General features: G+C 40.1%; 3 protein-coding genes and 1 pseudogene across 13 annotated transcripts; 3 read left to right on the top strand and 1 right to left on the bottom strand.

The window, feature by feature from the left end:
* Positions 1–13,400: 13,400 nt before the first annotated feature.
* On the top strand, positions 13,401–14,135 carry LOC129486447 (prefoldin subunit 3-like). The gene has a single exon (XM_055286389.2). It carries the CDS (start codon positions 13,402–13,404, stop codon positions 13,993–13,995), a length of 594 nt encoding a protein of 197 aa, XP_055142364.1. The 5' UTR covers position 13,401; the 3' UTR covers positions 13,996–14,135.
* A 15,157-nt stretch (positions 14,136–29,292) lies between these two features.
* On the top strand, positions 29,293–30,278 carry LOC129485739 (telomeric repeat-binding factor 1-like; annotated as a pseudogene).
* Positions 30,279–51,602: 21,324 nt separating this feature from the next.
* On the bottom strand, positions 51,603–89,059 carry TMEM68 (transmembrane protein 68). 8 transcript variants are annotated; one of them, XM_055286382.2, is made up of 8 exons: positions 88,895–89,059; positions 77,354–77,398; positions 76,054–76,447; positions 69,652–69,819; positions 64,852–65,045; positions 58,983–59,043; positions 56,328–56,467; positions 51,603–53,061 (listed from the first exon to the last, which is right to left on the bottom strand). In XM_055286382.2, exons 3-8 carry the CDS (start codon positions 76,376–76,378, stop codon positions 52,975–52,977), a joined length of 975 nt encoding a protein of 324 aa, XP_055142357.1. In that variant the 5' UTR covers positions 76,379–76,447; positions 77,354–77,398; positions 88,895–89,059; the 3' UTR covers positions 51,603–52,974. The 8 variants fall into 8 exon arrangements, with proteins under 8 accessions (XP_055142357.1, XP_055142356.1, XP_063499376.1 ...); XM_055286381.2 differs by having other exon boundaries at positions 88,859–89,051; XM_063643306.1 differs by having other exon boundaries at positions 76,054–76,657; positions 88,895–89,039.
* A 2-nt stretch (positions 89,060–89,061) lies between these two features.
* TGS1 (trimethylguanosine synthase 1) lies at positions 89,062–143,822 on the top strand. 4 transcript variants are annotated; one of them, XM_055286378.2, is made up of 13 exons: positions 89,062–89,346; positions 98,373–98,437; positions 101,434–101,606; positions 101,947–102,769; positions 105,919–106,036; positions 108,299–108,367; positions 111,567–111,741; positions 114,817–115,123; positions 118,624–118,773; positions 121,057–121,200; positions 127,350–127,566; positions 129,501–129,579; positions 142,303–143,822. In XM_055286378.2, the coding sequence occupies exons 1-13, from the start codon at positions 89,246–89,248 to the stop codon at positions 142,423–142,425; spliced, it is 2,544 nt and encodes an 847-aa protein (XP_055142353.1). In that variant the 5' UTR covers positions 89,062–89,245; the 3' UTR covers positions 142,426–143,822. The 4 variants fall into 4 exon arrangements, with proteins under 4 accessions (XP_055142353.1, XP_055142352.1, XP_063499366.1 ...); XM_055286377.2 differs by having other exon boundaries at positions 108,299–108,385; XM_063643296.1 differs by lacking the exon at positions 108,299–108,367.
* Positions 143,823–144,179: the final 357 nt, after the last annotated feature.

Here is a 144,179-nt window from a genome sequence, read left to right as displayed (position 1 = left end):
GGTTACTGCACATTTTCTAAGTTCAGGAATCTAGACTTTCCATTGATTATGCAAGCTATCCAATGTCCTTACAAAAAGTCTTCTGCTTATGTTAACTAGAATTGGTTTCTGTTGTTTGCAACCAAGAACCCAGACAGATTCAGCATACTTAAACAAGGAACAAAGCAAACCCAAGAGGAAGTAACGGAATTCAAGAAAGAGTAGTAACAAAAATAATATGTTTCCTGCAGTGACATTTGGCTTCCCCATACATGCTCAACTCTATCAATAAGCATTAGAGAGGAGCTGTGTGCACGCAGGGTCAATGTTGTTTCTTTGTCACCTGGAGTCAAAGTGGAGACCACACACTGGAATATGATCACGTGGAGCAGACGGATACAGGAGAAGGCAATGTGAAGACAGAGGCAGAGATTAGGGGGATGTGGCCACAAGCTAAGGCAGCTGGGCAACTGCCAAAAGCTAGAAGAAGCAAAGAACAATTCTTTCCTAAAGCAACCTTGCCAACACCTTGATTTTGGACTTCTAGCCTAGAGAACTTCTATCCTAAAGAATAAATTTCTGTTGTTTGAAGCCATCCAGTTTGTGGTCCTTCATTATGGCAGCCCTAGGCAACTAAGACATGCATCAATCCTACTCCCAAGTAGTTACCCAAGTGAAATAATTACCTATGTTCACCTAAAACTTGTAGGCAAATATTTATAGAAGTTTTACTCACAATAGCCAAAAACTGGAAAAACTCCAATGTCTTTTTACTGCGGAATGCTTAAACACACTGATAGCTTTGTACAATGAAATACTGCTCAGCAAGAAAGGGACAAACTAGTGAGGCGCTAACAGCATGGATGAATCTCAAATGTATTATGGTAAGTAAAAGAAGCCAGACCCAAAATGCTACATATCATATGACTCCATTTACATGACATTTTGGAAAAGGCAAACTTTGGGGTTGGCAAACAGAAGAGTGGTTACTAGGGGATGGAGTTGGAGAAGCGTTGACTGCAGAACTGCCTCTAAGGAATTTTGGGGGTGGATGACGCAACAGTTCCCTATCTTGCTTGTGGTGGTGATAGGTTCATGCTGATGCATTCAAAGCCTATAGAACTGTACATCAAAAAGAATGAATTACATTGTGTGTAAACTAAAAATATGTTTAAAAAATTTTTAAAGAGTACCCTGATAAGTTATTATGCAGAAGCTACTACCAAGTACTCAGGAAGATCACTCAGATGCGCAGTCCGCAGGTCAAGGGGAAACTCGTTTTGCTTCAGAAAGATCGTTGAGGAGCAGATACATTATTTTTACTGTCACTTAATGCCATCAACCAAAAATATTTATTGAGGGATAACGTTTACTTGAGACGCGCTACAAAGTAGATAAAAGGTTCTTAAAAGGAACAGTCCTGACTGGGCGTGGTGGCTCTCACCTATAATCCCAGCACTTTGGGAAGCTGAGGCAGGAGAATCACATGAGGCCAGGCATTTGAGACCAGACTGGGCAACATATCCTGGACAACATAGCAACATAGTAAAGACCAGCCTGTCTCTACAAAAATTAAATAAACAAACAGTCTCTGCTCTTAAGGCACTAAAACCCTAAAGAAAACTAATATGAGGTAGAACACAAATATGTCATTATGACAAGCTGAAGGAAATGTGATCTCAAAATTTGCTTCTTATTTTTTACTTCTGTGCATTTTATAGCTTTTCTTTCCTTCTTTCTTTTTTTCCTCTCTTTTTCTTTCTTTCTTTCTGTCTCCTTTTTTAAGAAAAAAGTGTACTTCACAGTATTTTTTTAAAAAGAGCTTAGAGTAACAGAAAAGAGAATGAAAGAGAGGATATTTTATAAATTAAGAAAATTCAAGTAAAGGAGGAAATTTAAAAAACACACCCACCTACCCAGAATGGACAGCAGTCAGTGGAACGTGAAAACTGCTGAGGATCTCACTTGACCAAAAAGAACAAACAAATAAAATATGCAACTTATAAATCTTGACATGCCTTGAAGTCAATTATATCCCTCAGTCAATAGAGGAAAATAAATTTAAATTGTTATTCTAACTCAACTGTGAAAGAACTGATTGGAAAGGTGAAAATTGATGAGATCTTAAACAGAAAGCTAAGTGAGGGAATTTTGAGTATAGTCCCTTCTGACTTTAGATAAAAATAGACACAAGTTTATATCTGGAGGGTCTAAAAAGAAAGACGACTTGAAAGGAATGAGGGATTCAAAACATAAGTTCTCACAATATCAGCACCAAGTATGGAGAAGTGGAAAGGCATATATCAAAACCTACATAGTTATATAAATTGCCCACTCGTAATCTCAATGTTTAATAGAACATTTATGAAACACGGAAGAAAATGGCAAATGTCCAACAACAAGTTCCAAGATGGAACGTGGAACTCTAGATCAGCATTCTGAAGCACCAAACGAGGCAATGATGCCAAGGACAACGTGTTAGTCAGGGTTCTCCAGAGAAACAAAACCAACAGGAGAGATAGAGACAGAAATAGAGAAAGGGAGAGATTTATTACGAAGAACTAGGCCATGTCATTACAGGGGCTGGGAAGTTCCACAGTCCACCATCGGCCAGCTAGAGACCCGGGATTACCTGTCGTGTAGCTCCAGGCTGAGCCAGAGGCCTGAGAACTGGCAGAATTGATGGTGTAAGTCCCAGTCCAAGCACAGGAGAAGACCAATGTCCTGGCTTGACAGTAGTCAGGCAGAGAGAACAATGCTCCCTTACCCCACCTTTTGTCCTATTCAGGCCTCGGTGGCTTCGAGGAGGCCCACCCACACTGGGGAGGGACAACTGCCTTGCTCAGTCTACAGATTCATGTGTTAATCTCATCCAGAAAGACCCTCACAGACACACCTAGAATAATGTTTGATCTAACATCTGGGCACCTAATTGCTCAGTCAAGTTGACACTTAAAATTAACCATCACAGACAATAAAAGAGCCTTTTTAAACATCAAGAAGAGGAGAGAGACAGACCCATGCTTGGTGGCACGGTGATGACCAGTATGCAATAGGAAGGGAGACAGCTCTGGGGCAGGCAGAGAGGGCTGAAGCTGGAGTCTCCCCTGGGTTCCCAACTACTGACAGGACCACGAGTAAGTTCTTTAACCTTTGGGAGCCCATTTCTGTTTCTCTATAGAAATGTAATCATCCCACATATTTTGCAATAGAAATGATCTCTTCTACTTCATAGGATTACTAGAAAGGGGTCATGTCTATAAAGAACTTAGCATGTGAAGGTACCCATGAAGTAAGCTGATACTAAAGTTTTCATAACAGAGCATTATATAACAAGTTTAAAACATTTAAAAACAAATGAACATTTAATAACAGAGCAAAACAACTTACTTTTAATTTAGATATCATCATCTTCATCAGAAAATGGGGCTGGGCAGCTGGGCATGGTGGCTCACACCTGTAATCCCAGCACTTTGGGAGGCCAAGATGAGAGGATTGCTTGAGACCAGGAGTTTTAGACCAGCCTGGCCAAAATAGTGAGACCCCCACCTAAAAGTATGTTAAAATAAATTTAAAAAATTTTAAATTAAAAAAGAAAATGGGGCTGGGCGCAGTGGCACACTCTTGTAATCCCAGTACTTTGGGAGGCTGAGGTGGGAGGATTGCTTGATGCCAGGAGTTTAAGATCAGTCTGGTCAACATATTGAGACCCATCTCAAAAAATATTGAAAATATTTTTAAAAATAAATATATAATTTTTGAAATTAAAAAAGAAAATACAGCCAGGCACAGTGGCGCATGCCTATAATCCCAGCACTTTGGGAGGCAAGGCAGGATGAGTACTTGAGGCCAGGAGTTTAAGACCAGCCTGGGCAACATAGTAAGACCCCATCTCTACCAAAAAATAAATAAAAATTAGCTGGATGTGAAGGCACATGCCTGCAATCCCAGTTACTTAGGAGGCTGAGGCAGGAGAATCACTTGAGTCCAGGAGTTCAAGGCTACAGTGAGCCGGGATGATGCCACTGCACTCCAGCCTGGATGGCAGAGTGGGACTCTGTCTCTAAAAAAATAAAAACAATCAAGAAAAAAAGTCTTAAAGCTGGGCATGGTGGCTCACGCCTGTAATCCCAACACTTTCAAAGGCCAAGGCAAGCAGATCACTTGAGGCCAGGAGTTCGAGACAAGCCTGGCCAACATGGTGAAACCCTGTCTCTACTAAAAATAGAAAAATTACCTGGGCATGATGGTTGGCGCCTGTAGCCCCAGCTACTGGGGAGGCTAAGGTAGGAGAATTGCTTGATCCGGGAGGCAGAGGTTGCAGTGAGCCGAGATTGCATGACTGCATACTGCCTGGGCAACAGAAAGAGACTCTGTCTCAAAATACAATACAATAAATACAATACAATACAATACAATACAATACAGTACGCTTAAAACCAGAAAAGTATTATAAACCTTCTTCAAAGGATTTGATGCTTAAGATACATTTGTCAAAACATGGTAATTTCTTATTGCTTTAGATATTTTCAAGTCTCCAAGTCCCAATGAAATAAACTTATAATTTACGAATATCCCAGGAACACTGGGCAGCAGTACAGGGATCAAATTTCCAAGGGGAACTTCCATAATTTTCAAAAACGGGCAGAGGTGGATTCCGAGAACATAAGAACAATTAAGAAAGAAAATGCAGATATTGAGTGCCAAGTGAGTCATTTTAACATGTAGAAACCCTGCTTAGAATACTTCTAGCTCTGTTGATCAAGCAGATGGTTTAATCACTTAAGGAAGGAAGAGGTGATCAGCTAAAACCAGCATCAACTCGCTAAGGAGTTATATATACCATACTCTTCTCACTTCTTTTTTGGAGGATGTTAAATTAATAGCAGATCTGGGAGAACCATATGCCAAATCAGGAAGCCTGGGAGCAGACAATGTTCGTGGCTCCAGCAGGTGGGCGAGCAGTCGATCTACAGGTACCTGAGGTTGAAGGTGAAGGATAAAGAAGGGACTCAGGATAGGGGACTCCATGTTCAGAACCAGGGTATGTGGAGCCTGGGTCAAAGCTGGAAATGGGGTACACTCACAGAGCTGGGCAAGCAGCCTGACAGGTTTCTGAGATGGAGATTAGCATGCAGAGGGTTACGGGCTCTTGATCATGAGGGGAGTGAAGGAGGAGATGTTGAACTCAGAGGAGATGTTGAACTAGAGGCCTCTACCTCCTGATCCCATGGGGAGGTCTGGATTGGGGTGACCTTCTAAAGATGTCTTAAATTGAGGAAAGAGCCAGGCCTTTGCTCTGCTCCCCATGGACCAGTCGCTGGGATATGAACTGCATGCCTAGGGAGTGCTGTGCCCTTGGGTAGTGCTGCAGCCCTCAGCGGAGTGCAGGGTCAGGGAATCTGCCCAGCTCTGAGCCTGCAGCAGCTGGGGGCAGGAGAACCTTGCCCTTTATGGGACTGGTGTGCCTGATGCTGGATCTCCACAACACCCAGGAAGGTCATCTACAGCCCTCCTAGGCCACCAGCACAAATAGAATTAGAAGCAGCATTGGTAGTGGTGGAAAAGTCACAGGCTTTTGCAGAGATCAGCTCTTTGCTAGCAAGTTGTTTAACCTCTTTGAGCTTCAAGTTCCTTCTGTGTTTACAGAACACTTAGGGTGAGGATGAAAAGGCATAACACAGAAAGCAGCTAGCACCGAGCCTAGCATACATCAGGTGCTTAACAAATATTAGTTTTCTTCCCCCAGACTCTAAAAAGGGTAGAACCTGCAAGTGGAAATCAGGTGACTTGGGAAATAGAGAGAAGCAGGATACAGGGGCTTGAAATCAAGTTGGGTCAAATAACATTCAAAGGAAATCTCTATTGGCAGGATGAAGGGGCAGCACCAACCCTTTTACTAACAGCTTGGAGTGAGCTCAAGAGGTCATGTGCATACGAATCTTTAGATGAACCAAAACTTTAAGAAACATCACAATCAAAAGCAAGATGTTAAAATAAATACATAGGGCCGGGCGCGGTGGCTCAAGCCTGTAATCCCAGCACTTTGGGAGGCCGAGGCGGGTGGATCACGAGGTCAGGAGATCGAGACCATCCTGGCTAACACAGTGAAACTCCGTCTCTACTAAAAAATACAAAAAATTAGCCGGGCGTGTTGGCGGGCGCCTGTGGTCCCAGCTACTCGGGAGGCTGAGGCAGGAGAATGGCGTGAACCCAGGAGGTGGAGGTTGTGGTGAGCCGAGATCGCGCCACTGCACTCCAGCCTGGGGGACAGAGAAAGACTCCGTCTCAAAAAAAAAATAAAATAAAATAAAATAAAATAAAATAAATACATAAATTATATTCAAGAAAAGAAATTTCAGCATGTTGGATGATGGTAAGAGTCAGATCACTACAGCTTGAAATGATAGGGTGAAAAAGAATATAAAACATAACCCAGAAAAAGTGAAGTGCTTAATATGGGTCCAACAGTTAAGCTGCACATTCTTACACACATATACACACACACAGAAGTGAATAATAATAGCTGAAATGTACTGAGTACCAAGTGCTTCTCATGAGCCTGGCCCTGCACTTTGTGCTTTGTGCATTATGCAGCTAGATAGCATAAAGCACTAAACCCTTTACATCAGGGGTCCTCAGTCCCCGTTCGCTGGCCTGATAGGAACTGGCTGCACAGCAGGAGATGAGCAGTGGGCTCCACCACCTGAGCTCCGCCTCCTGTCAGATCAGCAGTGGCATTAGATTCTCGCAGCAGCTCGAACCCTATCGTGAACTGCACATGCAAGGGATCGGGGTTGTGTCTCCTTATAAGAATCTAATGCCTGATGATCTGAATGATCTGAGGTGGAACAGCTTTATCCCAAGACCATCCCCCACTCCTCCCACCACAAACAGCCCCCCAGTCTGTGGAAAAACTGTCTTCCACAAAACTGGTCCCTGGTGCCAGAAAGGTTGGGGACTGTTGCTTTACATGGATGACTTCATTAATCCTCTCAGCAAATCTGAGACAGGAACTTTTATTATCCTTGCTTTTCATAGAAGTGACCTGTGGCTTGGAGGGTAAGTCATTCTGCCCAAGGTCACACAACTTGGAGGAGGTAGAGCTAGGAAACTATCTGGGAACCTTGAAATGCAAAGCTCGCACACACAACCACCACACCATGCTACCATCTTCATGTCAGAGGGAAAGAAAACTAATATATAACAACTAAATGTTATATCATTTGATAGCCACATTAGTCAGGACATGTGTAATTAAAAAAAAAAAAAACCTTCAATCCAAGAAGGTTTAAACAAGACAGAAATGCATTGGCTCACATAGCTAGAAGTCAGGGTATAAAATGGCCTAGAGAGTTGACTTAATCCAATGGCCTTATTTCTATTTCCCTGAAATCTCTGCCTGGCCTCCTGTGATAATGCAAGCTTCATCCCAGGTCGGGGATGACATGTCTACAGGGGATCCAGGGCTCACATCCACGTGCAATAAATCTAGAGAAAGAACGGTTCATTTCCAGGAGTTCACCCAGAAAAGGGAGGAAAAGCTTTCCCAGAAGGCTCCAGCCCAGCTCTCCTTCCATCTCCTGGGCCAAAATTATTTGTTAATGAGTCAAAGGCACAAGATCGCCTTTAGATCAATCAGGCCACCCCTGGAATTGCAAGTGGAGTCAGCATTTCTTGAGACACACAGGGTTCCTGGAGAAGGGGCAACTACCTGCAAAAAAGTAGGGTTTTGTTAGGAAGAAGAGAAGAAAAGAATGACTCTGGGTTAGACAATCAACAATATCCAGTACAATTCTCAGAGAAATGAATTCTCATCCCCCTTTTGCAGATGACCTATGGGTTTAAAACAGTTTTTTTGAAAAGATCTGAGATTCTTTTTTTTTTTTTTTTTGAGACGGCATCTCGCTCTATCCCCCAGACTAGAGTGCACTGGCATGATCTCAGCTCACTGCAACCTTCACCTCTCAGGTTCCAGCGATTCTCCCTCCTCAGCCTCCTGAGTAGCTGGGATTACAGGTGCCCAAAACCACACCTGGCTAATTTTTTGTAATTTTAGTAGAGACGGGGTTTCACCATGTTGGCAGGCTGGCCTCGAACCCCTGACCTCATGTGATCTGCCCACTTAAGCCTCCCAAAATGCAGGGATTACAGGAGTGAGCCACTGTGCCTGGCCTAAGAGCTGGAATTTTTATCTTGACTATAGACTGCATATAAGCCAATTGTGTCAGGTGATTAGTTCAATCTTGAGTTCATTAAAAAGAACAGCCAGGTCAAGAAAAGACATAGAATTATTGCATTCAGTACCAGTCCAGTCATATTGGGACTATGGTATCAACTCCAGATACTGCATTTTAAGAGGACTATCAAACACAGATCACAGAAGACGTGGAAGTATAACATAGTCATAAGTGGCCAGACATGGTGGTTCACGACTGTAATCCCAGCACTTTCGGAGGCTGAGGTGGGTGAATCACCCGAGGTCAGGAGTTCGAGACCAGCCCGACCAACATGGAGAAATCTCGTCTCTACTAAAAATGCAAAGGTAGCCAGACGCGGCGGCACATGCCTGTAGTCCCAGCTACTCAGGAGGCCGAGACAGGAGAAATTGCTTGAACCTGGAAGTCAGAGGTTGTGGTGAGCTGAGATCACGCCATTGCACTCCAGCCTAAACAACAAGAGTGAAATTCCATCTCAAAACAAACAAAAAACACATAGTCATAAGTGTGGGGAGTCAGTAGGTTCAAATCCCAAGTCTGCTTTTCTGCCCTTGCACGGACTTTAGAAAATTGTAAACTTCAGCTTCCTCATCTGTAAAATGGAGATATAGCTAATACCTACCTTACAGAGTTGCTGGGAAAGTTAAGTAAGACAGAAACCTATGAATTCCCACAAGTACAATGTTTACTTGGTGATCATAGTCTCCAGACTCTAGCTTCTGCTGAATTCATTCAATTCAACAATTTCTTTGAATGCACATGCAGCCCCAGCTACTCAGGGAGCTGAGGAACAAGGATCTGTTTAGCTCCAGAGTTTGAGGCCATCGTCTTTAAAACAAAACAAAAAAAAAGAATTGCCTAGAGGGCCTATGTGTGCTGTCTGGGCTCTGCCTCTAGCCCAGCTAGACATAAATCCTGGCCCCTTTCCTTGATTTCCGCAGAAAACAAACAACTCCCCTAACCCTAACCCTCTAAAATCCCACTCACATCAGTGGTGAGTGGTCTTACTAAAATATGGGGAAGATGAACAGGGTTTACTTCTAGGAAACTTTAACACCTTAAAATTAAATATTGGGCATTCTTTTTTTTTTTTTTTTTTGAGACGGAGTCTCGCTCTGTCACCCAGGCTGGAGTGCAGTGGCGCAATCTCGGCTCACTGCAAGCTCCGCCTCCTGGGTTCACGCCATTCTCCTGCCTCAGCCTCTCCGAGTAGCTGGGACTACAGGCGCCCGCCACCACGCCCGGCTAATTTTTTTTTGTATTTTTAGTAGAGACGGGGTTTCACCGTGGTCTCGATCTTCTGACCTCGTGATCCGCCCGCCTCAGCCTCCCAAAGTGCTGGGATTACAAGCGAGAGCCACCGCGCCCGGCCTCTTGTTTTCCTTTTTCATAAAATAAATCCATTATCATAAATTCAAGCAGTATAGAGCGTGCAAAGAAAAAAGTAAAAGTTTCTCTCCCACTATTCCCATTCCCGACTAACCACTGGTAATATTTTTCGTGTATTTCTCCAGAAATGTTGTATACACAACAAACACGAACATATATTATTAGATATGTCTTTAAAGAAGAGGAGAAAAACACTTCATTATTTTGTAACATGAACTTTAGGCTTCAGCCTTGAGAATCGATCCCTGTATTCCTCAAGGAGAAAAAGCACTCACCGCACTCAATCAAATACCTACACCGATTTCTTCCAGCCCTGGGCAGAACGTTTCAGTCCTTTCAGCTCTACTACCAAATTCCGTTTCAAGTGAGGCCTCCCTTTGCAAATCTAGGCTCTCAACCTGGCAACGGCTGCAAGTAAAGGTCCTGGGACAAACTTCTCCAAGAGCCCGCCCTTCCCGGACTCCATCTGGCTGCGCAGGAGCAGAGTTCCGCATTGCAGAGGCCGGGCTGTGGGGACCCGGGACAGCACCACTCAGGGAGCAGCTTGGTGGGCCCGGTTCCTGGGTGTGAGGGCAGGAAAACCGGCTAAGGAGTCGGCACTAGAAGCCCTGACAGGGAGCGGGCTCCAGGTCCAGCCTTGTCGGAGTTGACCAAGGGCTCAGGCCAGAGATGAGGAAGAAGGACCCAGAGGGTCCCGGGCGGGCACAGAGGCAACGCCCAGGGAGGTACGCGCTGGCCGATGAAGCCAGTGGGTTGTCAGGCGCTGTTATGGTTTGGCTGTGTCCCCACCCAACTCTCATCTTGAATTGTAGCTCCCATAATTCCTTCATGCTGTAGGAGGGAACCAATGGGAGATAATTGAATCATGGGGTCGGTTTCCCCCATACTGTTCTAGTGGTAGTGAATAAGTCTTAGGAGATCTGATGGTTTTATAAGGGGAAACACCTTTTGCTTGGTTCTGTTTTCTCCCTTGTCTGCTGCCATGTGAGACCTGCCTTTAGCCTTCTGCCGTGATTGTGAGGCCTCCCCAGCCACGTGGAACTGAGTTCATTAAACTTCTTTTCCTTTATAAAGTAACCAGTCTTGGGTATGTCTTTATCAGCATCATGAAAACTGACTAATACAGGTGCCAAATTAAATATTAACAGGGAAGCCAGAGATGTGACAGAAGGCAGGAAAAAAGGAGGCTGTATTCTGTAGAAGCTGCGCTGGAAACGTCTTCCGGAACAGTCCCCATTGTCACCCAGTTTGCCTCTGTCCCTTACTCTCTCTACCTCGATTTTATAGGACACCCCCCATTCTCCCATTCACATTTCAAGAAACAAATTAAGAAAAAAACACATCTTCTCATCTAAGAAGGAAGGGATGTGGGTTGGCAAATGCGAAGGCCCTGCTCAGATTCCAAAATTCAGTGTTTATAGTTTTCACAGTTTGAACTTCATGTGTATGGAAGTACAAATTTTAAAAAGACTCTTGATTATTATATTGAATCTGGGGTTGCTCCTTCAGAGCACAGGAATCTAGAAAGCATTCTCTCTCATTGCCACCACGAAATTCCTCCCGTTTCAGAACTGAATTTTTTTTTTTTGTCACCTTGGGTTCGTCTGGTCCCTGCTATCTTTTTTCCTCTCCACCCTTATGTCATTCACCTTGACCCTTTCCTTGACTTTTTATCCACTGGTACCTTTTCATTACCAAGTTCACTTTAGTCCTCTGGAAGAAATCAAGACATTTGTGTGATGTCAAATTAAGTTTGGCCTAAAGGCTTCTCCGTACATAGCAAATTACAACCTAACTTAGTGTGGAAACTGACTGAATCCCAGCCTGGAGTGTGCGTGTCAGCCAATCCCAGGCAGCCAGCTCTTCCAACTGTGTTCCAGTAAGACAGACACTAAGCTGACCGATCATCATGAATCTGGCTGTCTCCCTACCTCACTTCAGTTTTGCGCATATCACGTTTTTCCCTCTGGCTATTAATATAATCCCCACATGTGGTGGGGTGGAGCGTTCTGAACCATTTTCGGTCCAAACTGTTTCCCAATTTCTGAATGGCAATCAAAGCCAATTAAGATCTGCAAAACTAGGTTTATTGTAATTTTGTCTTTTAACAGTTTTTGCCATCTAAAATGTCGATTCTAGTCACATCATTTCATACAAGTAGAAGGGCAGGAAAAAAAAACAGTATGGCAGATCCTTAAAAAAATTAAAATTTCCATATGATCCAGCAATCTGACTTCTGGGCATATACCTGAAGAATTGAAAGCAGGGTCTTGAAGAGATATTCACACACCCATCTTCATAGCAAGGTTATTCACATTAGCCAAAAGGTAAAAGCAATCTAGGTATCCATCAACAGATGAATGAATAAAGAAAATGTCATATATCAGTACAATGGAATACTATTCAGCCTTAAAAAGGAATGAAATTCTTACACATGCTACAACATGGATGAGCCTGGAGGACATTAAGTGAAATCAGCCAGTCACAGAAAGACAAACGCTGTATGATTCCACTCATATGAGGCACCTAAAGTAGTCAAACTCTCAGAAGTAAAAACAGAATGATGGTTCCCAGGGTTAGAGGAAGGGGAGAATGGAAAGTTGGTGTTCAATGGGCATGGAGTTTCAGTTTTGTAAGGTGAAAAACTTCTGCAGATAACACTACTGAACCACACACTTAAAAATGGCAAAGGTGGCAAGTTTTATATTATGTGTACTTTACCCTCTTTTTTTTTTCAAAAAAGAAAAGAAAAGTAGAAGACCAGTGGAAGGCTCCCAGGTAAGACAGTGACCCTGACTAGGGAAAGGCATGAAGATTCCTAAAATGTTGCACTTAGGCCTCAGCCCCACCAACAATGTCCTGGTTACTCTCCCAGCTTCCTTTCCTTCTGCCACTTCCTTCTGCTAGAAGAGAGCGTTGCTGGAGTGCCTGCACAGTGGTGTGGGGTCACCTCTTTCTGTCTGCCACACCACCCTCAAATGCCACTCTCCTGCTCTATCTCCTTTGTGAGATCTCCTTTGTTTTCCTCCCGAACCACAGGGGCTTCTCCTCTTCCCTTCCTTAAGCAAACTCATGATTGTCACTGCTTCTTCTAGCTGGTCCCCAGATTTAAGTCTCCAGAGTAAATCTCTCTGCTGAGCTAAAAATGAGCTCCAACCACCTACATACATCTCCTCTTGAAGGCTCACAGACAAGACACCTGCAATTCAGCACGTGCACGTGGCTTCAGCTCTCCTTGCTGTATTCATCATGTCTTCTTTTTATTTTTTATTTTTTGCTGTATTTTGATGCCTTGAGATACTGGGGTCTTGCTGACCCTGGAGGCATTGTCCCTCCGAGGGTCACCTAAATCCTGGAGATACCAAACAACTTATCCTAGAGCACACCCTTCAAGTGCAAACCTATCAACTCATAGCCCCACCACCTCCTCTATCAGGCTCTTACTCAGAACCAGTATTCCCCACCATAATCACCCAGGGCCAACTACAAGACAACGAGGGATAGCCCAGTGCCCCATAGCCCACTGAAATGATTCAAACCAGCTAATCCTAAGCCTGCTTACTCCACCTCATCTGTTCCTTCCCTCAAAAACCATAAGACTATGGACCCTTGCCCATAGTCCCCATCCTCCCTCTGCCTCCTGATAGACCGTGGTGCTTCTCAGGCATCCTCCCCTGGTGTGTCGTCCTCCCTCCTCTTGGGATCTACAAGTACATGCAGCTTTTTTTTAATGGCAATCATCTTCCGATCTGTTGGCCTCACTACATCTGAATAGTAGTATAACTACGTTTTAAAACATCCTCATCGCCCCAAGATGGCGGCCGTTAAGGACAGTTGTGGCAAAGGAGAAATGGCCACAGGGAATGGGCGGGGGCTCCACCTGGGGATTCCTGAGGCCGTGTTTGTGGAAGATGTAGATTCCTTCATGAAACAGCCTGGGAATGAGACTGCAGATACAGTATTAAAGAAGCTGGATGAACAGTACCAGAAGTATAAGTTTATGAAACTCAAGCTTGCTCAAAAGAAAAGAAGCCTAAAAGGTCAGATTCCTGAAATTAAACAGACTTTGGAAATTCTAAAATACATGCAGAAGAAAAAAGAGTCCACCAGCTCAATGGAGACCAGATTCTTGCTGGCAGATAACCTGTATTGCAAAGCTTCAGTTCCTCCTACCGATAAAGTGTGTCTGTGGTTGGGGGCTAATGTAATGCTTGAATATGATATTGATGAAGCCCAGGCATTGTTGGAAAAGAATTTATCGACTGCCACAAAGAATCTTGATTCCCTTGAGAAAGACCTTGACTTTCTTCGAGATCAATTTACTACCACAGAAGTCAATATGGCCAGGGTTTATAATTGGGATGTAAAAAGAAGAAACAAGGATGACTCTACCAAGAACAAAGCATAATGCTGGCAATTAAAAATGTGATTCAGTTTTCCAAACATGTTATCTTAAATACCCCTTTATCCTTACAGGTTGACATAACTTTGAATGCTTTAACAGCAAGAATTTTAAGAAAAGATAAACATCATTTTATTTATTTATAAAAACAAAATTAGTTTCAAACATTTTTGACATTGTGATTTTTTTTTTCACATCTCTCAACAAAGCTAATGGTATTTTAATCATTATTTTTGCCTGTCATAGGAAAACTCTTAGCTGAAATGGCCGAAAACTGTGAGACATGCTATGGAAGCTGAATGCCAGACGCTATAGCACAGTTTACTTTTTCCCTTTCTAATTGGCTGATGTTACTCTCACTTGATGTGGTTAAACCATTTTAGAGGTAGAGAAGACAGTTTGAATATTTGTAAACTTGTTTTTCTTTGGTATATTTAGGACTTGGTGCTCCTCTGTTGCTATTGTCTTCTATAAGTGGGGTTTCATGACTTACTGCTTAACAAATAACTATCTACTATGATATTCTGGACATTTTAGGAAATGGTAATTTGCCTTGCTACACGTTAAGAGGGCTATTAAGACAACATTTTTTCTAACCTCAGATAAGTGCAGTGCCTTTGCAATGCCAACGTAAGGGAGATCTTGGCCAACGTGAAATAAAATTACTCATTCAAAACTCTGCCTAAGGTGATTTTGTAGTTCTTAACAGTTCTCCAAAGCATCTTCAACAGGAACATTAAGATAAATGTAAATCTGCAATGGCTGAAAAGAGTTGTGAGCTTTTTTATTCATGATAAAACCTTATAGGAATAGTAAAAAAATCCCTGTGGAAAGCTACTAGTACATTGACCAGTGCTGGGTGATACAGATTCTGAGAAAAACATAAATGTATTAGTTCATCTCCGTGTAGTAAAAAGTATACTTAAACAATGTTTTGTACTTGTATTTCATGAAATTAAAGCAGTGATGCTTAAAAAAAAAAAAAAAAAAAAAAAAAATCCTTATCAGTTCCTCCTCCTCCTATAATGCCTTTTTCCACAAATGGCAGTTGTAAGAGCTATCTAGAGTCATCCTCTGTCGCCTTTTGTAATTTGTACAATTTCTACCTTTTTAGTCTCTCTCTCATGTGATCCTCCTTTCTCTACTTACTGCAAATGTCTAGATCCAGATTCTAAGCATCTTTCACCTGGATTGCCAATTCTAAATAATTAAAGAGGAATTAAGCTACAATTTCCCCCACATGACTCAATATTATTATAATCTTAGTTAAGATTTTATAATTTAAATGACTGTTGGAAAGTTAGAAAGTACTTTGTGAATCCTGTACGCCCTGAAAAGCACAAGTTTAAAAAATATTCTTCCTTCCAAAGGATGAGTTTGCAGCTTCCAGTGTATTTATACCCAACAGATTAATTCATAATCCCTGCTCCCTCTAAAAACTCCAGAAAAATGACAGTAATGAAATGTTTTTAAAAGTACAGAATGAAAGGCAAAGAGAATGGGAGATGTCAGTGGAAGTGCCGTATCCACAAATTTGGTGGAAAAAGGGTGATACAGCATCAGGGAAAACTCAGCCTTAAATGCCCTAGAGAATGATGTCCACAGAGAGCACCCTGAGTCCCACAGCAGAAACCTAAAGGTCAGGACTAGGGCTCCACGTGCCTTAGAAAGCAGGGTTGGGTAGTGTGACCAGAGAGTGGGATTCATCAAGTCCTGGGAAGGAAAAATTAGGTTCACTTCCTAGGGAAAGTGAGTCAGAGAGGCTCTTGTTTGGATATTCGACACAGCAGCAAGGAGGGAGACACATCGTTCTGAAAATTGGGAGTTAATTGCAAATTTATTTTCCACATAGTGAGACTACTCCCCAGTCCCTACTCTTCACTTGGCATAAGTAACCTACCATTCCAGTGTTTTCAATGTGTGATCTCTTATTTTGGATGTTTTTACAAAATATGTACTATTTTTGAATGCATGTATTGCATAACTCATTATGTTCCTTACTCTTTTTTTGTTCAAAGACCCATTCATATTGCTTTGTTTACACCCAGACAGTTTCTTCCAACCATTTTGCAATATCATATGCAGTCATGCACATTTTTAGAACACAGACAATCAGGTTAGCATCACCTCTGCTCTACTGTGAACAACACTGTAATGAACCTACTCTTCTATGTCTCCTTACAGAACTATGTCAGAATTTTTTGGAATATCTGTCTGGGAGTGAAACTGCTGGGTCACTAGGTACACACATGCAGAATACAATTAGGTAGTAGCACGTTGCTCTGTAGAACTGCTGGAGTAGCTAAGGTTCCTATATTCCACATCACTACAATCCTGCCCATTCTCCACCTTTCTAATTTTTGCCAGTCAAAAATAATATATCATGATTGGTTAAATTTGCATCTTTGATGTTAACTAAAAGATTTAAACATCTCTTCTTATGCTTTTGGCCTCTTGTGTTTCCTCTTCTATAAACTGTCTTTTGTTTTGATATTTGTTTTTTTCTTTTTTCCTTTTTTTTTTTTTTTTTTGTGACAGGGTCTCACTCTGTCACCCAGGCTGGAGAGCAGAGACATGATCACAGCTCACTGCAGCCTCGACCTCCCAGGCTCAGGTGATCTTCCCACCTCAGCCTCCCAAACAGCTGGGACTACAGGTATGCACCACCACACTTGGTTATTTTCTATATTTTTAGTAGAGACGGGGCTTCACCATGTTGTGCAGGCTGGTCTTAAACTCCTGGGCTCAAGTGATCCTCCCACCTTGGCCTTCCAAAGTGCTGGGATTATAGGCATGAGCCCGTGCCCCTGGCCTGTTTTTTTCTTATTTTGATTTGTTGAAGTTTCTTGGATGTGTAGGTATTGGCCCTTTGTCAATCTCAGACATTGTAAATAATTTCTCTCAGTCTGTTAACTTCATCCTTAATTTTGTTGTGAGCAAAACCATTTTTTTTTGTCTTATGCTATAACCTTTTGAGGTTTGGTTTAAGAAGTCCCTCCCTACATTTTTAAAATTAACGTGTACTGTTCACATTTAGCTCTTTAATCCATATAGAGTTCACCTTTGTAAGTGATGTGAGGTAGGAATCAATTTTAGTTTTCTTCATATTTCTGCCAACAGCATTTACCCAACACCATTTACCAAATAATCAGTTTTTCCCATTGATTTATGGTGTCTTTTATTTTACCTTGAGCACCCACGTACACATGTCTTTCTGTGATCTTCCTATTCTTTCTCGTGGCTTTGCTTGACTGTTCTTATGCCAACATCTTAGCATTTGGCCAAAGTTCATTTGACTTTACCTTGACCCAAGAGTAAATAACTGAACACCTATCTGGCATCTCATGAATTTGTGTGTGACATTTTAGACTAAAACCTAATCAATACAATAACATTAAGCAATAACAAAGATACTCAGATTTTTTATTGAAATGTGGTATAGATTACATATAGTAAAATGCATAGGTCTTAATTGCACAGCTTGATAACTTTCTAGACATGCATAAATCCTGTTAAGCCATACCCAAATCAATATAGAGAATATTTTCAACATCCCAGAAGGCTACACCCATATTCTTGAACTCAATAAACTCTAAAGGTAACCATCATTCTGACATCTGTCACTGTAGGTTGGTTTTGTCTATTCTTGACTTTCACATACATGGCTCATACAATTTTCAGCCTTTTCATTTCTGACTTCTTTCATTTATCAATAGGTCTGTGATATTTATCCATGTTGGTGCATAAAGCAATAGTTTTTTTTTCCACTGCTTGATTGTATAAGTATACTAAAATGTCCTTATATATTCTCCTATTGAGAGACACTACTGTTGATAGGCAGTTTGTGGATTTTATGACTAAACTGCTATGAACACACCTATTGGAGGACATAAGCCCTCCTTTCCTATTTCATGCAAGGTGTGAATGTTCAGCTTTAGTAGATGCTATCAATGGGTTTTTGATTCAGATATTGTCAATATAAAATAAATATAGGTAACTATTTTAAATGTAACCAGGACTGAAAGTTTTCTTTAAGTGCATTGTGAATGGAAATATAAGTATATTTTTATTGTAAGAGTAAAAGCACTTGATTTATGAATAAAAACTATTATAAAGAACTTTAAAATAGTTAAACAAGGAGGCCGGGCGCGGTGGCTCAAGCCTGTAATCCCAGCACTTTGGGAGGCCGAGGCGGGCGGATCACGAGGTCAGGAGATCGAGACCATCCTGGCTAACACGGTGAAACCCCGTCTCTACTAAAAATACAAAAAAAAAATTAGCCGGGCGTGTTGGCGGGCGCCTGTAGTCCCAGCTACTCAGGAGGCTGAGGCAGGAGAATGGCATGAACCCGGGAGGCAGAGCTTGCAGTGAGCCGAGATTGCGCCACTGCACTCCAGCCTGGGGGACAGAGCAAGACTCCGTCTCAAAAAAAAAAAAAAAAAAAAAAATAGTTAAACAAGGAACTCAATTGACAGCTAAAGAGGATGTTAAGAGACAGCACATCCACCAGAAAATTTTAGGAAAAACTTTTTCATAATTTGAGTCAAAAATGTTTATAAATATGTAAAATAAACATCAAAGTATATTGAGTCTTATCCTTATAGATTATTTAGTGTACAGGTACCATAACATTAAACAAAGTAATCTCTGGGAAATGAATTTATCTAGGTTAACCCGCTAAGAAATAAATCTTACAGGAATAAAACGTTATTTGCAAAACATTTACAACTTGTAAAAGTGAATTAAAAACAGACTGTCAACTTTACAACCTTAAAATTATATGAAGAGAAAAACTCCAAAATCACTTTTAACAATGCTGTGTATAATCAACTTCACTTTAACATGAAAATGCAGATTATGTTTCTTTGGCAGAAATACTGTATAAATGATGTTGTGTTCTTTCTAGCACATCACATCACATCAGGAGGCATATAATGTTGGTTCGTGTCATTAGTCGTGGTGGTAACTTTGATCACTTGATTAAGATGTCATCCACCAGGTTTCTTCCCTATGAAGTTATTATTTTTTCCCTTTATAATGAATAAGTACTTTATGGAGAGATTCTTTGAAGCTATGTGTATATCTGTTTCTCATCAAACTGTCACTCACCAGTTTTTTTGTTCTTCACTGTACAGGGCACAGGAAAAAACTCATAAGTCTTCCAAAGTGAGAAAGCTGCAGCCCCAGAGGGCAGCCACCCTCACATGACTCAACATGCTGAAGGGGGCAACCTTCTTGTCTTAATCTTGATACTGAGAGACAGAAATAAAATTATCTTAGGATATGTAAACACAAATTGGCCTTAACTAGGGTTTTGGTTGGGTTGGGTTTGCTTTGGGGAAGGTGGTAACATGGAGCAAATTGACATATTACATGTGGTCTCAAAAAAACCCAGACTGAGAAATCAAAGTTTTTCCAGATAGTAGTGTCCTCAGGCAATTGGCAGTAACTAATCATCCATGGTGGAAAACAAACTTAAACTAGACCTATCAGAATTCCTATAGACAAAGCTCCAAGGTAAGCTCACATTCAAAAGCATAAATCACCCAAGGAAACAAAGTATCTTGAATTTCTCAACCATAACAATATTGGGCAGGATAATTCACTGTGTGGTGCAGTGCTGTGCATTATAGGATGTTTGCCAGCATCCTTGACCTATACAGAGTACCTATAAGAACTACCCTTCCACTTCCCCAGCTGTGACAACCAAAATGTCGCCAGACTTGTCTAAATGTCCCCTGGAGGGCAAAATCAAACCGGTTCAGAGGCAATGAATTACGGCAATGAGATAAAACTCACAGTGGAATCAGACATTCAAAAACTTCAGATCTGGGGGTTTTCTGCATATTAAATTCAATAAGTGAGATGTTTCTACTAATTTAAAAGGGGCTTTGAAATGTAATCTGGGTCAGCAGTGCTCAACATTTTTGGCACCAGGGACCAGTTTTGTGGAAGACAATTTTTCCATGGACAGGGGTGCGAGGGTTGGAGGGATTTGGCATGAAACTGTTCCACCTCAGATCATCAGGCATTAGTTAAATTATCATAAGGAATGCACAACCTAGATCCCTTACCCACAGAGTTCACAGTAGGGTTTGCACTCCTATGAGAATCTAATGCCACCGGGGATCTGACAGGAGGTGGAGCTCAGGCGGTAATGCTCGATGACCTGCTGCTCACTTCCTGCTGTGCAGCTAGGCTGCTAACAGGCCACAGACCATACGGGTCCATAGCCCAGGGGCCGGGGGCTCCTGATCCTGGAGCCTTATTCTGAAGGCTTCTGTGTATACACGTTAAATACATTTGTATCCCTTTTCTCCTATTAACCAATCTGCCTCATGTTAGTGATTGTTCAATGTTTAGGGGGCCAAGGACCCTGACCCCCACAGTTATGGTGCAGTAAGCAGGGTCACCAAAGTTGCTCTGTTCTGAAAGGCGCAATGAAGAGAACCCAGGAATCTAAAAACTGGCAAAAAGGTAAGAATTTCTTACCAGTTCGGCTCCCAGACTCTCTCTCTGTGTAATCTGGTTGAGTGGACAGTAAAAATCCATTTGTCTCCTCTGCAAGGTTTTGATTAATGGGAAAAAAGATTTTGTGTGACTTGTCCTGGGGTGTAGCTACTCTGGTGTATTTTTTGGTATTTTGTGTTATGGATATTCACATTGTCTAATTCCTTTTCTCCCAGAAATAGTATTTTCTTTTGTCTTTGTCCTTCTGTGTTGTCCATAAAGAGAGGTACCAGATAAAGTTCCCTATTGTCTTGTTTTATGTCTTCGAGAGCTAGATTTGTGACCCAGCTAGATTTGTGACCACTCTCTCTTGGTCTCCACCATCCAGGGGATCTGATTTCCAGGTCATGTCAAGTGGCCAGCCTGAAAATGGCTGGGATCCTGAGATTTTTTTTGTTCTGAATGTGCCAAGCTCTTGGGAGAGTATGTCATAAGAAGTCGTATCCATAAGGGGCTTTTGTCATCTCAATTTTTGTTGCCTAGTTGGTACTGAGAAAGTACAGTTCAGGAGGCCCTGCCCAGTGTCACAGATTAACAGGTCTATGAGTGGTGGCCTCCTCACAAATTTGTGGGTTACTGGAGGCAAACACAATCTTTGAATGTCTGTGGCAACAATTGTTGTGCTATCTTAGCCTCTTTCTGGAAAATGGCATCCTTGGGATTGCTTCTTCTCTGAAGAGGCAACTGGATTGGGTCACTATTGAAATTAAGTGCACCATGGAAAATCCAATGGCCAAAAGATCGATCCTGTAAATTACACTCCTAAGTTAAAAAAAAAAAAAAAAAGAGACCTCTAATTCCAAACGATTGATGAAAAGATCAAAATCAAATAATAGTGTCAGAGCTAGTCTTAAAAAATGTCTTCACTAATTAAAGAGCAAAAATATAATCTAAAACAAAATTACACTTAAACTGCCCACTTTGGATTCCATGTGGGATTAATAATCAAGGTTGCTCCATTTTGAAGTCCAGTAGTTAAAATTCCCATTGTGGCCTGGGTACAGTTCCTGATAAGGGAATCAGTCGCTTCTGGTTTTCATTCATTGATCCTTTTCCCTTCCATAAACAGCTTTTGATTTCCTGCCTGATTCCATCTCTGGGGCACCTGGGGCTTTGGGGCCATTGTGAGTAGACATTCAGCTGAGAAGCTGAGACCCTAGAGAATATGGCTGAACAGAAATGTGAGTTATACCCCATTTATGGCTAGTGAAACTTTCCTTTCTTTGAGCTATCTTTGGGGTGGTTCTGGATCTTGTGCAAAAGCCAGAAGTATCATCTATTTGTCCTGGCTAAAATCTGGTAATAAGAGATTTGGGGCTGGGCATGGTGACTCGTGTCTCTAATCCCAACCCTTTGAGAGACCAAGGCAGAGGGATTGTTTGCTTCATACTGTCTTTATTAGGTCTTCTGATTGTTTGAGAAACTAAGTCTCCTCTCTATCAAGGGGTAGGATTTTTGCTTTTTGAATTATTTAAATTATCACGTTGGCTAAATGAATGGTTTATTTTACAGTTGTGTGATTTTATTTTGTGATATCATATGTTTTAAACCTTTGATATTTTACAAACTCTCCAAAATCAAACTTCAAATTCCAAATTGGTTTTTTTAAACCACAAATAAACTTTTTGAACATTAGGGCCCCTGAAAGTCCAAGAGAGACATATTTGGCTTATTTGGTACATAAAATCACACAGGAAACATTATCAAATATGAAATTGTGCTTAACTTTCTTTGGGTTTTATTTATGTAAATGTCTTATTAACATGTGTTCCAAAATTGTATGAGATTCCTGCAATTCTGATATGTCTTAGTATATATTATCCATAATAATTATGATTATTACATTAAATTGTTGTATGCCACAGAAATAACCAAGTCTCTTTGTCAATTGTGTCTTTAACCATGGCTGTTCTAAGACTTTTGTCTTCCACAGACAATTTTTGTTTTACTCTGATTCTTCTCAAAAAGCAGTCGATAATCAACTACGATCCAAAATTTGTTTTTTCTTTAAGAAAAATTATGGAAGAAATCTAACAAGTACTCTTAAATACAGGTTTCTGATAACTTCAAAGATCATACCATTGAAGTAGGGAAAAAGACTTCCAGGACTGTAACTTAAATGCTGATGAGAATTGTTCATGATGAGGATCACTAACCCAACACTAAGCAGCCCCTTGGAAAGACTGGCCTGGTATCTTGTCTATGCAGTTCCTTTACAAAGTTCCTGACCTGTGATATGTGAAGAATGTTACTTTCTGAAAGTCTCAGGAACTCCAAATTATCTTGGGACCTCAGGAAAAGAGGAATTGATCCCATTCATACAGGTATCTGCAGACACAGATAAATCTTTGACTTGGCTCCGGAAGCTTTCAAAAGTCTAATCTGAGATTTCTTAGGAAAAACAGTTGCAGCAAAGCCAATTTTAAAAAAGCCTAACAGGCCGGCCACGGTGGCTCACGCTTGTAATCCCAACACTTTGGAAGGCCGAGGCGGGCAGATCACGAGGTCAGGAGATCGAGACCATCCTGGCTAACACGGTGAAACCCCGTCTCTACTAAACAATTGACCGGGCGAGGTGGCGGGCGCCTGTAGTCAGCTACTCCGGAGGCTGAGGCAGGAGAATGGCTTGAGCCTGGGAGGCGGAGCTTGCAGTCGCCGAGATCACACCACTGCACTCCAGCCTGGGCGACAGAGCGAGACTCCACCTTAAAAAAAAAAAAAAAAAAAAAAAAGCCTAACAGAGCCAATAAGTATTCTTGCTGTGGCTCACACCTGTAATCCCAGCACTTTGGGAGGACAATATGGGAGGATTACTTGAGCCCAGGAGTTTGAGACAAGCATGGGTGAAATAACAAGATCCTGTCTCTGCAAAAAAAAAAAAAAAAATTTAAGTAGGCTGGGCATGGTGATGTGGTCCTATAGTCCCAGCCCCTCAGGAGGCTGAGGTGGGAGGATCCCTTGAGCCTAGGAGCTTGAAGCAGCAGTGTGCTCTGATTGTGCCACGGCAGTCCAGCCTGGGTGACAAAAGGCCTTGTCTCTAAAAAATATATATTTTTTAAATTGCATTTTATACAAATAATCAGGCCAAGTATAATAAAACTAAAACTTATTTTTGCAAATAAATTAGTCCAGCTATGATTTATCCTTGGTAAAAATGGTAACTGAGGAGAGAAAATTATATTTCAGAAGAAAATTATAGTACACCCATTATTAGATTCTAGCCTTGTCCACCATTTCTGGGTTTTTATTATCTGCCTATGATTTGAACTGAATCCCGAATTCTTTCCTGGCTAGAAGTCTCCAAACTACTGGTTTCAATTTTTCTTCCATTTTTCTGACTTGGACTCAATGAAATTGCTACTACCATTTTCTTGAGGCCCTGCAAGCTGAAGCTCATACCTTGTGATACAAGCAAGAAAAGCTAGTCAAATTGCCACTACCTTTTTCCAGTTTGACTGAAGATGCTTTGAGTCCAACATTTGGACACCTCAACTGACTGCCTTCCAGATTCTAAGGAAACTGGATTATAGATTGTAGTCAACATTAACCTTTGTTTTTATTCTGTTTGAAAGACTAACTTCGATGACACACATGCTTAATGGAACTGGCCTATTCCCAGAAATGGGAGACTGGTTTAATGGAATCCTTTACCATTCAGCTTTTAACTCAATTTTTCTCTCCACAGCCACCAACTCACCTTTTAGTGTGTGACACTTCTAGGGAAGTTTCAGACAGGGGAATATTGGGGCTCAGAAACTGACAACCCAAAATATGGCATTTTGACATGCTGGACTGAAGAAGCCTCAAAGTCCCTCTGACGTTACATCTCCTCAACCATACGACTGTCTCTCCCAAAACATAGGCCATTATCTGCCTAAGATCCAGACCCTCTAAAAAGAACAGTAATTTTTTCTTCCCCTCCTCATAAGACCAAGAATGTAATCATAACCTGTTGTGCCAGGGTGGTATATACACTTCTGAAGCTCAATGGGAAATTGGGGCTTCATTCTGAAGGGTCCCATGTATATACACATTAAATAAATTTTTATGCCTTTTCTCCTATTAACAAAAACAAGTAAACTAAAAACAAGAGACTATGCATTCCGATCAAGCAGAATTTTTCTGAAAAAAGCAAAAGAATAGAAATATAAAAGCAAAATATAATACTGAAATTATAAACTCAATAGATATGTTAAATAGAATAGACACTGCTGAAGCAAAAACTAGTAAACTAGGCTATATAGCAGAAGAAACTGCTCAGAGTGAAGCACTGAGGAAAAAAAAATGGAAAATATGAAGAGGAAATAAAGGAGCATGGAGGGGAGAGTGAGAAGGTTTAACCTATGTCTACTCATTTCTGGAAGAAGATAAAAGAAAAGAAAAAAGTAGACACTTAAAAATATTTGATTAATGCAAAAGAAGACAACAGAAAAGAAATTAAGGAATATAAAACAGGAGGGAAAATTTAAAGGAAGAAAGTAAGTTTACATACATAAGCCCAAATATACCAGTAATTATGTTAAATTTAAATGAATAAAATGAAATACATCAGTTACAAAAAAAAAGACAAATTGTTAGACAGAACTACAAAACAAAACCTAACTATATGTCTTTCAAGTAACACAACATTAATATAAGAATATAAGACAGCTGAATGTTAAATAATGAAATAAGAAGTAAACGCTAAGCAAAAGAAAACTGGTATAGTTACACTAATAGCAAAGTTGATTTCAAGGCAAGAAATATAACTAGAGATAAAAGGTGATATTTCATAGTGATAAGAAAAAACACTTCATCAGAAAGGTATACAAATTCTCAATGTGAATACACTAAAAACATAGCTTCTAAATACATAAAGCAAAATGGAGCTAAAATGAGAAATAAACCAATAGAAACAGGAAATTGGAACAGCACAGTTAACAAAGTTAATGACATATATAGAACATAGAACTAAATGACATATAGAACACTTCATTCAATTTACTCTTTCATTCAAGACAGAAAGAGTAAAAATTATTTGTAAGTGCCCATAGAATATTTGACAATATTAGCCATATGCTGGACCATAAAGTAAATCTCAAATGATTGAAATCATTCAAGTATGTTCATTGATCACAGTGGAATTAAACTAGAAGTCAACTAAAAACAAAAAACAACAGCAACAAAACCCAGACAGAGGCACACACCTGTAGTCTTAACTACTCTGGAGGATGACCTGAGCCCAGGAGTTTAAATATAGCCTGGGCAACATTCTGAGAAAAAACAAACAACAATAATCCAACAACAAATTAAAAAAAAAAAAAAACAGAAAATTCTTAAAGGTATGGAAATTAAGCAATATACTTCTAAGTTACTCCAGTATCAAAGAAGGAAATAAAGGAAAGAAGAGAGATTATTGTAAGAATTATGTATATTTTTAATTGAATGATTTAAAAAATGGCATCAAAATTTGTGAGATACAGTTAAAGCAGTGCTTAGAAAGAGATGTATGACTTTAAATGACTATATTATTGAATCAACTTATCTTAATACTAAAAAATGCTTACCATGTAAAATATATAGACAAGCAATGAAAATAAATACCCAAGTGCTCTGTTGATTCTTTCTTATCTGTGTTTTTCTAATATTTTTTCATCTCCAGAGCTTCTACTCATGGTTAAGTGTTCACCTCTAGCCTAAGGAAAATTGAGTACAAATTAAACATGTCTAATCTGAAATTTTCACTAAATTCCTTTTTAATTTTAAATATGATGGTCTAAAACATTAAATACTCATCACAGATAACTTTTGCCATTAAACTGTATATTTCTTAACTAGAAATGTCCATGTTTCCTATTAATCTTGATATCATAAATGTTTGTGATTGCTAGATGTATTGTCTATGAAGAAAATGCCTTAAAAAACTTGTAACAAAAACATTTCTAATACTTTGATGCCAGAAAACACTTCAGTAAAATGGTAACACATTTTCAAAAGCTGATGGCATAAGAATACAGCCAATGAAAAGCTACTTTTTTATTTTTTAAATCTGTATTTTTGACTTCAAACATTTTATTTATATTTCATTGGGTTCCAATCTATGTGTGGCTAAAAGACATCAGTGAATACGAGCTAGCATTTTTGTGCTTTATGTCTTTATTGAATAGGTTCAAATATGAAGACGTTGTTGGTGAAAAAACAAAAAACAAACATATAGTGGACAAGAAATAATAGTCACCACATCATCTTACTTTTTCAACCTAATGCATTTCAGAATAATACATAAGCAATTTTTACAATTTCAATTTAAGCTTGCAATCATTTTTTATTCTACCATACTGTCCAATACTTGTGAAAATAAATAAAAATAAAATGCAAACAAAAAAGAAAGAGATGAATGGCTTCAAATGCATATATTAGAAAAGAAAAAAGGCTGAAAAATCAATAACCCATGTCCACCTTAAAAAATTATAAGGACAACAAATTAAACCCAAACAAAGCAGATAAAAAGAAAGTTATAGATAAGAGCAGAAACTATTGAAGGAAAAAAAAACTTAAATAGGAAGAAAAACAACAATAGCAAAAACTCTGAAAAGGACAATAAAATTAAATTTTCTACAGCAGGGATTGGCAAACAACAGCTTATGGGCCCAATCCAACTCAATACCTGTTTTGAACACTAGTTTTTTTATGGTTCACGAATTAAGAATGGTTTTTACATTTTTCAATGTTTTAGGGGGGAAATCAGAAGGAGAATATTTTGTAGCACATGAAACTCAAATTTCAGTATCCATAATATAGTTCTATTGGAACTTATGCTTATTTGTCTACATATCGTCTATGGCTATTTTCATAATACAATTGCAGAGTGGTCACAACAGAGACTGTAATGTCTAAAATATTTTCTACCTGGCTCTTTATAGTTTTTTGACCCCTGACATATACCAGTGCTTGAGTACATATACTTAAAAACAACCTGCTGTTTAATAACTTGAAAAATAAATAAACAAGCAACCAATCAGTTTACAGACTTTTGGAACTTCACTGTATCAGTTAGAGTTAGTTTATAGTCCACAGCACTTAAAATATTAACTGTAAAGAGCCACCTTTATAGAAAAAGCTTGACAGCTGCTGCTCTGTGGTATCAAGGCACAAAGAGAAAGAAAAAGAGAGATTGAGACAGAGACAGAGAGACAAAAACATTCCAAGACAGAAAGAATGAGAAAGCATAAATTACTAATACCAGGAATGAAAAAGAGGAATGTCACTACAAATCTTATAAGATATCTTGAACAGCTTCATGAAAATGAATCAAAATTTTAGAGAAATAGATTTCTAGATAAATATCTTCTCAAATTTATCAAGAAGAAACAGAAAATATCACCAAGAAGAAAAGCCACATCTATTACAGAAAGTAAACTTGTAAGTAAAAACTTTCCAGAAAAAAAAAACACTCCAAGGCTAGATTGCCTCATTGGTAAATTCTTCTGTTTGTTTATCGAAAAAATATCAGTGATGGAGAAAAGCTTCCAAATTATGGTAAGGGAGGAGACCACCCCTCATATTGTCTTATGCCCAATTTCTGCCTCCAAAGAAAGACGAAGTAAAAACTAAAAGGGAGAAATGAAATCCATAAGCAGACAGGCCGGCACCACACCCTGGGCCTGGTAGTTAAAGATCGACCCCTGACCTAATTGGTTATGTTATCTATAGATTATAGACATTGTATAGAAAAGCACTATGAAAATCCCTGTCCTGTTCTGTTCCGTTCTAATCACCAGTGCATGCAGCCCCCAGTCACGTGCCCCCATGCTTGCTCAATCGATCACGACCCTCTCACATGGACTCCCTTAGAGTTGCGAGACCTTAAAAGGAACAGGAATTGCTCACTCGAGGAGCTCGGTTGTTGGAGACATGAGTCTTGATGAAGCTCCCGGCCGAATAAAGCCCTTCCTTCTTTAACTCGGTGTCTAAGGAGTTTTGTCTTCAGCTTGTCCTGCTACATTTCTTGGTTCCCTGACTGGGAAGCGAGGTGATTAATGGACGGTCGAGGCAGCCCCTTAGGTGGCTTAGGCCTGCCCTGTGGAGCATCCCTGCCAGGGACTCCAGCCAGCTTGAGCGACGCAGATCTTGAGAGTGCTCCCAGGTAGGCAATTACCCCGGTGGAACTCCTTGCCAGAGCAGCGCGTGGCAGGCCCCTGTGGAGGATCAACGCAGTGGCTGAACACCAAGAAGGAAATGGCCCTTGGAGTCCGGACATCTGAAACTTGGTAAGACTAGTCTTTGGAACTTGCCCACTCCATTTGAATGGAAGCATGGCCTGATCACCCACGGTGTGCCAGTACCAGCACTTTGGTTTTTGTTTTTGACTTGACTTCGATTGGTTGATACTTTAGTTTTGGTTTTGACCTGGCTTGGATTTCTTGATACTCTGATTTTGGTTTTGATTCTGGTTTGGCATAAACTGTAAAAGTGTGTGTGTGCCCTTTTTACCTGTTCTTTGTTTTGTGGTGTGCGTGTGGTGTGAGCATGGTGTTCTGTCTCAAAGAAGCATGGGTCAGGCACAAAGTAAGCCCACCCCACTAGGAACTACGTTAAAAAATGTCAAGAAAGGATTTAGGGGAGACTATGCAGTACTATGACACTAGGAAAACTTAAAACTTTGTGTAAGGTAGACTGGCCAGCATTAGAGGTGGGTTGGCCATCAGAAGGAAGCCTGGACAGGTCCCTTGTTTCAAAAGTATGGCATAAGGTAACCTGTAAGCCAGGGAACCCAGACCAGTTCCTGTACATAGAAAATCAAAGAGAGGAGGAATGCCGACAAATACTGAGGAGCAGAGGGCAGAAACGGAGAGAAACAACGAGGAACAGTTCGAGTGCCAGAAACTGTTCGAATGCCAGATGCAGGTGGGGGCCCCGAAGGAGGAGGAGGAGGATGCGGGCCTGGTGGCTGAGGCCGAGGCCATGGCTGCCAGCTGGATGCTCAATTTCCTCTGCCTCTCTCTTTGCCGAGCTTTCCACAACAGCCACTCCGAGGACTTCCGCCAGACCCGCAATAGCACTGAGGTTACTATTCATGGACTATCCATTCTAACAGCTGACCAGTTGAGAATGATATACATATGTCAGTTTTTGACAAGAGTTGCAGCAGGAAAAACCCTTGATGCACAGTTTGAAAATGATGAACGAATTACACTCTTGGAATCGGCCCTGACGATTTGGGGTTTGATTGAAAAGGAACATGACAAACTTCACGAAAAAATACAGAATTTAATTAAAATTCAAGCTATAGCTGTTTGTATGGAAATGGCAACTTGAAAGAACCAGAAGAAGTCTTTGAAAGAATATTTGGTGATCCAAATTCTTTATGCCCTTCAAAAGCAAATTGCTTATGATAATCTCTCAGAAAGATGCATTTCATTCCTTTTTTCAACAATTCAGCTACAACCACATGGTGGAGAAAAGTAAGAGTTATGTGAATTACGTCCTAAGTGAAAAATCATCAACCTTTCTAATGAAGGCAGCAGCAAATGTAGTAGAAAGTAAAAGAACAAGAACAATAACTTCTCAAGATAAACCATTTAATGGTAATGATGTTGAAATGGAAACTGAAGCTAACTTGGATACAAGAAAAAGGTCTCACAAGAATCTCTTCTTATCTAAGTTGCAACATGGAACCCAGCAACAAGACCTTAATAAGAAAGAAAGAAGAGTAGGAACTCTTCAAAGTACAAAAAAGAAAAAACAAAGCAGAAGAGCCACTGAAAGCAGAATACCTGTTTCAAAGAGTCAACTGGTAACTCCTGAAAATCATCGAGCTAGAAAAAAACAGGCATGGCTTTGGGAAGAAGACAAGAATTTGAGATCTGGCGTGAGGAAATATGGAGAGGGAAACTGGTCTAAAATAATATTGCATTATAAATTCAATAACCGGGCAAGTATATTAAAAGACAGATGGAGGACTATGAAGAAACTAAAACTGATTTGCTCAGAGAGCAAAGACTGATTGTGTTTGTAAAAGCTTGATGAAAGGACAGTTAAGTATTTTGATCGCTGCATTTTATTTGAAACTTGCATCATTGACATATTTTAAAACTTTTGTTTAAAACATTACAGTATTTTTCTGTGACCATCAATTAACATGAGGGTTTGTGCTATAAAAGCTAAAGCATATGCTATCATTGTTTTCTTTAAGAACTTTATTTTGATAAAATATAAATTTGTTGAACCCTGCCACATTTAGTATCCCTACCCCCAAATTCTGTTCCAATGAAAAAATTAAAACCTGATATGAAAAAAAAAATTCTGTTAACCTATTTTGTGTCTGTAGGCTGACCTCAACCCTGTAACATAACCCATTAAAATGAATTTTCTTTTTTTTTTAAGACAGAGTCTCTGTTGCCCAGGCTGGAGTGCAGTGGCTCAATTTCAGCTCACTGCAACCTCCGCCTCCTGGGTTCAAGCGATTTTCCTGCCTCAGCCTCCTGAGTAGCTGGGATTACAGGCACACACCACCACGCCCAGCTAATTTTTGTATTTTTAGTAGAGACAGGGTTTCACCATGCTGGTCAGGATGGTCTTGAACTCCTGACTTTGCGATCTGCCCACCTTGGCCTCCCAAAGTGCTGAGATTACAGACATGAGCCTCTGCGTCCTGCTTAAAATGAATTTTCTAGATGATTGAATAACAATAGTCCTTTGATATGAGATAATGACTTGGTTTACGGCCTTAATATACTACTTAATTACTTAAGATGTTTACTAATAGAATGATAAATATACAAAGTAACCTATAAGCATGACATACTTTTGCTTTCGGTAGTTTCATGTAAAGAAAAAAAACTTGAAGGGCTGGGCGAGGTGGCTCACGCCTGTAATCCCAGCACTTTGGGAGGCTAACACTGTGAAACCCCATCTCTACTAAAAATACAAAAAATTAGCCAGGCGCGGTGGTGGGCGCCTGTAGTCCCAGCTACTCAGGAGGCTGAGGCAGGAGAATGGCGTGAACCCGGGAGGCGGAGCTTGCAGTGAGCCGACATCGCGCCACTGCACTCCAGCCTGGGCGATAGAGCAAGACTCTGTCTCAAAAAAAACAAAACAAAACAAAACTTGAAAATAGTAATTTGAGGATCCACGGGAACAATAGACACTGGGGAGGTAGGGTGGGGAGCAGGAGCAAGAGCTGAAAAACTACCTACTGGGTACTCTGCTCACTACCTGGATGACGGGATCATCCGTACCCCAAACCGCAGCATCACATAGTATACCTGTTCCCTGAATCTAAAATAAAGATCGAAATAATTTTTTTAAAAAAGAAAAAGACAATAGTATTACCCATGGGGCAAAATTTGTACTATTAGCAAGAATTATTTTGTGTCTCATTTAGAAACAATTTGACTTTTGTTCCAGTGTTTAAACTTTGACAAAAATGGTTTTGAACAGATCTTTATAACCTGATGCCACAAATACAAGATTCTCTGATACCTTCATTTAATATGTCAATATTGGGCCTAAAACAGTATTCTGTAAAGCTTAAATTGGTATTAACTATGATCACCTTGATGTCTGTGATAGATAACAAACAAGGTCATACATACCTTCCTAAGCAATTTTGTTTTTTCACTAACATTTTATTCTTTAAAAGATTTAGACTAACAGAATTATTTAGCATTTCGAGTTTTGTGCTTTATTTAGCAAGTGAGTAAAAATATTGGAATATTGAAGTATTTGCATAAAAAATCAAATGGTAGTGTTTTGTAATCTCTATTGTATTTCCTATTAAGGTTTTGTATATTACTTTCCCATTATTCCTGAATTTGTTATCCTGTATATAAACAGAAACATGGATGAGTAAAAAAAAAAGAAAGAATCAAAGAGAGAAAGAAAAAAAGAAAGAGAGTGATATACAAGTAGTTTTTTTAAAAAAAAAAAAGTGTACCCTATTCCTTTAAAAGCCAAGGTAAATTTAAAACCTATAATTGATAATTGAAGGTATTCTCCATAACCCTGTAACACTCCAATACCACTTTGTTGTCAGTGTAAACAAGGGCGTATCCCAAAAGCACTGAGGCCTTCCTATCAAAAATCCTTAACCCAGTAACCCTCAGATGGCCCAAATGCGTTCAATCTGTAGCAGCAACTGCTTTGATAACAGAAAAAAGTTAAAAAATAACTTTTAGAGGAAACCTCATTGTGAGCACACCTCACCAGTTCAGAAGTATCCCAAGGGGGAAAAAAAAAAAAAGGATGATTTAATACTAACCACTGAAAATTCCCTTAACCCAGCAGGTTTCCTAACAGGGGATCTAAATCTTAATTACCATACAAAGGTCGGACCAGACCTAGGAGGAACTCCCTTCAGTACAGGATGATCGATGGGTCCTCCTGGGTAATTGAAGGGAAAAAAAAAAAAAAAAAGGTAATCTATACCAATTCTAAGTTAATTTAGACAAAACAGGTCTTATTAATAGCAAAGGATAATTAAAATCCCAAACTTACAAGATTTTCAACAAAAGTAAAGCTTGCTAAAAGTTAACAGTGTAATGTGTATTATAGTAACTTCTAATCTTGTGGCCTTAGTCTAGTCCACAGACATTAAAGAAGTTCGCTTTGAAAAAGAATGGTTATCATCTTCGGAAAAAAAAGGAAAAAAAAGGGGGGCAGAATTTATGTAAAAAGAGTGTTATATGGTAAATTATTGTCCTGAAATAAATTAACTGGTTGTTTAAAGAAAGAAATGTTTGTAACAAGTCAGAAAATTGAGGCATGTTGAAGAATTGTCTGACAAAGTCATGAAAGAGAAAAATGTCATAAAAAAATTTATACAAGAAATGTTGTATAATTTAGAAGTAACTAGGCCTTCTAAATGTAAAACCATTGGGAAAAAGAAAACAGTTTATGTGCAAGGTGTATAAGGAAAGTAAAACACACCTTTGGTAAAAGGATTATAAGGAGGCATAAAAATGTAAATTTTTACCTACATTAAAAGGTTAAAAAAATTTGTTTTGAAGGTTTAAGCAAGTTTTAAAATGTTAATTATAAAAAAAGTCTGTGTGTAAACATATTAGCTAAAGTGAAAAAGGTATCATCCAGTTTTTCTGTGAACTGGACATTAAAGTAAAAACACAACGGGTGTTTCTTAAAGCATTAACCTGCTCTTTAACAAAGATTATAAAAGGTTAAAAAGAGTCTATAAAAATCTTATCTTATGGTCCGACATTAAAAATTGAATAAATATGTATACAAAGTTTTATTAAAACTAAGTTTAACATTAATAGCACATTAATATAAAGGTGAAATTTAGCTTATCTGGTATAAAAATCATGCAAGAAGCATTATTAAATATAAAATGGTGTTTGGCTTTCTTTGGTCTAAAAACTAATAAAAATAGGTGCTAAAGAAAATTTCTTAGTAAGAAGGCACCAAAGACTATAAAGTCCACTGTTGGTCAGGTGCAGTGGCTCACGCCTGTAATCCCAGCACTTTGGGAGGCTGAGGTGGGCGGATCACGAGGTCAAGAGACTGAGACCATCCTGGCCAACATGGTGAAACCCCGTCTCTGCTAAAAATGCAAAAATTATCTAGGCGTGGTGGTGCATTCCTGTAGTCCCAGCTACCCGGGAGGCTTAGGCAGGAGAATCACTTGAACCCATGAGGCAGAGGTTGCAGTGAGCCGAGATCGCGCCACTGTACTCCAGCCTGGTGACAGAGTAAGACTCCATCTCCAAAAATTAAAAAAAAATAAATAAAGTGCATTGTTTATGTCCCCACATTTAAAACAAAAAGTCAATTTCTTAGAAATTATATACTTGGTTTATCTTCCACTTTCCTTTCCCTCAAAACTAAGTCTTTTAACACGGGTACCACCCTTAGAATTTCCAGTAAACCAGCACCAGCCTGAAGATCACCTTCTTATCAAAGGGTGGAAAGAAGAAAAACTCGAGCCAGCCTAGGAAGGACCCTAACTTGTGCTGCTAACCACCGAGACTGCTGTTTGTACAGCGGAAAAGGGATGGACTCGTCACACCTGAGTCAAAGCACTACCCTCTCCAGAGTCATAGGCCACAGTCACAGGGGAAAACCCTACCAAACTAAAGCTAAGAAAAATTTAACTCTTTCATCTGTTCTATTACTCTTTCTTCTTTCCTAGCTCTGTTGCTGACCATCTGGTTATTAACATAACCAAGTTGATTTCTCCTCAAACTATTGCATTTAATGCTTGCCTTGTTATACCCTGTAGGGAATTGCAAAATCCAAGACAGCTTTCTACCTCAGAAAAGTACCTCCATCCCTCCTGACTCTCCTCAGACTGGGCATTAGCAAATTAGGACCATTTAATCTGAGGAAATTTCGATAAAGACTCCAGTGTCAACCAGGACACTGGGGAGCAACCAGTCTTGCTCCCCAATGTAGAACTTTTATGCCGTAGTTGGTCCAACATTCTGTGGACCGCTAAAGAGCAAGGATGGACTGCCCCAACCGGTTTTTGTAATTTCACAAAATCATACATTCGTTTTACTAGAGGGTCATAGAAGTTAAAGACTTAAAACAAACTTTGGCAATTAAGACAGCATACCAAGATGCAAATGCCTGGTTAGAATGGGTCAAATATTCTATCTGCACATTAAACAAAAGCAATAGTTATGCTTGTGCACATGTCAGGCCAGAGGACCAGATTGTCCCCTTTCCACTAAGGTGGTCTTCCAGTCTACCAGGTGTGGGCTGCATGGTAGCTCTTTGCCAGGATTCTACAGCCTGGAGTAATAAGTCGTGCCAAGTTCTCTCTGCTATATCCCAAAGTCCGGCACCCTGAGGGTCTGCCCCCGAAGGCCATCCAGCCTCCGTCTCCCAACACTAAGTTCACTTCGTGTCTCTCATGACAAGGAGGAAACTTAGCGTTCCTTGGAGACCTGAAGGCATGCAGTGAGCTTAAAAATTTTCAAGAGCTCATCAATCAGTCAGCCTTTGTTCATCCCCGAGCAGATGTGCAGTGGTATTGTGTTGGACCTTTACCAGGCACTCTGCCGAATAACTGGAATGGCACTTGTACTTTAGTCCAATTGGCTATCCCTTTCACTCTGGCATTTCATCAACCAGAAGGAGGAAACGTAAGACATCGTAAAGCAAGAGAAGCTCCTTATAGGTCTTTCAACTCTCACGTCCGTTTAGACACAATTAGAGCCCCACAGGGAATACCAGATCAATTTAAAGCTTGAAATCAAATAGCTACAGGATTTAAGTCAATATTTTAGTAGATGACAGTTAATAAAAATGTAGATTATATAAACTACATCTATTACAACCAACAGCAATGAGCTTTTCATGAGTTAAAAGAAAAACTCATGTCGGCCCCAGCCCTGGGGCTACCTGACCTGACAAAACCCTTTATACCCCATGTGTCAAAAACAGAAAAAATGGCAGTTAGAGTTTTAACCCAGACTGTGGGGCCCTGGCCAAGGCCAGTGGCCTATCTCTCAAAACAATAGACGGGATTTCCAAAGCCTGGCCCCCATGTCTAAGGGCCCTGGCAGCAACCAGCCCTTTTAGCACAGGAAGCAGATAAACTAACCCTTAGGCAAAACCTGAATATAAAGGCCCCCCATGCTGTGGTAACATTAATGACTACCAAAGGACATCATTGGTTAACAAATGCTAGATTAACCAAGTATCAAAGCTTGCTATGTGGAAAATCCCCGCATAACCACTGAACTTTGCAATACCCTAAACCCCGCCACCTTGCTCCCGGTATCAGAGAGCCCAGTTGAACATAACTGTGTAGAGGTGTTGGACTCAGTTTATTCCAGCAAGCCAACCTCCGAAACCATCCATGAACTTCAGTAGACTGTGAATGGTATGTGGACGGGAGCAGCTTCGCCAACCCTTGCATAGTGACCCTGAAGAAGACGACAAGCCCTGCTCTAGTCACACCGGGAAGCTGACTGGTCCATGCACAGCCAAAGCATGAGAAAACTCATCGCAGGACTCATTTTCCTTAAAATTTGGACTTGTACAGTAAGGACTTTAACTGACCTTCCTCAGACTGAGGACTGTTCCCAGTGTATACATCAAGTCACTAAGGTAGGACAAAAAGTTGCTACAGTCCTATTATTTTATGATTATTATAAGTGTACCAGGACTCTAAAAAAAACTTGTTTGTATAGTGCTATTCTATGTAAGGTATGTAGCCCAGGAAATGACCAACCTGATGTGTGTTATGACTCATCTGAGCCTCCCATGACCACAGTTTTTGAAATAAGATTAAAGACTAAGGACTGGTGAGGGCTCATAAATGATACAAGTAAAGTGTTAGCCAAAACAAAAGAAAAAGAGGTGCCCAAACAAGTCACCTTGAAGTTTGATGCTTGTGCTGTCAAAAATAGTAATAAGTTAAAAAGAGGATATGGTTATCTTAATTAAGAAAAAGGCTATATGGCAAAAAATAAGTACATTTGTCATAAATTAAGACTGTGTAGAAATAAACGTAGATACTGGTCTTGTGTCATTTAGGCTACTTAGATTAAAAAAAATCCTGTCCACCTTCAGAAAGGGAAAAGTGGCCATTCCCATACCAGTGGTCAGTGTAACCCCTTAGAACTAGTAATAACCAACCCCCTTGATCCTCTCTGGAAAAAAGGAGAGCATGTAACCCTAGGAATCAATAAGGCTAGACTGGATCCTCGAGTAAATATCGTAGTTTGAGGAGAAGTTTATAAAAGCTCTCCTGAGCCAGTATTTCAAATCTTCTATGATAAACTGAATGTACCAGTACCAGAAATTCCAGGAAAAACAAGAAATTTGTTTTTGCTATTAGTTGAACACATAGCCCTGTTACTCAATTTCACTTCATGCTATGTATGTAGAACTATAATAAGAGATCAATGGCCATGGGAAGCCCAAGAATTAGCAACTACATACCCAGTTCCTGATGAATTCCCAGATCAAAAGAATCACCCTGATAAATTCTTGGTCCTAAAAGCCTCAATCATTAGACAATACTGTATAGCAAGAGTGGGGAAGGACTTCACCCTTCGCGTAGGAAGACTTAGCTGCCTTAGGCAAAAACTGTATAATACTACAAAAACAGCCACCTAGTGGAGTTCAAACCACACTAAGAAAAATCCATTTAGTAAATTCCCAAAGTTGCAAACTGTGTGAACCCACCCGGAGTCCCACCAGGACTGGACAGCCCCCACTGGATTATACTGGATATGTGGGCATACAGCTTACACCAAATTACCCGACCAGTGGGCAGGTAGTTGTGTTATTGGCACTATTAAACCATCTTTCTTCCTACTGCTCATAAAGACAGGTGAACGCCTAGGCTTCCCTGTCTGTGCTTCCTGCAAAAAGAGAAACATAGCTATAAAAAATTAAAAAGATAATAAATGGCCCCCTGAGAGAATCATACAATATTATATGCCTGGTACTTAGGGACAAACGGCTCGTGGGGATACCCGACCCCCTTTTACATGCTCAACTGAATCATACGGTTACAAGCTGTCTTAGAAATAATCAATAATAAGACTGGCAGAACCTTGACTATTCTGGCCTGGCAAGAAACTCAAATGAGAAATGCTATCTATCAAAATAAATTAGCTCTTGACTACTTGCTAGCAGCTGAAGGAGAGGTCTGTAGAAAATTTAACCTTACTAATTGCTGTCTACACATAGATGATCAAGGGCAAGTAGTTAAAGACATAGAAATATGACAAAACTGGCACATGTGCCCGTGCAAGTGTGGCATGGATTTGATCCTGAGACTATGTTTAGAAAATGGCTCCCAGCACTAAAAAAATTTAAAACTCTTATAATAGAAGTTATAATAGTAATAGAAACCTGCTTACTGCTCCCTTGTTTGCTAGCTGTACTTCTTCAAATGATAAAAAGCTTCATTGCTACCTTAGTTCACCAAAATGCTTCAGCACAAGTGTACTATATGAATCACTATCGATCTGTATTGCAAGAAGACACAGGTAGTAAAAATGAAAGTGAGAACTCCCACTATTGAGTGAAATTCTCAAAAGAGGAAAATAAAGGAGGAGACCACCCCTCATATTGTCTTATGCCCAATTTCTGCCTCCAAAGAAAAAGTAAAAACTAAAAGGCAGAAATGAAATCCACAAGCAGACAACCCAGCACCACACCCTGGGCCTGGTAGTTAAAGATTGACCCCTGACCTAATTGGTTATGTTATCTATAGATTACAGACATTGTATAGAAAAGCACTGTGAAAAATCCCCGTCCTGTTCTGTTCTGTTCTAATTACCAGTGCATGCAGCCCCCAGTCACGTACCCCCTGCTTGCTCAATCGATCATGACCCTCTCATGCAGACCCCCTTGGAGTTATGAGCCCTTAAAAAGGACAGGAATTTCTCACTTGAGGAGCTTGGTTGTTGGAGAAGTGAGTCTTGCTGAAGCTCCTGGCTGAATAAAGCTCTTCCTTCTTTAACTCGGTGTCTGAGGAGTTTTGTCTACAGCTTGTCCTGCTACAATAGAAAAGCTCATTTTTATATTTTTATAAAATAATCTTGATACTAAATTCTGATAAAATATTAAAACAAAAAATACATTCAGAGGTACATATGCAGTATAGTTAATTGAGATAAATTATATATTTCACAATTTAATCATTTAAAGACTAAAAAAAGTCAGGAATAAATTTTCAGGGTAAAATAATCTATCAAATACTCATTTCATGTTAGCGAAGAAGTAATAATAGGATAAGCAAATAGTTGTTAGAGCCAATCAAATGGGATGACCAACAAAGAACTGTTTCACAGATATTGAATTGAGGTTTAAGATCATCATGGCGGACAAGAGGCAGGACTAGATTGCAGTTCTGGACAGGGCAGTGTGTGGGGGCCCGCATTGTGAATTTTAGCTCCAGATCAACTGCAAGAACAAACCAGCAATCCCAAGAGGACCCACACACCCTCTGAAGGAGGCGGACTGCTCCTGCAGGACCTGGGACACCCCCCCCAAACTATGAGTGCCCCAACCGCGGAAGTGGGCACACTTCCCACTGGAGAAGTCGAAAGTCTTTACCTGGAGAAGTTTCTCACTTTACCTGGAGCTGAGTCAATTTGGAGAGCTGAGCAAAATACAGGGGTAGAGGAAGCAGCAGATAGGCCCTATGGGGGAGCTCATTGGGTCCCCTAGCAGGCCATTCCTGCCTGGCACCACAGGGATACAATGGGAGAGGAGCAGAGGGTAAAACTACACAGGAACAAGTAAGTCTCTAGCTTAACTTTGTAAAAATTTGAACGGGGTGAGAAGCCTCGTGGCCAGAACTCAGGGGAGGGCACAAATCCAGTGGGCAGACTCCACAGCAGGAGAAGAACCAAGCCCTTTTCTTTCACAGCTAGGAAGCAGGTAGCCTGGGGCAGGTTTTCAAGCCCATAATAGCTCTCCACCTGGAAACGAACTGGGGGCTGTTGGTGGGCGGTGGGGGTGTGGCACAGTGAGAGTGAGACCAGCCCTTCAGTTTGTGTGGGAGCTGGGTGAGGCCTGGAACTGCTGGCTTTCCCTACAACCTGCATGACTCAGCAGAGGCAGCCATAATCCTCCTAGGTACACAACTCCAGTGACCAGGGAATCTCACCCCTATTCCCCACAGCAGCTGCAGAAGACCTGCCCAAGGAAGGTCTGAGCTCAAGTTTAGCCCCACCCCCACCTGATGATGGTCCTTCCCTACCCACCCTGGTAGCGGAAGACAAAGGGCATATAATCTTGGGAGTTCTAGGGCCCCACCCACCACCAGTTCCTCCCCATACTACTGCAGCTGATGCCCTCTGGAAAGCACCACCTCCTGGCAGGAGTCCAACCAGAACAAAAATAGAGCATTAAACCACCAAAGCTAAGAACCCTCAAGGAGTCCATTGCACCACTCCCCACCTGCCACCTCCACCAGAACAGGCACTGATATCCATGGCCGAGAGACCCATAGATGGTTCACATCACAAGATACTATGCAGACAGTCCCTAGTACCAGCCCGGACCAGGTAGACTCACTGCGTGGGTGGCTAGACTCCTAAGAGAGACAACAATCACTGCAGTTCAGCTCACAGGATGCCACATCCATAGGAAAAGAGGGAGAGTGCTACATCAAGGGAACACCACTTGGGACAAAAGAATCTGAACAACAGCCTTCAGCCCTAGACCTTCTCTCTGACAGAGCCTACCCAAATGAGAAGGAATCAGAAAACCAACTCTGGTAATATGACAAAACAAGGCTCTTCAACACCCCAAAAAAATCATACCAGTTCACCAACAATGGATCCAAACCAAGAAGAAATCCCTGATTTACCTAAAAAAGAATCCAGGAGGTTAGTTATTAAGCTAATCAGGGAAGGACCAGAGAAAGGTGAAGCTCAATGCAAGGAAATCCAAAAAATGATACAAGAAGTGAAGGGAGAAATATTCAAGGAAATAGGTGACTTAAAGGAAAAACAATAAAAAATTCAGGAAACCTTGGACACACTTTTAGAAATGCGATATGCTCTGGAAAGTCTCAGCAACAGAATTGAACAAGTGGAAGAAAGAAATTCAGAGCTCAAAGACAAGGTCTTCGAATTAACCCAATCCAACAAAGACAAAGAAAAAAAATAAGAAAATATGGACAAAGCCTCCAAGAAGTCTGGGATTATGTTAAATGACCAAATCTGAGAATAATCGGTGTTCCTGTGGAAGAAGAGAATTCTAAAAGTTTGGAAAACACATTTGGGGGAATAATCGAGGAAAACTTCCCCAGCCTTTCTAGAGACCTAGACATCCAAATACAAGAAGCACAAAGAACACCTGGGAAATTCATCACAAAAAGATCTTCACCTAGGCATATTTTCATCAGGTTATCCAAAGCTAAGACAAAGGAAAGAATATTAAGAGCTGTGAGACAGAAGCACCAGGTAACCTATAAAGGAAAACCTATCAGATTAACAGCAGATTTATCAGCAGAAACTCTACAAGCTAGTAGGGATTGGGGCCCTATCTTCAGCTCCTCAAACAAAACAATTATCAGCCAAGAATTTTGTATCCAGTGAAAGAAACTAAGCATCATATATGAAGGAAAGATACAGTCTTTCTCAGACAAACAAATGCTGAAAGAATTCCCCATTCCCAAGCCACCACTACAAGAACTGCTAAAAGGAGCTCTAAATCTTGAAACAAATCCTGGAAACACATGAAGACAGAACCTCTTTAAAGCATAAATCACACAGGAACTATAAAATAAAAATACAAGTTAAAAAGCAAGAACAAAAAACAAAAAAACCAAAGTACACAGGCAACCAAGAGCACAATGAATGCAATGGTACCTCACATTTCAATATCAATATTGAATGTAAATGGCCTAAATGCTCCACTTAAAAGATGCAGAACCACAGAATGGATAAGAACCCACCAACCAACCATCTGCTGCCTTCAGGAGACTCACCTAACACATAAGGACTCACATAAACTTAAAGTAAAGGGGTGGAAAAAGGCATTTCATGCAAATAGACACCAAAAGCGAGCAGGGGTAGCTATTCTTATATCAGACAAAACAAACTTTAAAGTAACAGCTGTTAAAAGAGACAAAGAGGGACGTTATATAATGGTAAAAAGGCCTTCTCCAACAGGAAAATATCATAATACTAAACATATATGCACCTAAAACTGGAGCTCCCAAATTTATAAAACAATTACTAATAGACTTAAGAGATGAGATTGACAGCAACACAATAATAATGGACTTCAATGCTCCACTGACAGCACTGGACAGGTCATCAAGACAGCAAGTCAACAAATAAATAATGGATTTAAACTATACCTTGGAACAAATGGACTTAACAGATATATACACAACATTTCATCCAGCAACTGCAGAATGCAAATTTTATTCAACAGCACATGGAACTCTCTCCAAGATAGACCATATGATATGTCATAAAACGAGCCTCAATGAATTTAAGAAAATTGAAATTATATCAAGCATTCTCTCAGACCACACTGGAATAAAACTGGAAATCAACTGCAAAAGGAACCTGTAAAACCATGCAAATACATGGAAATTAAATAACCTGCTCCTGAATGAGCTTTGGGTCAAAAACAAAATCAAGATGAAAATTTAAAAATTCAGCTGGGTGTGGTGACTCATGCCTGTCATCCCAGCAGTTTGGGAGGCCAAAGTGAGTGGATCACCTGAGGCCAGGAGTTCAAGACCAGCCTGGCCAACATGGTGAAACCCCATCTCTACTAAAAATACAAAAATTAGCTGGGCATGGTGGTGTGTGCCTGTAATCCCAGCTACTTGGGAGGCTAAGGCATGAGAATCACTTGAACCTGGGAGGCAGAGGTTGCAGTGAGCTGAGATCGTGCCACTGCACTCCAGCCTGGGTGAAACAGCAAAATTCTGTCTCAAAAAAAAAAAATTCTTCAAACCGAACAACAATAATGACCCAGCCTACCAAAACCTCTAGGATACAGCAAAGGCGGTTCTAAGAGGAAAGTTCACAGCCCTAAATGCCTACATCAAAAACTCTGAAAGAGTACAAACTGACACTGTAAGGTAACACCTCAAGGAACTAGAGAAACAAGAACAAACCAAACCCAAACCCATCAGAAGAAAGGAAATAACCAAGGTCAGAGCAGAACTAAATGAATTGAAACAGAATTAAAAACAAAAATCACATGATCATTTCAATAGATGCAGAAGAAGTGTTTGACGAAATCCAGCATCTCTTCACGATTAATACTCTCAGCAAAATCAGCATACAAGGGACATACCTTAATGTACTAAAAGCCATCTATGACAAACCCACAGCCAACATAATACTGAATGGAGAAAAGTTGAAAGCATTCCCTCTGAGAATTGGAACAAAACAAGGTGCCAACTGTCACCACTCTTCTTCAACATAGTACTGGAATTCCTAGCCAGAGCAATCAGACAAGAGAAAGAAATAAAGGGCATCCGAATTGGTAAAGAGGAAGCCAGACTGTCACTGTTTGCTGATGATTTGATCGTTTACCTTTAAAACCATAAGCATTCCTTCAGAAAGCTCCTACAACTGATAAAAGAATTCAGCAAAGCTTCCAGATACAAGATTAATGTACACAAATCAGTAGCTCTTCTATACACAAACAGTGACCAAGCAGAGATCAAATCAAGAACTCAACCCCTTTTACAATAGCTGCAAAAAAAAAATAAAATACTTAGGAATATACCTAACCAAGGAGTCAAAAGACCTTTACAAAGAAAGCTACAAAACACTGCTGAAAGAAATCATAGATGACACAAACAAACAGAAACATATCTCATGCTCATGGATAGGTAGAATCAATATTGTGAAAATGACCCTACTGCCAAAAGCAATCTAAATATTCAATGCAGTCGCCTTCAAAATACCACCATCATTCTTCACAGAATTAGAAAAAAACAATTCTAAAATTCAAATGGAACCAAAAAAGAGCCCACATAGCCAAAGCAAGACCAAGCAAAAAGAACAAATCTGGAGGCATCACACTACCTGATTTCAAACTATACTATACTATAAGGCCATAGTCACCAAAACAGCATAGTAGTAGTACAAAAATAGGCACATAGGCCCATGAAACAAAAATAGACAACCAAGAAATAAACCCAAATACTTACAGCCAACTGATCTTTGAGAAAGTAAACAAAAATATAAAGTGGGGAAAGGACACCCTTTTCAACAAACGGTGCTGGGGCAATTGGCTAGCCACATGTAGGAGAATGAACCTGGATCCTCATCTCTCACCTTTTATAAAAACCAACTCAAGATGGATTAAGGACTTAAACCTAAGACCCGAAACTATAAAAATTATAGAAGATAACATTGGAAAAACCCTTCTAGACATTGGCTTAGGCAAGGATTTCATGACCAAGAACCCAAAAGCAAATGCAATAAAAGCAAAGATAAATAGCTGGGACCTAATTAAACTAAAGAGCTTTTGCACAGCAAAAGAAACAGTCAGCAGAGTAAACAGACAACCCACAGAGTGGGAGAAAATTTTCACGATCTATACATCTGACAAAGGACCAATATCTAGAATCTACAACAAACTCAAACAAATTGGTAGGAAAAAAACAAACAATCCCATCAGAAAGTGGGCTAAGGACATGAATAGACAATTCCCAAAAGAAGATATACAAATGGCCAACAAACATGAAAAAATGCTCAGCATCACTAATGATCAGGGAAATGCAAATCAAAACCACAGTGTGATACCACGTCACTCCTGCAAGAATGGCCATAATCAAAAAATGAAAAAAACAGTAGATTTTGGGATGGATGCGGTGAACAGGGAACACTTCTAAACCACTGGTGGGAATGTAAACAGTCCAGCCGCTATGGAATACAGTGTGGAGATTCCTTAAAGAACTAAAAGTAGAATTACCATTCAATCCAACAATCCTACTACTGGGTATCTACCCAGAAGAAAAGAAGTATTATTCAAAAAAGACACTTGCACGTGCATGTTTATAGCAGCACAATTCACAATTGCAAAATCGTAGAACCAACCCAAATGCCCATCAATCAATGAGTGGTTAAAGAAATAGTGATATATATATACACACACATATATATATGTCACATATGTATATCACATATATATCACATATATATATGATGGAATATTATACAGCCATAAAAAGGAATGAATTACCAGGATTTGCAGTGACCTGGACGAGATTGGAGACTATTATTCTAAGTGAAGTAACTCAGGAATGGAAAACCAAATATTGTATGTTTTCACTGATATGTGGGAGCTAAGCTATGAGGACACAAAGGCATAAGAATGATATGATGGACTTTGGGGACTTGAGGGGAAGAATGGGAGGGGGGTGAGGGATTAAAGACTAAAAATATGATGCAGTGTATACTGCTGGAGTAATAGGTGCACCAAAAGCTCACAAATCACCAGTAAAGAATTTACTCACATAACCGAATACCACCTGTACCCCAATAACTTATGAAAAATTTTTTAAAAAGAAAAAAAAACTGCTTCATAGATATTCAGTTGAAATCTAAATTAATATGATAAAGTCTCTCAGAGTACCAAAATAACCCTAATACCACAGCCAGCCTGATGTGTAGACGTTAATATGTGCAATATGGAAGAGATTTATAGGCTCACATCTTATTATTTTAGTTACATTCACACAAATAGGCATCATCTCTGAACATAAAAGTAAGGCTGAGCATGGTGGCTCATGCCTGTAATTCCTGTGCAGGCTGAGGCAGGAGGATCGCCTGAGACCAGGAGTTCAAGATCAGCCTGGGCAATATAGCAACACTCTGTCTCTACAATAAATAAATAAATAAATTTTTAAAAATTATTTATGCAAATGTGGTAGCTCTACAGCTGGAGTGAATTACCCTAAAAAATAAACGAAAAAAAAATGTGGTGGCACATGCCCATAGTACTGGCTACTCAGAAAGATGAGATGGGAGGATCCCTTGAGGCCAGGAGTTCAAGACTGCAGTGAGCTATAATTGAGCCACTGGTCCCCAGCCTGGATGATGGAGCAAGAGCCTGTTCTAAGAAAATAAAAATATAAATACACAAGTAAATAAAAAATAATCATGTAAAACTAATTATGTGTGTCTTCACCACATCTATTCAACAAATTCTAGGAAGTTCTAGTCAGAGCTGATGAGGCAAGCATAAGAAAGAAAATGTACCCAATTGGAAAAGAAGAAGTAAAATTGTTAACAAAAATGGGTTCCAATCCAGACCCCAAAAGAGGGGTCTTGGTTCTTGCACAAGAAAGAATTTGGGGCAAGTCCATAGAGTGAAGTGAAAGCAAGTTTATTAAGAAAGTACAGAAACAAAAGAATGGCTACTCCATAGACAGAGCAGAAGCATGGGCTGCTCAACTGAGTATAGTTGTAGCTATTTCTTGGTTATATGCTAAACAAAGGGTGAATTATTCATGAGTTTTCCAGAAAGGGGTGGAGGATTCTTGGAACTGAGGGTTCTTCCCCTTTTTAGACCATATGGGTAGCTTCCAGACATTGCCATGGCATTTGTGAACTGTTATGGTGCTGGTGGGAGTGTCTTTTAGCATGTTAATGCATTATAATTAGTGTATAATGAGCAGTGAGGATGAACAGAGGTCACTTTCATTGCCATCTTGGTTTTGGTGGCAGCTTTTCTGCCATATTCTGTTTTATCAGCAGGATCTTTGTGGTCTGTATCTTGCGATACCAGTCCTGCCAACCTATCTCATCCTGTGGCTAAGAATGCTTAACGTCCTGGGAATGCAGCCCAGCAGCTCAGATCCTCATTTTACCCACCCCCTATTCAAGATGAAGTCACTCTGGTTCGAATGCCTCTGACATATCCCACCCCAGCTTTTAAAAGGGGACCCTTAAAGCATTGTAGAGGGATAAAGATCCATCTTCTGTGAATTCTTCAGGTTGAATACGGGCAATGATATTCCTGCCTAACTACCAGGGTCCCTTGTATTCAGGGTAGAGAGGAGCTCTTTTGAACACAAAAGTATCTGAGACAGGTCTCAATCAATTTAGAAAGTTAATTTTGCCAAAGTTAAGGATGCACCCGTGAACAGCCTCAGGATGTCCTGATGACATATGTTCAAGGCAGTTGGGGTACAATTTGCTTTTATACATTTTAGGGAGACATAATACATCAATCAATACATGTTAAGATTTACATATATTTGATCTGGAAGGTCAGGACAACTAGAAGTCAGAATCGGGGGGTCATAGGTAGATTATTAATTTTTCTGATTGGCAATTTGTTAAAAGAATTATTATCAATAGAAAGGAATGTCTCTGTTACAATAAAAAGTTGTGGAGACCAAGGTTTTTTTTTGTTTTTTTTTTTGAGATGGAGTCTTACTCTGTCGCCCAGGCTGGAGTGCAGTGGCACGATCTCAGCTCACTGCAAGCTCCGCCTCCCAAGTTCACGCCATTCCTGCCTCAGCCTCCCAAGTAGCTGGGACTACAGGCGCCCACCACCATGCCCAGCTAATTTTTTGTATTTTTTTAGTAGAGACGGGGTTTCACCATGTTAGCCAGGATGGTCTCGATCTCCTGACCTTGTGATTCACCTGCCTCAGCCTCCCAAAGTGCTGGGATTACAGGCGTGAGCCACCACGCCCGGCCAGACCAAGGTTTTATCATGTAGATAAAGCCTCCAAGTAGCAGGCTTCAGAGAGAATAGGTTGTAAATGTTTCTCATCTGGATTAAGATCTGTGTTGATGTTAATGCTGGTTGGCTGTTCCTGAATTCCAAAATGGAGGAGGGTATAACGAGTTACCTCCGACCCACCCTTCCCATCATGGCCTGAAACCAGTTTTTCAGGTTAACTTTAAAATGCCCTTGGCCAAGAGGAGGGGTCCATTCAGATGGTTGAGGGGCCTCAGAAATTTATTTTTGGTTTACAGGTGGTTCCTAAAAAAACTTAAATGTGGAATTGCCATATGAGCCAGCAATCCCACTTCTAGGTATATACCCAAAAGAATTAAAAGCAGAGACTCAGAAACATGTTCGTACACCAATCACCCCAAACATTCATCAACAGATAAACAAAATGTGGCATGTATATATGTGTGTGTGTGTGTGTGTGTGTGTGTTTCAGCCCCATCCCCATCCCAACCTCAGGTGAAGGGAGAGGAGCTACAGATTGAGTTTAATCACCAATGGCCAATGACTCAACGAATTATGCTCCAACTATATTTGAGGGAAAATACTTGTAAGTGATAAATAAGTGAGAAATGTTGTAATAAATACAGGTGGCCAGGCACAGTGGCTCACAGTTGTAATCCCAGCACTTTGAGAGGCTAAGGGGGACATATCACTTGAGCCCAAGGGCTAGAGATCAGCCTGGGCAATATGATGAAACCCCATCTCTATAAAAAATACAAAAATTAGCCTGGTGGGTCAGCACATGCCTGTAGTCCCAGCTACTCGGGAGGCTGAGGTGGGAAGATCACCTGAGCCTGGGGAGGTTGAGGCTGCAATGAGCTGTGGTCACACCACTGCACTCCAGCCTGGGCAAGTGAGATCCTGCCTCAAAAAAAAAAAAAAAGAAAAAATAAGAGTATGGACATAAAAGTGGAAACAACAACAGACACTGGGGACTACTACAGGGGAGAGGGAAAAAGGCTAAGGGCTGATATACTATCTATTGGGTCCTAGGTACTAGGATGAGATCATTCATACCCTAAACCTCAGAGTCATGCAGTCACACAATATACCCATGTAACAAACCTGCACATGTACCCTCTGAATTTAAAAGTTGAAATTATTTTTAAAAGGCCGGGGGGCGGGGTGGGGGTGCGATACTGAAATTGGAATGCTCTTTCTTATAGAATGCCAACTACTACCAGCCTGGCCGACATGGTAAAACCTCATCTCTACTAAACATACAAAAATTAGCCAGGCGCACACCTGTAATCCCAGCTACTTGGGAGGCTGAGACATGAGAATTGCTTGAACCCAGGAGGCTGCAGTGAGCTGAGATCACACCACTGCCCACAGCAGAGTGACACCCTGTCTCAAGAAAAAAGAAAAAAAAGAATGCCAACTAGTAAATATAGGATATGAGAAAATCACACTCTTGAACCCCTAGTAATAATTTATTCACACAAGAATCAATTCAAAAGATGCTAAAACAAGTTAAGGAGTTAAGGTTTGATGAGGAACAGCCACATGCAGTTATGTGCTACATAGTAACGTTTCAGTCAACAATGGTCCCATAAGATTATAATACCTTATTTTTACTGTACCTTTTCTATGTTTAGCTGTGTTTAGATACACAAAATACTATTGTGTTGCAATTGTCTACAGTATTCAGTAGTCACATGCTGTACAAGTTTGTAGGCTAGGAGCAACAGGCTATACCATACAGCCTATTTGTGTAGTAGGCTATACATTTAGCTTTGTGTAAGTATACTTTGTATTTCTAAAATAATGCATAGTCTGAATCAACTCATAATGAAATGTGAGGCAAAGACAAAATGAGGGCTTATCTGCAAAATAAATGGTCCCCCCTCTCCAAAAAGGTCACTATCATTGAAGACAAAGAAGGGCTGAGGAATCATTCCAGATTAAAGATGACTAAAGAAATAGGAAAACTAAATGCTATGTGTGATCCTTCCTTGGATAAATCAGGAAGAAAGATTGATATAAATTATATTACTGAGACAACTGGTGAAATTTAAATACAGTCTATAGACAATAGTATTATATCCATCAAGATTTTCCTGATTTTTTTTTATCATTGTCTTGTGGTTCTGTAAATGGATGATCTCACAGTCCAGGTAACAGTAAGGGCATGGTATTTGCAATTTACTATCAGATGATCCAAGAGAAAAAGTATAGATATATATGTGGAGACAGCGAGGGCAACAGGAGTGTGAAAAGAATAAAACAAATGTGACATGTTACCTTGGTGAATCTGGGTGAAGAGTGTATGGGAGTACTCTGCACTATAACTGCAACTTTTCTGTAAGCTTCAAATTGTTTCAGAAGGAGGGTTTTTAAAAATGAGTAAGAAAAACTTCCCATAAGTGTACCATGTTTACGCTTCTGGAGAGAGGCTCTTCATGCTTGCATCAGGTTCTGACTGTGAACACTCCTCAAAAAAGGGTCAAGACCCACGAATAGAAGTGATAAGAAGGGAAATAAAAATTATGAAAAAAAAAACTAATACACCTTCTTCCCATTACTTATATTTGTTTTTTTGGAGACAGGGTGTCATTCTGTTGCTGAGGCTGGAGTGCAGTGGCACAATCATGGCTCACTGCAGCCCTGACCTCTCCAGGCTCAACCTTCCACCTCAGCCTCCCAGGTGGCTGTAACTGCAGGTGTGCACTACCATACCCACCTGATTTTTGTGCGTTTTCTTGTAGAGACAGGATTTCACCTAGGCTGGTCTTGAATTCCTGGGTTCAAGTGACCCAGCTGCCTCAGCCTCCCAAATTGTTAGGATGACAGGTGTGAGCCACTGAACCCAGCTTAATTGAAAAACAAAAAAATTTTATTTGATAAGGGGTCTTGTTATGTTCTCCAGGTGGTCTCAAACTCCTGGCCTCAAGCAATCCTCCCAAAGTGCTGGGATTATAGGTGTGTGCCATCATGCCCAGCCATATTTCTATATTTAGTCATATTCTCTGACTCTTATAAATGGGAATTAAACTCAAATAGCAAAGATAAAGATGTGAAGCACTGATGTTAGTCTGAATATCAGGGTTTTAAAAAAAGGTTTTAATTAAAGCAGTAAAACTTAAAATTATAAAATAATAGCTTTTGCCACATTAGCAATAAATGCTGTTGTTTCTTTAGTCTTTATTAACAGAACCAGGGGCTTGCTCTATCACTCATGCTGTGCAGTGGCACAATTGCGACCCACTGCAGCCTCGAACTCCTGGGCTCAAGCAATCCTCCCGCCTCAGCCTTCCAAGTAGCTGGAACTACAGGTTCATGACACCACTCCCGGCTAACTTCAGTCTTTAAAACTCAATAGTTGACCCAAAACAAATTTCTCATTCATTTTATGATCATTTATTCATTCAATCTGAAATATTTCATCAATTTTGAACCAAACACTGCTCACTGCTGGGGGAAGGAAACTGCAAGTAATCATTAATTGACTTCTCATTGACCACAAAATTAAAACATATTTATTACACTAGAAAGTGAAGTTTCTTCATTGTGGCTAGATCAAAGAATATGATTATAGGTGAGAAATGTGTAAAGAGTACAAAAAAAAATCAATTTAAAATGATTATTTAGGGTGGGCGCAGTGGCTCACACCTGTAATCCCAGCACTTTGGGAGGCTCAGGTGGGTGGATCACTCGAGGTCAGCAGTTCAAGACCAGCCTGGCCAACATGGTAAAACCGTGTCTCTACTAAAAATACAAAAATTAGCCAGGTGTGATGGTGCACTCATGTAATCCCAGCTACTCAGGAGGCTGAGGCAGGAGCATTGCTTGAACCTGGGAGGCAGACGTTGCAGTGAGCCAAGATGGCGCCACTGCACTCCAGCCTGGGCAACAGACAGAGCGAGACACCATCTCAGAAAAAAAAAAAAAAAAAAAAGATTTTTAAAATGTCACATGTAATTTCACAAGAAAATTAACTGCAACTCAGGTTTATTTTCACATTGTTTAATTTTATGTACATTTCACATATCATAAATACACACAATACAAAAAGCTATACAAAAACCCTAGTAATTTAACATTTAAAAAAGGAAGTGGGAGATACTGCATTTGATTTCTGACACTTTTCTGTTTAAATAATACTTAAATTCAGTTTTCAAGAAGACAACAAATTGAAAATCATTAATTTTTCAGAGGGCTTTGTGTTCACATAAATTCATCATTCAGGCTGGGCATAGTGGTTCACGCCTGTAATCCCAGCAAGTTGGGAGGCTGAGGTGGGTGGATCACCTGAGGTCAGGAGTTCAAGACCAGCCTGGCCAACATGGCAAAACCCCATCTTTAAATAAAAACAAAACAAAACATAAATAGATTCATCATTCAAGTATATTTTTATTGAAGCAATAAACCACTTCATTGGCTGCAGAGTCAAACTGGGTAAGCCTCAATATTGAGCAAAAGTAGAGAACTCTTGCTTTCCTCAGCCTAGAATCAGCTTCTAACACATGAAATGCAGAGCACAACAGTGATTTTTAAGCTGGCATTATTAAGACCATAGTATAGGGCTGACAATGCACAGCACACCCTATATTGTTTGCCTATAGACTCTTGTTAAAAATATCATACTAAAAATAATAATTAGAAATTTTATTTTTCCTAATTTTTTGTTCAATTTAAAAAATAATACATCTTTTTCATTGTGCTTGGCAACTGGACATGACATAATTTAAAGACACAATGGAGAAAATATATACATAACTGCTAAAGGATTTTGACATTGTTTAAATTAATTATTTTATTATTTTGGTTCAACAGTTATCAATCACAGCAAATATAAATAACAAAATAATATCATTCACCATACGATCATGTTTTTAAAAAGTGAACTGTTGAGGCACAAAAACATTATGTGACTTGCCCAAGGTCATGAAAGGAATGAGGGGCAGACAACAGCATGTTTTTTCTAACTTAAACAACTATACTAACCCCTAGCTTATACCATCTCTCAAAATCAGCTCAGGGTGACAGATACAGAAATTTAATGCATTATCCAGGAATGTTTGTTTAACCTAAACCCTGTTATTAATAAACTTAAGAATCTATATGTTTAGCATACATTGTTAGGAATTTACAAATCAAACATCTTTTTCTGAATTATTAGGTGTGTAATTTGTTAGTATTTGACACAACTGCAAAAACAAAATTGACCATTTTAAACAAATGAATTCTATGAAAGATGCTTATTAACATGATTTTTTAAAAAATACTAATTATAGGACCTACAAAATTCAGAAGACAGTACCTTAGATACAAACATTTAATATAAATGTATTAAATCATCTTCTAGTTGACCCTTTGTTATCAATGAAAACGTTCTAACAAAGCACTCATAATGTTTCCTGGTATTCTTTGGTGCTTGTCAATCAAAGCTTGAACAGCATTCTTCGTCTATTAAGAAAACAAAAGAAAAGCTATTGTTAGTAAATCTTAATATAGATTGATTTAACTCCCATCACCCCTCAGAATTAATGATTTCCTTCTCAGTATACCTGAAGCTTATATATTTTTCTTTTTTATAGAGATGGGGTTTCACTATGTTTCCCAGGCTGTTCTCGAACTCCTGGGCTCAAGCAATTCTCCCACCTTGGCCTTCCAATGTGCTGGGATTACAGGCATGGGCCACTGTGCCTGGCTGCAGCATATTTCTTATATTTATTTTATTAAGCCTTCAGTTATAGTTGTTGTCCACGTGTCTATTTTCTATACCAGACTGTAAGCTCCTTAAGATACATCTTAGTATTTCTCCAGCATTAAGCACAGCAACACCTTGCACATGATAAACACTAAAGGGAACTTAAAGAGGAAAAAAAGTAGAAAAATTTCGAGTAGACAAATGGAAGACTTAGTCCTTTCCAGCTATTAGTAAACTCTAATGTATATTTTCTTTTATCACCATACATACTAAACAATTATATCAGGGTCTCACTGTGTTGCTCAGGCTGGTCTTGAACTCCTGGACTCAAGGGATCCTGCTGCCTTGGCCTCCCAAAGTGCTGGGATTACAGGCATGAGTCATCATGAACTATGTATTTACATACATATATACTTCCTTTTTTAGACTTTAACCTTTAAAGAAAATAAACACTAGGCCAAAGATGTATTATAAAAATACGCCCCTTTGGCTGGGTATGGTGGCTCACACCTGTAATCCCAGCACTTTAGGAGGCTGAGGTGGGTGGATCACTTGAGATCAGTAGTTCGAGAGCAGCCTGACCAACATGGTGAAACCCCGTCTCTACTAAAAATACAAAATTAGCAGGTGTGGTGGCACATGCCTGTAATCCCAGCTACTTGGGAGGCTGAGGCAGAAGAATCGCTTGAACACAGGAGGCGAAGGTTGCAGTGAGCCAAGATCGCACCATTGCACTCTAGCCTGGGCAACAAGAGTGAAACTCCATCTCAAAACAAAACAAAACAAAACAAAAAACACCTCTCTAAACCACAGTTTTCATACCTGTAAAATGAGAACTACTTCATACAGTTATAAGGATTAAATGAAACTGAAGGGACATCTTCAGGTACTTAACATAGTGACTGCCAGAGTTTGTGTTCCGTGATGTGTATTAAGTGTATTCTAGAATTTTATTGATTCATTCAAAAAATATTAGATGCTTTGGAAATTATAATATTAGTGAAACAAGTCTCTAATCTCGAGGAGCTTATAACTTAAAAGGAAGAATCAAGTATAAAGTAACTAAAATGTGAGATCATTAGTGATGAGTATCATCTGAAGTGTGAAAAGAAAGTGTTCAGAAGTTCAGACCTGAGAGCCCACTGGGTAGGCAGTGAGCAGGGGAGGACACATGAACAGGGTACTGTTTGGTGTGGGTCTCCAAGGACCCATAATATTCCAATAATGGTAAAGGAAGGAGCATGAGAAGAAAAGAGTCCAGGAAACCCACTGTGTAAGGAATGGCGAGTTAGCCAGTTTTGCTGGAGTTTCAGGTGTTCAAAAGCTGGGTAAGGTAAGGCTTTAAAATTAATTTCAATTAAATCATGAAGGGAGTTAAATACCAAGTAAAAAAGCACAGACTTTGAGTATATAAAAAAAGTATAGACTTGTACCAAGTAAAAAAGTATAAACTGGTGGTGCGCGCCTGTAATTCCAGCTATTTGGGAGGCTGAGGTACGAGAATCACTTGAATCCGGGAGATGGAGGTTGCATTGAGTGGAGACTGCACCACTGCACTGCAGCCAGGGTTACAGAGTAAGACTGTCTCAAAAACGAAAGAAAGAAAAGAGGGAAATCCTATCATGTGATACAACATAGATGAACCTTGAGGACATTACGTTAACTGAAATAAGTCAATGACAAAAAGACAAACACCGTATGATTTCACTCATATGAGGTATCTAAAGTGGTCAAAGTCTTAGAAAAGTAAAATGGTGGTTGCTAGGAGCTGGAGGAAGGGGAAGTGGGAAGTTGGTGTTCAACAGGTATAGTCCATTTTGCAAGATGAAAAAATTCTAGAGACCTATTGCTCAATAATGTGAATGTACTTAACAGTACTGAACTGTATGCTTAAAAATGGTTAAGATAGTACATGTATGTGTTTTTACCATAATTTGTTTTACTATGTTTTACCATATTATCTGTTTACCATATGTTTTACCATAATATGTTTTTACCATAATTTATATTTTAAAAAATAAATCAGACTATATATATACCAAAGACTATATAGAAGTCATAATCAAAATATAATCATCCCATTTTATTTTTTGAGAGACAGTGTCTCACTCTGTTGCCCAGGCTGGAGTGCAGTGGCACAATCATAGTTCACTGTAACCTTGACCTCCTGGATTCATGATATCCTCCCACCTCAGCCTCCCAAGGTGCTCGGATTACAAGTGTGAGCCACCAAGCATGGCCCATTCATCCCATTTTCTAAGTGATTCAGTTAACATGACATTTATTGCATTTAACAAGAATGGGGTAAAAAAGGAAAAAAAGGAGAACATGACATTTGTAGGGTTTTGTTTTTTTTTTTTTGTAGTTTTATACTCTCTGAAAGTATAATTACAAGGCAGGCAGGCTTTTCTCCTCTCCATCCTCCTTCATCTCTTTGAAAAACTAGTATTACTGACCATTCCCATTTTTTACTAAAACCTCACCTGCTGACTTCTGTCACACAAATTTACTTGTTCTCTTACCTCTCTGCCAGTTCTCTTTCAGTCAGCTCTGGCACTTCTTCCTTGGCCTTCTCCTTCAGTGCTACATCTCCTGCAGTCTGTTCTCAGCACTTTTCTTTCTTTCTCACCTGCCTTGTAAAGCTCATGGCTTAAGTAACTGTCTCAGTGCAAATGACTGAAATCTCCATCATCAATTCTGACTTTCTCCCAAACTCCAGTCCAATATTTCCAAAAACCTATGCATAGAAATATATTCCTATCCTACAGGTTACCATAAATTCTATCACTGGCCGCCACCCACTAAATGTCTGGAGCACTCCCCTCACGCCCCCAACTCCTGCCTGTAGTGACAATAAGTCTCCAGGGATTAGCAAATGTTCCCTAGGGGGTACAATCACCTCTGGTTGAGAGCCACTGACCTAGACATGCTTGTAGAATATAAAAATAAATCAATGACATTCAAAATATAATAATTGAAAATAAAAATCTGTCCTAAAACTAAAAAAGAAAAAGCAACTTACCTTTTCAGCTAATTCTTCCGCTGTTATCTGTGGGTCATATGGAATGGGGTCACCTAAATAGGTCCGTAACTTCACTGGAAAACCTCCATACATTGGAGCAAATGGATAGCGGAATTTTTCATAAAGCCACCTAAATAACCCTGTTTTAGAGTAAACACAATCATTTTAACTTAAGTATTCTGACCATATAATTGTAAACTTCCAAATTAATTATGCAGGACTTACAGGAAGGTGGCAAAAAATATCACTTCTTGGCAATTAATACAATTTTTTAAAAAGAAGAGCTTTTCATCAATTATAACAAATATATCACACCAATGCAAGATATTAATAATAGGAGAAACTAGGGGGTGGTGAGAAGATTTATGAGAACTCTCTGTACTTTCTATAAACCTAAAAATGCCCCCCAAAAAAGTTTATTATTTTTTTAAATGAGCTTTTAAACCACAGGAATTTAACAAAAATAAGTAAACAATGAATAAATAAAAATAAAAATACAGTAATTTTAAAAGGCAAACAAGTTACTATTATTGCAAAACAAACGCTAAACTGCTACCAAACTACTAGAGGTGAAAAAGTCTAGAGTCTCACAAATAAGTAACTTAGATAAATAAAAGACCAAAAAAAGGAAGAATAAATTTATGTAAATATGAGACTATAATGCCAAATAAACTAGGTAAAGACAAAATATTATTATGAATTAGGAAAAACACATCAAAGCAAATAACTACTAATACTAATGACCAAATATGAAATTTACCAGAATAAAATAAAAGTGGTAATAATGTAAAAATAAACTGACAGACTAAATTTTAAAAAACATCTAAAATATCATCAAAGGAATCCAAAACAGGCAGGCCACATGGAACACACAGTCATGGATTGTACCAAAAGTTAAAAGTATTGCTTACACATCAAAACACAGAATACACCCTAACCTACAGGTCACACACACACACACACATACACAAAATCACTAGATACTATTTTTGGAATATTCAACTTTAAAGTAAAAAAAGTAAAAAAAAAAAAAAAAAAAGCACAGGCAAAATGAATAAACAAAACTTCTGGAATAATTTCTGATTTGCCACTGAATTCTAAATAAATGAGCCAAGAAAAAATTAGAAGAAATAGGCTGGGCACAGTTACTCACGCCTGTAATCCCAACACTCTGGAAGACCAAGGGGGGTGGATCACCTGAGTTCAGGAGTTCGAGACCAGCCTGGCCAACACAGCAAAACCTTGTCTCTGCTAAAAATACAAAAATTAGCCAGGCATGCTGGCACATGCCTGTAGTCCCAGCTACTCTGGAGGCTGAGGTGGGAGAATCATTTGAAGCTGAGAGGTAGAGGCTGCAGTGAGCCAAGATCATGCCACCACACTCCAGCCTGGGCAATAGAGAGAGACTCTGTCTCAAAAAAAAAAAAAAAAAGTAAATAAATAAACAAATAGAAGAAATAAATCCACAACAAAAGTTAAAGATCTCATCACTCTTCCCTTCCACTTTAAATCTGATAAAAAGGGAAAAAAATAAGACTTAAAAAACAATGCAGTACCAACAAAATAGCAATGTTATACATAAAAGAAACAAGGGCAGTTTAAAGCTCTTCAGAAGGGGACTTGTAAGTAGATAGGAACACTAACAATAATAGTGCTAGGATAAAAAACAAAACAAAACAAATAATGCTAGGAATATGTAATATAATCAATTAAATATAATACGCAAACCATAGGGTACAATAACAAGCTGAATACTTCAAAATAAGAAACAGGTATTGCAAAGAAAAAGCACACCTAATCATTAACATTGCTATAATTACATTAAAATCTGATTTTTTAAATCTATAAATAAAGGATAGGTAAAAAGAACTTTCCAGTGTAAATGTATTATGGTACAAAATATTTTTTTTTTTTTTTGAGACGGAGTCTCGCTCTGTCGCCCAGGCTGGAGTGCAGTGGCGCGATCTCGGCTCACTGCAAGCTCCTCCTCCCTGGTTCATGCCATTCTCCTGCCTCAGCCTCCCAAGTAGCTAGGGCTACAGGTGCCTGCCACCACGCCTGGCTAATTTTGTTTGTATTTTTAGTAGAGACGGGGGTTCACCATGTTAGCCAGGATGGTCTCGATCTCCTGACCTCGTGATCCACCCACCTCGGCCTCCCAAAGTGCTGGGATTACAGGCGTAAGCCACCGCTCCGGGCCAGTACAAAATATTTTTAAAAGCAACAAGAAGTGACAAATAAACCAAAGCAAATGCGATTTCCTTAGGTAGTTAATCTTAGTTCAATATCATATTGTCATCCATTTTTAAAGCTGTAACTTCTGGGGTGAGTTAAAAAGATTGTTGGGATAGTTTGTAAACGTATTCTAAACCTTGTCACCATGGTTTAAAACAATAAACTAGCTAATCCACTGTGAAGTTTTTAAAAGCCCATTGGAAGAATTTCAGTTTGTGTATGATACTCTCAACAGAAATACAGCATTAAGAACGGTCATTACTTAGAACTGGTTATGATTTGGACTTTAAACAGAAAAACGTCTAAATAGTATATCCATTTTCTAAAGATAACAATTCAAAAGGTTTCCTTGTAGGGTTCAACAGCCCAAATATTTTAAAAATTACATTGTAATTTAAAACCATACAAATCAGAACTTACTTGTTCCTCCAAGTGATCTAAATCCTTCTCGGATATTTTGTGTAAACATAGGAATAATGGGCTAAAGAAAAGGAGAATTTGAATTAAAAAGTAAATAAATTAATCCATTCAATGTCTCCATTAGAGTAACTAATGCAAACTTTTTTTTTTTTAAGAAAGAGAAAAGGCACCTATTGCCATGCCACCCTGAACATGCCCAATCTCGTCTGATCCCAGAAGCTAAGCAGGGTCGGGTCTGGTTAGTATCGGCATGGGAGAAAGAGAAAAGGAGTACAAATTCATTAGCATGGGGGTGTGAGGGGATCACAAAGTGATTATGCAAACTTTGAGGGCCTGTTTGATATTATGAAAATAAAATATTTTTAAAATAAAAGCACGCATGATTAGTTTATCAACTAAATTCAACTTGATCATTTGTAAAAATAGAAATTGGAAACACTACCCTCCAGTGGTAATATATAATATTTCATTGACCAATTTTCCTAACATTCCACATAAAACCTTGAAACTCAAAATAGAGATTACAGTAATCATTAATTTCACTAAATAAAATGAATGTGGTAAACGCAATTGTCTTTAGTGGGCTATTGAATAGTACGCTCACTGGAGAAAAGTTGCAAGCAGGGATTCTAAGGGTAATTTTTCGGGGGGGGGGGTTGGGGACAGAGTCTCACTCTGTGGCTCAGGCTGGATTGCAGTGGCATGATCATGGCTCACTGCAGTCTCAACCTCCCAGGTTCAAGCAATCCTCCTACCTTGGTTTCCCAAAGTGTTAGGATTACAGGCGTGAGTCACTGCACCTGGCTCCAAAGGGAAATTTATGTATATTTAAATGGCAAGTTTTGGCAAGATGCTGTCGTGGAATTGGTAAAATTTTTTGTGAGTCTATTAAATCTAAAATACTCAACATCAATGAAAAGTAACTATAAGACTCAACCACACAGACAAAAAGGAAAAGCACATATATTAAATAATTTGGCCAGGTGCAGTGGCTTGTGCCTGTAATCCCAGCACTTTGGGAGGCCAGGACAGGTGGATCACTTGAGCCCAGGAGTTCAACACCAGCCTGGGCAACATGGCAAAACTCTGTCTCTACAAAAAAATGTAAAAATTATCCGGCTGTGGTGGTACGTGCCTGTAGTCTCAGTTACCTGGGAGGCTGAGGTGGGAGGATTGCTTAAGACCAGGAGGCAGAGGTTGCAGTGAACCAAGATCACACCACTGCACTCCAATAAGGGCAATAGAGCGAGACACTGTCTCAAAAAAAAAAAAAAAAAAAAAAGAATTCTCCATAATTGTTTGATTTTAGAGAATTTCTGCTAATAAGTTCATGATTTTTATTTTCCAAAAATGTCAATGATTCAGTATATTTAATAATGAAGACCTTAAATACATATAAAATAATGAAGTATTGATACGTAAAGAGGTTGTGCCACTGTGAATACTGAAGTAGATAAAAAATCGAATGAAACACTTAAAAATATACATAATATACTGAATTAAATGATGTTTCAGAATAGATAAAATTTTGGTTGGGGGAGTATTACATTACTTACAGTCAACCATGAGTAAATGCCTAATACAAAATTACCTGCTTAATAGGTGAGATATTTAAATAAGCTTAAAAGTTATTCCTACTAAGCTTTGGAAAACAGTAAAATACGGCGGACTGAAGGAAAGAGACTATAGGCAAAGCCTTCATAAAACCTACTACTTCACATATAACTAACCAATCATTTGTTATATCTCTCCTCTCGCCAGAAGGAAGATGCCTAATACACTGCAAGGACACTGTTTTGTTCACTGTTGTATAGCACCTAGAACTGTGCCTGGAATCCACTAGGTGCTAACAGAAAGTGAGATGGAGAAATTAAACAAAGAGTGAGTAAACAGAGCAAAGAGACAATGCTTCTAAATGAATTAATTTGTATTCTCTGAATACAAAAGTCAGAAATAGACAGCAGCAATCTCAGAACCAGTTAGGAAAAGGGGAGAAGTTAGGTGAAGAAAAGCAGTCAGGGCCGGGCATGGTGGCTCATGCCTGTAATCCCAGCACTTTGGGAGGCCAAGGCAGGCAGATCACTTGAGGTCAGGAGTTCGACACCAGCCTGGCCAACACGGTGAAACCCCATGTCTATTAAAAATACAAAAATCAGCCAGGCGTGGTGGCCAGCGTCTACAATCCCACCTACTCGGGAGGCTGAGGCAGGAGAATCACCTGAACCTGGGAGGTGGAGGCTGCAGTGAGCAGAGATCATGCCACTGCACTCCAGCCTGCGTGACAGAGCAAGACTCCGTCTCAAAAAAATTAAAAGTAAAAAAGAGCAGTCAAATGAAGAAATTAAAATTTGATGGAGTTAGAAAGCTAAAACACAAGAAGATAAAGAACATAAAACACACTGAATTGTTTATGCATATAAGTAAATATAGTTTATTTGCTTGTTTTTGTAGAGATGGGGTCTTGCTTTGTTGCTCAGGCTAGTCTTGAACTGGCTTCAAGGGATCCTCTTGCCTCAGCCCCCCAAAGTGCTGGGATTACAGGCATGAGCCTCCATACCTGGCCTTTAATTATTATTATTATTATTTTGGTAGCTTCCACAATACTCAGACACTGAATTCTTCAGTAAAAAGTTCAGATTGTTATCTGGAAATCACTACTAGTTTTGTAAAATAAAATATTAGTATAGCTGAAATCCTAATGTTTTAAATAGTTATAAAATGTCTTTAGAGTTGAGAACCTAAAATGTCCAAGAAGAAACAGAAATATTTCAGCTCATGCATATACCATTTGCCACTTCCAACCAGTATGGCTGGATTTATATCTACTGACTGGCATGATCCCAGAATTCTGTATTGATGTATGCATTTATAAAGACTTTCCTGTTGAAATATCATTCCTTAAATAGCTACCTCTCCAGAAGCTGGACATTTCTAGAGCTCACTAAATAAAAGAAAGCTTACCCTAGCAGGCTCAGTATTCCTCACTATAGTCTCAGAATATGGTTTCTACATTGGCACTCAAGCTTTCATCCTTAAAGCCACAAGCCTTACTTTATCCCAAATTGATCTTGCAATATAATTATTCATTCCTCTTATTTAAGATGGAGTCTTGCTCTGTCATACAGGCTGGAGTGCAGTGGCACGATCTAGGCTCACTGTAACCTCCGCATCCTGGGTTTTTAAGCGATTCCTCTGCCTCAGCCTCCCATGTAGCTGGGATTACAGGCATGCGCCACCACACCCGACTAACTTTTTTGTGTGTTTTTAGTAAAGACAGAGTTTGACGATGTTGGCCAGGCTGGTCTGGATCTCCTAACCTCAAGTGATCTGCCCACCTCAGCCTTCATTCCTTCTTTTATGCATACTTTGTACATGAAGAAGTTGCATCAGCAACCTAGAATTCAATTGCTTACATATATAAATGTGTGTCTATATGTATGTGTGTGCATGCATGTTTGCAAGGGAGAGAGGGAGGGAGAGAGAGAGAATACATATGTATAATTTTTTTTTTTTTTTTTTTGAGGCAGAGCCTTGCTGTCTGTCGCCCAGGCTGGAGCACAATGGCACGATCTCGGCTCACTGCAACCTCTGCCTCCCAGGCTCCAGTCATCTTCCAACCGCAGCCATCTGAGTAGCTAAGACCATGCCCAGCTAATTTTTGTACTTTTAGCAGAGATTGTATTTCACCATGTTGCCCAGGCTGGTCTTGAACCCCTGGCCTCAAGTGATCCTCCTGCCTTGGCCTCCAAAACTGCTGGGATTACAGGCATGAGCCCCCATATCCAGCTGAGAATGTATATTTTTAAAAACTATTACTGGGGTCTTGACGTCTTAACTCTGTCACTAAAAATGTGGGAGCCATTGTACAAGTTACTTACCATGTTTAAGCCTCACTTTCTTCATGCATAAAATGGGGATAAATAATAATTATCTCTATCTCAAAGTTTTTTATGGATAAAGTGAGATAATTCGTATAATTTTATTGAAACAAAATATTTTCTTTTAAATCTGCTATTTATTTTACAATTAAAGTAAATGGACTAGTTATCTCCTGAACTTATTTAGACATGAAATTACCTAAAAGTTCTTACCAAAGTCATAAGTCTCAAGAATTCACAAACCAGGGTGATTTGTATTATATCAAAAAGTCTGTCACTTTCAAATAAACCTTAATATCTTCTACCAATATTTTGTGAACTTGCCTTGACAATCAAGCTTTTTACCCTTTAATTTCTATTACTATGTTACAATTTAAATGTGGTTAATCCTGTAACAATAGCCTTAAATTTTGTTCACAGCTTATAATTTTGTGAGGTCTATTAAGGGATTTTCCAGAGGGGATACTTGTGCCACTTACAACTATATATATATATATATATATATATATAACTGAAAGATTTCCCTCACGTATCTGGGAAGCCCCTTCAGTCTCGGACGTCAGCAGACTCACTGTGCAATGTAGTCAGGAATGGCAACAGTACCGGTTGCCTCGAGTTCTGAACTGTGTGCTCTGCTCTGCTGCTGCCTTGCTGAATGAACAGATCCCTTCCATCCCTCCATCTCTCTGTGCCTGAATCTCCTCATCTGCAACATTGGAATAATTATATGCATCACCTCCTTACTGAATAGGAGTACAAGATAAAGTGTTTAAAAGTGCTATGAGATATTGGGGTGGCACAATATTTATCAAACTCGTAAGATTTCTGTTTGTTTTTAAACTTATAAAAAGGTATTTCTTAAACTTTCTGAAGTTTTATATAAAAATCTCAATTAAGTTATCTAGATTATTTAAATTAATTATCTGGAAACTCTAGGATTAGAAAGAGTTCTTTTCTCTATATCGTTTATCTCTTTCAGGTCTTCTTCCAAGCAAAATGTTGCTGAAAATGTAAACTTAAGAATGAGGAATTGGAATCCCATGGCATATTTATGTGATTTTAAATCTATTTTTGTCATCTTTATCTTAAACTTTTGAAGAAACAATTCTTTCAAAATATAAACTTGAAAGCTGAACCATCTTTGATTAGGATTTTAGCTTTTATCATTGTTTTCATATACATTATATTGATTATTCTTAATTTTTGTATAACTGCATATATCCTTTTGTATTCTACATTATTTATATAGTATAGGTTTTTGTTTTCTATGTCAGTGCTTAAGACTTTGGGAAATAAGTAAAATGTGCCATAATTCATTTTCTATACAACTAAAAAACTAAGTTACTGACAATATTCTCCAACTGGCCTGGAAAAGGAACAACACTCTATCAAACATAATTTCTTTTCCTGACAATCAAAATTAAAATAAACAGAAAACGAAGGAGAAACTTTCCATAGGTAATAGATAAGTGTTTCATAGGCTAAAGTACAATATGGAGACCAAAAGGCTGAGAAATACTTTCCAAAGGCAAAATAAAAGAACAAAATGACATTCAAATTCTCCAGTCTTTTTTTTTTTTTTTTTGAGACAGAGTCTCACTCTGTCACCCAGGCTGGAGCGCAGTGGTGTGATCTCAGCTCGCTGCAACCACCACCTCCTGGGTTCACGCAATTCTCCTGCCTCAGTCTCCCGAGTAGCTGGGATTACAGGCGTGCACCACCATGTCCGGCTAATTTTTGTATTTTTAGTACAGATGGGGTTCCATCATGTTAGCCAGGCTGGTCTCAAACTCCTGACCTCGTGATCTGCCCACCTTGGCCTCCCAAAGTGCTGAGATTACAGGCGAGAGCTACCACACTTGGCCTATATACTAATTTTTAAGGTATTGCAGTGGAAGTGTCTAAGTTCTTATACACTTTGGCTCATTACTTAACCATTTATTTTAAATTTGACTAAGCTTTACTGCAATAATTAATTTTATACAACTCACCACTTTTGCATCAATTGCAACCTGAGCGAAGCCTTTGCGATGACCCCATATGATGTTGTAAGTTTCATCACTAATTAAGGCTTCTCGAACTCCACCTGGTGAGATAGCTAACAAGTGGCCACTCCTCAGAATTTCAACACATTTTTCTCTTGGTCCATGTAGAGCACAAAACACATCCAGTAATAAACTAAACCCTGTAAGAAACATGAGTGTGAAGATACAACATAAGTATTTCTTGTTTAATTCTTCAAGAGAAAAATCTTCACAAACTACATAGTGTACTAGTTATACTTAAATCAGTAAACTTTTTTACTTTTTAAAATCAACAAAAACTCTAAAGTTTAACTTAAGCTTGATATTAAGTTTCTCTGGCTCAAATTCTTAGGTAAAACTCACAACAATCTTGACAAACAGGTATTCTTCTCCCCACTTTACAAATGAGAAAACTTGGGCTTACAGAATAATAGCTTGCTCAAAGTCACACATCTAAGAAGTGGCAGGGCAGAGATTCCAGAGATGGGATTCTGATGGGATTCAGAAACGATATCCCATCAGCAATCAGAAATCTAATCTTCCGTTAACCCTAAAAGGGAATCACTCAGGAGAATGTGAATCAAACTATGCTTAGCTCTTCCAAAACTGGCAAGACCACGATCAAAACTATTTAAATTAAAAGTTAGATAATGCTAATTCTGTAATTAAATTTTTAAAATAATAGCAAACATCATTAAGAGATTTTAATAAAGTGAGAGTGCTAGACTCAAGAGCAGCTAATTCCAAGTCTTAATATTATACAGCTTTTCAAATTAAAACTATTTATAGATGAAAGAAATAATCCTGTTAGTAATTAAATATTTTAATCAAATCCCATACTGGAACTTCTGAAGACTGATGTTAGTATACATTATTCCCTGAGAATGGGAAATGTAGGGATGCATTTGATGTTAAAAACTACGCAGACTGGTCAGGCATGGTGGCTCATGCCTGTAAAATAACAGCACCCTGGGAGACAGAGGCAGGCAGATCATTTGTGGTCAAGAGTTCAAGACCAGCCTGGCCAATGTGGTGAAACCCTGTCTCTACTAAAAATACAAAAAATCAGCCTGGCATGGTGGCATGTGCCTGTAATCCAGCTACTCAGGAGGCTCAGGCAGGAGAATTGCTTCAACCTAGAAGATGGAGGTTGCAGTGAGCCAAGATCGAACCACTGCACTGCAGCCTGGGCAACAGAGCAAGACTCTGTCTCAAAGAAAAAAAACAAAAAACACTACGCAGACTAACCAAACTTCCCATTAGTTTAAAGATCTGAGGCAAGTTTATAAATAGCATTAAGATTAAAATAATTGCCAAACCGGGTGTAGTGGGTCATGCCTGTAATCCCAGCACTTTGGGAGGATGAGGCGGGCGGATCACCTGAGGTCAGGAGTTTGAGACCAGCCTGGCCAACATGGCAAAACTCCATCTCTACTAAAAATACAAAAATTAGCCAGGCATAGTGGCGCACACTTGTAATCCCAGCTACTCGGGAGCCTGACACAGGGAGAATTGCTTTAATCCATGAGGCGGAGGTTGCAGTGAGCCAAGATCAAGCCATTGCACTCCAGCCTGGGCAACAGAGCGAGACTGTCTAAAAAAAAGTAAAATAAAATAATTGTCATCCCACATTATATTAAATGTTCACTGATTCAACTAGATGCATTCTCATAATGAATGAATGAACAGGGGGGGATTCATACATAAGATAAAACACAAAATCTTTTTTTTTTTTTTTTTGGAAACAGGGCCTTGCTCTGTCACCCAGGCTGGAATGCAGGGGCACAATAGTAGCTCACTACAGCCTTGCTCTACCGGGCTCAAGCGATCCTCTCACTCAGCCTCCCAAGTAGCTGGGACTCCAGGCACTATGCCACCATGTCTAGCTGATTTTTTTTTATTTTTATTTTTAGTAGAGACGAGGTCTTGCTATGTTGCCCAGGCTGGTTTCAACCTTTTGAGCTCCAGCAATCCTCCTGCCTCAGCCTCACAAACTGCTGGAATTACAGGTGTGAGCCACGGCACCCACCCTAAAATCTCTCTTGTGCTGAGAATTGTAATGATTTTATTCCTTCAGAAAGCAAAGAAAGACTTAAGGTAAATTAGCGTCAAAATATTAAAAAGATCATAAAGAGGGAAATTTTTTGAAAAAGGCAAATGCTAAAAATATTCACATTTTATTATTCCTAAAAATGAAAAAAGTAGAAGCAACCTAATGCTCCATAAGAGAAAAACAGTTAAGTAAATGTTCTAGTCATACACTAAACCTTTTTCTTATAAAACATGGTAAAAATGTTAATGCTAACATTGAATCTTAAAAAAAAAAAACCCACAAAACTGTTTGCCTATGTGACTGTAAGTAAAAACAATGAAGTAAAATAAATCAAAATGATAACATTATGTTAAGATGGTAAGATTATAATGATGTTCTGTTTAGTTTCCAAATCTACTACAGTGATCATGTTACTTTTTAACAGAAAACATAGCCATAAACAACATGTTTATACACAAAGTACAAATGGCTTTTTAGTGACACATGGATACCCAAAGCATTAACTATTTATAGGCACTGAAGTAGAACATTACTTAATTCACTGTTTGGTTGTGTTTGTCTGGTTGATGTGTCAGCTTTTGCTTTTATTCCAGAGAACATACTAACAACTTTCTTGGCTTGTTTCTGGTGATTCAGTGACAGAAGAAAATAACATTTAATGTCAACGAGGTTACTCAAGAATGATTTTTGAAAAACTCTAAACCATTTGGTTAATTAATGTTTTTTTAAAAAAATATAAGGTCGGCTAGGCGGGGTGGCTTAAGCCTGTAAATCTCAGTACTTTGGGAGGCCAAGGTGGGTGGATCGCCTGAGGTCAGGAGTTCAAGACCAGCCTGGCCAACATGGTGAAACTCCATCTCTACTAAAGTACCAAAATTAGCCAGGTGTGGTGACAGGTGCCTGTAATCCCAGCTACTCGGGAGGCTGAGGCAAGAGAATCACTTGAACCTGAGAGGCAGAGGTTGCAGTGAGCCGTGATCGCACCATTGCACTCCAGCCTGGACACCAAGAGAGAGATTCCTTCTCAAAATAAATAAATATGTACACACACACACACACACACACACACACACACACACACGGCCAGCTAGGCATGGTGGCTCAACCTATAATCCTAGCATTTTGGGAAAGCGAGGCAGGTGTATCACCTGAGGTCAGGAGTTCGAGACCAACCTGGACAACATGGTGAAACCCTTCTCTACTAAAAATACAAAAATTAGCCAGGGGTGGTGGCGGGTACCTGCAATCCCAACTACTTGGGAGGCTGAGGCACGAGAATCGGAGGTTGCAATGAGCCAAGATTGTGCCACTGCATTCTAGCCCAGGTGACAGAGCAAGACTGTCTCAAATATCTATATATGTACATACGTATATATATACGTATATATGTGTATGTATACATATATATGTGTGTGTGTATATATATACACACACACACACACACGGCCTTTATAAACAGATTTTTTAAATGTAGTCTTCACGGCTGGGTGCAGTGGCTCGCACTTGTAATCCCAAAACTTTTGAAGGCCACAGTGGGAGGATCACTTGAGGCCAGGAATTTGAGATCAGCCTGGGCAACATAGCAAGACCCCATATCTAAATAAATAAATAAATATAAATAATGTAGTACTCAATCTTATTGTTATAAATCTTATCAGGCAAGTTACACATGATAAGAAACATGATGTATATACTCTTTAGGGTAGTATAATATTACGTGAAGACATAATATGTCTTTTTTTTTTTTTTGAGACGGAGTCTTACTCTGTTGCCCAGGCTGGAGTGCAGTGGCATGATGTCAGCTCACTGTAACCTCTGCCCTCTGCCTCCCGGGTTCAAGTGATTCTCCTGCTTCAGCCTCCCAAGTAGCTGGGCCTACAGAAGGCCTATTAGCCATCACACTGGACTAATTTTTGTATTTTTAGTAGAGATGAGGTTTCACCATGTTGGCCAGGTTGGTTTTGAACTCCTGATCTCAGATGATTTGCCCACCTCATCCTTCCAAAGTGCTGAGATTATAGGCGTGAGCCACTGTGCCCGGCCAAGACAAAATATATCATGACTTTTTTTTTTTTTTTACTAATTTTAATTTGCTATCAAACTGAGTTATCAAACTCTAATTATAACAAAATTGAACTCCAAAAATCAGTTTTCATGAAACAATTATGTGAAAAATCAACTATGCACTAAATCAAAATATAAATTGGTAAAAATCATAAGTTTTTTGAAGTTACAGTTCAAGATACAACTTAGAAAAATAACAAGTAAATACCTGCTTATAAAGGAAAAAATACTAATTGGGTAGAATACTCAGACTTCACCACTACCTAATACATGCATATAAGAAAGCTGCACTTATACCCCCTTAATATATAAAAATATATTTTTTAAAAAAGGAAAATTTTAAATTATTTTTTAAAAACATTATGTTGTATACCATAAATACAATTTTCATTAAAAATAAACAATTTTAAAATGTATAAATAAAAAAGAAATGAGCTAACATTTTTGGCCACAATGTCTTTATTTTTAGATATATTGCCTAAAAAGGATAATTAGATATTCCCATATTAGAGTTCCAAGAGTGTTACACACACCCTAAAAAGGCAAAAAGCTTTTTCAAATGACGTTAGAGAGCTCAGGATAGAGACGACCACATAACTTGGTTTTGTTAATAAAACATTTTTACATTACTATCTACAGTGAAAGTTTACCTGGAATCTTAAAGACAAAGTGATCAGCTACTACTCGGCAAGTTCTGCCTTTGTGTATAAATATTTTAGCCATGAAATAGTAAAAATCTATAGGAATAGCTCCATGATAAAAAATTATAAGTGCTGGTCCATCTTCTGGTATTTTTTCCATTCCATGAACTTCATAACCTGTTTGAAAGACAAAATGCAAATACTTAAAATATATTCATTAATTCGTTTACACTAAAGGACGGTTGGTAGCTCAGTCTTTTCTCACAAAAGTACACTAGTCTTCCTGGTTCTCTTCCCCTTTCCCCCTTCTTCCCTCTTTCCTCTTCTCTTTCTTTCTTGAACAAATCAGTCCTACAGCCATTAGGTGGACCATAGTGAAGCAGACAACCTGTGTGGAGAGGTGGCCTGGAGTGTTGGCGCCAGACACTAACGGAGGCACTCACACAGGTGGCGCGGAGTGGGGAGTCAGAGCCAGAGCAGAGTCGTGAGGGCACTGCATAGAAAAGAGCCTATCACAGATTGGGGGGCTGCTGAGGGGAAGGAGAGGAGGCAAGGGTCACGGAAGCTTGGGAGTCAGAGCCTGAGTGAAATGGAGGCATCCACAACCAGCAGCAGCCTGGCAAGAGGGGCCAGAGCCCGAGACAGGTGGCCTGGTGTGGGGCATCACAGCCTGAGCAGCTGGACAGGGCACTGTACAGAGTGGTGGCCTGGCACAAGCAGGGACAGGACATCCATGAGTTGTAGGGGAAGGCAACAATGATGGCAGATGGGTTACACACAGGGGGACTGATCAAATGAGTCAACATAGTAAGAATAACGGGAGCCAGGTTTCACTGTTAGAGGAGGGGGTTGAAAACATTAAAAAGGAGAGTATTATTAATAAGAGAAACTCTGTAGCCACAAGGGAACATCACTCCCACCCCACTGATGAGAAAAAGCCTGGAGTACAAATCTTTTTTTCTGAAGCATGTCAGAGAGCAGAGGTCACAAGACAACCAGGTGAACTGAACTTCAAAGGGTGATAAACCCCTCTAAGGAAAGACAAAAATTGAGAATGAGAGGAAGAGGCAGAGGCCATAAAAGAGGGTAAGTGACATATTAAAAAATACTTAAAAGTCCCGGTGTGGGCTAGTATTGAATGTAGAATCTCTGGAAGCCCCAGATAGTCACTCTCCAACTCTTCTCCACAGACCTCAGTGTGTGCTCACAAGAAAAGATTAGGGGTGAACTGGAGAGTAGAGAGCCCCTGCTAATGGGACAGGGAACAAAATCCCACTCACTTCCTGGAAGTTTCTCTCACAGAAGCAAAACCTGTCAGATGCTGGGAAAGGGGCAGGAAACCCTTTTACTCCCTCTAAGAAAAGGGTATATGCAAAAGGCATGTAATGCTGAGAGGGGCTGAACCACACTCCCCTGCCCCACCCACTCCTCCACCCTCACCAGCCCAGGCAAAAGTCCACTATCCTAGAGAAGGGGTAGAAGCAAAATATCTACTACTAGGCAGTGGGGGTGGGTGGCAGGAAACTCGGGGGGGGGGGGCCAGAGTCCTTAAATGACATAAAGCAGAGATCTACCACGGGGCAGTGGCAGCAAACTTGCTCCCATCACAAAACCCCCAACACAGGAAGAAGGGAAGGGAACAAAGAAAGCCTCACCCCTAAGCCCCAGGAATACAAAGCCCCATAAGATTTCAGCTAAACCTGAAAACTGAGGAGTGCTATACCCCAGCCCCCAGGGGAATGAGGGCAGGGGCATGAAGAAGGGGTGTGAGGAGTCCCCATGTACCCCCATGTGGAGTTATAAGCAAAGGCGACCTTTTCTTGGGGTCGTAGGAGGGGCATGAAGAGATTCCTTCTGTGGCAAAGGCATACAGGACTGAAGGTGGAGCAGAAACAACCAAAAAACCCCTCTACTTCAGGCCCTACACTACGCACAAGTTAACAGTAGGAGTCTGAAGTCTGTGCTGAACTGAAGGTAGCTGTAGCGCAGCAATAAAAGCCAAATCCAGTTCAACCACTCAGTAGATTGAATCTACCTCCAACCAACCACCAGTGGCCTGACAGATTCTTAGTCATAAATCCTATTTATAAGCCAATTCTCAGTCATAAATACTATTTACCTCAGTTGTCACTGTTCTTTTACAATGACCAGAATTCAATAAAAAATATGACATAAAATAGCAAGAAAAAAAACCCACTGTCAAGAGCTAAAACAATTAACATACCCAAATGTTGAAACTATCAGATGGAAACTATAAAATAAACGAGATTAATAAGTTAAAGGGGAACGCAGTGGCTCATGCCTGTAATCCCAACACTTTGGGAGACTGAGGTGGTAGGACTTTTAAACCCAAGAGTTAGAGACCAGCCTGGGCAACGTGGCAAGATCTATCTCTGCAAAAATGTAAAAAAGTTAACTGGGCATGGTGGCATGTGCCTGTAGTCTCAGTTACTTGTGAGGCTGAGGCAGGAAGATTGCATGAGCCCAGAAGTTGAAGGCTGCAGTGAGCTATGATCATGCCACTGCACTCCAGGCTGGGTGACAGTGCGAGACTCTGACTCTAGAAATAAAAATAAATAAACTTAAAGGATCTAGTGGAAAAGGTAGATACATGCACTCTCAGATTAGGAATTTTAGCAGAAAGATGGAAACTATAAAAAAATAGTCAAATAGAAAGGCTGTAAACTTAAATGAGCTCTAAAGATTTGATGTTAGTAACATAATAATGTTAATTTTCCAATTTTAATGGGTTTACTGAGGTAAAGTATGACAACATCCTTATTTGCAGAAGCCATCAAGTAAGTTACAACTTCCCTGAGATAACATGACCTACAGTAAATTTAAAAATGAGTCATAAAATAATTCATCAATAAAAGCAGAAAAAGTAGGCCAGGTGTGATGGCTCAAGAATGTAATGCCAGTTCTTTGGGAGGCCAAGGCAGGAGGACTGCTTAAGGCTAGGAGTTCAAGATCAGCCTGGGCAAATCAGTGAAATCCCTGTCTCTACAAAAAAAAAAAATTAAAGTAAATACAGTCCGGACACAGTGGCTCGTGCCTATAACATCAGCACTTTGGGAGGGTGAGGCGGGAGGATCACCTGAGGTCCGGAGTTCAAGACCAGCCTGGCCAACACGGTGAAACCCCGTCTCTACTAAAAATACAAAAATTAGCCAGGTGTGGTGGCATGTGCCTATAGTCCCAGCTACTCAGGAGGCTGAGGCAGGAGAATCGCTTAAACTTGGGAGGCGGAGGTTGCAGTGAACTGAGCTCACGCCACTGCACTCCAGCCTGGGACACAAGAGTGAGACTCTGTCTCAAAAATAAATAAATAAATATAAAAATAAATAAAAAATACATACTTTTAAAACAGGAAAAATTATTAGTGACTCAATGTAAAATAAAATAACATTTATACTGTTATATATAACCAGATATAATGCCGTAAACTTTGTTCATTCACAAAGACTTCATTTTTATGTATTTAAATAATTCTTTAGAAATTTCCTCATTCTATTCACTAAAAAAACAAAAATGACTTTGTACAATCTTATTACATGTGGGGGAAAAACTTTAATCACAGATTTGAACTAGACTACAAGAAAATCTCTGTTCTGTAGTAGAAGCGAGATCAGAGGCTCATGCCATCCCTGCCCCTTCCTTCCACACTGCAAGCCCTATTTTATGTCTCTGTAAACAGAAGAAAGGGTTTCAGCAGTGGAAGTAAATGACAGGATGAAAGGTGGTGGACCTGGAGAAGGGATGACATCTGGAAGCTTCCTGCTAACATAGCCCCAGTTCCAGGCTGTTTGTTCTCCTTCCTTAGCTAACATTACCTGCCTGCTGTCCTCTATATGGCTACCAAGGCCAACAAATTTATTTCCTACAGCAACGCTGTGCTGTTGGCAGTTAGTAGGGAATAGAAAAGATTTAAGTAAGATCCACCTATGCCTCAGAGGAAAATATCCTATGTATTTGATTACAGAAGTTGGGAAGTCAGGATATTTTAAGGAGTAAATAAAATGGTGATCATGGCACTAGCCATAAGATCCACATTCCCTTCCCATGTCACGACTGTCAGACACACCATTACAGACCACGGCCTCCACTGGTCCTGTCAAAAAGAAAAAAGTGAGCATCCAGAGATCAAGGGCAGAATCAGGCTCAAAGAAAAAGCGTGAAAAAGAAGGAAATCTAGAGTGGTTGCAATAGGAAAGGAAAGTAAGTTCTTAGAGCCATATTCCTCCACACAGAACAGCTGTCTCAAGAAAGGCTGCTACTTGTATAGAAGACAAAAGTAAAGTCCAGAATATAGAAATCTGAAAATATCAGTCTGTTTCTTTCCTTAAGTATATTCCTGTCTGATCAGCTAAGAAATAAACATTCAAAAAATAAAGACTTCAGTCTAAATTTCAGAGCAGAAAATACATTTCTAGTTTATAAGGTCTTCACAAAACAGATTAAATTAAGTATGATAACTGTGATTCTAGTATGAAATAAGCTACTCAAATGGACTCGAGAATGTTTTGAAAAATAATTTAATAATATTCCAAGACTTTGTGTTTCCATATTATATCATTTCTTTCCAATTACATAATTCTAACTCAAGTAATTCAATTTACTTTAAGCTCTATAAAACAGTCATTGAATTTGTCTGAGGATCAACTGTCCCATCAAATACATTTTCTGAGCAATAAAGAAACTCTTTTGAAGGACTCTATACAGAATATTACCAAGGTTCTCTCTGGCTTTACAGAGCATTTTTTAAAATAATAAACAATTGAACTACTCACATAATACCAAACCACCTGGTTGAAAGAAGAAAAATCCAACTAATCAAATATTAAAAAAAAATAGTTTACTATAGTGCCAGTAAACATCAAAACCTAGGACTATTTAACTGTGTCACTCTTAAAGCAGATGTGATCATACTACTCCCTGCTGAGAAAGTATCAGTGCATTACCACTCTAGTCCAACATTTTCAAGCCATTTGAGGCCCCAATTGCCTATAAAGTGACATTACATTATTTCATGTATCATATGAACTAACTGTGGCTCCCAGAGTACTTTTCCACCTTTGGGGTTCTGCTCACGGGGTTGCTATTACTTGGAGCACTTCCTGTTCATGTTTCCCTGCCTAGCAGTACAAATCTTACTGCACTTTAACTCCTCCTCCCTCAAGACTCTACACTCAGTCCCCAAGTTCTATTTATTTTACCTCCAAGAGCTCTCTCAAATGTATACTCCCAGGTATCTGGGGTTGTAACCTGGCCCTATTCCTAGTATACCCTGGGCAAATAACAACCTCTCTGTGCCTCAGTTTCCTCATGAGTAAAATCAGGGTACCACATAGGCTCCATTATGTTATGAGATTTAAAGCAGTTAATTTATATTAAGCATCTGACAGTGTCTGGCATAGTAGGCGCTCAAAAAAAATCTGTAGGTTCATTAAGTATGTATGTAGTATTAAAATGACAACACATTAGTCTAATAAGCATGTCACTGGTGATTTTTGCTAATAGCAGCCTAATACTTCAGTGATATATATCCTCAAGTGTCATTTTAAAGTCTATGCTTCCTTCCATGTCCTTCTATGAAACCACTTTGATGTTCAACAACATAATACAGAATGCCAATGTTTGTTACCTGCCTATTCAATCTTCAGTATTTTTGTGTAGTCTAAAAGCAAGAGACCAACAAACTAGGTATTGGTGGAATAATGAAGTAAAAGTTGGTAGAGTTTTGGTGGAATAATGAAGTAAAAGTTGGTAGAATGAAACACTAAACACTTAAAAATAGGCCACCAGAGGGCAATTTTCATGATGGCCAAACAAACAAGAACCACCAATCATTAAGTATATAACATCAAAATTTCTGGAGTAATAAAGAAAAGTATGACTATCCTGGAGAGAAATCTATTGCTATCTTATTTATTCAGAAAGACACACCAACCTCAGGAATGAATCAACAGAAAATGCGTAAATTTTGGTATGCAAATTATATTTAATGTAATATTATTTAATATTTCATTTTTTTAATCCATACTGGTAAAGTCAAACTTATTTTGAACATAAGCAAATGCTAAATAATTGAAGCATTTTTAAAGCAATTTTCTACAGCTTTAATTAGTCTCTTACTCTTTTAGATGTTTTAAACATAAATTTTCTTATTTCAACTTATAGTCTACAGTGCTGCGTGGTTCTTTGTTTAATGGAAACTAATGTCTATGGGAAAACTCATTTTAAGAAAGACACGTACATATGCACAATGCATGCAAACAGTTAACAGGGAATAGTAAATATCACTTCTATTATATTTTTCAGTATCTTCTCAATCAATAATATGGAACGGTAACACAGTTCCAGTGCAGCACACATGAATGGCAACACAGAGGTGAAAGTATCCTTGCTTACCATGCCAAACAGCTGCATGTCCATCCCACAGAGTTGCCACCGTTTTCCTTGCACCATCCCATAAATTATGAGAGTAGGCTTCTTTCAATACATTCTTTCTCTTATAAATGTGTAAGAAAATAATAGTAAGGTAGAGAAGAAAGATAGTAAAGTAAGGAAGTATTAAAAGTATTAGTGGTGTAAAAACCCACAAGAGATAGTTTGCAAAATTCAAATAGTCCTCCAACTGCTCCACACCAAACCATTCTTCCAGTATGTGAATCAGACAAATCATATAGGGCACAGAATCCTGTCCTACACCACAGGTTTGATTTTTATCTATCATTTTTCTTCAGGTGAAAATGACAAATTCAGTTTCTTTCTTCATTGCCATAGCAGGTCGTTAATTTTGACACTAGAAGGGAAAAATAATCCAGTATTATTTTCTCCACAGCTATAAAGTTAAATGTTTTACTCTACTTAAATAGTATATAGAGTCATTTCTTAATACCAAAAATGAGCAGATGGTTAATGGTTAACTTTGTTGCAGATTTAAATGTGAAAATTATAAGGTTTCATCTGTCTGCTCATGAAGTGTGTCACGTTTAGCTTCTGAAATAATTCACTATAATTGAGAGAAGAAAATAAAGCTATAATTAAAAGAAGGAAATAAAGTTGATGAGGAATACAATTTCAGATTGATTTTAATACTTTGACTCATATCTTAATTGGATCATGTTGAAAACTTAGATCTTAAACCAGGTCATATTGAGATAACTTTTTTTTTTCTTCTTAGAGATGGAGTCTCACCTTTTGCCCAGGCTGGAGTACAGTGGCACGATCTTGGTTACTGCAACCTCCACCTCCCGGGTTCAGGCAATCCTCCTGCCTCAGCATCCCGAGTAGCTGGGACTACAGGCATATGCCACCACGCCTGGCTAATTTTTGTATTTTTAGTAGAGACAGGGTTTCACTATGTTGGCCAGGCTGGTCCCAAACTCCTGACCTCAAGTGGTCCACCCACCTCAGCCTCCCAAAGTGCTGAGATTACAGGCATCAGCCACTGTGCCCAGCCATATTGAGATAACTTTGCACAAAAGAAAACATCAATATCTATCTAATTCAGTAAAAGTAACCCAATTCTTTAGGAAATGATGACATATATTTATGGATTTTTTTAATAGAGAAACAGATTTACAAAAAAGTTCATTATGCAATAAAAATTTATCAGTACTGTTTTTATCTTAAATCTTAAATGACTGAAAATATAGCTGTATAATTATTTTACAAATTCACTCTCTAAAACAGTCATTGGACTTACCAGAAGTTAGATAAATATCTTGTCCCAAACTTCAATGTCTGTATTCTGGAAAGCACAGTAAACAAATTTAAGAAATGAATTACTAAGAAAAAAAAGATAATCATTAATACCTAGAGTTAGAATCTCTATAAAATAAACAGCAAGAGACATTCATAAATGTTTGAGAAATATGATTATAGGCCCACACTGGTATATTACAATTAAAAAGTACACTCATGCTATCATTGCTTTGGTGAAGACAACTCTACACTGTTTAGTGCCACTATATAGAGCCCCACCTAAGAATTTTTTTTAAACAAAGTTTTCAAAAGCTTTGTTTCTTAGGAGAAAAAGTATCAAGATGTATAACTGACTATGATTCTTTTTAGTAACTTGGCCAGATAAGCTGAAGGTGAAACATAACATTCAATTATACAATTATATTAGCCCTATGATAATATTTTCCTACAAAAGATTTCCTTTCTCCATACTTTGATTCTATTCTTAGAGCTATTTTATCATTATTCCATACTATATGATCTTACTGAAAATTATCTCAAGTCCTTTGTAGCAGAGGCAAAAAATGAATAAATGAAAGCAAAGGATGAAAGGAGAGGAGAAGATGTACATATAAGAAAAATTTATTGTCTTTATTCCAAGATTATCTTGCTAACTGGCTTATTAGGAGGGCAGGCACTGACTTGTTCTCCCAGGAATGAAACATTTCATCTAACTTCCTTGTAACCAACAGCATTTACTTGTGAGAAATCTTGTCTGTTATGGTTATAGGAGATGAACATAGCAAACATTGAGCCCACAAGTTGGGCTTTATTTACATCATAATCTAATCAATCCACATGAAAAGTCAAATCACTGGCCTCGGGCAGTGGCTCACCCCTGTAATCCCAGCACTTCGGGAGGCCAAGGCAGGTGGATCATCTGAGGTCGGGGGTTTGAGACCAGCCTGACCAGCATGGTGAAACTCCATCTCTACTAAAAATATAAAATTAGCCGGGAGTGGTGGTGCACGCCTGTAGTCCCAGCTACTTGGGAGGCTGAGGCACGAGAAACACTTGAACCTGGGAGGCAGAGGTTGCAGCGAGCCGAGATTGCACCATTGCACTCTAGCCTGGACAATAAGAGTGAAACTCCGTCTCAAAAAATAAAAACAAAAAAAGTCAAATCACTGTAATTTACCCATGTTTGATCATTTAGAATGCAACAAAGCAAAATTTAATACTTTTTATTTATTTATTTTTAATTTTATTTTTGAGATGGAGTCTCACTCTGTCACCCAGACTGGAGTGCAGTGGCAATCTTGGCTCACTGTAACCACCGCCTCCCAGGTTCATGTGATTCTCCTGCCTCAAGGACTCTCGAGTAGCTGGGACTACAGGTGCGTGCCACCACGGCTGGCTAATTTTTTTTTTTTTTTTTTTTTTTGTATTTTTAAGAGATGGGGTTTCACTATGTTGGCCAGGCTGGTCTCGAACTTCTGACCTAAGGTGATCCACCCACCTTGGCCTCCCAAAGTGCTGATTACAGGTGTGAGCCACTGCACCCAGCTGAAATGTAATACTTTTTAAAATGAGAGCTTTTCCCACTAGGATAGCTACTGAAAATTGCCAGAAATGGAAATTATCAAGTATTTGATGATGTAGAGAATTTAGAACTTCATATACTACTCATGGGAATGTAAAATGGTGTGGCTGCTGTGGAAATCAGTGTGGCAGTTCTTCAAAAAGCTAAACATAGAGTTACCATATGACCCTGCAATTCTATTCCTAGGTATATATCCACAAAACGATTGAAATATGTATTCACACAAAAATTTGTACACAAATGTTCATGCAAGCATTATTCATAATACTCAAAGAGTGAAAATTGAGTGGATAAATAAAATGTGGCATACATCTACAATAGGATGTTATCCAGCCTCAAAGAAGCCACATACTGTATGATTCCATTTCTATTAAATACCCAGAGCAGGCTAATCCACAGAGACAGAAAAATTAAGTGGTTGTCAGGGCTGGGGAGGGGAGAATGAAGAGTGACTGTTAATGGAAAAAAACAGAGGTATCTTTGGGATAATGAAAATGTTCTGGAATTAGATAGTAGTAATGGTTGTAAAATCTTGTAAATATACTAAAAACCACTGAACTATACACTTTTAAATAGTGAATGTTATGGTAAACTATATCTCAACTTAAAAAGAGCTTTTAAATATTGTTAATAAATTAACAAAATATATAACCCCTCATATATGTTAAAAGTAGCTTTTCCTAGCCCTGAAAACCAATCAGCATTTTCATGATCTGACCCTAACTACTGCTTAATAAAATTTCCTACAATAATCTAGTGACATTTCCTTTTTTTTTTTTTTTTTTTTTTTTTTTGAGACAGAGTCTCGCTCTGTCGCCCAGGCTGGAGTGCAGTGGCGCTCACTGCAAGCTCTGCCTCCCAGGTTCACGCCATTCTCGTGCCTCAGCCTCCCGAGTAGCTAGGACCACAGGCGCCCGCCACCACGTCCAGCTAATTTTTTTGTACTTTTTTAGTAGAGACGGGGTTTCACTGTGTTAGCCAGGATGGTCTCGATCTCCTGACCTCGTGATCCTCCCACCTCAGCCTCCCAAAGTGCTGGGATTACAGGTGTGAGCCATCACACCTGGCCCACATTTCCAATTTTTAACAGGATAGTAAAATCCTGTGATTTTTTTATTTTATTTATTTATTTTTGAGACAGAGTCTCACTCTGTCACCCAGGCTAGAGTATAGTGGCTCACTGAAACCTCTGCCTCCTGTGATTCTTGTGCCCTAGCCTCCCAAGTAGCTGAGATTACAGACATGCACCACCATACCCAGCTAATTTTTGTATTTTTAGTAGAGACAGGATTTCACTATGTTGACCAGGCTGGTCTCCAACTCCTGGCCTCATGTGATCTGCCCACCTCGCCCTTCCAAATTGCTGGGATTACAGTTGTGAGCCACCGCATCAGGCCAAATTCTGTGATTTTAAAACTTTGTTTCAGACCTCCCCAGACAAACTGGTAATAGAATTACACCTCTTATCCTCTTAATCTACATTCTGATTGATTATACATACTTAAAGAACACAGTAATGGGAAGAGGGTCACAGTACAGGCAGAGATCCAGTGAGTGGACTACACAGAAACTTTTGTGAGACCTAGTAGTCCCTTAACACTGCTGTATGTAAGAACCCTGCCCACAAATGGTCATTCAAACTTGATTTTGATTTAAACCCTTTCAGAACAGAAACTCAAAAGGTGTCCCATTCAGTCTTCACAACCATCCATCAGAGCTACTAAAAAGGTCTTCCTTATACTTACTTCCCTGTAACTTTTCCCTACTGGACCTAGTTCTGTACCACAGACCCTCTTCCATTAAACAACCTTGTAAGTTTTAAAACAGCTGCCATGAGCCACAAAATTCCTTCTCCAGTCAGAATCCTTAATTCTTTCAACCACTTCTCAGCCCCTGGTTTCTTAAGCATTCAGCAATCAAGACCACTCCGAGTTGCTGACTCCAGTTATCTGATACTGACAACACCATGTACGGTAACCCCTGTGCCTCGGTTTGCTAAAACCTATAAAACTAGGATAATAATCCTATCTACCTCATGAGATTACTGTGATTACATGGGCTAATCTGTGCAAAGAGCCTAGAACAATACCTTACACGTAATCAGTGTTACATGTTTGCTATCACCATCATTCATAGAATCACAGCAGTTTTTTTGGTAACTCGATCATACTACCTCATTCAGCTAAAAATATGCTACTATTTTCTACATCTCTGCAAACTGCACTTGAAAAAAACCTTTTTGAGCCCAGCAAAGATTATATATCTCATCTGCTTATTAACTTTCATGGGGTGGGCTAAGACATAGCCCATCCTTTCAGTCTGTTTCAGGAACACAGTGGATGACATGAATGGGCTTAGGAGCCAGACTGCACATACTGGAATAATGGCTTTACAACCTTAAGCAAGTTACACTTCTCTGCATCTCACTGTTTCTCTGAAAATGAAGATGATAAATCATTCTATAAAGACCTATTTAGCACCTATGTACCCTAATATGTACCACGCATTTCCTCAGCAGCAAATAAAGCAAAGTCTACAACCTCAAGTGGCTTACATCCTAGAGGGGGAAGACAGACAATAAACAAAGAACTAGGCCGGGTGCGGTGGCTCACGCCTGTAATCCCAGCACTCTGGGAGGCCGAGGCAGGCGGATCACGAGGTCAGGAGATCGAGACCATCCTGGCTAACATGGTGAAACCCCGTCTCTACTAAAAATACAAAAAATTAGCTGGGCGTAGTGGCGGGCGCCTGTAGTCCCAGCTACTCAGAGGCTGAGGCAGGAGAATGGCGTGAACCCTGGAGGCGGAGCTTGCAGTGAGCCAAGATCGCGCCACTGCACTCCAGCCTGGGCGAAAGAGCGAGACTCCTCTCAAGAAAATAAAAAAAAACAAAGAACTAGTAAATACATACTAGGTCAGATGACAGGTGCTAGGGAGAAAGATAAACAGCAGTGTAAGAAGAATATGGAGTTCTGTGTCAGGCACAGGAGTAGGGGAAAGGAGGGGGTTGCTATGTTATATAGGGCAATCTGGGAAGACCTCTCTAAAAGATATTTTTGAGCAGAAACCTGAGGAAGTAAGGAAGCAAACCATGTGGATACTTAGAGGAAGAGATTCCTAGCTAAATGAACAGCAAGTGCAAAATATGTGCACTTGCTGTGGCCTGAGGAGCAGCAAGGACACCAGGCTGAGAAAGTGACAGGGAGGGCACTTGGAAATGGACCAGAGAGGCAACACCATAGAGCTTTCTATGCACGCGTTTCTTTTTTTTTTTCTGAGACAGCGTCTTGCTCTGTCGTCCAGGCTGGAGTGCAGTGGCGTGATCTCGGCTCACTGCAATCTCCGCCTCCCAGGTTCACGCCATTCTCCTGCCTCAGCCTCCTGAGTAGCTGGGACTACAGGGGCCTGCCACCACACCTGGCTAATTTTTTGTATTTTTAGTAGAGACAGAGTTTCACCATGTTAGCCAGGATGGTCTTGATCTCCTGACCTTGTGATCCGCCCGCCTCAGCCTCCCAAAGTGCTGGGATTACAGGCGTGAGGCACCGTGCCCGGCCTCTATACACACTTTTATCTAAGTGAGATGGAGAAGGCATCAGAGGGCACTGAGCAAAAGGGTGAGGTTGCCTGGTTTGGGTTTTAAGTGGCTGCTGTGTTGAGAATATACTACACAGGGAGCAAATAGGAATATTTGCAATAAGTGATGAAAGTGGCTTACATACATGTGGCAGAGGGAAGGCAATAGGAAATGGTCAGTTTCTGGATATATTTTGAAGATAAAGCCAACAAGATTTGCTAATAAATTGACGTAGAATCTGAGATAATTATATGGTGTTTTGTCAACCTAAGTTTGTATCCTGCGAGGCTCTGTCCCTTACCATGTGACCTAGCAAGTACTTAAATACCTTTCTGCCTCAGTTTCTTCACCTGTAAAATAAAAATAACAGCATCTACCTAATAAGACTATCTTGAAGATTACATGTAAAAAAAACTCTTAGAAGAGTGATTTCTACCATATAAGCATTAACTATTGCTATCATCATTGTCATCATTACAATTTGCTTGCTTGTGAAAAAATAGAGTTGCAGGAAGAACAGGTTTGAGGATGGGATACAGATCAGGAATTCCACTCTAAACATGTTAAGTTTAAGATGTCTATTGGACATCCAAGTGAAGACATTAGTAGGCAGCTGGACTTCAGCAGTTTAGCAGGAAGATCAGGAGTAGGATACCAGGTATAAGTGGATGGCCCTGATATAAATCTAGGAATTGGTAGCATATAGACAATATTTAAAACCATGGAACTAGAGAATATCCCTCCAGGGAACGAATATAGAGTAAAAAAGAATTTCTGGCAAGGCGCAGTGGCTCACACCTGTAATCCCAGCACTTTGGGAGGCTGAGGCGGGAGGATCACTTGAGGTCGGGAGTTCGAGACCAGCCTGACCAACATGGAGAAACCCTATCTCTACCAAAGATACAAAATCAGCCTGGTGTGGTGGCGCACGCCTGTAGTCCCAACTACTCAGGAGGCTGAGGCAGGAGAATTGCCGAGATCATGCCACTGCACTCCAGCCTGGGCAACAACAGTGAAACTCAGTCTCAAAAAAAAAAGAATTTCCAGGACTGAGTCTTGAGGCACCCAACATTTTAGAAGTTGGGAAGACAATGACAAGCCAGCTTCCTCCTTGCAGAAGTAGTATCCTGGAAAAGCTTCAAGAAGGAAGGCATATTCTGCTGTTTTAAATGCTGCTGACAGGCCTAGTAAGGTAAGAGATCACTTCCTTCCTGTAGGAGACAGCTTTAAAAAAAAAAAAAAAGAAACAAATGATAATTGATCACTGGATTTTACAACACAGAGGAAACTGGCAAACCCTAATAAAGAGCTGTTTTGGTATAGTGGGGAACAAAACACTTTGGACAGGAGAGGACAGGAGCAGCTCCCCTTTACCTTTGAAGTTCAAGAATGAATGGGAGAAAATGAATTGGAAACAGCAAACATAAAAACTCACAAAGGAGGAAAGAAACAGGTGAGTATCTAGAAGGGAACACAGGTGAGTTGTTCCCTGCTGTTGCTGCTGCTGCTGCTGCAGCTGCTGCTTTAAGATAGAGGCCAGGCATGGTAACTCACACCTGTAATCTCAGCATTTTGGGAGACTGAGGCAGGAGGATCGCTTGAAACCAGAAGCTCAAGACCAGCCAGGCAATATAGTAAAAACTCATCTCTAAAAAAAAAAAATTAGGCCAGGTACAGTGGCTCACACCTGTAATCCCAACACTTTGGGAGGCTAAGGGGGGGCAGATCACTTGAGGCCAGGAGTTCAAGACAAGCCTAGGCAACACAGTGAAACCCCATCTTTACTAAAAATGCAAAAATTAGCTAGGTGTGGTGGTGCATTCTTGCCTCAGCTACTCGGGAAGCTGACGCACGAAAATGGCTTGAACCCAGGAGGTGGAGAGTGCAGTGAGCCGAGATCATGCCACTGCACTCCAGCCTGGACAACAGAGTGAGACTCTGCTCAAAAAGAAAAAAAAAATTAAAAATTAGCGGGCATGGTGACATGTACCAGTGGTCAGAGCCAGTTGGGAGGCTGAAGGGGGAGGATCACTTGAGCCTGGGAGGTAGAAGCTGCAGTGAGTCATGATCAAGCCACTGCACTCTAGCCTCAGTGAAAGAGCAAGATACTCTGTCTTTAAAACAAAAAACAACAACAACAACAACAAAAATGCCAGGCACAGTGGTTCATGCTTGTAATCCCAGCACTTCGGAGGCCAAAGCGGGTAGATCACTTCAGGTAAGGAGTTCGAGACCAGCCTGGCCGACATGGTAAAGCCCTGTCTCTACTAAAAACACAAAAATTAGCCAGGCATGATGGTGCATATCTACAGTCTGAGCTACCTAGGAAGCTGAAGCACGAGAACTGCTTGAACCCGGGAGGCAGAGGTTATATAAGCCGAGATTCTGACAGTGCACTCCAGGCTCGGGGACAGAGCGAGACTCCCATTTCAAAAAAACAAAAGATAGGAGAAAATACAGCCGTGTTCAATGTCAATGATAATTCATCAATGGGAGCGAGAAATGGATGATGTAGGAGAGGAGATAATTGTTAGAGCTCTGTCCTTGACTAGGCCAAAGGGGACAGGATACAATGTACAAGTGGATAGACCTGAGAAGTTTGTGCCAGACACTATTCTAAATATATCAATAAATAAAATAGTTATCTGAGAAAACATATGAAAAACACTTATTTTCTGGCATATAGTAGGCACCTAACAAATGCTGCCTAAATATACAACTGAACTGTATTCGTCTAAAACTTTTTTTTTTCTTTGAGACAGAGTCTCACTCTGTCAGCCAGGCTGGACTGCAGTGGCTCGATTTCGGCTCACTGCAACCTCCACCTCCCAGGCTCAAGCAGTTCTCATACCTCAGCCTCCCGGGTAGCTGGGACTATAGGCAAGCACCACTGCCCCCAGCTAATTTTTGTATTTTTAGTAGAGATGGGGTTTCACCATGTTGGCCAGGCTTGTCTGGAACTCCTGGCCTCAAGTGATCCGCCCGCCTCCACCTTCCTAAGTGCTCGGATTGCAGGCGTGAGCCACCCTGCATGTCCTCATCTAAATCTTTAACAAAAATCTGGATCAAAACAGTATCCTAAAACCTGCTACTAAAGAACTATCACAGGAATTTGAATAAAATGCTTCTCAGTAGATAAAATGTAGCACTTTTGATAATATGACAAAGTGTCTTTAAATCTCAGTGAATGCAACCCCTTAATTGTGCAGATAACAAAAAAAGTAAACACAGAAAGCCAAGTTTGCTTGCTTAAAATTACTAAATTAATTCAGTAAAAGCCAAGAACTGAAATTAAAATCTAGTCCCCTTACCTCCTGGTCTGGCTTCCAACACACTTTCTTTGATATATCTCTCTTTTCCTCTCTTGACAGAAAGACTGAAAATATTAAGACTGCAATTTCTGTCTTCCCTATACTTCTGTCTGGCCCTTCCCCTTCCCCCTCAATTTACCTTGGGGTGTAACCGACTCCTTATCACTTTATTTTAATCCAAGAAAAATGACATGGGCCAGGGTGGCTCATGCCTGTGATTCCAACACTTTTCCAGGCCAAGGTGGAAGGACTGCTTAACTTTGAGACCAGCCTGGGGGCAACATAGTGAGACCCTGTCTCTACCAAAACAATTAAAAGTTTGCCATGCATGGTGGCACGTTCCTGCAAGTTGCAGCTACTCGGAAGGCCAAGACAGGAGGACTGCTTGAGCCCATGGAATCAAGGCTGCAGTGAGCTATAATGATCACACCACTATACTCCAGCCTGAGCAACAGAGCAAGACCCTGTCTCAGAGGGAAAAAAAAAAAAAAAAAAAAAACAACTCCATGTATTAGAAAATGTTTTGGGGGAAATACAATTTTAGTTACCAAAATTCCAAGTTATTTTCTACAGCCCTCTGCCCCTAAAAATCTAAAATAAACACAGTCTAACGCATCACATATGAAGTATCTTAATTTCCCTATCTGGAAATCATGTAACTTCTGTAAAAACAAGTAGACAAGGCCGGGTGCGGTGGCTCATGCCTGCAATCCCAGCACTTTGGAAGGTCGAGGCGGGAGGATCACCTGAGGTCGGGAGTTCAAGACCAGCCTGACCAATGTGGACAAACCCCGTCTCTACTAAAAATACAAAATTATCCAGGTGTGGTGTCACATGCCTGTAATCCTAGTTACTCGGGAGGCTGAGGCAGGAGAATCGCTTGAACCCAGGAGGCGGAAGTTGCGGTGAGCCAAGATTGCACCATTGCACTCCAGCCTGGGCAATAAGAGTGAATCTCCGTCTCCAAAAAAAAAAAAAAAGTTGACAAGCTCAAACAAATATCACCATATTGACATTGATGGTGAGGATATGGACCTTACAGATGTTTAAAATCAGAGTATTTCAAAAAGTAATAGAATAGAGAACTTTTTGGCTTTCATAAAACCTTAAGAAAGTATATCTATTTTAGGCTGGGCTCAGTGGCTCATGCCTATAATCCTAACACTTTGGGAGGCTAAGGCAGGCAAATCACTTGAGCCCCAGAATTCAAGACCAGTCTGGGCAATATGGCAAAACCTCGTCTCTACAAAACACACACACACACACACACACACACACACACACACAATTAGGCAGGCATGGTGGCATGCCTGTAGCCCCAGCTACTCGGGAGGCTGAAGTGGGAGGATTGCTTGAGCCTGGGAGGTGGAGGTTGCTGTGAGCCAAGATCGCACCACTACACTACAGCCTGGGTGACAGAGCAAGATCCTGTCGCAAAACAATAATAATAAATAAAAAAAGAAAGTATATCTATTTTGAACACCAATTACCAGTACTTTTCCATTTTACTTTCAGTATATAAGCCACACTGAGAATATTCTGAAAATGCCAATTAAAAGATATAGTCACTGAAACACAAGTTTTCCTGCTTCCTTTCTGCATATTTAATAATGGTTTAACAGAGGCACAGCACTGTTTTACTGAATAAGACTTCTACTTCAAACATGAATAAAGCTGCAATTTAATATTTGTCAAGATAGCTGGTAAATCTAATCATTTTAGCTTTAATACTTTTTTGATTTCAAGCTTTAAACTCGAGGTTCTGATACAAATTACCCTTCTTTTTTTTTTAATCCTAGAATGCTCAACTTCTAGCTAAAATCTTCCACTCTGTTTCATAATTACAGTTCTACCCTTATTATTGTAACCCAGCTACTCATCCCAATAATGCTGCACATCTATACTGGTATATCTGTAACTGTGCAGCACTCTTACCTTCTTGAACCACCAAAATCAGCCTATCTCTGACCTCAAAGCAGGGCAGTAGTAAGGAGGTGGGAATAAACATTTGAAAATGAATATTTCCACTAACTAGTAAATGTGGCCAAAATACTAGTGACCCTTCAAAAGGCCTGAATTTTAGCTCAGCTTTTATATAGTTCTAAAGAAGTACCAATACTATTTTGGCATTTCGTAGCACCAACCACGTCCGAAGCGCTCCAACTTTCAAGTCTGAGCTTGTCTCTGAAGAAGCTGCCCGTGCAGCCTCCATGAATACCACACACCAAATACTAACTGCTTTTTACAGATCCAGCAATGCTGCTGTTTCCATTTTCTCCATCCTATTTATGCGCACATGAACTTCTTTTCTTATTAGATAATTAGTAACTTGAAGGCAGAGACCTGTTCTACAGGCTGCAAACCCCAGGGACCGAGACAGCACTTGGCGCCTACACGGTCCAAACCGACGCCAACGATTAAGCGCACAATGGAAAGGTGTAATATACATCGTTTCGTTTAGTCCTCCCTGCAGCCTCATGTAGTAGTTACTATTAATCATCCCCATTTCACAGGTGATCAAAGTTAGGCTCAGAAAGGTGAAGTTGCCTGCCCAGGTCACAAGGTAGGACCAGGATTCCAAGCCTGATCAGTCTGGATACGAACGCTCTACCCACGCGGCCTTCCCCCTACACTCTCGGGATCACCACACACTTCCCCTCGGCTTTTACACCGGAGGCTCGACCTGGGTCCCGGAACCAGCGAAGCCACTGGGCAAGCCTAGAGGCCTCTAGTGAGGCTAGAGACGCCTCGCCCCACCAGATGCATTAGGATGAAAGGCGCCGAACCGAAGGTTTAGAGCTCCAGGGGAGAAGAGGGGCGAGGAGAGCAGGCTCTTTGACCCAGAGGAGGGAAGATCTCCACACCCGGCCACTCTGGCGCCGGGGCGCAACACGGAGGCCGGCGGGAAGCCAAGCCTGCCAGCGCTGAGACTGGGGATTCCGAGGCGGCTCCTGGAAGACCGGACGCGCGCGGCCTCCGCCGCTCCCGGTCCCGCCAGACCCGATGCCGGGCTGGAGAAGCGCGGGGGCCGACGCACCTCGGCTAGGCGGGGGCAGGGGCAGCTCTCCTTTACCCTAGAGCGGCGACAGAAGCTCTTCGGGGGCTCAGTGGCCAAGGGGGCGGACAGATTTGCACGGCGGATTCCTCCGAAGCTACCCGTGTGAAAGAAGTCAAGCGGAGGCTGCAGCCCGGGCCGCGAAGGGGGTGACAACCGCCCGTGGTCCCGCCCCTTCCCGTGGCCGCTCGGAGCCACTTCCGGCTGCGGCTTCCCGGCTAGTTCCCGGCGCGAGCGGCAGTGGGCCAGTGTCTATCTCTTCATCCAGGGCTTGCGAGCGAGGCCTGGTTTAAGTCTCCAGTAACCGAGCGGAGGCCCGGCAGGCGCGACCCGGGCTGCGTACGGCAAAGCTGCCTCCGAAGTGGTAAAATGTGCTGCGAGAAGTGGAGCCGCGTGGCGGAAATGTTTCTCTTCATTGAGGAGCGGGAGGATTGTAAGATCCTGTGCCTTTGCTCCAGGGCATTTGTGGAGTAAGTAGAAACGAGAATCTTTTCATTTTCTAGCACAGTCATTACCCAGAAATGTAGGTATTGCAAAAATGGTTGTAATTAATCACTGAAAACCAGCCAGAGCATCTGACCCTTGGGCACGTGATGTTTAAGAAAAACAAAACCCTTAGACATGACGGAGTGGTCGCCCACTGCCATTATTTTTAAGTGAAGGACTACATCTACTTGGTAGGCTGCTATGAAAAAATGTCGTAGGTGCTATATGTCATCTCATATTTGTAAATCGAGGGGACATTTAAAAATTGGGGGAAAGCGACATGTAAAATGAAATCTCTAGTGGATATGATGTCATAAAGTGAAAGTTTAAAGTTGAGTGACTTGCTTTGGTTAACGTCTTTTTTTAAACCTAAAAATCTACTTAAGCCCAAATGCACATAATTAAAACTTCAAACTAGTTGAGATAAAAGACTTAACCATATTTACATCAGTTTTTTTGATATCTTTATTTTGGGGAAATCTTTGTATTAGGTAAAAATTGCCCTACATGGAAAATAGCTAGTATGCAGGAAAAATACCGCCAAGAGAACTGAATTCTAGAAATTGTTTTCTTTATATTAAGTGCGTGAGTTAAGCCACTTGAATCTCTTTTGCATCTCTGTAACGGGTATATTGAATCTCACATGCTTATTTTGTTAGAGTTAAATCCTTGTGGAAGTAAATTTTATGTGATAGACTTTTAATATAGTTCAATATAGTAGGACTTAAGTTTGAAGGAATTCATTTTTCTTGTGTAATTTTGTGGGGTAATTTGAAAACGCAAAAAGAAGTTAAATTTGTTAAATGTAATGTAAAAAGTATTGTCGCCTTTTTAGTCAGGCATGCATGTAATCATACAATCATTCAGAAAATTTTTTTTGTGCTCTCGTATATCAAGTATGCTGGTAGGCACTGAGGTACAAGACATTCTGTCCTTACATGTATTGAGTTTACTTCCTAGCAAAGAAGATCAATATTAAGACAACTGGTTACGTTATCACTTGGTTGGTTATAGTTATAAGTGCTATGAGAGAGAAATGCAGGATGCTGTGAAAACAACTTTTTCCAAGGGTCACAGAGGTTTCTTTGAGGAAGTAGCTTTTGGAAAGAGGTCTAAGGGGGATAAATTGGGGTAAGTTTCAGTGGGAGAAAGTGTTCTCTAAAAGGCTGAACTCAGCAAAGGCCTTGAGGGAGCAAAAGAAAGCCTGGGAAACTGAACAAAATGGCTGGGAGAGAGGGCACGGTGGTGCACACCTGTAATCCCAGCACTTTAGGAGGCTGAGGAGTGAGGATCACTGGAGCCCAGAAGTTGGAGACTAGCCTGGGCAACATAACAACACCTCATCTGTACTGAAATTTTTTTTAAAAATTAGCCAGCTGTGGTGGCACATGCTTGTAGTCCCAGCTACTCTGGAGGCTTGGGCCAGATGCTCTCTTGAGCCCAGGGGATCCAGGCTGCAATTAGCCATTGTCGCGCCTGGATGACAGAGCAAGACCCTGTCCCAAAAAAAAAAAAAGAAAAGAAAAGAAAACAAGACTGGGAAAGAAAGAAGATAGGGTGTGCACAGTAGGCAGGGTCAAAACCTGCAGGACTTTGTAGACTATAGGAAAACCTTAAGCTGGGGAATGACATGATCAGATTTGCATATTTAAAATACTACTCAGGCGGCAATGTGGAGGATTGTTTGGAGGAAGAGAACTACTTAAGACCATTGTTTAGGCAAGAGATTATAGTGACTTGGATTAGTATAAATGGCAGTAGAAATGGAGAAAGGAAGATGGGAGAAAACTTGTTGGGGGTAGGGACTAAGTTGTATTGCTGCCTTTCACTGAGGTAGGGATCACTGGAGAATCATGGATTTTATTTTGGGTCAATGGAGAAGAGATTATGAGTTTGATTTTGTACATTTTGATTTGGGGGTACCTATGAGATAACCAAGAGTAGATGGTATAAGCAGTTACATATATTGATTTGGAGTGCTGGGGAAGTCTGGGCTAGTTTTAAAAACTTGAGCCATTTAGCTTTAGCTAGTAATTGAACCCATTAATGAAGGGTGGGGGAGAGGGATCCATCTTTGAGGAATTCCAGCACTTTTTAAAGACAAGAAGAGATGGATTAACTAAGAAACAGACAAGCCTAAGTACACTGTCACCAAGTGTTTCAGTGAAGGTGTAATCAGTTGGAAAGCTGCCAAAATATCAGGCAAAATGAGGACCAAAATTATCCACTAGAATTGACTAAATCCCTTGAATCAATTGATTGTAGCAGGAAGAGCCACAGACAAAACCCCTCAGACACCAAGTTAAAGAAGGAAGGGGTTTATTCGGCCAGGAGCATCGGCAGGACTCCTGTCTCAAGAGCCAAGCTCCCAGAGCCAGCAATTCCTGTCTCTTTTAAGGGCTCACAACCCTAAGGGGGTCTGCATGAGAAGATCGTGATTGATTGAACAAGCAGGGGGTGTGTGACTGGGGGCTGCATACGCCAGTAATTAGAAAGGAACCGAACTGGACAGGGATCTTCACAATGCCTTTTTTTTTTTTTTTTGAGACAGAGTCTCGCTCTGTTGCCCAGGCCAGAGTACGGTGGCGAGATCTCTGCTCACTGCAAGCTCCGCCCCCTGGGTTCACGCCATTCTCCTGCCTCAGCCCACCAAGTAGCTGGGAATACAGGCGCCCACCACTATGCCCAGCTAATTTTTTGTATATTTAGTGGAGACGGGGTTTCACTGTGTTAGCCAGGATGGTCTCTGTCTCCTACCTCGTGATCCACCCGCCTCGGCCTCCCAAAGTGTTGGGATTACAGGTGTGAGCCATTGCTCCCCCAGTGCCTTTTTTATGCAAATAACTGATTCGGTCAGGAGTCGATCTTTAACTACCAGGCCCAGGGTGTGGCGCCGGGCTGTCTGCTTGTGGATTTCATTTCTGCCTTTTAGTTTTTACTTCTTTCTTTGGAGGCAGAAATTGGGCGTAAGACAATATGGGGGGTGGTCTCCTCCCTTAGATGACTTATTAAGTGCCACCACTAATTGTTCTACATTTCGTACTGACAGAGACTCTCCTTAACCAGACTTTACACAGGCTCCTCTGAGTGAGCTCCCCTTTTGATTAGGCCTTGTCATTTGGGACTTGTCTTCAACCTGTCTGGTCCAGTTTTAACAAGAATCCTTCTAAGTCCATTAGTTTTTTTGTTTGTTGGTTTTTTTGGTGGTGGGGGGGGTGGTTCTTGGGTGTTTTTGTTTTGTTTTGTTTTTGGGGTTTTTGGAGGTTTATTTTGAGACTGGGTCTCACTTTGTCACCCAGGCTGGAGTGCAATGGTACAATCACGGCTCACTGCAGCCTCAACTTCCCTGGCTCAAGCAGTCCTCCTACCTTAGCCTCCTGAATAGCTGGGACCACAGCTATGCACCACCACCACCATACCTGCCTGATTTTTTTATTTTTTGTAGAGACAGGGATCTCACCTTGTTGCCCACACTGTTCTGGAATGCCTGGGTACAAACAGTTTTCCCACCTCAGCCTCCCAAAGTGCTGGGATTACAGGTTTTTTTTTTTTTTTTTTTTTTAACCTAGAATCCTGCTAAGTCCATGTAGCAAGATCTTCCCACCCTTAGTATCTGATCACTCTGGCCTGCTCTCAGCAAGAATACTGTTGGTATAGCAACAATCCCCCCACGCTGGATGTCTCCCCTTAGTAATTTTCCATCCACTGACCATGCTCCCTGAATTCTGCCCATTGGCTGTCTTCAGCTGTCTTTGCTATATTTGAAGTTGAGCAAAATTTCTCTCCATTGCCATTATCTTTTTTTTTTTTCTCTCTCTTTTGAGACAGAGTCTCACTCTGTCACCCAGACTGGAATGCAGTGGCATGATCTCGGCTCACTGCAACCTCTGCCTCCCAGATTCAAGCAATTCTCGTGCCTCAGCTTCCCAAGTAGCTGGGCTTACAGGAGTGTACCACCATACCCGGCTAATTTCTGTATTTTCAGTACAGATGAGGTTTTACCTTGGAGGCTGGTCTCGAACTCCTGACATCAAGTGATCTGCCTGCCTTGGCCTCCCAAAGTGCTGGGATTACATGCGTACGGCTACCATTATGTTGATTACTATCGCAATTGTCCTAAATAAAGCCTTTCTTTACCATTTTAACAAATGTCAGAATAATTTAATTTTTTTTTTCTAATTTAAGCCTTCTAGCAGCCCCCTGAGGCATGTCTTGTTATCCTCACTTATTCAAGTAGAAAATTCAGTCTTGGCTGGTTGTGGTGGCTGACACCAGTAATCTAAGTACTTCAGGAGGTTGAGACAGGCAAATCGCTGGAGCCCAGAAGTTCAAGACCAGTCTGGGCAACATGGCGAAACCCCATCTTTACTAAAAATACAAAAAATTAGCCAGGCATGGTGGGGCACTCCTGTGGTCCCAGCTATTCTGGAGGCTGAGTCCGGGAGGTGGAGGCTGCAGTGAGCCGTGATCGTGCCACTGCACTCCAGTCTGGGTGACAGAATGAGACCCTGTCTCAGAGTCTCAGTAGTGGCCTAAAAAAAATCACATAGCCAATAAATGGCAGCCTTGGAATTCTACCCCACATCTGTATGACATGAGAGCCTTTCTACTATGCTACCAGTTGGCATAAAACACGATTTCATTGACTCTCCCTCATTAAGGTATTTGAGTAGTCTAAAGTCACTAGAACAGCTGGTGTTCTGTTCAGACACTTTAACATTAATATAGATTCATGGAGATAGAGGACTATTCTGGAAACTGAAGAGACTGTATTTCCCTCTGATCATACTCATGTAACAGTGTCTGATGGTGATCTCTAGTTTTTCATATATGATACAATGAAATGGTTTGATATGTTTTCCCCCCAACAGGTTCCTGAGTCAGAATTTAAGAGTGGTGACCTTATAGACAGCATATCTGTCTGCTTTTACAAAACTCAGCTGTGTGACCTTGGGCAAGTCACGTATTATTTCTGTGATCCCCTTTTAACACTTTCAGAAAGGGCTTCCTTTCCATTTTACTACTTGAAAATGAAGCTGATTCACAGTCCCTTTGCAAAAGAGGAATTGCTACTTGTACTTCAGAGATTTCTAAGAATCTTTTATTCAGCATTTATTTCAGCCGCCCAAGTGTCAGGTGCTGCAATAGAAAGATGACTTAGGCATCGTAGTGATGATTGCTGTATTCAGAGGTATGAGGATAAGAATTCAGGTGGCTGCTTAGGGCTCTAAGGAGAGCAGTATCTTAGTGGGATTACTACAATCCAGGTTGGGTCTCCTGCTTTACAATTCAAGTCAGTATTTAAGATTTATTTAGTCCTTACGTGTGCCAGGTCCAGAAATTACAACAAATCTCTCTATTTTTGAGGCCATCAATTCATCCAGAGTCATTATGCTCTGTAGATTAAGGTACACTGATCAAACTCAAAGACGGCTTTATAGAGAATACTTAGCAAGTATAATGGAAATTCTTCAAATTCCAGGCATTAGAAATACATCATTCCCAGTGATGAATGCTCTTGGAGATACTTGAAAGTTTTAAGTAAGAAACAGTTTTCATAAAAATATAACAGCTGGCATTCTCTTGTTGCTGATCTTTCTGCCTCAAATTATCAGTAGCCTTGGAACATACTAATAATAACCTTGGACATCTGATTTACCTGTCACCCATGAGGAAAGACCTTTCTGCCGCTTTCTCAGGAGCTGACCTGTTAAGCTGGGCCCATCCTCCAGAAGGCTTACAGGCTAGCACTGTGGTGGGACCAAGAAGCTCACTAGAAAAAAGTAACCTGGCTCTGTGTAGGAGATGCAGGCCAGGAAAGGAGAGTCACCTTGCAGTCAGTGGCAGCCCAGGCTAAATGCTTAATTCACAGCCCACAGTATGATCGGGTACTGATGCTACTTTTAGGAAGCCCTCCTTCTAAAAGAGAAGACAGAGAGAATATAAGTTATGAAATGTAAAAAGTTGAGAAGATTTCTCAACTCACACCTCTAGAAAATAATACACAATTGGATTTGAATCAGAATGACTTTTAAAACACTATTTAATGACCATCTTATCAATTCCATTGAATTTAATCTTTTTGAACTGAAACGTGTATGCTTTTCATTACAAATAATTTCATATGTATTCTTTTTTTTTCCTTTTTTTTTTTTTTTTTTAAGACAGAGTCTTGCTCTGTCGCCCAGGCTGGAGTGCAGTGGCAACCTCCACCTCCTGGGTTCAAGCAGTTCTCATGCCTCAGCCTCCCAAGCAGCCAGGACTATAGGCCCACACCACCACACCCAGCTAATTTTTGTATTTTTAATAGAGACAGGGTTTCACCATGTGTGCCAGACTGGTCTCAAATTCCTAGCCTCAAGTGATCCACCCACCTCAGCCTCCCAAAGTACTAGGATTATAGGCATGAGCCACCATGTCCGGCATGGCTTTTTTTTTTTTTTTTTTTTTTTTTTTGAGTCAGAGACTCGCTCTGCTGCCGAGGCTGGAGTGCAATAGTATGATCATTGCTTACTGCAGCCTCAACCTTCTGGGCTCAGGTGATTCTCCCAGCTCAGCCTCCCATGTAGCTAGAACCATAGGTGTGCACTACTACACCCGACTAATTTTTTTTGTTTTTTCTAGAGATGGGGTCTGACCTTGCATAACCTGGGTCTGTCTGATGTTTCATCAGGAATAGTTGGGTCATGCCTTAGCCAGGAGTGCCACATAAATGATGCTATGCCCAGCTCTGTGTGGCCTCAGGAGGCACTTTTTGTAGACAGTATACCATCATGGGTGATGTTGCTGAATGCCAAGTTTTCTACTGTAGAGTCACAGTGGTTCCCTTTGTATTAATCAGTATTTCGTGGGGGCATATTCCAGTGTTATATCATTATCCTGTTTTCCAGTAAACCCACAAGCCTTGGCATTCATTGATAACTTCCACCTGAATCAGCTACCTCTGTGAAGGATGCCAAGGAATGGTTCTTGTCTTCTTTGCTCCTACTGCGTTTATTAGTTAGTATTCTGTAAGGAGCGCTTTCCCTTCTCTCCCCATGTCTTTTGTTCATTTATGTTAACATGGAATCTAGATTCTTAGTTTACTAACAGGTTATATTCCATTGCTAACATTAATTTGGTGCTGATATTGTCTGTGATTTGGCCAGTGGGGAACTCTTTGAAGTGGCTCCCGTGTCCTTTTGGTATTTCTAGTGTTGAGTGCTTCCTAATCTTCTGGCATAAGATGACCCAGGTTTATCTTTTACAGTTCATGCTCCAACCTGGAATTGTCATTTCTCCAGGGCAACTTGGTTCCTTTCATGGAAAATAGTATTTAGAAACCAAAAACTGGCTGCTCATTGTGCTTATTGCTCCTGTGCCCTCTTAGTAGAGAGAGTTGAGCAGTGTATATATGTGTGTTTTACACACATACGTGAATATGTCTATGTGTGTTTTACACACATACATGAATATGTCTATGTGTGTATATATACACACATATGTAACACTTTTAAAAACTATTTTTATGTCTGCTGTGTATATAAACTTAAATGCCATGAGTTTATAACAGTACTTCTAATGTTGGCCCAACACCTGAGGGTTCTTTCTAGCCTTCCTTCCTAACAGATAATGTCTTGAGCCCACCTTGCTTTTAAATAACTTTCTTCATTTTTATTAAAAAAATAAAAACCAAAAATTTTTTATTTAAAAACATTAAATTTTAAAATAATAAAGTAAATAAGTAACCTTCAACAAGGGGAATCTTGGCTAACATTGTCTTCAACACATTTACATATTTGCTCATTATAACCAACTTGCAACCAACCATACTGGTCCTCTCCTCCATCTGACACTTCAGTGTCTCATATCTTTAGGTGCTGGTGGGCATACCAGTGATGCCCCCTGTGCAGCTCCTGCTTCCCACCCCCAGTGCCCATGTTCTTGGGGACCAGTTGCTGCCAAAGCACATTTGCACGTCACCCCCTTGCCTGTTCACCATCCTGCTGAGTCACCACCTACTTGACATTTCATATAGTATCTCCAAAAAAGAAGCAAAAGGATGTGAAATAGAGCAAGTACACTAGAATTTTATTTAGTTAAATTTATTGTAGCTCCATTAGAAAAGTTATGTTAGCTTCCACTTGCAATTGGCCTTCTTGTAGCAGTTACAGTGGAGTTTATTACAGCTGAATTTATAGTCAGGAAGATATTAAAAGCAAAGTCTTCCACTTATTTTTAAGTATTCTGTTAGGTTTATTTTGGTAACCTTTGCTCAGACCGTGAATACCTTGTCTACTGTTCACAATGGATAGTTTGCCTTATTAGCAAATGGATTAGGGTCTGCATATTGATTTATATGTATGTAAGCTAAGTCTCTCCACTGTTAACTCACAACAAAATTTAGAGAACACCCCATTGTTTATGTATCATAAGGAGTATCAGATGTCCAGGAGAAATTACACTTAATTTTTTCTTTTTTGAGATAGAGTTTTGCTCTTGTCGCCCAGGCTAGAGTGCAGTGGTGTGATCTCAGCTCACTGCAACCTCCGCCTCGCGGATTTAAGCAATTCTCCTGCCTCAGCCACCCGAGTAGCTGGGATTGTAGGCGCCTGCCACTACGCCTGGCTAATTTGTGTTTTCAGTAGAGACAGGGTTTCATCATGTTGGCCAGGCTGGTCTCAAACTCCTGACCTCAGGTGATCTGCCCACTTCAGCCTCCCAAAGTGCTGGGATTACAGGTGTGAGCCACTGTGCCCAGCCTTAATTTTAGTAACTAGCAGTTATAGTAATAAATGCTACCATGTGTTAAGCATTGTGCTGAATATTTTACATATACTATCAGTCCTTACAACAACTCCATGAGAAATGTATTATTGCCTCTACATTATAAGTGAGGGAAATGTATTAGCAGATTGCTTTTCTGTTTCTTAAGCTTTTTATTTATTAATCTATGATGGCTTGAGATTTCTTTCCCTCTAAACTTATGGCTTAATTCATTTCAATATGAACTGCTTAATCTGCTTCACAGGGATCGAAAATTGTACAATTTGGGATTAAAAGGCTATTACATCAGAGACAGTGGCAACAATTCAGGTAATATAGTATAAAATTCTATAACTCTTTTTTGCTGAAATTAGCCATAATGTGTTAATTTATGTAAAATTTGTTAATAATATTGTATTGATTTGTTAACATAAAATATAAATGCCAAATCTGTAATCAATTTTTATTTTCTTTTATAACATGGTTCTGGAATCTCTATGAAAGCAGATCTTTTATTTTTCTATAGCTCCTGTGCTGACTTAATGTAGCCTCTTTTGCCCTGTGCAGTGTTCCTTCCTGAGTTGCCGCCATTAGATAAGAGCAACCTGGAATTTAAAGCTTTGAAAAGTAGGGAATATGTGGTTTCTGGCTGGGTGTGGTGGCTCATGCCTGTAATCCCAGCATTTTGGGAGGCCAAGGCAAGCAGATCACTTGAGGTCAGGAGTACGAGACCAGCCTGGCCAACATGGTAAAACCCCATCTCTAATAAAAATACAAAAATTATCCAGGTATGGTGGTGGGCACCTATAATCCCAGCTACTCAGGAGGCTGAGGCAAGAAAATCCCTTGAACCCGGGAGGCAGAGTAAGTAACAAATATAATTTATACTGTACATTGAGCCTCACTTTGGTCTCTCAAACTTCCCTACTGCATTTGTCCTTCCACATAGACCTTTTGTGTTTCTAGACACAGAGAAAATTACAGCGTGGATTTAGAAGCCAAAGTCAGCCCAAGTACGGTGTCATACTTACCTTTGGAAATCCTTTAACTCTCATGGTGATGGAACAAATTACTGTTTCTTCAGTTGATCACTGGATGGAATGTTTGGTTTGTGTTTCAGTGCTATGCTATACAAATAAAGTTCCTATAACACTAGGCTCCTTGAGCATAAGAAAATACGCATACTATGAAAGGAACATAAAACTTAGCTTACTCATTTTCTCCATTTTGCTGTCTCCTGAGCTTTCGTAAGTATATTTGAATGGAGTTGTGAGTGGAATCCCCTTCATTATTTAGAAAATTATCTTTCTCCCTCTTGTAGTAGAATTTGCACACATAAGATTTCTCTTTATCAGTCTTCATTTTGGCTATATAAGATTTACTGTTCTGTTGCCTGAGATCATCAAGCTGGAGTGCAGCCCAGTGCTAATTGAGTATGCTAATACATAAAATGATTTTTGTTATCTCATATTTTAAACAGTTAATAGAGCACTTGCATGGCATATGTTCATTTAATGGTATAATTACTATTAGATAACCATATTAGGGTAAAGTAAAACTTACTTTGTTGTAATAAATGGTTTTTCCATAAGAATTAGATTCAGGCTGGGCGCGGTGGCTCAAGCCTGTAATCCCAGCACTTTGGGAGGCCGAGGCGGGCGGATCACGAGGTCAGGAGATCGAGACCATCCTGGCTAACATGGTGAAACCCCGTCTCTACTAAAAAATACAAAAAATTAGCCGGGCGTGTTGGCGGGCGCCTGTGGTCCCAGCTACTCGGGAGGCTGAGGCAGGAGAATGGCGTGAACCCAGGAGGTGGAGGTTTCGGTGAGCCGAGATCGCGCCACCGCACTCCAGCCTGGGGGACAGAGAAAGACTCCGTCTCAAAAAAAAAAAAAAAAAAAAAAAAATAATTAGATTCAGAGAGCTTGAAAAAAAATCTTCCAGTTTAGTGGATTTCAAACCTTTCTCTTTTTTTAGAGAGAGAGAAGGTCTTGCTCTGCTGTCTAGGTGGCAATTGCTTAAGCATTCCTGTCACCTCAGCCTCCCAAGTAGCAGGGACTACAGGCACCACCACACCAGGGTAGTTTGTTTTTTGTTTTTTGGTTTTTTGTTTTGTTTGTATAGACAGGGTCTCTCTGTGTTGCTCGGGCTTGTCTCAAACTCCTGGCCTCAAGCAGCCTCTCAAAATACTGGGATTAGAGCTATAAGCCACTGTGCCCAACCCCAGGATTTCAAACTTCTAATAGCAGAATCCTTTCGTTAAATCAGCTCTTCCACAGAATCCCAGAACCTAAATCCCGGTTGTATTGAAGTGTCTGTGAGGGGCATGAAGATGTACTGCTCACCCGCTCTTGTTAATACCTCCTAAAATAACTTCACAAATCATGATTTTTAAATTCACTGTCTTAGTTCAGTAATTTTGCAGATAAAGAATGTGAACATATAAGTATTTTCTCCACATACTAGGGTTACATGGCCTGTTCTGTCTTCCTTCCATCCTCAGTATTTTGCACAGTGCCCAACATAGAGCAGATGCTCAATAAGAGTAAGTTAAATGGGCAGCTGGATGAATAGTGGCAGGCATAGCCCAATAAGAAACTGTCTGTTGATTCTTCATTGGCTTTTTTTGTTACTAGTCCATATTACTACCATCAATTGTTTTTTGGGGGGTTTTTTTTGGTTTTTTTTTTGAGACGGAGTCTCGCTCTCTCACCCAGGCTGGGGTGCAGTGGCACGATCTTGGCTCACGGCAACCTCTGTCTCCCAGGTTCAAGCAATTATCCTGCCTCAGCCTCCCGAGTAGCTGGGATTACAGCCTGGGCCCAGCTAATTTTTGTATTTTTGGTAGAGATGGGTTTTCACCATGTTGACCAGGCTGGTCTCAAACTCCTGACCTCAAGTGATCCGCCCGCCTCAGCCTCTGAAAGTGCTGGGATTACAGGTGTGAGCCACTGTGCCCAGCATACCATCAATTGTTTTTTGTTTGTTTTCTTTTTTTTCTTTAAAAATTGTAACTTTGCAGGCCAGGCAAGGTGGCATGCAGCTGTAATCCTAGCTGCTTGTGAAGCTGAGGCAAGAGGACTGACTGAGCCCAAGAGTTCAGAGCTTTTTAGTGCATCAGGATCACACCTGCAAATAGCCCTTACACTCCAACCTGGGCAGTGTTGTCAGACCCGCATCTCTAAAAAATAAAAAAAAATGGTAACATTTGCATACCTTTATTTTGGGCGGGTCACTCTGGATCTCAGGTTTTTTAAAACGAGAATAAGAAAACCTGCCTCTTAAGTTTTCCTTAAAACTAAGCTAATAAATGGTGTCTATAGGAGACCAGGCGACAGAAGAAGAGGAAGGTGGTTATTCCTGTGGTACTGCAGAATCACATGACAGCAAAGGCATAGGCCTAGATGAAAGTGAACTTGATTCTGAGGCTGAACTCATGAGAAGTATGGGATTGCCACTTCAATTTGGTAGGATAACTGCACATAAGGATTTTGAGGTAAATATTAATTTATTTTTATTATTTCTCTTAGTTTCCTTTATAAAATATCACAAGGAATTACTTTATCAGATTAAATGCATTCACGATCAGCGCTCTCTGCCTCTTTTTAGATGTATGTATTTATAAATTAACCAGAACTGAAAGTTGTAATATGTCCCAAGTGTGACTGTTGCTCCTCTTAGAAACTTAGATAGTATGTCACTTGTTTGTGGAGCTAAAAGCCCATCGTGGGGCTTTGAGAGTATTTTGTTTAATTTAATGTCAAAATAGACTGGATTCTACTTTCTTCTATAGTTCATAAAGTGCATTTTATATTCAAGTTATTTATCTGATACAGGTATCTATGAATACTAGAAATAAAATAAAAAAGAAAAAGAAAAAACATCAAAAGAAATACTTAGATGAAATTGTGCAAGAATCTTGGAGAAAAGAATATGAAGAAGACGACATTTTGGCTTCAGATGATCCATCTTCAGTTGAACAGTATGAGAACACCAGAACATGTGAACTTCAAAGCAGAAAAGATACTGAGACAGAAAATCTTCCTGTTGAAAACACATTATCTCCAAAGCTAGAAATTACAGAGAAATGGGAAAAGTATTGGAATGAATATGGAGGAGGACTGTTGTGGCAAAGTTGGCAAGAAAAACATCCAGATCAAGCACTATCTTCTGAACCTTGGAACTTTCCTGATACAAAGGAAGAATGGGAGCAACATTATAGTCAACTTTATTGGTATTATTTGGAACAATTTCAGTATTGGGAAGCTCAGGGTTGGACTTTTGATGCCTTGCAAAGCTGTGATACAGATACTTACACATCTAAAACAGAAGCTGACAACAAGAAAGATGAAAAATGCATGAAAGTTGACTTAGTATCTTTTCCATCTTCACCTGTTACGGTTGATAATGACAGCTCTGGTACAAGTGATAAGGATCATAGTGAAATACTTGATGGAATTAGTAACATAAAACTGAATTCAGAGGAAGTAAAACAGAGCCAATTAGATTCCTGTACAAGTCATGATGGTCATCAACAGCTAAGTGAAGTTAGTAGCAGAAGACAGTGCCCTGCTTCCGGCCAAAGTGAACCACGTAATGGAGGAACCAATGAGGAAAGCAACTCATCGGGGAATACAAGCACAGACCCACCAGCTGAAGGTAAGATTAACCAAGATTTATTCTACCGTGTAATGGTTAGCAAAATGAATTCATTTAGCAAAATAACTACTGTTCCTTTATTGTAGAGTTAAATAATACCAAGTACACTTCATATAATAATGAAATGATTTAATCCATCCTATTTTCATTTCACAAGTTGTTATCCTTTTCTATTAATAAGAATATTTGCATACAGTTCTCAAAAATATCATTCCTTCTCTTGTACTTTAGTGGCTAATGAAGGAAAATGTGGAATCTCTTGAGAAATCTAATTTAGAGTAAGCTTGGAACTTTTAGTTTTCCAGAACAAATGAGTTTATAAGAGGCATGTTAGAAAGCAATTGAGAATGTACATTTGACATTAGGCAAATGTCTTATGAATCATATGTAGAATTCACTTAGGACAAGTGAAGTCTTGCTGTGAAAAAAGATCTCAATGGGGCACAATATTAATTTATAACTGGAATGGTTAATTTCAGGATTCTCATCAATAAAATATCCAGGATAAGGAACTTGATTGATTCCTGAATAACTGATCAAAAAAAAAAAGCTAATTGTGCAAACTGGTGCCACTCAGGACTAGAGAATGCCAATGAGAAGTGTTTTGAAAGGAGTTAATAGGAGTAGGGTGCGATGAGAATGTTTACTTTGCATTGCTGTAAAGGAATACCTGAGACTGAGGAATGTTTAAAGAAAAGAGGTTTATTTTGGCTCACAGTTTTGCAGGCTGTACAGGAAGCATAGCCTCATCATCAACTCCTGGTGAGGGCCTTAGGAACCTTCCAATTATGGCAGAAGGTGAAAGGGGCATAGGTATGCCACATGGCAAGAGAGACAGCAAGAGAGAGGGGGGAAATCCCAGGATCTTGTTAGCAATCAGATATTGCAGTAACTCATTACCATGGGGAGGCACCAAGCCATTCATGAAGGATCTGCCCCATGACCCAAACACTTCCCACCAGACCCCACTTCCAACATTAGGGATCACATTTAAACATGAGGTTTAGAGGGGACAAACATCCAAACTATATCAGTGCTCTTGCTAGGGAGAGGCTTCTGCCAATTAACAGCACCAGGAAAATGGGAGGGGGGGAAATTTCTGTGATATCTGCATATCCTGAAGTTTTGGCATCCTGATGTTACATGCTGAAGACATCTAGTGTAGAGGAACTTTCTTCTCAGCTTTACTCCTTTGTGAAACAAATGGTTTTGACCTTTTACTTAACAATCAGATTTGCTTTGCTTATCTCAGATTGCTGATAATACTTCATCCAGCTGAGAGTTTCTAAAGAACTCTGTCAACTTGCTTTTTTTCTCTGTATTCTTAGATTCTTATAAGTGGAGCCTACCTCAGTATAATATTCTCATTCCTTTCTATTTTGGTGATACAGTTTCATCCCTTTTTTTTTTTTTTTTTTTTTTTTTTTTTGATATGGAGTCTCACTCTGTCACCCAAGCTGGAGTGCAGTGGCACTATCTCAGCTCACTGCAGGGTCTGCCTCCAGGGCACAAGCAATTCTCCAGCCTCAGCCTCCCGAGTATCTGGGACTACAGGTGTGTGCCACCACATCCAGTTAATTTTTTTTTTTTTTTTTTTTTGTAGTTTTAGTAGATATGGGGTTTCACCATGTTGGCCAGGCTGGTCTCAAACTCCTGACCTCAAGTGATCCTCCCACCTCAGCCTCCCAAAGTGCATAGGCCTGAGCCACCATGCACAGCCATCCTTTTTTATCTGAAGATTTTATATTAGTATTCTGATACTCTTCTATACTCTCCTGATACCTTTCTGTACATATTTTGACCATAAAGTTTATAATATACATATTGGGCATTGTTTTGGCCTCTAACTTACTGTCTCATTTACCCTCTTTGGTTCTCCTCCCTCATCTGCCTGCTTTTTTCTTTGCCAGACACAGTAATTCTCACAGTCTCTGCCTTCTGTTGCCTGTTCCCTTACTTATGTTTATAGATTGTCCATTTCTGTAATAACTCCAGTTTGTCTGCCATCAGGATGAATTTGAGGGTTTTAGATTTTTATTTGTTTTAGATCCTCCCTTAAGTTCAAAATTTAAGGTATAGGTTATGCTTCTATGTAAGTATGTTTTCTACTCTTTGTGGTTGGTGCTTTTCTGAAAGAGTCAAAGCTTCCCACTGTCTACCCTGCAGACATCTTTTTCCTCCTGGTCTCAGCTACCCACTTTCTTCCAGTCTGACAAAATGGAGAACAAAGACAGATTTGTGCCTCAGTTTTTGTCACTGTAAGTTAAAGAACTCTTCTTAAAGATAGTATTGTCTTTGTTACTCTTATTATTAATGTTACTTTCATACTATATTAAAGGCAAATGAAGAGAAATTCTTCTTAATCAATGTGATTATGCCCCCTTTACAGTCATTTCAACTAAAATTCCATAAGAATATGACTGCTAACAGCTATCACAAAGGCAGCTTTGTGGGTTAATTTGTGTAGATTTGGGCAACTATGAAGAAGTAGTTTTAGTTTGTTTTTTTTTTTTTTTTTTAAGTAGTTAGATCATGAACATTTTTAAACCTGTTAAAAAACTTTAGACAAATTAAATTTAATAGAGTTTAACTGAGCAAAGAACGATTCTCGAATCAGGCAGCCCCCGGAGCCAGAATAGGTTCAGAGCAGCTCCAGGGCTGCCATATGATTGGGATAACATTTATGGACAGAAAAAGAAAAATGATGTACAATGTACAGAAGGTGGAAGTGAAGTACAGAAACAGCTGGATTGGTTACAGCCCAGCTTTTGCCTTACTTGAACACCATTTGAACAGTTGGCTGCCTGTGATTAGCCAAAACTGTGCTTGGTACAAGAGTAGGTTACAGTCTTTTTATACCACCAATTAGGTTATAGTTCACTATGTGTGGAGAAACCTTTAAGCTGAGCTTAAAATGTATACATGGACAGCTTTAGGCTAAATTTAATTTAACAAAGCTTATAGTTAGGATTCTTTAAATGCTCAGACTCTGCATGTAGACACAAACAGGTAGATGTGACCTGGCACTTTGATGCTCATGTACAGTTGATTGTAGAAAAGGTGCTAAAATATTTTCATTGGCTTTGCAAATAGCAGAAAAGTTGTCAAACCAAGGGGGAAAACCTACTGCAATATTTCTGCCTCTTTAGATTCACAGAAGTCTTCAGGAGCAAACACAAGCAAAGACAGACCACATGCCAGTGGTACTGATGGAGATGAAAGTGAGGAAGATCCACCTCAGCATAAGCCAAGAAAACTGAAGAGGAGGTAAGTTATATGAGACCCCTCTCACAGAGCGTGTTAGAGTAAGCATTTGTATCCATAAGCGAGTGGTTATTAAATGATTGTTATGTTCACAACACCGGTAATCATGTAAGAAGAGGCAGGATCTACTGGTAAGATTCTGAGCCTTTGGACCTGGACTTGTGGTCAAGGCCAAACTCTGCCACTCACAAGCTCTAAGTACATTTCCTTCTTTTTTTTTTTTTTTTAAGACACGGTCTCACTTTATCGCTCAGGCTGGAGTACATGGCATGATCATAGCTCACTATGATCTTGAACTCCTCAGCTCAATTGAACTTGAACTCCTCAGCTCAATTGATCCTTCTGCCTTGAGTAGCTGGGACTACAGGCGTGTGCCACCACTCCTGGTTAATTTTTTTAATTTTTTTGTAGAGACAGGGTCTCGCTATATTGCCCAGGCTGATCTCAAACTTCTGGCCTCAAGTGATCCACTTGCCTTGGCCTTCCAAAGCACTGGGATTACAGGTGTGAGCCACCACACCCAGCCTAAGTACATTTCTTAATTTCTCGTCTATAAGATTGGACTGATGCCTTTTTTGTGATCATTGGGTAGACAGGAGCTAGCGTATAATATATCTGACACTTAGTAGCTATCAATGGATCATAACTTTTAACTAAAATTAAATTCATATCTTCTCTCTCTCTCACCAGTTCTAATGTTTTTCAAAAGTCTGGATATATCTTATCCCAGATTTGTATTGCTGAAAAAGACCTCAAGGTCATGCTCTCATTGTATAGATAGGAACACTGAGGCAAACAGGAATGAGTACCTTGCTCAGAGTTTTCTTCACAGCAATGGCAGCTCTAAAGCCAGAGCCCAGACCAACTCTACTCGAAGCCGTGCAATTTCTGTTTACCACTGTGAAAGTTGTAAGAGTCAAAACAGAGTCACTTGTTTCAGACGCTGGTAAAATGTAGCCAGGGAAGGCCATGAAAGACTCTCATGCACTATTTGCCTGATAACAGGAACTGTCACAATAAATTTTTCCAAGCCAAAGCATCACACAAAGACAGATAACTGCTTATACAGGAATATGTGCCTGACACAGTCTCACAAGCCCAATTCAAAACTGCAGAGGCCTAACCATAACTCTCAGATTACAAGTTCCACCTAACAACCACTGGCTTTCCTAATCAAAACTCACCAGCTATTTGTTGTAAGATGCTGCCAGCACCAGTGAACTAACTTTCTAAACAACGTGCGTGACCTCTCTCCTCAGTGAAACTCTAACCTTTTCCTCTCTTCTTTGGACATTTCATGAGGCCACCTCATTCTGTGCTTATGTCCCAAACTGCAGTTCTGTTTTTGTGTTTTATAACCAAATAAAAGTTCTTTTTTTTTTGGTATTCATCTCTACATTTTTTTCTTGGAGGTTTATACACTTCTACACATAATTAAACACGCAGAGAATAATGTTAAGGTGGGATGTAGTCAGATGCTAACACTGTAAGTAACAAGGAAAGAATGGATCATTACTGAACTTGGAAGTTAGCTGGACACTTCATTTCTCTAACTGGATATGGGGTGTACTCCATATAGCTTCTAGAAAAACAAGCGTGCCTCTACTATGCTCCCTCTATATCGTAGACATTGCTTGTTAACTCCCCAGTTTCTGCTAGTTACTAAAGGCAAAGATCATGTGTGTTCAATGAGCATAACTTATTTTGAAGGACAAACTTTGTAAGAATTATTTCTCACCATTTTCTTTTACTTGGAATTACGGCCAGGGGTAGTCACTGGTTACTAAAAGATCTCTAGTAGGTGGATTCTCCTGGGTTACCTAATATCACTTGTATCACAACCTTATTCTTTTTAATAATTTTTTTCTTTTAAATTTTATCAAACGTTTCCTTGTTTGTTTTTAAGGGAAACCTCTGGAGAAATCACTTTGGGAGATTAATTTAAGGCTGCAGCTTTTACTGGTGTTTTTCCAAAGGAAAATTGAGAGATGATATTTGTACCATACCTAGGAATAGAAATCATTACTTGACATGGATTAAGACTGGAATACTTACTGCTGTGTTCCAAACGCTCCTGGGTACTTACCTCATTTGGAAAATTCTAATTAAAGTATTTTTTTTCCTGGTTTCCTGGATTTGTGAACTATGGTTGATTATGGTGATGGGAAGTTTGCGTGGGTCAATTATATTGCCTTTTTTATATTTATCTGAACTGGTGGGCTCTGGTGGTAATGGCTTATCACTGTTTACCTTTTCTTTATTTAGCCATGAACTGGACATTGATGAAAACCCAGCTTCAGACTTTGATGACAGTGGTTCCCTTCTAGGATTCAAGTATGGCTCAGGACAAAAGTAATTATTCATAAAAGCCATTGTTTTCCAGAAGTCCTAACCACTTCAGCTATCTTAGAGCACTCTGATACTCAGATAACTAATAAATGATCATGTGTTGAGATGTTATCATTAAATCACTTCTTGTTAGAATTGTGGTAGAGATATCCCTGTACATTTGATGTGTTCATATGCTTTAACTCAGTTGCACTTTATAGCAATCCAGTGTTGTTATTCCATTTCATAGATAAAGCAACTGCAGCTCACAGAGGCTTTGACTTTACTGGAGAGGGAATTTAGGCCCAGCTGTTGTGACTTCTAAGCATGGTTCTCTTCTCACCTAGTGACTCACATGTGTACATCTGAAGACCATAGCAAACATGCCATGAAAAGTTGAAATCTTCAATAACCTCTTTTTCTATTATGAAAGAGTAAAATTAAAACAAACCAAATAACAAGTAAAAAGTAAAAAATATTTTCTCCAGTCATTCTCAGATGTAGGCAGTGTTTTAAAGAGTTTAGCACTTTGAGAGGCTGGGCAATATAGGGAGACCCCATCTCTACAACAAATTTAAAAATTAGTTGGGTTTAGTGGTGCATGCTTGTGTTTCCAGCTCCTCAGGAGGCTGAGATGGGAGGGTCACTTCAGCCCAGGAGGTTGAGGGTGCTGTGAACCATGATAATGCCACTGCACTCTAGCCTGGGTAACAGAGTGAGACTCTCAAAAAAAAGAGTTTGGCATACATCCCTCCAAATTTACTGTTGTGTATTATGAGTACATACATGTACACACATTTTTTGTTTGTTTTGTTTTGTTTTATTTTTTGAGACAGAGTCTCACTCTGTTGCCCAGGTTGTAGCACAGTGGTGCGATCTCGGCCCACTGTGACATCCGCCTCCTGGGTTCAAGTGATTCTCCTGCCTCAGCCCCACAAGTAGCTGGGACTGCAGGCATGCACCACCACGCCCTGCTAATTTATTTATTTATTTATTTATTTATTTATTTATTTTTATTTATTTTTTTTTTTTAGTAGAGACAGGGTTGCACCATATTGACCAGGCTGGTCTCAAACTCCTGACCTCAGGTGATCCGCCTACCTCGGCCTCCCAAAGTCCTGGGATTACAGGCGTGAGCCACCGCGCCTCACCGTGTACACACATTTTGCTTCTCTTTGTGTAAAACAGAAAAATTAGGTCATATTATACATACTCTCCAGTTTGCTTTTCTCCCTCGACGGTGTACCATAGACACTCTTTCTTGTTGGTAGAAACATTTAGCTAATTCTGTAAACGAGGGCATTGTGTTTTATCAATTATCCTAATTAACAACATCTAAATTGTTTCCTAAGATCTAAGCGTAATGCCCTAGAAGGTCCCTCCAGATTATTATATGTGCCTGCCTGCCTTCCTTCCGTAGGGTCTCGCTCTGTAACACAGGCTGGAGTGCAGTGCTGTTTTAAGTTTTTTCAGAGAGATGGGGTCTTGCTATGTTACCCAGGCACGTCTTAAACTCTTGGCCTCAAGTGATCCTCCCATCTCAGCCTCCTAGAGTGCAGGGATTGCAGGCATGAGCCACCATGCCCAGTCCATTTATTCCTTTTTATTGCTGAATAGAATTCCAGTGTATGGATGTACCAAAATTTGCTCAACCATGCAACAGTTAAAGGGCATTTGTATTATTTGTGACATTTTGCTGTTACAAATAAAGCAGCAGTGCAGGTGCAGTGGCTCACACCTGTAATCCCAGCACTTTGGGAAGCTAAGGTAAGAAGATTGCCTGAAGCCAGAGGTTGAGACTAGCCTAGGTAACATAGCAAGGCAGAAAATAAAAAAATAAAATGAAATTTCAAAAAGTAAACAAAGCTGCTATGAACATTTGTGTATAGAAGACATAAGATTTCTCTGGGATTAAATGCCCAAGCATTAAATATAAAGGAACATGGGTAGTTGTGTTAGAACAACTAGAGATTTTATCGTACATGACATGAAGACTAAACTGAGTAGGTAAAGCCTGCTAAAGACAGCTTACACCAGTAATCTAAACCATGACTGGGTTCTCTGATGTTTCTAAGGGTTGAGATTTCAGGTCCTACTTATCTGTTTCATAAGTTGTGAAATTTAAGTAGATACCTACACATTATGAAATCAACAAGAAAGGGACGTGAGGAATGCCTCAGAATTGAATTGAATTCAAATTAGTTCAGAAGTACATGTTGACTCTTGCAGTTTCTAAAGATTACCAGTTTTTCTCCCTTAGGTATTTCAAGGCAATTATAGTTAATATAATCAATAGTTCATATAATCATTTAAGGCTAAGATCATAAAGTTTAGCATGTAAAAAGGTTTTTAAATTCCTGGCAGGATGTATTACTATGCACATGTAATTTTATTGAGGAATCCTTTGGTAGATTTTGGTAGTATACACTTGCAGAGATCTATTTCTTTTCTTGCCTGAGACTTAGCTACTTAACTGCTCTTCTATTTAGAGCACCCAGTTCTACTTAAAAGAGAAGGATAAAATACCCTGTTTATTAAAAGAAGTTTATAATATGGCTACAAAGTGAGACCTGACATTTAAACCCAGACTATTCTAGATTTTATAAATGCTAAAGTGTATGTGACACTCTTAAGTCCCTAACAGTTTGTAGGAGAGGGAGTTAATTGAGGCTTAATATAATCAAAGGAGGCTTCATAGCAGATGCATATCTTTTAGGACTGGAAAATTTCAGATGGTTAAATCAGACATTCTCTAATTATTTAGATACGAAGGATTCGCTTCTTTTGTAAGCTCAGATTGATTTAGATAATTCAAATATATCCAGAAATGTGTTAAAGAGCTTTGACATCACCCCACCTTGAGAATATTTATATATTTATATTTCCCTAACAAGGGGATAGGGTTTTTGTTTGTTTTTTTACTGTTTATTTATTACAGTCTACTATGTAGTTTCTACTTTCTCCTCTATATTAGGTATGTTGCACTTCCCAACTTTGGTGTTACACATTTGCTTTAGAATTAACATGAAAGTTAGACCATCAACTCTTCTGCAAGTTGAACTTGATTTTATCATTTTCATAATTTTAAAAAGGGAATTAAAATGGTGTAAAAATGAGTGAAAATGTTAGTTTCGTCCTCTTTTCCTATAAGGAAATGTAATCCTAAAATTTAAGTTGTGAATAACTTGTTTTGATCTGGTCACAGATATGGTGGAATCCCAAATTTCAGTCATCGGCAGGTCAGGTATTTAGAGAAGAATGTGAAGCGTAAGTCTAAGTACCTGGACATGCGCAGACAAATAAAGATGAAAAACAAACACATCTTCTTTACCAAAGAGTCAGAAAAACCATTTTTCAAGAAAAGCAAAACTCTGAGTAAGGTATGTATAAATTTTGTTGCATACTTGTAGATAGAATCATGTTTTGTAAGTTTGACCTCTTAAAATTGTTGTATTCGAATAGGAAGCCTGTTTCTACCAGGTATCAAGGTGCATAATTTTTTTTTTTTTACTTGCTTCTTGAAGGCATATATTATGTAAACTAAGTCTGAAAAAAGGCAAGTTGAGGTAGGGTGAAAAGGAAGTGTTTGAAAGCTACAAAGTACTAGTGTCTGAGATTATTTAAAAAACGCAGCCGCCAGGCGTGGTGGCTCACACCTGTAATCCCAGCAATTTGGGAGGCTGAGGCAGGTGGATCACCTGAGGTCGGGAGTACCAGACAAACCTGACCAACATGAAAAACCCTATCTCTACTAAAAATACAAAATTAGCTGGGCATGGTAGCACTTGCCTGTAATCTCAGCTACTTGGGAAGCTGAGGCAGGAGAATTGCCTGAACCCGGTAGGCGAAGGTTGCAGTGAGCCGAGATCATGCCATTGCACTCCAGCTTGGGCAACAAGAGCAAAACTCCATCTCAAAAAAAAAAAACACGCAACCTTGGCCGGGCATGGTGGCTCACACCTGTAATTCCAGCACTTAGGGAGGCTGAGGCAGATGGATCACCTGAGGTCAGGAGTTCGAGACCAGTCTGGCCAACATGGTGAAACCCCATCTCTACTAAAAATACAAAAATTAACCAGGCATGGTGGCGGATGCCTGTAATCCCAGCTACTCAGGAGGCTGAGGCAGGAGAATCACTTGAAATTTGGGAGTGGAGGTTGCAGTGAGCTGAGATCGCACCATTGCACTCCAGCCTGGGTGACAGAGTAAGACTCTGTCTCAAAAGACAAAAACGGCCAGGCACGGTGGCTCACGCTTGTAATCCCAGCACTTTGGGAGGCCGAGGCGGGCGGATCACGAGGTCAGGAGATCGAGACCACGGTGAAACCCCGTCTCTACTAAAAAATACAAAAAATTAGCCGGGCGCGGTGGCGGGCGCCTGTAGTCCCAGCTACTCGGAGGCTGAGGCAGGAGAATGGTGTGAACCTAGGAGGCGGAGCTTGCAGTGAGCCGAGATTGCGCCACTGCACTCCAGCCCGGGCGACAGAGCGAGACTCTGTCTCAAAAAAAAAAAAAAAAAAGACAAAAACACAGCCTTGCCTATGTAGTAACAGACAAGAACAAGGAAGAATTTCTCATCTGTTTCAGGCTAAGTGGCTGTATTAGTCTGTTTTCGGGCTGCTAATAAAGACATACCCGAGACTGGATAATTTTTGAAGGAAAGAGGTTTAATTGACTCACAGTTCTGCAGGGCTGGGGAGGCCTCAGGAAACTTACAATTATGGTGGAAAGGGAAGCAAACAACTCCTTCACGTGGCAGCTAGAGAGAGAAATGAGTGCCCAGCAAAGGGGGAAGCACCTTATAAAACCATCAGATCTCATAAGAACTAACTCACCATCACAAGAAGAGGATGGGAGAAACTGCCCCCATGATTCAACCATCTTTACCTGATTCTTCCCACAACACATGGGGATTATGGGAACTATGATTCAAGATAAGATTTGGATGGGGACACAGCCAAACCATACCAGTAGGATCCTAATAGTCCAAATTCTGATACAGCTTTATATTATAAGCTTTAATTCTGAGTTCTTCCAGAAGTGATCAGTCAGTTTACACCTTATAACAAGTTCACCCTGATAGCATGAAACACAAGGCCAATTTATTGATTCACATTATTACCTGAAATATTCATGTGCCCTCTCTTGGACTTTGCTATACCTGCCATCCAAGTACCTGGGAAACAAAAGTAGTTAGAAAATTGCTTGGTGTGAAGAATTACCTTTCTATATTCTAAGGGGTAAAAAACACTTTCTAATGAGCAGAACCTTGATGTCAGTCACATCTCCAGCAGCTCTTCAGGACAGTAGACCATAATCTTAGACTCCATGATGTCTCTGTTTCTGTTGTTCATTTTTTAAGGCTAGTCAGATGACTCTTTTTCCCCTCGATACATTGTCCTCCCTAACTTCAGCATACTTGTAAAATATGCTACATATATATAGCTGGTTTTATTTTGTATTACATTTCAGGTTGGTTGGCTGCTGATGATGTTTTAATAAATACGTTAGTGGTGCTAGTTATATCTGAAACAGACTGCCTAGTATTAGTCCAGTCAGTGCCGTAGGACTTTCCATAATGTGTTGGATATAATAGCCCCCATGCACTCATCTATAGATGAGTGCAGAAACATAGCTGCTAGTCATTGCTGAGGAAAAAAGATATGTAACTGTTGTGTCTAACTTAGATACCTAATTTGTTTATAGGCACATTTCCTTAGTGGAAGATTCTGGGTTGTTGCCCATCATGTCTACCACTCCGTTCTAATTTACTCTTAGGAAGGTCATGAAGACAAGACAAGATAGGAAGAATGTTCTTGTTACAGAAGATGCAAAGAAGTATATGATCTGGTGCTGAGCCTTGTTTACATTCCAAAGAACAAACATTTACCGGGACATATCTTACTGGCTCTACTGTTGCATTAAAAGGCAACTTTGATTTTTTTTCCAAGGTAGACTACTTCTATTCTTACAGAAGAATTGGCCCTAAATCTTTTTAGGGTTCATCTTTGATGCAAGTAACATTTACATAGATTTTAGCTTGACCATTGCAGAAAGGTCTATATAATTTGAACAACTAAAATTAACGATTCAATAGTAAGTAGGTACATTTGTAATGTAGCTGTAGCACACAGCACAGTTAAATTGTTAAGAACCCTTATGGAAAAGCCACTGGGACAGTTTGGCTTTATCCTCTAAGTGTTTATTGATAGCAGGAAGTGTTTAATCTGATATTTTTTTCCTTTTAAAGAAAACTTTAATAAGGTCATGGCATGCCCAGATAGCATTCTGATTAGGTCAGAATTACTTACTATTAAGCTTGTGTGATGCAGTCTACTTTTCAGAGCCAATAATTTTGACACAGCTTTTCAGTCAAGTCACAAATGGTAATAGGTAGGAAGATTCTGTGTAGTTCGGAATTAATTCCTGCTCATGATGTCATCTTAAAATTTAAGGTAGAAAAATTCCTCACATGGGTTAATAAACCAATGGATGAAGAAGCATCACAGGAATCGTCTTCTCATGACAATGTGCACGACGCTTCCACAAGTAGTGATTCAGAGGAACAAGACATATCTGTTAAAAAAGGTGATGACCTACTGGAGGCTAGTAATCCAGAACCTGAAAAGTGTCAGAGCGTATCTTCAGTTGGTGAACTTGAAACAGAAAACTATGAAAGAGACAGCTTGCTAGCAACTGTTCCAGATGAGCAGGATTGTGTTACTCAAGAAGTGCCAGACTCCCTCCAGGCAGAAACTGAAGGTAACACTAAATATGCTTCAACTTGCTAATGGATTTAGATATAATTTTTTTTGTTAATATGTTTTTTCTTAGTTTTCACTTGTGAATCTTCTGTACCTAAGGAGTCACTGCTATTTATTTTTAAGTGAGAGAAGGCATATTAAGTGTACATGTTCTAACTGGCTATGACTTAGCACCCACAACACTCCTCACTCTTGGCTGAGTGAACATGATCAAGTAGAAAAGGAAAGACTGTTGTGAGCATTGTGTCTGCAGACCACTGTCTGCAGTTCAACTTGGCCTCTGCTGGTACTCAGTTCCATGGGCTAAAGGTGACCATCCTTTGTCCTCTTCGTATGTGGTGTAGCTTTGGTTTACTTCTTCCTTTTTTTTTTTTTTTGTGAGACAGGGTCTCATTCTGTCTCCCAGGCTGGAGTGCAGTGGCACAATCACAGCTCACTACAACCTTGACCCCTAGGGTTCAAGCAGTCCTCCCACCTCAGCTTGAGTAGCTGGGACTACATGCGCATACCACCATGCCTGCTTAATTATTTAATTTTTTTTGTAGAGGCACAGGGTCTCATTATATTGCTGAGGCTGGTTGCCAAAGGCTCAAGCAATCCTCCCACCTTGGCCTCCCAAAGTGCTGGGATTACAGACATGAGCCACCATGCTCGGGCTGGTTTCCTTTTGGTGTGTTTTTGTGTGTGTGTGTGTGTGTGTGGTTGATGATGGTCATGTGTTTTTGATGGCACATTAATATAAAAAGTATTCAGAGCAGTTGGCTCTAATGAATAAACTGAGTAACATTTTCAATTTATGCACTTTTGTATTCGAATTTTTATAGCAAAACTTCTTATATAGTTTAATAATGGTATTATGAAACCATTATATTTATTGTGATCATCATATTTCTTTATTTATTACTATGGAAAATAACTTATTTGAGTCTTGATTTTTTTTTTTCTTAGTGCATGTGTGGGTGCATGTATATGTGTGATCTTTTTATCACGTATTTCTTTACATTATAAACAGCATAACTACAGTAGTTTACATTTATTATCAATGTTATAATAACTGATGTTCATATGATATTTGTAGGTTTGTGAAATGCTTTTATGTGTCTTATTCTCATTTAATCTGTAAGGTACCCCAAGGAAGTAGATGGAATTATTTTCCATTCTGTAAATACAGAAAGTAAAGCTGAGAGAAATTTAAAAATTAGCCCAAGTAAGCGGCATAGCTAGGACTCATTACCAGTTTCTCCAATTGCTAAGTCCGATTTTCCTACACTACCCCACTTCCATAAACACCAATTCCCATGATGCTGGTTGTTCTTACCTGGGGTAGTACCACCTTCACAGGGGCATTTGGAAGATGCTGGTTGTTAGAATGACATTAGGAATTCCGGCATTTAGTACTCAGTTACTTAATGTTAGGTCATGTACAAGATGGTCTTGCACAACAAAGAATTATTCCACCCACAATGTCATTGTACCCCCTGTTGAGAAATAATCACCTTACTTTGCTATTGGTGACACTTTTTTGGGGATGGGAAAATCTGACCTTACTGGATCATGACGACACTTTTTACTAATTACAATGATCTGATGAACATATTAGGACATAGCCCTATCCTTGAGGACCATTTGAGTGTGTAATGGAGTCTTATTCTTGGTTAGCCATCACCTCTTGTTTTTATACTTAACTGTGAAAAAAGTCTCATCTTTCTATGTTGTTGCTTCTAATTTGCTGAAGACTGAAACCAAATAACCAAACTGATAAAAATTATTTAAGGAAAAAATCACTCTCTGAATGAATGAGATCCTTTTCTGTGGAACGGAGCTAGTGACCCTTGTTTCAGTTTCTCAGATGCCATGTGACTTCGATGTGGCTGACAGCTAGAGCCTAATCTAGTCCTTGATAGAAAGGAAATGTTTAGATTTCTATAATTCACCACATAAAGCAGTGTCTTGGCTAACAGAAGTAATAACTTTTATGTTTATAGCAGTATTTCTACATATTTCCTATCACTGCTGTGAATTAAGTTAGTAAAACACTGCGCACTAACTCATTCATTCATTCATTTTTTTTTTTTTTTTTTTTTTTTTTTTGAGACTGAGTCTCGCTCTGTCACCCAGGCTGGAGTGCAGTGGCGCGATCTCGGCTCACTGCAAGCTCCGCCTCCTGGGTTCACGCCATTCTCCTGCCTCAGCCTCTCCAAGTAGCTGGGACTACAGGCGCCCGCCACCACGCCCGGCTAATTTTTTGTATTTTTAGTAGAGACGGGGTTTCACCGTGGTCTCGATCTCCTGACCTCGTGATCCGCCCGCCTCGGCCTCCCAAAGTGCTGGGATTACAAGCGTGAGCCACCGCGCCCGGCCTCATTCATTTTTTTTTAAGCAGAGTCTTGCTCTGTTGCCCAGGCTGGAGTGCAATGGCGCATTCTCAGCTTACTGCAACCTCCGCCTCCCAGGTTCAAGCGATTCTTCTGCCTCAGCCTCCCGAGTAGCTGGGATTACAGGCGCCTGCCACCGTGCCCACCTAATTTTTGTATTTTTTTTAGTAGAGATGGGGTTTCACCATGTTGGTCAGGCTGATCTCGAACTCCTGACCTCAGGTGATCCACCTGCCTCAGCCTCCCAAAGTGCTGGGATTACAGGCATGAGCCACTGCACCCAGCCCATCATTCTTTTTTTTTTTTTTTTTTTTGAGATGGAGTCTTGCTCTGTCGCCCAGGCTGGAGTGCAGTGGCGCAATCTCGGCTCACTGCAAGCTCTGCCTCCCGGGTTCACGCCATTCTCCTGTCTCAGCCTCCCAAGTAGCTGGGATTACAGGCACCCACCACCACGCCCAGCTGATTTTTGTATTTTTAGTAGAGATGGAATTTCACCATGTTGGTCAGGCTTGTCTCGAACTTCTGACCTGCCTCAGCCTCTCAAAGTGCTGGGATTACAGTTGTGAGCCACCACGCTCAGCCCACTCATTCCTTTTATAGGAATTAATAATTGGAGCTTAGGCCAGGCGGGTGGATCACGAGGTCAGGAGATTGAGACCATCCTGACTAACATGGTGAAACCCTGTCTCTACTAAAAATATAAAAAATTAGCCGGGCGTGGTGGCAGGTGCCTGTAGTCCCAGCTACTCGGGAGGCTGAAGCAAGAGAATGGCGTGAACCCGGGAGGCGGAACTTGCAGTGAGCCGAGATCGCGCCACTGCACTCCAGCCTGGGCGACAGAGCCAGACTCTGTCTCAAAAAAATAAATAAATAAATAAAAATAATAATTGGAGCTTAAAGAGCCTCGGTTACTTTCCCAAGCTCACAAAGCCAATAAGTAGCAAAATGCTGATGGTGATTGAAGCCAGTGGCGTTTCCATCAGGCTCTCCTGTTTCTCTGGGTGTGTCATTATATACATGTTCTGCTTGTAATTATTTGATGTGGCTTCATTTTTAGATAAACTCACCTGTGATACTAATTTTTTTCTTAGTGAGCATCTATATTCTTTATATTTTATTTTAGCTGAAGTGAAAAAGAAGAAGAACAAGAAGAAGAACAAAAAGGTGAATGGTCTGCCTCCTGAAATAGCTGCTGTTCCTGAGCTGGCGAAATACTGGGCCCAGAGGTACAGGCTCTTCTCTCGTTTTGATGATGGGATTAAGTTGGACAGAGGTAAAGTATATATGTATTTTTTAGCTTTATTTTGAAACCATTTCAAACTTTAAAAGAAAGTTGTAAGAATAATACAGGGAATATTCTTATCCCCTTTACCGAGATTCAGCTATTTTCAACATTTTGCCCCATTTACATTCTCATTCTCTCTCCATATGTATGTGTGTGTATCTTTTTCTGATCAGTACTTAACACACATCATGCTCATACTCCTTAATACTTCAGCGTATATTTGCTAAGAACAAGTATATTTTTGTTTAAAATAGTAAATTATCAACTTAACATTGTCCAATATTATAATCTACAGTTTATACTCTAATGTCATTAATTGTCCTAATCTTGTCCTTTATCACGTTTTTTTTTCCTTCCAGTATAGGATCATGTATTATTGCGTTTATTTTTCATGTTCTTTAGTTTCCTTTAATGTGGAATCTTTCCATAGCCTTTTTTGTCTTTCATGACTGACATTTTTCAAAGGATCAATGGCCATTTATTTTATAGGATGTCCTTCAATTTGGGTATATATATATATGTGTGTGTGTGTGTATTTTTAAAATTTCAGATTTGGGTTTAATCTGTATTTGTAGCATGTTAGGACAGATGGCAAAAGCAATTGATAAGTTATTAAAACTACAGAAAACCTGATGAAGAAATATCTAGTGCAGAAAGATACAGTTTAATGAATTAACTTTGCAAATTTTGAATTCTTTCTCCAGCTTTCCTGCTGTGATCTGCAACAACTTACTTAACTCAGTCTTGCAGACTGATGCTCATTTTCATATTGGGGTTACCTAAATACTGGTTTTTATTAACTATCAAAATCAGAAGTTCTTGATCTATGATGGAATTTCAGGGGTTCTCTGACCCTTTTAAAACAATTTGCAAAATGCTGTGTATTGGAAAAAGTACGTAGGAATTTGTAAGGAAAAATAAGGCTGGAAAACACTTGCAATTCTATAAAAGTGTATATTCTTATTTTTCAGTATTGAAGAGCCATTTAAAGTTTTGGTAAGGGGAGACAACAGGAAAATTAACACACATTATTTTTATTTATTTATTTTTCTTTTCTTTTCTTTTTATTTATTTATTTTTTTATTTTTGAGACAGGATCTCACTCTGTCACCCAGGCTGGAGTACAGTGGCACAATCTCTGCTCAGCAACCTCCACCTCCCCGGCTAAAGCAATCCTCATGCCTCAGCCTCCTAAGTAGCTGGGATTACAAGCAAGCACTACCATGCTTGGCTAATTTTTTGTAGAGACAGGGTTTTGCCATGTTGCCTAGGCTGCTCTCAAACTCCTGTGCTCAAGTGATCCACCATGCCCAGCCCAGCACATCATTTTGTTCAGATAATTGTCTTTCTGAAAAATGTAAATTTTTTCTACTAGGAAAGAAGGAGGTCAGTATTCTCTTTCCTCTAGAGTGGACACAGGACCTCATTTCTGACAATGATGAGGGCTCTGCTATTCCTCCTGTACTTCTGCAGCCCTATAGCCTTTTGCTATCCAGCTCTTTGCTTTTTCCGACCCTTTAAAAGCATGCAGTTTTGGCCAGGCATGGTGGCTCATGCCTGTAATCCCAGCACTTTGGGAGGCTGAGGCAGGGAAATCACTTGAGGCCAGGAGTTCAAGAGCAGCCTGGCTATCATGGCAAAACTCTGTCTCTCCTAAAAATGCAAAAATTGGCTGGGTGTGGTAGCGTGTGCCTGTAGTCCCAACTACTCAGGAGGCTGAGGCATGAGAATTGCTTGAACCCAGGAGGCGGAAGTTGCAGTGAGCCAAGATCATGCCATTGTACTCCAGCCTGGGCAACAGAGCAAGACACTGTCTCAAAAAAAAAAAGTGCAGTTTTTTCTGGAGTGTCCAATACAAATCCAGGCTATTGCTTCAACCTTAGGAGTGAAATAATTGGGAAACTCAGTGGAGTGGGGGGGAGCTAGCCAATTAGAGCAGCTAGTTCTCTATTTTCCACAGGAGTCAGTAGTTAAAGGCTCAAACAGAAACATCAAAATTGTAATTCAGTTATTGGAAAAATGGAGGTATACAGTATTACAAGAGAATTAGGTTAAGAATTGAGGTCATCATTTCTGTGGAAATTGGGGAATGGTACTGCTTTTTATAACAAGCTTTGAATTTTTTTCTTTAAAACTGGGTAATTTATAATTTTTAAAAAAAGGAAACTAAGCTTTTTAAAAGTATATAAGATATAGTAATGTTTGCTATGTTTATGCTTGCCTTGGCTTCTTGAAATTGAACATGCTAACACAAATACTCTTCCTTTGCAGAGGGCTGGTTTTCAGTTACACCCGAGAAGATTGCTGAACACATTGCTGGCCGTGTTAGTCAGTCCTTCAAGTGTGACGTTGTAGTAGACGCATTCTGTGGAGTTGGAGGAAATACCATTCAGTTTGCCTTAACAGGAATGAGAGGTAATTAGCCATCAATGAAAGAGAACTATTTTATGTCCAGTTAATTCAGTAAATGTTTCCATTTTGCTACAGCCTATCTTACTGAGATTTAATATATAATTAATAATTTAATATGAAATGATATAAAATAATAGCTAGCATATATTAAGCATATACTTTGTATTGCATACTGGTGTAAATGCTTCCTACAGTTGACCCTTGGACAATACAGGTTTGAACCGCATGAGTCCACTTACACTCAGATTTTTTTCAGTAAATATATTGGAAAATGTTCTGGAGATTTGTGACAATTAAAAAAAAACCCGCAGATGAATCCCCTGTAACCTAGATACATTGAAATAATTTAAAAGGTAGGAATGTCATGAATGCATGAAACATAAGTAGATACTAGTTTATCATTTGCTACCATAAAATATGCACAAATCTGTTATAAAAAGTTAAAATTTGCCTGAGCATGGTGATTCATGCCCATTATTCTAGCAGTTTGGGAGTTAGAGGCAGGAGGATCACTTGAGGCCAGGACTTTGAGACCAACCTGGTCTCTAGAAAAAATTTTAAAAATTGGCCAGGCATAGTGGCTTACCCCTGTAATCCCAGCACTTTGGAAGGCCAAGGTAGGCGGATCACCTGAGGTCAGGAGTTCGACACCAGCCTGGCCAACATGGTGAAACCCCGTCTACTAAAATTACAAAAATTAGCTAGGCATGGTGGCATGCATCTGTAGTCCTAGCTACGGGAGGCTGAGGCAGGAGACTCGCTTGAACCTAGGAGGCAGAGGTTACAGTGAGCCGAGATCATGCCACTGCACTCCAGCCTGGGCAACAGTGAGACTCTGTCTTAAAAAAAAAAAAAGAAAAAGAAAAAATTTAAAAATTAGCCAGGCATGGTGGTGTGTGCCTATAGTCCCAGCTACTCAGGCTGAGATGAGAGGATGACCTGAGCCCAGAAATTAACAGGCTGCAGTGAGCTATGATTGCACCACTGCACTCCAGCTCGGGCAACAGAGTGAGACCCAGGCTCTTAAAAAAAACTGTAGGCCAGGTGCAGTGGCTTATGCCTGTAATCCCAGCACTTTGGGAGGCCGAGGCAGGCCGATCACCTGAGGTGGGGAGTTCAAGACCAGCCTGACCAACATGGAGAAACCCTGTCTCTACTAAAAATACAAAAATTAGCCGGGCGTGGTAGCGTGTGCCTATAGTCTCAGCTACTCAGGAGGCTGAGGCAGGAGAATCACATGAACCCGGGAGGTGGAGGTTGCAGTGAGCCGAGATCATGCCAACTGCATTCTAGCCTGGGCAACAGAGCGAGACTCCACCTCAAAAAAAAAAAAAAAAAAAAAAAAAAAAAAAAAAAAAACACAGAAAAAAAAACCTACCTTATCAATAAATACAGTACTGTAAATGTATTTTCCTTATGATTTACTTAGTAACAATTTTTTCTCTATGTTTATTTTAGTAATACTATGAATAATACATACAATGTACAAAATATGCATTAATTAACTGTTTACATTATTGGTGAGGCTTCAGGTCAACAGTAGGCTATTAAAAGTTAAGTTTGGGAAGTCCAAAATTATACACAGATTTTTGACTTCACAAGAGATCAGAGCTCCTAATGTCCATCTTAAGCTCCAACTATATGTATTAATTTATTTAATCAACAATCTTGTGAATTATGTCTTACTGTCTGTGTTTCACAGATAAACTGAGACATAAAGAGATGAAATAACTTGCCCAAGTTTATACTGACACACCTAATAACTTGAAGCCAAGATCATAGTATTTTATAAAACCAAAAATGCCAAAACGGGAGAGTATTGAACAGTGGACAGGGGGACTTTGGCACTCACTATCTTTATGACTTTGGACATCATTTAACCTTAATTAATTTATTTATTATTTATTTATTTATTATTTTTTTTTTTGAGACAGAGTCTCACTCTGTCGCCCAGGCTGGAGTGCAGTGACGCGGATCTCAGCTCACTGCAAACTCTGCCTCCCGGGTTCATGCCATTCTCCTGCCTCAGCCTCCAGAGTAGCTGAGACTACAGGCGCCCGCCACCACACCCGGCTAATTTTTTGTATTTTTAGTAGAAACCAGGTTTCACCGTGTTAGCCAGTATGGTCTCGATCTCCTGACCTCGTGATCCGCCCACCTCAGCCTCCCAAAGTGCTGGGATTACATGCGTGAGCCACCGCGCCCGGCCATTTCACCTTAATTTAAAGGAGACCTTGAATTTAGATGACCTCTGTGACACCTTTCAAAAAGCTTTAAATTTCAGAGACTAAAAATTATTTAAATATTACCTCATCGTCATATAATATTTGTTGCTTGACTTGGGGATCACAAGAAAGAAAACCCCTCCCACTGTGTAACTGCCAGTAACTGTGTCAAGTAGGTAATGTGCTTTTCCCCAGGGAAAAAAATGGGTTGAAGAAGTTGAACATTCTGCCCAAACTGATATAGCTGGGTCATAAAGCAGGGTTTTTTTTTGTTTGTTTGTTTTTTGTTGTTGTTGTTGCTTTTTTCTTGTGTTTGTTTCATTTTTGAGACAGAGTCTCACTATATCACCCAGGCTGAAGTGCAGTGGCGTGATCAGTACTAACTGCAGCCTTGACTTCCTGGGCTCAAGTGATCCTCCCATCTCAGCCTCCCAAGTAGCTGAGACTACAGGCACGTGCCACCATGCCCTGCTAATTTTTTTTTTAATTTTTGTACAGACAGGATCTTGCTATATTCCCCAGGCTGGTCTTAAACCCCTGGCTTTAAGCAATCCTCCCCTTGGCCTCTAAAAGTGCTGGGATTACAGGCACGAGCCACCACACTGAGACAAGAAGCAGAGTTTTCATTCTGAAGATGCATATTTTTAATATCTTCATAGTATACATATCAATGATAGTTTCATTTCAACAAATTTCTACTGAATCTTATTAATTTATATGAAGTTAATGTTAAGTAGGAAAGTGTGATATGATTTTGGAAAGCACTTAGTAGCTATAGAAAAAACAGACTCAGTCCTTGCTCGATCTAGTCAGAGAAACTGACTTTAATCAAATTGCACTGAAAATGATGTTATCACCTTACCATTACATAGATTTTTAAGGTCAGTGCTGATGAAATGTGGCCCCTGTTTTAATACTCCTATGCTCCAAGGCATGATATTTGCTAACTTTACATGGTCTCCTGATAGCCTAGAGACAAGCTACTTTCATATTTACTACAGTAGTGGTTATTTTCTTTTTTCCTTGAATTCACTATTTACTATCAAAGTTCTTCTCAGACTTTGCCAGATAAGCCATTCCTATGGGCTAAAATCAGTATTTATTGCCTAAAAAATGGTTTTTCCTTAAAAGTTGTAAAATGTATCTTCATTTTGGCTTTACATCATAACACAATGATTAAAACACCTGCTGCCTGATAACGTAGCAAAGAAATCTGAAAATTTTCTCAGATTACTCAAACCGTCTATATGTAGGTATGTATTTCTTTTTCTTTTTCTTTTTTCTTTTTTTTTTTTTTTTTTGAGATGGAGTCTCGCTCTGTTGCCCAGGTTGGAGTGCAGTGGCACAATCTCAGCTCACTACAACCTTCGCCTCCCGAATTGAAGTGATTCTTCTGCCTCAGCCTCCCAAATAGCTGGGACTACAGGGGCCTGCCACCACGCCCAGCTAATTTTTTTTTTTTTTTGGTAGGGATGGGGTTTCGCCATGTTGGCCAGGGTGGTCTCGAACTCCTGACCTCAGGTGATCCGCCCAACCTCGGCCTCCCAAAGTGCTGGGATTACAGGCACGAGCCACCACCCCTAGCCCATAGATTTGTATTCCTGTGAGTATAGATCTTTTGCCAAGGCTTTCTGTATTTAGTGCACATTTACTAAAGGAAGATGTCTAATATGGGTCCCAAGCTAAAGGGACTCACCGTTAGAGATTGCCAGCCTCTGGGGAAAAAAGGATGCAGACAGCAAACCCCATGGCCTTCCCAGTGCTGTCATGACCTAACTTCTACCTTTGCAGCATGTGGGACTGGAAACTCAGGAACCCTCCAGCACGTTCAGGGTAGTGGGGTCCCATAATTTGCCCCGCAAACCAGAAGTGGTAATTCACAGGTGTTCCATGAATGTCAGTTATCAATACTCCTCCTAGTATCCCCATAGGATAGTTGAGCTAATGACATTATGGCAAGGAATTCGAAACAGTTAAAGTATAATTGATTTAGTGTGTTTGTGTATACATATTTAAGTATACACATATAATCAATTACACTTAACTGTTTTGAGTTCCCTATCATAATGTATGTTCATGTGTGCTTATATACACATTCGTATAATCAATTATGCTTGAACTGTATGTGTGTGTATACATTTACATATATACGCAACATACATACAAAAAGATGGCATTGCATATAGTTGAAGTTATTCCTTTGTGCCAGATTTGTTTCCACTCAGATAGTTGCTGTCTGTGCATAACTAAAGGATTAGGGAATCTGTAAAGTTTTGCATACTGCTGTTGTTAAAGATATCTTTCCCTTTTGTATGTGTTCCAGTAGTTTAGCAACAGTACTGCCTGGTAGAACTTTTTGTAATGACTTACATGTTCTGTATCTGTGCTGTCCAATATGATAGCCAGCTAGTAGCCACATGTGGCTATTAAGCTGTCAAGGTGTGCTAGTGTGGCTGAGGATTAACATTTGTCAGCTTTTTTTTTTTTTTTTTTTTGCAGTTGTGGGGTGCAGGTGTTTCGCTCTGTCACCCAGGCTAGAGTGCAGTGGCACAGTCTCAGCTCACTGCAACCTCCTCCTCCCAGGCCCAAGTGATTCACTTAAACCTCCTGAGTAGCTGAGACTGCTGGCACATGCCACCCCACCTGGCTAATTTTTTGTGTTTTTGATAGAGATGGGGTTTCGAACTCCTGAGCTCAAGGGATCCACCTGTCTCAGCCTCCCAAAGTGCTGGGATTACAGGCATGAGCCACCGTGCCCAGCCAGCATTTCTTTTATGTGATAAATTGAATGCTTCCATTCTTATTAGGCCTAAAAACAAGGTCTGCCTCCAAAAGAAATACAGATGAAAATAGGATTAACTGAATAGATTTGATGTTGAAAGTCACTTTTTCTTTGAATTTTTAGTATCATCAGCATATCTTTCCATCTGTTTCTGAACTATAAATGTAACAGACTGAGCAACTGAAAAGAATCTTTTCTCTTACAAATGTGAATGTTTATTTAGAACAGGAAAAACAGCATTGTAAATGTATGATTTTGCAATATATTATAATTGGTGCTTATATTTATTGTTCAAGTGATTTAGCACATTATTTCTCAAAAATGTTAACAAATTTGGAAACTAGCATTTTCTGGAAAACAACTACATTTCCATGACAACCACGCTGTAAGCGTAATAGTTCCACTTAGCCCTTTCAAATAAAGAATACTGCCATTAACACAGTAGTGCACATGCAAGTGTACTGAGTAGTTTACTGCAAGACATGGATAGGCTAAAATTAAATTATGTCTATGTTGCTAATTATAAAATTGGAATAAAGTAAATGAAAGTCCATTTGGTGAAAACATCATATTATCTGTTTCTTCTACCTAAAATGTCTCATTAAACATTATCGGCAGGTGTTTTTACATTTCTTCTTCATCACTTGGCTACATAAGTTTGTAAAAATGTGTTTTATTTTGGTTTTCCTTAGAAGTTGTCGAATTTGTGTTCATTTGGGCATTGCTACATTTTGAGGAAGTTTGTCTTTTCCAAAACCTAGCATTACAGGCTGTCCATACAGTCAGTGACCTTTTCAAGTGTTTCCTATTCAGGCTGTAGCACAACACAGTGGTGGCCACATATTTGGCACTCAGTAGATATTTTGTGGCAAGTATTGCCACTTGGTTAGGAAAAGCTGTAGAATGAGACAAGAAAGCCAAGTCAGTGCTTCAGTCACATTTTCTTGGTACAACACAGTGAATCTTTCTAATTTAAATAAAAAATTTAAACTGACGTCTATATCTCGGGTATATGTGGCCAAATGTCTCCTCCTCTTTAAAAAGAGTTCTTATACAGAAGATGACAGACTATTCAAAAGACAAACTATCCTATATAAGTAATAATCAGTGTCAATTAACTCATTTTTTTCTTTTCCCATTTTTAGTGATTGCCATTGATATCGATCCTGTTAAGATTGCCCTTGCTCGTAATAATGCAGAAGTTTATGGGATAGCAGATAAGATAGAGTTCATCTGTGGAGATTTCTTGCTGCTGGCTTCTTGTTTAAAGGCTGATGTTGTGTTCCTCAGCCCACCTTGGGGAGGGCCAGACTATGCCACTGCAGAGACCTTTGACATTAGAACGATGATGTCTCCTGATGGATATCCTTTGGAAGTCGTAAGAGTTTACTGAAACAATGATAGTGGAGAGAAAGGAGCATGAGAGTGAGAGAAAGAGGGAATGTGGGTGGGTGGGCAGGGTGGCTCACATTTGTAATCCTCACACATTGGGAGGCTGAGGCAGGTGGATCACCTGAGGTCAGGAGTTTGAGACCAGCCTGGCCAACATGGTGAAACCCCGTCTCTACTAAAAATACAAAAATCAGCCGGGCATGGTGGCACATGCCTGTAATCCAGCTACTCGGGAGGCCGAAGCACGAGAATCACTTGAACCCAGGAGGCAGAGGTTGCAGTGATCTGAGATCGCGCCACTGCACTCCACCCTGGGCTACAGAGCGAGACTCTGTCTCAAAAGAGAGAGAGAGATTGGCAAGGCACTGTGGCTCACACCTGTAATCCCAGCACTTTGGGAGGCTGAAGCAGGCGGATCACGAGGTCAGGAGATCGAGACCATCCTGGCTAACACGGTGAAACCCCATCTCTACTAAAAATACAAAAAATTAGCTGGGCATGGTGGCCCGTGCCTGTACTCCCAGCAACTCAGGAGGCTGAGGCAGGAGAATCGCTTGGATCTGGGAGGCCGAGGTTGCAGTGAGCTAAGATTGTGCCACTGCACTCCAGCCTGGGCAACGGAGCAAGACTCCATCTCAAAAAAAAGGGAGAGAGAGAAATTAGTGAAGAGAGGGAGTATTACCTAACAGCATTTGATAAATTCCAGTTTATTTTACATAAAAAGCAGGTATGTAAAAATTATGTGGGGATCGATCTCCAAAAGTAATGACAAATACGAGGTCATATTTCCCTTGCTTACTATTCAATTTTACCATTATAAAACAAGGACTAGAACACATACATTGGATTTATTGTCTTGTGAATTGGGAATTTCCTCAAAAAGTATCCCTGGAGTTTGTCGGTAACCATTCTATAACTCTTCAATTCACACTGATGCTGGCTAATTTGCTGTGTATCTTCACATTTTTCCCGTTACTCTTCCAAGATGTCAAAGCAAACCCTTATTTCATAGAGTAACGTTTGTTATTTGTCACTTTCGCCACCTGCCACTCCACAGTAATCATCTGTTTGACTCTTAACAGGAAACATATTTCTAAATTGCTATTAAAATTTAGAGTGTACTCCAGGGTATGCTGGCTCACGCCTGTACTCTTGGCACTTTGGGAGGCCAAGGCGGGCAAATCACTTGAGGTCAGGAGTTCAAGACCAGCCTGGCCAACATGGCTGAACCCCGTCTCTACTAAAAATACAAAAATTAGCTGGGCATGGTGGTGGGCACCTGTAATCTCAGCTACTCAGGAGGCTGAGGCAGGAGAATCGCTTGAACCCCCCACTGCACTCCAGCCTGGGTGACAAGAGCAAGACTCTGTCTCAAAAAAAAAAAATTTACAGTGTAAATTAGCTGGGCGTGTGGTGGTACATGCCTGTAATCCTGTAGTCCCAGGTACTCAGGAGGCTGAGGCACGAGGATCTCTTGAACCCAGGAGGAGGTTGCAGTGAACTGAGATTGCACTACTGCTCTCCAGCCTGGGCAGCAGAGCCAGACCCTGTCTCAAAAATAAATAAGCAGAGCCAGACTCTGTCTCAAAAATAATAAAATTAAAAAATAAAATTTAGAGGGTAGACTACAATGGCCATGGTTACTTTATTCTGACTCTTGCCTAGTACCTACCACTAGGATAATTGAAAATCGATTTAACTATCAGTCTTTGAATTATCGAGACAATATGTTGCTGAATTACAAAATTTTTTATGTAATTCTCTTTTAGGTTCCATTAGAGGGTTTAAGTTTTTGCCTTTCAGTTACATTTTGAAATACATTTGAGTTACGATAAGTAAAACACATCTCTTTCTGGTTAGAAATTAGCTGCTGTTTTCATTGTTTTTCCTTAACTGCTGTCCACCTTTGAAATTTTCAGACTTTCCAAGAAGATCACTAATAATATTGTTTATTTTCTTCCAAGAAATGCTGATATTGACCAGGTAAGCCATTACTGAAAAACTTCCATGAGTTTCTGTCTTAACTGTTAACAAGTACGGTAAAAGATACAGGACATTTCCTTACCAGAGAATGTGTTTATGAGAAGTCCCTGACTCACTGACTATTCTTAGAAAGCTGGAAGTATTATTTGTTTAAGTCTGGGCAACAGAGTGAGACTGTCTCAAAAAAATAGAGAGATTTGATGATATCTTTATTTCATGTTTTTGTTGATTTTTCTACAAACACTTACTACATATCTGCTTTGTGCCAGATACTCTTGAAAATCTTTTATCTTTCATGTTCTGAATTTCACTGTAATGTTGCTAACTGGGTTTTTCCTTTCTCTCTTATTTGATACTCTCAGAACTAGCGCTAGTATTCTGATGTTTTTTGTGTTTTTTATTCAGGAGATGCTATCTCCATTATTTCTTCAACTATATTCTCATTGTCTTTTTTCCTTTCTCTGGGGCATCTATTATAAGAGAATGTTAGTCTTTCCTATCTATTTTCTAGTGTTTGTCCCTTTTTCCTTCTGCATTGCCTCTATCAGGTTTTCCAATTCAGGCATGTCTATTCTATTATGAAATCCAATTTATCTTTCTTCATTGTGTTGCCTGTGCTTTAGAGTTTTATAGTTTTTGCTGAGTAGCGCTTTTTTTGTTGTTATTTTTGTTTTGTTTTGTTTTGTTTTGTTTTTTGAGACCATCTCGCTCTATCACCCAGGCTGGAGTGCAGTGGCCCAAACATGGCTCATTGCAGCCTCAACTAACTGGGCTCAAGCAGTCCTCCCACCTCAGCCTGCCGAGTAGCTGGGACCACAGGTACACAGCACCATGCTGAGCTAATTTTTTTATTTTTTATAGAGATGAGGTCTCACCATGTTGCCCACACTGGTCTCAAAATTAAAGGCTCAAGCAATCTTCCTGCCTCAGCATCCCAAAGTGCTGGGATTGATTATAGGTGTGAGCCACCACGTGCAGCTGAGTAGCTTTTTAAAAAAAACTACTGATACTGTAGTCCACTGGGAAAGATTCTCTATTTTCTAGGATGAGGCCCGAAAGTAAATTTTTAAACTGCCCAAAGTGGTTGTAATGTGCTCCAGAATTGAGATTCTCTGGGTTAAAAGAAGAAGAGTAAATGAAATTAACAAGCCTGAGCTCTTATTGTTAAGCAATGAAATTAGATCTTGCTGCCTTTCATCTGTTTATGATCCATTGTGTCTAAACATTAGGCCTCCCAAAATATTAATAGTATGTGTTATACCAGTTATAAGAAAAAGGGGCCGGGTGTGATGGCTCACACCTGTAATCCCAGCACTTTGGGAGCCCAAGGCGGGCAGATCGCTTGAGGCCAGGAGTTGACCAGCCTGGCCGACATGGCAAAACCCCGTCTCTACTTAAAAAAAAAAATATATATATATATATACACACACACACACACACACACACACACACACACACACACACACATTAGCCGGGCATGGTGGCGGTGCGCCTGGCCGACATGGCAAAACCCCGTCTCTACTTAAAAAAAAAATATATACACACACACACACACACACACAAATTAGCTGGGCATGGTGGCGGTGCGCCTGTAATCCCAGCTACTCGGGAGGCAGAGGTTGCAGTGAGCTGAGATCGCGCCACTGCACTCCAGCCTGGGTGACAGAGTGAGACTGTTTTAAAAAAAAAAAAGAAAAAGGAATCATCTCTTTGCTTCATGAGTTTTCTGAATTAAATTTCATATTAAACACCAGGTATTTTATATCTGCTTCACATGATTCAGAGCTGCTTTCTAGACTGCCAGATAAGGTTGAGCCTAACAATTCCATAATTTCTGTTTTTCTCATATGTGAATATTATGCCCCACATCGTCTCATCAGAGATGATGTGATCCTTATATTAAATGTAGACAGGCTCATTTCAGTACTTGAATAACGAGAGGAAATTCAGTTTATCATGCAATTTATGCTGATTTACTTTTTCTAGTTACATTAACACTTTCACAAAGAGAAAGTAAACTTTTTCTAGTTACATTAACACTTTCACAAAGAGAAAGTTAACTTTTTCTTTAACTTGTGTTTTTGGTTTATTTCAAAAACTTGCCAGAATTGGAGTTGGTGGTTCATGTTTTTTGCCTCTAGAGGGAGTAATGACACTAGGGAATAATGAAACCAAGAAAGACTGATGAGATTACAAGTGTATTATTTTTTTTTTGCTATCAAATTTTGATCAGATTACAGTGGGAAATTAACTTTTTTTTAAATGAAGAAAATGTATCCATATGTAGGACCTTTTTAATGACAGGAGACAGTACTAAAAATTGAGAGAAATCACAGTTGCAAAGAAAATTGACTTTTTTTTGTTAAGGAACTTTTAGAATGTTACGACAACCTGAATTTGCGAATGGTTTGGGTTCCCAAGTGTGTCACGGTCTGCTGTTTGAAACTCAGGCTAAATTTTTCTCATATAAATGTCTGTGAAGGACAGTTAATTTCCCATCCAGGGAGATTGTACTCTTAGGTAATATTTATATCATCTTAAACAGCATAGACTCAGTACAAATACAACTTATCTCAAATATTTCCACGTAAGAGATTATGCTAATTGTTTCCTGTATCTAGTGAAATGTTTTCCTAGGTCCTGTATTACCTCAGTCTTCTATTCCTTTTTTCTATTTGGAGATGATTCCAAGACATGCATTTCTTGCTAAGAACTGAGTAATTTAGAAAAATATCTTTTTGTGAGAGGCTCTTTGGAGGTAAGGTATATACCTTACTCTTGAAATTGCTGTTGAAACCCAAGGACTAATTTTTATTTATTTGTTTATTTTATTTATTTATTTATGGAGATAGGGTTTCTCTCTGTCACGCAGACTAGAGTGCAGTAGCAGCAGCATGATCATAGCTCACTGCAACCTCAAATTCCTGGGCTCAAGTGATCCTCCTGCCTCAGCCTTCTGAAGTGCTGGGATCTCAAATCCAATTCAAAAAGCCCAAAGTAAATATATTTTGTCTGCTTGATGCCTGTATCTTGCCATGCTTTCCTTTCTTTCTTTCCTTGGACAGCCGGAGAATTCGAACTAATTCTAGCTTTGGATCTACCATGCTTCGCAAACATGAAAGGTTTCTCTCTTAAGTGGTAAACCTATTGAACATATTAATAGATGGAAATCTCTGAACAGACAAGGACTTAGTCCTTCCCAAAGGAAGATGCAGGCAGCAATTATCAAACACCACCTTTGTGTGAAGTCCTTGTGGGTGGAATCTCTGACATAAAGAGTCTTGTCTCTTAGCCCAAGGCAGGAATGAAGAGAGGAAGTCTGCTGGTCTGTTTGATATGGCAGCTTCTCATCTTTGTTTAATTTTATAATTAGACATAAAACATCTAGTCTCAGAAAAGCGATAGCGTTTGTACTTTTCAGGTAAGATAATTTAAGTTACTTATATTATAGTATGTATCTTACCAATACAGAGAGCAAGGCAACATTAAGCAACATCCCTAAGAATTATGTTTAAAAAATGAACTGTATCATGTTAATTCCTGGCCTTTGTCTGGCAGACACACTCCACCCTTCCATGGCTTCCCCAGGCACATGTCATGTAACATTTGGGCAAGGCAAATCCTACCTTTTTTATTTCCTCATAAAGCGGAGAAGTTTACAAATTAACTAATACTTAAATAAACCCGAAGTATAAAATTGATGTTAGATTTCTTTTCTTTTTCTTTTTTTTCTTTTTCTTTTTTTTTTTTTTTTTTGAAACGGAGTCTCGCTGTCACCCAGGCTGGAGTGCAGTGGGGCGATCTCCACTCACTGCAGGCTCTGCCCCCCAGGGTTCACGCCATTCTCCTGCCTCAGCCTCCCGCGTAGCTGGGACTACAGGCGCACGCCACCCCGCCCGGCCAATTTTTTTTTGTATTTTTAGTAGAGATGGGGTTTCACTGTGTCAGCCAGGATGGTCTCGATCTCCTGACCTCATGATCCGCCCGCCTTGGCCTCCCAAAGTGCTGGGATTACAGGCGTGAGCCACCGTGCCCGGCCGATGTTAGATTTAATAATGGGATTCATCTCTTTTTTTTTTTGAGACAGAGTCTTGCTTTGTTGCCCAGGCTGGAGTGCAATGGTGCGATCTCGGCTTACTGCAACCTCTGCCTGCCTCCCAGGTTCAAGCGATTCTCCTGCCTCAGCCTCCCAAGTAGTTGGGACTACAGGCACACACCACCATGGCTAGCTAATTTTTGTATTTTTAGTAGAGACAGGGTTTCACCGTGTTGGCCAGGATGGTCTCGATCTCTTGACCTCGTGATCCGCCCGCCTTGGCCTCCCAAAGTGCTGGGATTACAGGCATGAGCCACCACGCCTGGCCCTCATCTCTCCTTAGTTGGCAGAGTACTTGAGGCTCCAATTGTCTTTGTATATTTTGTTCTCTAATGTCTAGGAAGGGAAACATTCCTCATTGTAGCAGTCACTTCTAATACTTTATTTTGGTAGGTAGGTAAGTAGATGGATAGATAGGTCGATAGGAATGAGGTACTTACTTATAGGTAATATTTCTAAAACTTACCATATATAAGAATAGAGTTGTAAGTATTTGAATAATGTAAGTAGTTGAATTTGAATAAATATGAAAAACTATTAGGTAACATTGTTATGTGGAAAATGTTTTAAATATAACTAAATTCAGTTTATTAGCATTTGTAGTGGTTTTGGCTAAATACAATAAAAATTTATCACAGATTTCTTTGCAAATATTCTAAGTAATTATAGTATCTGTGTATTTAATAAATAGAAGATTGGGTCCTAACTGGTTTCTAAATATTAGATTTTTTTAATTTGCGTCAAATTTTTCTGAATTAATATAGTGGAAATCTAATCTAATGGTAGCTCTCTCATAGAGGTAGAGAACATTAGTCCAGGTTTAGGAACCAGAAGCATGAGAGAATAAAAAGAAGGCTAAGAACTGGATTGGGCTTCTGGTACATGTTGGAATAGTAGACTCCAAACTAGTTAGTTGAAAATAGCCTTTACAACTCAGAGCACTCCCAAGTGCATTCATCCTACTGCACTAACTATACCCTGCATTCATACACTATGCATCTACAGCATAGGAACTGGCATACATACTTAGCGTGTACAGTGTCCTCTTAGCCATTTCATTAACTCATCATGACATTCTGGAGCAGTGTGTCTCTGGAGCACCTGATTCATTGAAGGCTATGGAGGTACAGTGATTTGCCTGGTCATTCTGCCACACAGCGACAGTCTTACTACACCTTGCTGTCTCCCACTGACACAGTGTTCATCACCAAGAAGAAACAGATTTATCTGTTATCACAATATTAGCTCACCATGAGATTGGAGCAGTAAGTAGAATTTGACTCTTTCAGTAACTGGTTACCATTTTTTTTTTTTTTTGAGACAGGGCCAGGCTGGAGGGCAGTGGTGTGATCACTGCTCTGCAGCCTCCCAGACTGAAACAATTCTCCCACCTTGGTCTCCTGAGTACCTGAGACTACAGGTGTGCACCACCACACCTGGCTAATTTTTATATTTTTTTGTAGAGATGGGGTTTCGCCATGTTGGCCAGCTATTCTTCACCTCAGCATCCCAAAGTGCTGGGATTACAAATGTCAGCCACCGCGCCCAGCCTGATTCCCAGTTTTCTAGACCAACTCTGTTCTTGGTGAAATCACTGCTTAATCATACACTGCAATTCAGGATAAATATGTGATCAGTTCTTAATATTTACTAGCCAGCTTTTCCCTTGGGAAGTTTGCTGCTGCACAATTAGAGCAGAATTGTTTGTTCTTAAACCATATATATTGTCATGCTCTAAAGGGGTTGTGATGATTGGCCTCATAGTTGACTTGGGAAGACACAAATACAGCTTTGCTGAAATGCTCCTAAATATAGCTTGTATCTCCTTCACTACTGCGGGTAACTTTTCTCAGTAAATGATGGAGATAGAAATTAGAGGGATGTCCAGCTCTTCTGGGCCACACATAGTGCTACCTGCCAGTCCTGTGCTGATAGCCTGTGCTTCCTGTAATTTGTTGAAGTGAACAGTCTTCATGTTTCCAGTATCTAGTAATGAGAATGAGTGAAGGACAGAGCTTAGTGAACTGGTTGTTTTTGGGTTTTGGTGGGGTTTTTTCTTCTTTGGAGACAGAGCCTGGCTCTATCCACCAGGCTGCAGTACAGTGACATGATCACAGCTCACTGCAGCCTCAACCTCCCAAGCTCAAACAATCCTCCTATCTCAGCCTTCAGAGTAGCTGGAACCATATGCACAGGCCACCATGCCTGGCTAATTTTTCTATTTTTTGTAGACACAGGATTTCACCATGTTGCCCAGGCTGGACTTCTAGGCTAAAGCAATCTTTCTACTTCAGCCACCCAAAGTTCTCCGTGCCCGGCCTGGTTGGTAGCCTCCTCTTAGGACACCAGTGTAGGTTAGCTTGTGATGCCTGGGAGATTTTTTTTTGTTTTTGAGACAGAGTTTTGCTCTTGTTGCCCAGGCTGGAGTGCAATGGCCTGATCTCAGCTCACCACAAACTCCACTTCTCAGGTTCAAGCAATTCTCCTGCCTCAGCCTCCCAGGTAGCTGGGATTACAGGCATACACCACTATGCCTGGCTAATTTTTTTTTTTTTTTAGTAGAGACAGGGTTTCTCCATGTTGGTCAGGCTGGTCTCGAACTCCCGACCTCAGGTGATCCGCCTGCCTCAGTCTCCCAAAGTTCTGGGATTACAGGCGTGAGCCACTGCCCGGCTGCCTGGGAGAATTTTTTTGACCTGCCACCAGGTGCTCCTGTTGATGATAGTGGCTTTAAGATTTATTTACTTAAGCATAGAAATCTCATTTCTGTTTACCATGTGCAGAGAAATGGAACTAATTTAATGAATATTTTTAAGTTTGAATGATGCCTGATTTTCTGCTGACTAAAAAATATTTTCTTCTTTCACCTCCCAGAGAACTTTTAATTACCAGAAATGTTTTGCCAACTGTGTTTTATTTTCGTGTGGTTATTAGTTGGATCTAGCAAAAGAAAAGAGGGACAAAAATAACTAGTGGCAAAGAACTTTTTTGGCCTGTGTGACATTAGGTTTGTAGTCACAGCCAGTATTTCAGATGCCTGCTGCTGCTAGCATTGTATTTGACACAGATCTGAAGGCCACATAAAATGCTCTTTATTTTAACCTGGTACAATTATATTCTAACCACATTTCTGCGTATCGTAGATATAATCTCTTCCATGTAGTAATAGGGCATTTTTCAGCACTCTGATGTTTCTGTGTCTTTCTTGTAATAAAGTGTATCTGTCATTAGTGATTATTATATATTCTTCCAGTAAGATGCAGTTGGGAGGTTATTTTCTCTCATTCAGTTATCATGCACTTTTACTTTAAATCCAGTTTCTCTTGAAAAAATGCAGTTTTGCCCCGGGGGGGGTGGCTTACGCCTGTAATCCCAACACTTTGGGAGGCCGAGGTGGGCGGATCACCTGAGGTCAGGAGTTTTGAGACCAGCCTGGCCAACATGGTGAAACCCTGTCTCTACTAAAAATACAAAAATTAGCCAGGTGCAGTGGCGGGCGCCAGTAATCCCAGCTACTCGGGAGGCTGAGGCAGGAGAATTGCTTGAACCCAGGAGGCAGAGGTTGCAGCAAGCCGAGATCATGCCACTGCACTCCAGCTTGGGCGATAGAGCCAGACTCGTCTCAAAAAACAAAACAAAAATGCAGTTTTGAATGTTTATTTGATGCTTAAATCTTCTGTGCTTTAACACCTTCATTGTGATCTTTTCTCTGTTTCTCCTTTCCCAGTCCCCAAAGAACAACTTTACTGCCTGATGTCAAATCTAGTCAAGAGTTCAGTCCTTAATTCTAGTTCTGGTCCAAATTAATTGGGATTTATTTTGGTAAAATTAATATATTTAGGTAATATGCCAAAAACATGGAAAGTAATCCAGAGCTGCTAATCTTTATCTGTTTGTACCTGCTGTTCTCCCTCTCTCTGTCCTTCCTACCCTCTTTTGCTCTCACAATTTACTAAATTCTAAGAAAGGGGAGGGAACCAAATAACAGTTTGTCAGCTAAACCTTCTAGTGAAAAATAAAGACAGCTAGAAATTAATGGCATTTGTTAAATTTGCCTGAAGCAAAGTTATTTGCTTGAACTACTAAATTTATAGTCTTTCCAACTCCAAAATTCTAACTTTTAACATATATGTAGTTGTGAAAATGTGAAAACGTACAAAATGGCTAAAGTTAGAAATTATTTGTCATCAGAACACTTGAAAGTAACAAGTTTTTTATAAAAAAAATTGTTTCTAAACACCAAGTACGTAAGAGTTTTCTCACTATATTTTGTCACATAGATTCACCACCTTCTCCAGTATCAGGAACAATATTTGTTTTATTTGTCCATCATCTGACTCTCCCAACCAGAATGTAAAATTCATGAAGGTGGGGATTTTTGTTTGTTTTTTGCTATACTGCACTATCTAGAACAGATACCTATAAGCTCTCAATAATAGTTATTGAGTAAAGTAATTTATGAACTCTTTTGCACAGACTTCAGAACTCATTTCTGAGAAAACTCCCATCTTACCTCCGTTTTTTATTTTAATCCCAAGCACCCACATCTGACAACCCTCTGAAAGGTATTAAGAAAAACAAAACTACCCCACCTTCTCAGAAATTGGTTTTTATGTAATTCTATTTATGGCTTATATAAGAAATAACAACCATCGGCCGGGCACGGTGGCTCACGCCTGTAATCCCAGCACTTTGGGAGGCCGAGGTGGGCGGATCACGAGGTCAGAAGATCAAGACCATCCTGGCTAACATGGTGAAACGCCATCTCTACTAAAAATACAAAAAATTAGCCGGGCGTGGTGGCGGGCGCCTGTAGTCCCAGCTACTCGGGAGGCTGAGGCAGGAGAATGGCGTAAACCCGGGAGGCGGAGCTTGCAGTGAGCCGAGATTGCGCCACTGCACTCCAGCCTAGGCAACAGAGCAAGACTCCGTCTCAAAAAATAATAATTATTATTATTATCTATATTTATAGTACCTTTATTTTTTTTTCAAGTAAACTTCAGAAATGGTTTTTCTTTTCTTTAAAGTGCTCTTTTAGGGAGATAGACAGTATTCCTATTTTTTGGATTTAGAAAGCCAAAAAAAGCCTATTTTAATGGCTTTCTTAACAACAACAAAATTGGCTTCTTTTTTTTTTTTTTTTTTTTTTTTTGAGACAGAGTCTCACTCTGTCACCCAGGCTGGAGTGCAGTGGTGCGATCTCAGCTCACTGCAAGCTCCGCCTCCCGAATTCACACCATTCTCCTGCCTCAGCCTCCCGAGTAGCTGGGACTACAGGCGCCCGCCACCACCCCCGGCTAATTTTTTTGTATTTTTAGTAGAGACGGAGTTTCACTTTGTTTGCCAGGATGGTCTCGATCTCCTGACCTCGTGATCCGCCCTCCTCAGCCTCCCAAAGGTTCTGGGATTACAGGCGTGAGCCACAGCACCCGGCCTAAAAATGGCTTTTTAAATTAATGCAGCAAATTATTGGTAGAACTGGGGATTTTTAAGTTATTTGTTAAAGGGCACAGCAGAAGTGCTACATTTGAGTTATATCTCAACTCAAAGAAAAATTACTGTGAAAAAATGATAAACTGTTCAAGATGCCTTTTATTGGCTAAAGACAAAATAACTTTTTTTTTTTTTTGCCCTTTCTTTTAAAAAAAACCAGACTGGCATAAAGATACTAAAATAGAATTTAAAACATTTATTCCTAATAATTGCTACTTTGCTATTTTTAAATTTCTAGTTTCACTTTAAGTATTCCTTACAAAAAAAAAAATAGTAGGGGAGGTGCTTTTAATCATTATAAGGGATACTGTATTTGACTTATTTTCACATAATAATGTACCATAGAATGACTGGTTGCTTCTTCCCTATTTCTGTGTCTGTGACTTTTTACATACTCACTGGAAATGCACAATAAATCTTCCCTTCTACCAGAAGCTGGGGTGGTATGCATAATACCACTGAGATTCATTCTCTCAACCCTTAAAACAAAACCAGACTGACTGAGTGCCTCTCTTTACAAAATACACAACTATAATTTTGCTGATTGCAGTTATAGAAAATGCTTGTTTCTCGTTGTTTATGCCTGTCCCTAATACTTTGGGTGTCCTTTTTTCTATTGCTGTGTCTTCTATTCTCTGATTGCCAGGGCTCCCCACTGCATTCTCCCTTCTCTTGATCTTTCCTCTTACTACCCTGAAAAACTGATCTCTGGTGAAGTAATCATGAGTTAGAAAGTAACATATTTGATATTTAAAAGATTTCTGAGAGGTTGGGTGAAAAAAGCACTGAACCAAAACAAAACCTTATCTGTATAAGAACTTAGGGTAAAACATTACTAGTTTACAATGTACCAAGGTGAGTGCAAGCATTACTGTCTTGTAACAAAAGAATCTTTAGCAGCTAACTGCCCCATCCCCCTGTGAAATGCCGGTCTTTTGGCTAGCATCCTTTTGATGCTAACTGTGGAGGTGGGGAGGGAGCAATGCTTTCAGCTTCCTAATAAAGGAGTTAGTCACTATATTCTAGTAGACCTCAAAAAGAGCAATGTATTTTTACCACAACTGTTGTGGAAAGCATTTAAAATACACAAAAGAGCAACAGGTAGAAGAAGTGATCCAAGGTGGGAGAAAAGAAAGGAGACCGGTGAGAGAAGGAAAAGTCACTAGAGGCTAGACTCCTCATGAGAGTAGGGACCCTGGCCTGGATCAGAGCTAGGATTATGTAGCAGGTACTCAGTAAATACTGTTGAATGAATGAGAGAGAGGGTGAGATGCAGACAGTAAGATGAACAGGACAAAGGCTTTCAGGAAATAATCTTTAAATGTTTTTGTTAAGAAATAAACCTGGGGAGGAAGAGGAAGGAGGGTGAGAAAAATAGTAATAATATTTTAAAAATAAACCTAGGCCAGGCGTGGTGGCTTGTAATCCCAGCACTTTGGGAGGCCAGGCCAAGCGGATCACCAGGTCAGGAGTCAGAGACCAGCCCGGCCAACTTGGTGAAACACCATTTCTACTAAAAAAATACAAAAATTAGCTGGGCATGGTGGCATGTGCATGTAATTCCAGATGCTCAGGATGCTGAGGCAGGAGAATTGCTTGAACCCAGGAGGCAGAGGTTGCAGTGAGCCAAGATCACGCCACTGAACTGTAGCCTGGGCGACAGAGTAGGACTCCATCTCAAAAAACAAATAAATAAATAGCCAGGCGTGGTGGCTCACGCCTGTAATCCTAGCACTTTGGGAGGCCAAGGCGGGTGGATCACGAGGTCAGGCGATCGAGACCATCCTGGCTAACATGGTGAAACCCCGTCTCTCCTAAAAATACAAAAAATTAGCCGGGCATGGTGGCGGGCATCTATAGTCCCAGCTACTCGGGAGGCTGAGGCAGGAGAATGGCGTGAACCTGGGAAGCGGAGCTTGCAGTGAGCCGAGATCGCACCACTGCACTCCAGCCTGGGCAACAGAGACTCCGTCTCAAAAAAAAAAAAGAAAAAAGAAAGAAACCTGGGGAGGAGGAGGAAGGAGGGTGAGAAAAATAGTAATAATATTTTAAAAATAAACCTAGGCTGGGCGTGGTGGCTTGTAATCCCAGCACTTTGGGAGGCAAGGCCGAGCGGATCACCAGGTCAGGAGTTCGAGACCAGCCTTGCCAACTTGGTGAAACACCATTTCTACTAAAAAAAATACAAAAATTAGCTGGGCATGGTGGCATGCGCATGTAATTCCAGATGCTCAGGAGACTGAGGCAGGAGAATTCCTTGAACCTGGGAGGCGGAGGTTGCAGTGAGCCAAGATCGCGCCACTGAACTGTAGCCTGGGCAACAGAGTAGGACTCCATCTCAAAAAACAAAATAAATAAATAGGGCTGGGCGCGGTGGCTCAGGGCGCGGTGGCTCAAGCCTGTAATCCCAGCACTTGGGGAGGCCAAGGCGGGTGGATCACGAGGTCAGGAGATCGAGACCATCCTGGCTAACACGGTGAAACCCCGTCTCTACTAAAAATACAAAAAATTAGCCGGGCGTGTTGGCGGGCGCCTGTCGTCCCAGCTACTTGGGAGGCTGAGGCAGGAGAATGGTGTGAACCCAGGAGGCGGAGCTTGCAGTGAGCAGAGATTGCGCCACAGCACTCCAGCCTGGGAGACAGAGCAAGACTCCGTCTCAAAAAAACAAAAAAAAACAAAATGAATAAACAAACAAACATGACTTCGGGAGGCAGAGGTGAGAGGAATGCTTAAGACCAGGAGTTCAAGAAAAGCTTGGGCAACAAAGTGAGACCCTGCCTCTAATGTTTAAAAATAAAAATAAAATTTTTTAATAAACCAGATGTTTAGGAAGGATTCGTTCATTTTCTTCTTCCTCTGAGTTCTTAACTATGGCATTGGAAATATCAAGTCCTATACAACGGCATAGCACCATGAACTTTCCCATAATGTCAAAAGGATCTGAAACAACAAGTATTCCCATCTCCAAATATTGCGTCGATGCCTGGGAAGTAGCACTGAACATTTGAAATGCCTCATTATTCAAAGGACTTAAAAGCCAGAGTCTTCCTATTATTTGATAAAGCAGTACGAATGAAAGACTTTTGAAATTGTGCTTATGTGTGTGTGTGACTTTCTTCTGTTCATCTTTTTAGGTGGCATCCTTAGCTGGGCCTGGAGGGCAAGTGGAAATAGAACAGAACTTCCTTAACAATAAATTGAAGACAATCACTGCATATTTTGGTGACCTAATTCGAAGACCAGCCTCTGAAACCTAACTATGCGGCAGTGCAAGGACAAAAGATCATGGAGTGGTCAGAACATTCAGATGAGACGTTTGGCATGTCTTCCTTTATTCACTGAGATTTTCTACCCATGGTCTTTTTTTTTTTTTTGAGACGGAGTCTTGCTGTGACCCAGGCTGGAGTGCAGTGGTGCGATCTCAGCTCACTGCAAGCTCCGCCTCCTGGGTTCACGCCATTCTCCTGCCTCGGCCTCCCGAGTAGCTGGGACTACAGGCACCCGCCACCGTGCCCAGCTAATTTTTTGTATTTTTAGTAGAGATGGGGTTTCACCGTGGTCTCGATCTCCTGACCTCGTGATCCACCCTCCTCGCCTCCCAAAGTGCTGGGATTACAGGCGTGAGCCACCGCGCCCAGCCTCTACCGATGGTCTTGTATCACCCTATGAAATGGAAACTTACAGGACTCAAATATCAGTGAAATATTTTGAGATCTTTGAATAATTCCTTTTGAGGAATTATACAAAATTAATATATGAGTCCTTTGTAATTTATTTTTTTTGAGACAGGATCTCACTCTGTCGCCCAGGCTGGAGTGCAGTGCCATGATCACAGCTCACTGCAGGTTCAACCTTCTGAGCTCAAGCAATCCTTCTGTCTCAGTCTCCTCAGTAGCTGGGGCTTTAGGTGGGCACTGCCACACCGGACTAATTTTTGTATTTTTTGTAGAGATGAGGTCCCACCATGTTGCTCAGGCTGGTGTCAAACTCCTGGGCTCAGTCAGTCCGCCCACCTCACCCTCCCCAAGTGCTGGAATTACAGGCGTGAGCTACTGTGCCCAGCCTTATGGACGTCCTTTTGAAGCATCTTTTTCACTCACAGAATATGAATACATTTATTTAGACTTTTTCTAGAACTTTCCTGTTTTCATGTCTTTGCTTCATCTGGAATTGGCTTATTAACACCCTTTCATAAAGTTTGTGTTTGTAAAATTTCCATTGTAACATCAATACGCAATATATTTTGTAATATAGGAGTTTATATTTTTTTATTAAAATGGCAATGAAAGCAAGAGGGATATGTGTTGCTTAATTATTCATCTAGAAAGTTCAGTCATTTTTACAAGTAGGCAAAAAAATAGTGACATACAACTCTGTCCATTGAAGGTTAGACCTGGGACTTCTATATTTTAATAATATGAGCGTGTTAAACATTAAACAGAACATGATATTGGCTGGGATAAGATTAGAGAATTGAAATAAATTTGGGGAACTTCCAATAAATACTAGAAAATTAGACTAGAAAAATAGCTGTTATATAAATAACTTTGTTGGAATATGCTAATTTTAGTGTCTTGAAACTACAGTTTATGTCTGATTGCTCTGCAGTACAGTAGCAACCGAGCTGATCAATAAAGGTGAAATTACTTTTTCATTTGTTCTTGGTTTTTAAACCTTATGTAGCATTCTTTTTTTTTTTTTTTTTTTCTCTGTCGCCCAGGCTAGAGTGCAATGGCTCAGCTCACTGCAACCTCTGCTTCCTGCGTTCATGGCATTCTCCTGCCTCAGCCTCCCGAGTAGCTGGGACTACAGGCACCTGCCACCACGCCCAGCTAATTTTTTATATTTTTAGTAGAGGTGGGGTTTCACAGTGTTAGCCAGGATGGTCTCGATCTCCTGACCTTGTGATCCAACTGCCTCAGCCTCCCGTAGTGCTGGGATTACAGGCGTGAGCCACCACGCCTGGCTTTATGTAGCATTCTTAAAGTCACTAGGGAGATGGCAGGTGAAG

This window comes from Symphalangus syndactylus, chromosome 7, assembly GCF_028878055.3.
Source record: "Symphalangus syndactylus isolate Jambi chromosome 7, NHGRI_mSymSyn1-v2.1_pri, whole genome shotgun sequence".
Lineage (NCBI taxonomy): Eukaryota > Metazoa > Chordata > Mammalia > Primates > Hylobatidae > Symphalangus > Symphalangus syndactylus.
This window is presented reverse-complemented; position numbering and strand designations above follow the sequence as displayed.

Bases quoted from the DNA above. Each gene is read 5' to 3' on its own strand.
- TMEM68 (XM_055286382.2), bottom strand. From the start codon at position 76,378: ATGATAGATAAAAATCAAACCTGTGGTGTAGGACAGGATTCTGTGCCC. The intron at 59,044-64,851 runs GTGAGTTGTATA...CCTTTTCTTTAG, and splicing joins TTGCAATTGATGCAAAAGTG to CCCATTATTCCTATGTTTAC. The intron at 56,468-58,982 runs GTAAGTTCTGAT...ACTCTAAAACAG, and splicing joins TAGATCACTTGGAGGAACAA to GGTTATTTAGGTGGCTTTAT.
- TGS1 (XM_055286377.2), top strand. From the start codon at position 89,246: ATGTGCTGCGAGAAGTGGAGCCGCGTGGCGGAAATGTTTCTCTTCATT. The intron at 101,607-101,946 runs GTAAATATTAAT...TATCTGATACAG, and splicing joins CTGCACATAAGGATTTTGAG to GTATCTATGAATACTAGAAA. The intron at 118,774-121,056 runs GTAAAGTATATA...CTTCCTTTGCAG, and splicing joins TGGGATTAAGTTGGACAGAG to AGGGCTGGTTTTCAGTTACA.
- LOC129486447 (XM_055286389.2), top strand. From the start codon at position 13,402: ATGGCGGCCGTTAAGGACAGTTGTGGCAAAGGAGAAATGGCCACAGGG.